The 109,068-nt window shown below is 40.0% G+C and overlaps 7 protein-coding genes and 1 long non-coding RNA gene across 14 annotated transcripts; 2 read left to right on the forward strand and 6 right to left on the reverse strand.

Moving 5' to 3' along the window:
- Nucleotides 1-3,270: 3,270 nt before the first annotated feature.
- samhd1 (SAM domain and HD domain 1) lies at nt 3,271-13,039 on the reverse strand. Its single transcript, XM_077513503.1, has 16 exons — nt 12,405-13,039; nt 12,236-12,302; nt 11,373-11,451; nt 10,581-10,741; nt 9,903-10,018; nt 9,748-9,818; nt 8,811-8,963; nt 8,633-8,733; nt 8,446-8,554; nt 7,009-7,100; nt 6,817-6,932; nt 5,861-6,000; nt 4,539-4,634; nt 4,362-4,466; nt 4,146-4,283; nt 3,271-4,034 (listed from the first exon to the last, which is right to left on the reverse strand). Exons 1-16 carry the CDS (start codon nt 12,583-12,585, stop codon nt 3,903-3,905), a joined length of 1,857 nt encoding a protein of 618 aa, XP_077369629.1. The 5' UTR covers nt 12,586-13,039; the 3' UTR covers nt 3,271-3,902.
- A 2,365-nt stretch (nt 13,040-15,404) lies between these two features.
- On the reverse strand, nt 15,405-18,635 carry cfap20 (cilia and flagella associated protein 20). 3 transcript variants are annotated; one of them, XM_077515300.1, is made up of 6 exons: nt 18,556-18,635; nt 17,940-18,019; nt 17,714-17,825; nt 17,447-17,635; nt 15,689-15,802; nt 15,405-15,561 (listed from the first exon to the last, which is right to left on the reverse strand). In XM_077515300.1, exons 1-6 carry the CDS (start codon nt 18,604-18,606, stop codon nt 15,556-15,558), a joined length of 552 nt encoding a protein of 183 aa, XP_077371426.1. In that variant the 5' UTR covers nt 18,607-18,635; the 3' UTR covers nt 15,405-15,555. The 3 variants fall into 3 exon arrangements, with proteins under 3 accessions (XP_077371426.1, XP_077371425.1, XP_077371424.1); XM_077515299.1 differs by having other exon boundaries at nt 15,405-15,558; nt 18,242-18,586; XM_077515298.1 differs by having other exon boundaries at nt 18,242-18,586.
- A 2,346-nt stretch (nt 18,636-20,981) lies between these two features.
- On the reverse strand, nt 20,982-37,987 carry LOC144014026 (NUAK family SNF1-like kinase 1). Its single transcript, XM_077513512.1, has 7 exons — nt 37,587-37,987; nt 32,572-32,692; nt 32,029-32,180; nt 30,586-30,651; nt 29,173-29,292; nt 28,565-28,697; nt 20,982-24,415 (listed from the first exon to the last, which is right to left on the reverse strand). Exons 1-7 carry the CDS (start codon nt 37,851-37,853, stop codon nt 23,358-23,360), a joined length of 1,917 nt encoding a protein of 638 aa, XP_077369638.1. The 5' UTR covers nt 37,854-37,987; the 3' UTR covers nt 20,982-23,357.
- Nucleotides 37,988-39,043: 1,056 nt separating this feature from the next.
- On the reverse strand, nt 39,044-57,490 carry LOC144014027 (kelch repeat and BTB domain-containing protein 12-like). Its single transcript, XM_077513513.1, has 10 exons — nt 57,197-57,490; nt 50,279-50,509; nt 50,000-50,181; nt 49,785-49,917; nt 42,258-42,491; nt 41,812-42,170; nt 41,468-41,741; nt 40,444-40,591; nt 40,171-40,368; nt 39,044-39,999 (listed from the first exon to the last, which is right to left on the reverse strand). Exons 2-10 carry the CDS (start codon nt 50,477-50,479, stop codon nt 39,851-39,853), a joined length of 1,878 nt encoding a protein of 625 aa, XP_077369639.1. The 5' UTR covers nt 50,480-50,509; nt 57,197-57,490; the 3' UTR covers nt 39,044-39,850.
- On the forward strand, nt 49,619-50,535 carry LOC144014029 (uncharacterized). The gene is made up of 2 exons (XR_013282386.1): nt 49,619-50,135; nt 50,286-50,535. It is a non-coding gene; the product is annotated as an uncharacterized LOC144014029 (long non-coding RNA).
- Nucleotides 57,239-67,467, forward strand: LOC144014023 (solute carrier family 26 member 6-like). The gene is made up of 19 exons (XM_077513504.1): nt 57,239-57,544; nt 59,236-59,375; nt 59,732-59,842; nt 59,927-60,099; nt 60,176-60,340; nt 60,456-60,608; nt 60,744-60,826; nt 61,551-61,698; nt 62,845-62,958; nt 63,053-63,130; nt 63,275-63,370; nt 63,576-63,682; nt 63,762-63,831; nt 64,842-64,934; nt 65,066-65,161; nt 65,232-65,549; nt 65,620-65,674; nt 67,079-67,209; nt 67,292-67,467. Exons 1-19 carry the CDS (start codon nt 57,399-57,401, stop codon nt 67,316-67,318), a joined length of 2,304 nt encoding a protein of 767 aa, XP_077369630.1. The 5' UTR covers nt 57,239-57,398; the 3' UTR covers nt 67,319-67,467.
- A 433-nt stretch (nt 67,468-67,900) lies between these two features.
- LOC144014025 (sodium- and chloride-dependent creatine transporter 1-like) lies at nt 67,901-85,201 on the reverse strand. 4 transcript variants are annotated; one of them, XM_077513510.1, is made up of 14 exons: nt 84,801-85,200; nt 82,746-83,026; nt 81,924-82,055; nt 81,511-81,844; nt 78,686-78,818; nt 76,595-76,729; nt 76,402-76,505; nt 75,210-75,334; nt 75,007-75,119; nt 72,835-72,975; nt 71,365-71,467; nt 70,148-70,242; nt 69,899-70,069; nt 67,901-68,426 (listed from the first exon to the last, which is right to left on the reverse strand). In XM_077513510.1, the coding sequence occupies exons 2-14, from the start codon at nt 83,005-83,007 to the stop codon at nt 68,307-68,309; spliced, it is 1,968 nt and encodes a 655-aa protein (XP_077369636.1). In that variant the 5' UTR covers nt 83,008-83,026; nt 84,801-85,200; the 3' UTR covers nt 67,901-68,306. The 4 variants fall into 4 exon arrangements, with proteins under 4 accessions (XP_077369636.1, XP_077369634.1, XP_077369635.1 ...); XM_077513508.1 differs by having other exon boundaries at nt 70,148-70,248; nt 84,801-85,196; XM_077513509.1 differs by lacking the exon at nt 84,801-85,200 and adding an exon at nt 84,150-84,357 and having other exon boundaries at nt 70,148-70,248.
- Nucleotides 85,202-86,849: 1,648 nt separating this feature from the next.
- On the reverse strand, nt 86,850-108,118 carry LOC144014024 (sodium- and chloride-dependent creatine transporter 1). Of its 2 annotated transcripts, XM_077513506.1 has the most exons (14): nt 107,580-108,118; nt 105,400-105,690; nt 99,991-100,122; nt 99,569-99,896; nt 98,703-98,835; nt 97,170-97,304; nt 96,965-97,068; nt 95,518-95,642; nt 93,976-94,088; nt 91,377-91,517; nt 90,224-90,326; nt 90,051-90,151; nt 89,806-89,976; nt 86,850-87,727 (listed from the first exon to the last, which is right to left on the reverse strand). In XM_077513506.1, the coding sequence occupies exons 1-14, from the start codon at nt 107,608-107,610 to the stop codon at nt 87,599-87,601; spliced, it is 2,037 nt and encodes a 678-aa protein (XP_077369632.1). In that variant the 5' UTR covers nt 107,611-108,118; the 3' UTR covers nt 86,850-87,598. The 2 variants fall into 2 exon arrangements, with proteins under 2 accessions (XP_077369632.1, XP_077369633.1); XM_077513507.1 differs by lacking the exons at nt 105,400-105,690; nt 107,580-108,118 and adding an exon at nt 105,045-105,192.
- Between the last annotated feature and the right edge of the window lie 950 nt (nt 108,119-109,068).

Here is a 109,068-nt window from a genome sequence, read left to right on the forward strand (position 1 = left end):
TGAACAATTAATACCTTTAAAAACGCGTTTTGCCACTTGCTGTCTACTGAAGATGACATCACCTGTGCTGAGGAAGTAGGTAACGACCAATCATGTCTCACCTGTTTTCTGGGTTTGGTCAGCAAACTGAGCCATGATTGGTCGTTACCTACCATACTTGCTCAGCACAGGTGATGTCATTGTCAGTCGACAGCAAGTGGCAAAACGCGTTTTTAAAGGTATTAATTGTATTGCACATGAAAAATAATGAAATTATCAAATTAATTCTGGACAAAATAACTTATTACTGTTGAAAATGGCTGAATGAGTCAAATATCCCTTTAAGGTATATTCTTGACTTATTGAGCCATTTTCGGCAGTAAAAAGTTAATTTGATAACTGAATTATCTTTCATGCACAATTAATACATTTATTTCCACTTGCTGTCAACTGAAGATGACGCCACATGTGCTAAGGAAATATGTAATGACCAATCACGGCTCACCTGTTTTCTGGCCAGTGAACTGCGCCATGATTGGTCGTTACCCGTTTCCTGAGTACATGTGATGTCATCTTCAGTTGACAGCAAGTGTCAAAATGAGTTTTTAAAGCAGGGGTGTCCAAACTTTTTCATTTGAGGGCCAAATACACAAAATCAGAAGGACGCAAGGGACACATAATGTTATGACTCCTAAAAATTGTACAAATAATTTATTTGTGCTTTTGCATATTTAGAAAAATGCTACAGTATATAAACCAATTTATTTGTTATATGGCAGTAGGGTTATTATAGTTTTGGAATTTGTCATTTTAGTTAGTTTTGATTAGTTTTCAGGGTGGTTCTGTTTAAGTTTTTATTAGTATAGTTCTTTAAAAAATGTTTAGTTTTAGTTTAATTTGTTAGTTTCAGTATTAGTTTTTTTTATTTTTTATTTTTTTTATTTTTTAAATGTGTATTACTTGTGCGCAATATCTAAAAAACACCATGGGCGCAACGTCATCTGAAGGTGCTTTCCTATTGGTTGCTGCTAGATGACGTCACTTCTGTGTGACATACTTTTAAACGTCATGATTCCGGTTTATATCAAACTAAATATACTAAAAATCACATTTAAAATCATCCCCAAAGGCTCATGCACTAAATTAATTAAAGACTAAAACGAACGACATGTTTGCTATAATTATAGTTAGTTTTGTAAACTTTAAAATGTACTTTCAGTTAGTTTTCGTTTTTTAAAAAGCATTTTTGTTTTTATTTCATTTCGGTTACAATGTTGTTGTTTTTGTTTTTTTTAAATTTACGTTTTTTTTTGTTTTTTTTTATTAGTTTTAGTTAACTAAAATAACCTTTAATGGCACCTGTTTTTCGATACCCTCCCTTCATACTTTGACCATCTCCAAACATTTTTGTTTTGTTTATTTTATTTGAACTGAGTCAAATGCCATTTTTAGCATACGTCGCGGGCCACTGAAAAATGGATGGCGAGCCACAAATGGCCCCCGGGCTGTAGTTTGGACACCACTGTTTCAACGGTATTAATTGTTCACAAATAATGTTTTCACATTAATTATAGAAAAAATATCTTATTGCTGAAAATGTCTCGATGAGTCAAGTATCCCTTTAAATCCAGGTTAAAAACTACTGTACAGTACTACTGTACAGTTTTTCCACCAATAAGGTTTCAAGCACTCCAACATTCAGCAGCTCTTTACGGACATTGCCATGCAAGTTGAATGCAAAACTTTTAGTATAGACACATACATGCACACTATTAAATCCATGAATTAATTCTCAGATTGGCTAAATATCTGATATCATATTCCCTGACTTAACTTGGTGTAGGAGCAATAAACATGTGCCACTGCTTTGGAGAAGGCCAACAAAAGCACACCCATCAGTCAGTCTGCACAAGTGAAGGGAAGCGGCAAACACAACGAAAGGTGTGGAAAAGGAGCGGAAAGGTTTTTTGTTTTTTTTTGTTTTTTTTGCTGGGCGGGGGGTGTAAGGCAAGTGCAGCAGGGAGGTGGGGAGGACGGTGTGGGTGTGTGGTGCATAGTTGCGGGAAGAGGCACCTTGCAGCAGCTGGTCTCAATTACTCTGAGTGTACAGCACCATGTGTGTTAAGGCATCACAGAGGGAGGGCTGAGACCACTGGCGCCAGGAGGGGAGCAACAGGTCAGAGAGGATGAAGATTATAAAAATACTAGCGGGCTGATGGCCTTGGTCCTGCCTGCGCATGGTGTGTGTGTGTGTGTGTTGGTATCCCTCCACATACCTACCCATAGTGCCACAGGATGAGGAAGCGTGTTTGTATGTGTCTGACCAAAGTGCACAGTGGGGTGTCCCGGCTTACATCCTGATGTAATAATATTGACCGGTGGCTGGAAGTAACACAATACAAGTGCAGTAGATGTATCTACTTATATATAGGCCAATATGCTATACTATTTTTTTTTGTTTTACTTTTGACTTTCAGTCCATGCATTTGAAAACCGATAGTTGTACTTTCTACTCCTTACTTATTAGCTAATGTGGTCATATATTAAAGTAATTGATGTTTATGTTACAGTAGAAATTCATTTTTATCTTTGTATTAAGTTCAAATCAGTGATGGTTTAGTCTGACTTCAGTGAAGCTGACTGACGTGGGTTCAGTTCCCACTCACGTGACGGAGTTGAATGAAAGGATACAAGTTTACGCACATAGCCTGCATTAGAGTATGTACTTTTCCCTCCTTTACCAGAGTACAGGAGTTGAAAACTTTTATACATTTTAGGTGTTATTACTGAATCATTCATTCCACTTTCCTTTTGGTCCAACTGACGTATAAACACAAAGTTTGCCATTTAGTTTTTGGTACGCAGTGGAAAAACGCTGGCTGTGTCTTGGGCCCCCTCTGGTGTTCAATGCTTGTTATTACAAAAACGTCGGTTCGCCAAAGTCGCCACTGGGATGAAAAACGATATCGAGATGTTCATCGCGGGTCAATTCATATTCTTCAAAATCCAGGTTCTTGTTTTACTGTATTGGTGAAAATCAAAAGGAAATAGGCCAATGAAACCAACTGAATTCGAACAGAAATATACAGCCCATCAACCCGTTTTGGTGTTGCTAAATAAATAAATGCCAAGTTTAAAAGAATAGTCAAATTTCCTCCACTCTTTTCAATACTCAAGCTCGATTCTAATCAGGACAGGCCTGATTTAAAACCAGGATCCTTGATTCAAATCAGTTTAGTGTTTACCAAGAGGAGATATGCGCCACAAACAAGTGCAATTACATCCAAGACATGATTGAATGAAAAATGTTTTATTCCCAAACTGTTTTCAGCTGCTACCACTGGTTCACAAACTCTTTGATGGGTCTTTGTTTTTGTTTTATAAATAAGATGTAGTTGAACGTGTTATTGCAAGAGTGGAGGGGGGGGGCATCCCAGATAAAAATAATCACACTCAAACTTTTAAATAAAGAGATGCATGCAAAAAAGAAAAGAAAAGAAAAAAAGCAACTTGAAAACAATGGGAGACGAGGAACAATCATCATCATTTGTAGAGGATGTGCAATGGATGGAAATAATACTTTAATACTTTCTGTATCATTTGTTCACTAAAAAGCACAACCTTCCATCGGGTTATTTAGTGTATGATTGTTTATGTTGCAAACGCATGATCGCGTGAACCTACAACTGATCTTAAAAGAATAAAATCCTGTTTAAAAGGATACAAATAAAAGTAAGCTGTAAGCCGAGGACTTCAATTTGTGTAAAACCCTGAGTATGACAGCATGAATCTACTTTGCAACAAATATTTTTGCTGTGACAACCTGATGATTCTATTTGGACGAGACCTCACCAAAGGGCCTCCCCTGGGGGGGTGTAAACATGTTTTGCTCACAAACAAAAGTACAGTACTAGTCTTAGGCCTTAAAAAGAGAGAACCTTGACTCCTTTTTGCTGCAAATTTCTAGAGCCCACATTTTCATCATCTCTGTCTTCTTTTTTGCCCGACCAGCTTTCCTTCAGCGGAGTCAGCTCGGGTGCAATAACGTCTCCATCCTGTGAGTTTACAGAAAATACGTCATTACTGAAGCTGTGAATTTAAAACGGGGGGAAAAAAAGCAGCACACTAGTTTTCCATTTCTTGACACAGTAACACACAAATGTCACCTGAGGTTTTGTGAAGTTGTTGTTCATGCACCACTGCACAAAGTGCTTTTTGGCTGCCACCAGCCCCTCGTCGTCCATCTTCTTATAGTAAACTCGGATCAGTTGCTCGGCAAAGCGCTCGGGCAGAAGTTTGGACACCTGATAGACAAAAGAGAGTCGAAGGTCTTCTTTACTTGAGCACCTCGAGCAAATTAGAACCTTTGGTAAAGTTCTGACCTGATGCTTGTATATGGGAACGGCTTTGGTGGGGTCAGTCTTGCAATAGAAGCGCATATTGTCAATGGGATTCTCCTGTTTCATCCCGTAGTCCATTTGGATGACCTAAAATGAAAGGTGACGCGAGTCGGCGCTGACAGACAGGAATGAGCACAGGAAACTGAGCGAGAAACTCACGCTGACGACAAAATCTTCAGGCAGCAGCGTGACAGCCAGCGCACCCGTCTGAGGGACGGACTCAGCCAAGTCCGCCTCCCAGGCGTGAAGCGTTTCCTTTGGAAGTAAAGAGACGGAATGCATGATGATGCTGATGATGATGAGTCAAGACAGTAAGATAAAAACAGACGAATCATGAGCAATGCAAAGTTCCCACAACAATAGAAATATGTTTTTTCTTAAAATTTCCAAGAGCTCAACTTAAAATATGTAACAAAAGAAAAAAAAGAAAAATAACATAGGTCGGTCAAACAATCCTAAATATTACACGTGTTCAATGTTATGATGTTAATGGAACGTCTAGCTATAAAACTCCTTAGGCTCGGCTGCCACCTAGAGGTACTTACAGTATTACACATTGAGTAGTATCAAATCTATATCATGTTTATTTTCTATACAAACAAAATTAAAAAGTGTACCAAATTAAAACTAGATTAATATTATTTTTTAATATAGTCTCTCTAACTGACTCAATACCATCTGGCTTTTTCAAACCATTGTGAAATCTGCTCAGATCGATTTACAGCAAATAATTGCTCACTTCAATCAGGTGACCTTCCTAAATCTCTGAAAGTAGCCGCCGTCAAGCCTATTCTAAAAAAGAGAACACTAGATGTCCCTCTGCTAGCAAACTATAGACCAATCGCAAACCTTCCCTTCGTAACCAAAATAGTTGAAAAAGTGTTTTTTTATCAACTCAGCAATTTCTTGAGCTTAAACGGACTTTTGGATAAATTCCAGTCAGGTTTCCGACCTCATCACAGTACAGAAACAGCTACAAGCTGTTCGTGCTACAAGGGGAGGCCATATTGAGCACTTACAACATGTAAAATAAAACTTGACTGTTAGTAGAATATGTTTATTATAAGTGTTATCTTTTTTTGCTATTTTTTCTTCATAGAGTATTTGATTATGAAATAGGGTCATTCTTTTTGAATCACCCTGTATATATCGCATATTTTCTCCTATTGTGGGTAGGTCTGGAATCCCCAGAATTCACTGTCCTGTTTAAAGGTTGCGCTCAAAACTCGACATGAGGATCAGCATCAACAAGAGAGAGAGAGGAACCCCCCCCCCCCCAAAAAAAAGAACGTTTGTTGCGTTTCAGTGATTAATGTTCTTTTTCACTAACATGATGAGAATGAAGCAGTTTGAGATTATTGGTGCGACCTTGAGAAGGAGTCCACAGCTGTGCTGTTGAACTTGCATTTGCACAATATGAGATGAGCCGCATCAATGACAACAATGCTGGGTTTTGTTTGAAGTCTTGTAGTCAAACACACCTGGGTGACCTTCAAGGATTTGTCAGCTTGGGTTTGACCCAAACACTTGTAGAGGCGCCGTCGAAGAATGTTCTGTAGAATCTGCTGTGCCTCAGCCAGCTCCGGGTTTGATGAATTGAGTATTTGTTCAAACACATTATCTGCAAGACAGAGACAGCATTTGAATCCAAGTGAAACTTTTTCCTGAGAAATGACGTACATCGTGGATGTCCAACTGGCACAACTGGTGCGGTCATTAATCAAATATCTTTTGAATCAATTAAATTTGATTCATTTTATTTTATTTTTGCATTAAAGTGTATTACAAAATAGGCTGGGTTCAAAATATCGATATTGTATCGATACGCCTTTTCATACCCCAATATCGATATATAAAACCATGTATCGATATATTGACCCCGCCCACAACACACACACACACGACACATCCAACACACACAAAAATCCCGTCGGGGTGCTTTTTTAAAGCAAAATTTACCACACCAACTGGAGTCACCTCGCTCATTTTGGAACAACAGGCGTAGGAAACGCCGTGCATTGACCTAATCACTGACCTGCGCAGCCATCAATGTAACCATCCGCGGTTACGTTCAAGGCTCAAGTGCGGTCATAAAAAATAGTGCGATTAATATGCGTTTACGCTTGAACTTTGACAGCCCTTGTAGAAACATACTTTTTTTTTTCTAATAAAAGAATGGAATGTGATCTTTCATGCGGTACCTACGTTGTATATGTAGTAAAAGAACACAATATTCTGTGAAAGAGGAGTTAAAATGCTCAAAATTGGCTGGCACTGTGAGTTTTTTTGTTTTTTTTTGATAACGTGTGGCAGTAAAAGACTTAATTTGATAGTTGATTTTTTGTCGATTCATCTGATAGTCAATTTCTTGTCGATTAAACGATTAATTACAACACAACCAACCGTGCACAGACTGGACATTTTGAAGGAGACAAACCTGTCAGCTTGGTGTATGCCTCCATGTCATCTATGGCGGTGGACAGCGTGAACATCTTGCCCCCCGAGCCTCGGACCTGAATGTGCTTATCGGCCTTCAAAAAGGCCTCGGTGATCCTGCATGGGCACAATCCACACGCCTCATTTACCAACACTTTGTGTCAAAACAAAGTAACAAGAATGAAGTACTCACATGGTTTCGATGATGTTGCCCACCCTGTGTTGGTAGGCTCTCTTGTGGAGACAGTTACGCGTGTAGAACATGTCATACAGATTGCCCACTTCCTGTGATGAAAACAAACTTCTCAGTCCAAGGAAAGAAAAGTTCCTCCATCATTCTTTTAAACTGTCTATGTTGCTGTTAAATAAGTATTTTAGGCCAGTTGCACAGTTTTGAACACTAAGCAAAGTGATGCCACATTTTGGAGGTGCTACACATAATTTACTGAGTTATTTCTAATAGAACCACAAACATGTAGCAACTTTCAGGAAGAAGTGGATTAGTGTTGCTACTGCATCAAAAATATAATAAAAAGAGATGAAATGGCCAAGGAAGCGTTGGAAACAATTGACCCATTTATCTACTGCACTCATGCTGCATGTGGCTGTTTTTTTGGTGTAGGCACATATGAAATAAGTATAAATATTCTTGTTTAAAAAAACAAAAAAACACACAAAAAAAACATGCAGCCATGCAAAAAAATGAAGAGATCATCATTTTTTCTTCCATTTCTTCTTCATTTTAGTGTCTTGTGCCAGTAAAAGTGCATCAAGTGACTAACTGACAAAAAAACAAACAAAAAAACATGGAATTCCTAAAAGCCCCATTTTTAGCAGTTCAGTGCCAATGCTATTTATGTAAGAACTGATCAAGTGATTTTGGTCATCATCAAGATGACTTTTGAAAAAATGTTTCAATCAGGTCTTAGATCTATTCTCATGAGTTGTTTTTGCGTTGATTAAAAATATTGGTCCAAACAAATGCAGCTTTAGTTGCACTAAATGAACAGGAAAATGGAAAAAAAAGAAAAGAAAAGGGTGGTCTCTATTTTTTTCCGCATCTGTATTATAATATTTCTTGTATTTACTGTCTTGATGTCATTAATTTATTAAGGACACACTCAAGACCAATCTTTTTAACTTAGCTTTCTATTAACATTTAATTTAGCTTTTAACTAACATTTAAACTGTTATTACTTTGGCGTTTTAATCGTATTTGTCATTCTTTTATGACTATTGATTGTGTTTTTATCTCTATCCTTACAGTTGTTTTTATGGTTTTACTGTAGGTCTGTTATTGGTGTTTTAAATCATTCTCGACTTTATCTCGTATTGCTTCCTAAAGGGGGCGTCTACCCTGGGAGCTGTGTGCTTCGACTGTGGTCCCGCTTCCTGGGGTCCTCAGTGGAATACAGAATGTGGCTCCTCTTAACCTGCTGCACTGGGGGCTCTGTGTCGGTGTCACAAATTAGTATGTGCATGTGTCTGTGTGTAGAAGTAGCGGGTCGGAATTTATTTGCACTTTTAGAGTTGCATTTTACTGAATGAAAAGCGCTTTATATATAACCTTTTGATTTTTTTTTTTTTAAATAAAAAAAGTAAGAAAATCCCATTGCGAGACTGCCGGCACCTTGTCTCGAGTGCAGATGAGCTTCTCCCCATCCACCTCACAAACTCTGGCAAACTTCAAGTAGCGACGATAGTCGGAGTTGTTCTGGATGCCCAGATTGTAACAGTCCCTGATCAAATAATAAAAGGAGAGTTCAACCGAGGTAAATATGACGTAAGTATTTACGGCACAACCACAAAAGTCACACCTGGCAAAGTAGTCCCATTTGTCCATGTCAATACCATTTCTCTTGTTGGCCACAATTTCATAGAGGAAGGACTTGTCCTTCGAACGGCCTACATAGGGCCACTGTGAAAGACAAACAGACGGCATAATAATCACATCAAACTTGAATGTTACACGATGATGTCGGCTGTGCATATTACAGGGAGGGCTGCGTTTGTCTCCAGAGGTCCTGCAATGAGCTCCTTGATGAAGTCCAGGTCTTGGGGCAGGACCAGGCCATGTTGTTTCAACAGTGGCTCCAGCTCATTTTTCTTCACCAGGTAGTCAAGCATGTCAAGCGAGGCTGTCTCGTGCTGGAATTGTATCGTTAAGATAAACAGTACAACCTTACTCATGTGGAAAAATAAATATATTTTTTCCCCCTTTGCTACATTGCATTTATTGCAGTGTTTGTTAGCATATCATTCCCTTGCCCATGACTCGCTATTCATATGGCACAGGAGAAGTGTTGCAAAATTGATGCCTGGCAAGAAAGTATTCTGTCGACTGCAGTTCAGTCCAGTGAAGCCCATAAACATTCCCTGGATTTGCGTGCGTGCCTGCTCTAGGAGTTTGTCTTTTTCATGTGAGGTGGTAGTAGCAGGCCTTCCACTGTGTCGTTTGTCAAGAACAGTTCAGATAGTGTGAAACGTACAACACGTTAAAACTGTGACAGCGATAGCTCCTCAAACTTGCACTGAAATGTAGTCAGGGACAGAAAAACTTTTTGCCAGACGGCAATTTTGCAATGCTGCTCCAATGTCATGTCAATGACGAGGCACGGTCAAGTGATCATGCTGCTATCAAAAGTTGATCATGTCTGTGCGAAAGATACTTGAAAGATAAAAAAAGACCGCATAGTGACTTTTGAAGCATTGTAAGACAAATAGAAAGAGAAAAATCTCCTAAATTGCGACTTGGTCTCACTCCAGTCATCACTTACAAATTAACAGTACATGTTTTGCTATCTGTGAATCACATAACAATCACTATATTTATCTTCGCCTGGATTAATGTGATATTAACAGTATCTGAATACTTGACTGATTAAGATTACGCGTCTGATAACTAATAGGTACAAGACAGAGGACAGGTTACCTTCCAGGAAATATTAGGGCGTGCTCTGGGGATGAATTTGGCATCAAACATGTGCGAAAAAGGCCCATGTCCTGTGTGGCAAAATGGTCATTCATTTGAGCTTTCATTTTCATTTACAGGTAACAGAACGTGTTCACTTGGTGGGTGGAACCTACCTAGATCGTGACAGAGCCCAGCGATCTGCACACAAAGAATGTCTCTCCGAGAAATGAGAAGTTCTGGCTGCCTCTCATTTAGTGCTTTCACGAGTTGTCCCGCCAAGTAACCCACTCTGAAACATTGATAACATCACATGGTGCGTGTCTGTTATCTGGGAGAAGTATACAGCAGGGCTTTGCAAATGATTTTATTCATTCAATTAAGTTTATTGCTCGGTGTGATCCCCGCCCCCGTACATCAAAGCTAGTTCACAAAAGCACAGTCAGTGTTGGCAAGTGTGCAACTTTTGACCCCTCTAGACTATTTTTCAAAACATCTAGGAAATACTTAAAAGTCCTACAAAAAAACAGACAAAATTATAATTCATTATTATTATTATTATTTTTTAGCTTTATCTTATTTCCAAAAAAGTTCAACCACTATACAACTGAGGTTCCAAAGTTCAATAAATCAGACAATGGTGGCACAATACTATTTTAGACTTTTCAGTTTTCAACCAAAAATGCTTTGCGCTGGTTAGGGGGTACTTATCTGAAAAAAACAAAACAATTCACAGCGGTACATCACTGGAAAAAAAAAAAAAAAGGCTGGGAATCACTGGCTAGACCTCGAGTAATTGAATGATACTGTTCCCACTCTCAGTCTCACACGCACACACAGACGTACAGTCATACCCGATGGAGTGCTCAAAACGGTTGTGGGACGCTCCAGGGAAAACAAAGTAGGTCCCTCCCAACTGTTTGATATTTCGAAGTCTCTGGAACTGAGGTGTGTCGATGATTTTGACAAGAAGTGGGTGTAGCTCCACGTGCCCGTGGATGGGATCATTAAACACCTGGCAGAAGGCAGGACAACAAACACACAAGCAGCAAGTTACTCGATAATAACACTTAAATAACGCTAAAATCTGCCCTCTGACAAAAGAAACTTGATGTGTTGGTAAAGACACTTTAATCATGAATCAAGCTTTCTCTTCCTCTGCGATAGCCGAAAAGAATCATTAAATACTTTTATGTCCATTTTATTTGCACTGTCGATTGAACAAATGATGAGCTTTGAGCTTAAACTTTCTTACGCTAATTGTTTTTAAAGTTTGCTGTCTAATGTTTTATTATTGTCAATGTAGGTTCTTTTAGTAAATGTTGTAACCTACTTTTTGTTTTCTTTTCTTTGCTCTGTTTGTTGTTGTTTATAGGTGTTGTCTTTCCTTGTGTAAAGCACAGTGAGTTGCCTTGTGTATGAAATGTGCTATACAAATAAATTTGCCTTGCCTTAAAAGGCAAGGCTTCAGTGAAGGTTTCGATTTTACAGATGCAATTATATGTTCTGCTTTCGAAACGTCAAACTCATTTTTTCCCATTGCTTCTAAACTACTACTCTCACTCGTTGCAGTTTATCCGACAAACCCAATTTGTTTGTATGGTTATCGTATACAAATACTTAAGGGAAGTGAGGATAAGGTAAACCTTATTTGTTTGAGGACCCTCCTCTATGCGCCATAACTTCCCCAGGCTGTGTAGGATCCGCAGCTGGTCACCAAGAGGCCTTGACAAAGAAAAAAGTTGTTACAAATACATAGAAAGAAATGTAGCATCAGGGTTCATTAGGACAGAGCAAAATATTTCAAGCCTTTTTTTTTAGGTTTCACTTTTGATGATTATGTCAGGATCATAAAAAATCTCAACAAATCTCAACATTGTAGGCTCCCTGTGTCCCAATCTTGTCAGCAGCTAGTTAATGCAAAATAATCACAGTTTTTCCTCAGCCTCTAAAATGGTCTCAGTCTGATTTATTTGGCTTCAGAATCTTGGAGACTGCTGACTTGACGGTTGTGCAGAAAACCAAAATTGACAAACCTCCACAAGGAGAAAATGTCTCATAAAGAAATTGCAAAAGAAGCTGAATTCTGGCAGAGCTCTGTATCAAAGTGAAGAGAATTTTAAGAGGAAGCGGAAAACGTGGCCAGAAAAGTTGCACAATTTTCCTCAATATATTTCTAATTTTCTAACCAGCACTATATTCAGTACAACACAGTTGTAAATGCAGTTACAGTGGTGTTTAACTTTTAAATACATTACTGTAGGTCATTATGGGGGTACTTGAGAGTCAAATATTTTTTAGGTGTGCTTGGGGGGGCGACAAGAGCTGTGGAAATACAGACGTGTATTACGATAATATATAATTAGGATTATGTTTCGTCCAGTAACTATCTAATGTTGAGACTGGCGACTGGAAGATACTGAGGACAACACATGACAGGACAAACTGATAAGCACAAAGAACACTTTGCCCATTCAGTTTGAAAAAACAAAATAAGAAAAAGACTTACTTAACGCCCATTTTGTCCAGGTCATCCTTCTTGAGATATCGCAACACGACACCAGTGACATTATGTTCTGACAACAAAAACGTGACATTTTGTTCCATTAGCGGTCGCGTGTTTTGAACATAATCTCATAGCAAATACAAACACGAAATTGAATGACAATGACACTAACCTCTAAAAACTGTTTCCCACACTCCAAGACCTTCATCTCGCAGGTAGTGGCATGTTTCTTCGACCCCCCAACGAGAAAAGTCCGGGTCGGGCGTCCGGTCCACTGACATCTTCTTCCCCGGCGTTTGGAAAACATCTTCGGGGTTAATCGCTGTCGCTATGTCTCGTTTACGGCTCGCCATGTTGATACATGAAGAAGTAAGCGCTACTATCTACGTTTTGTCAAAGCAGAATGGTGCGGCCAATTAAATCAACACGGAGACGGTGATGGTCACGCCGGTCGGCCAAGAATGAAACAGAAGCTTCCAGCGACTTCTCACTTAAAAGAACCGGGCGCCAAAGACAAACACCCCGGTTTCCTTTCCCCTTCTCGAAATGTCAAGTGCGGAGGATTCATAATGTGGTTGTTGTCCGGTTACTTTTTTCAGAATAACACACATCGCTATTTCCCGAACCCGTTTGACGTAAAAACCATGTTGTAAGTTTGCATTCAAACATCTGATTACTTTATTATAATGATAAAAGTGTGTATGCTGAAACTCTACGTTTCACGTGAGATATTATACTTACATCAGTTAAATCAGTTGCACTGGTTTTACTAAGAGTAGATGCTGTTTCCGGTTAATTTCTGTCATACACCTTACATCTTTATCCAGCGCACTTGTCATATGCCAGGGGCGGAGCCAGATATAAAGAGGAGAGACACGTTTAATGAACCTCTTTGGTATTTTTATTTGTATTTTACGTACGATCGACCAGCAATATTTAACTCATTCAGTGCCAGCACAGTAAAAAAGGATCTGCTCGATTATAGGAAAAATAAAAATCATGATTATTTTGGCAAAAGTTGAAATCACGATTATTCAAACCGTTATTTATGTTTTGGCACAAAACAAGAAAATGTTTAAGTGTTTAAAAATATTAGGACCAAATTTTTTTTTAAAAATGGAAACACTATAATTTATAATAATATATATTTATTTATGTTGGCAAAAACGTGAAAGTTTGAGTGCAGCATATGCACTGTGCAGTAGGGCAATATTTTTTTTAGTTTTTTTTTTTTAGTTTTTGGTACAAAACAAGAACATTTTTAAACATAAAAAACAAATAAAAAATATTACGACAAAAAATTATTTGAAAAACTATATTTATGTAAGTTCCTTTTGGATGAAAAAAAATATCAAATTAGTTATTTTAAAATTTAAAAAAGGTGCAATTGTATAAATTTAAACAACACTAATCTTTTTAGTTTATTATTAGGCTGATTTTGTAATTGTGGAGTGTAATAATTGAAATTATAATTGAATTTTTCGATTAATTGCACAGCCCTACTTTGACGTGTATAGCTGTCAATGGCACTGAATGAGTAAAAAAAAAAAAAAACTCAAATATTCTTCCAAAAACGGTGATAAACCTACCCCCTATATACATTATGAAAAATGGGGGTTGCCTAGCTCATCAAATTATCAGCGTCCCCTCGCTACTTCGGGGTTCAGTTATTGCGGATTCACTGTATTGCGTACTGTATTTTCATTTGTGACCAATTAACATGTTACATTAGTAACCCAGTTTCTGGTTAATGTAAGGTGTGATCAAAGAAAAAAAAAACCCACATGACAATATTTGCATTTGGAAGTTATATTGTCAGTAAGTTTACAACAAAAATGTTCATTTTACTGCAAAATGAAAATGATTTTAGAATCTTGCCATTTTTGTTTTCCCCAGAGCTATATAATAATCCCCTGCCAAAACAAAGAATGACAATGTACAAAATAGACATAACGGGTTTGGTGGGTGAATCTAAATACCTGAGGCCAGTGACAGACTGCAGACAGGTGTTCTGTTTTAGGTTCTCAGTTTGTTTCTCTATTTGGCTGAATGTGAGCAGAGCCTCACTATATCTGATAGCAACAACAGCAGAGAGCCTGCCCCATTAAAGCCTTTCATGTCATTGTCACACCATGTTTTTCATTTCAGTAATTTATTTCATTCATTTATAAAATAATAATTTAAAAAATAACATCATTGAATGAAAGGGAGCAGGAAGAAGACAAGTCTTGTATCTGCCTCGTTTCTCCCCAGAATTCATTTACAAGGTAAAGTAACTAAAAAAATAACAACAATAAAATAAACAACAAAATAAATTCGAAAAGGAAAAAATATAAATAAAATTTTGACAGCTAATCTCATAATCACATGTACAATCTGATTTCTGACATTCGTAACGACAAAAATGACAAAGGCATGATGTTCGTGCAATCGTAATCTCGTTCATATTTCTTTAAAAAGATAGTTTTAGTCATTCTTCTGAATGTAATTTTTGAATTGGATTCTTTGATTAAGATTGTTCCTTCCTTTGATTGAAACACAGCCTCCATTGGTCTGGTCCTACATCATGTTTTTTTTTTTTTTTTAAAGATCAGCTTTCCTTTCAACTTGTACTTGCTTTCTCTTTTTTTCAAATCTCTTTTGAATATTCGGCAACGTTTTGTTTTGCGCCTTCAGCATTCATAAAATTTCAACAATTTTAACTGAAGAAATGGTGGATTTGTTGGCTCTCGAAATTAAATTGCTTTCTAATGATTATTCTTATGGCTTTTTTTCTTTTGGATAGAAATATTGACTGAGTACCATATATGTTTTATAGGCATTTCCCCAAACCTCAATACAGTCGGTCAGATATGGAACAACCATGGTGTTTTATAAAATTAACAATGCTTTATTATCCTGAATCCTTTACTTTGTATAGGAGAGCTATTGTTTTGCTATTTTTATGTTGATGTATTGTATACATGTGTGATTTCCAGTTCAAATTTTCATCCGAAATAACACCCCAAAGTTTGGTTTCTCTTACACCTCTTGATTTATTCATTGAAGCATTAGCATGTTAATGTAAACTTCGCATTTACATTAATGAAATCATGTCTCCATTGCAGAAGCATACTCTTAACTCCGTTATTGTTCCAATTTATCGCTGTAAACAAACAGGCTGCGGACAAAATACTTCATTTCTTCTTTATTCACAAATATCAAAAAACACTTGATAAAAATAGCACAAGAAATAATAATCACTGACTACACAGCCACACAATATTATACAGCTCAAACACGCTTCACGTTTGGGGAAAATGGTGCATGTTTGTTTGGGACCTCTACTGCTGCAAGAAAGAAAGGGGGGGGGGGGAAACAACAGGTGTGAGAAGTACATCCAATTAATGCAAATATACATTAAATTATTTACAGTCTCAAAACTGTGGTCACACAGCAGTCAAGTGTGTTTCTTACCTTGGCTTTCTGGCTTTGGACCGGGACGTAGAGTTTAAACTCTGCTGGGAGCTCATCCTCAGAGTAGAGCCTGTCTGAGAAATACACCCTCCTGATACGACAGTTAGCATGAATCTGAAAGACAAATACAGTAGTCACATATTAGCATAGTGCACGTGTGTGTGTGTCAGTGAGAGAGAGCGAGATAGAGACAGACACTCCATTTACATACAGTCACTAATCATTTAAATGCGCAAAAACATAAATATGCTTTTATTTGGGATTTTGAAAATCCGAAAATGCTCTCGCTGGGTTAACCCTTTTCTTACCCAGCTAGTTTGTCATATGGCTCATGGTTTAAATGAAAGAGGCTTGCATTTCACATATTTAAAACGTTTTGGTAATTGGCTTAATACTATGATTAGAAATAAATGAAAACCCATTTTTATAATCATGATTTCAATTGGGCCTGCACCATATACCGTTTGAACATCGCGATTGCGATGTGCGCATGCGCGATAGTCACATCGCGGTACGTGCGATGTTTCTATTTATTTATTTATTTATTTTGAACACGCAAACGTTTGTTTTGCTTCATAAAAGCAGCAAGCTACTCCATGTTCCGCGCATCCTGTCTCGCTCTCCCCCCTCCCTCCTGCTTATCAGTCACCGGCCCCTCCCCCCTCCACTCTCACAGCTGTCTGCTCTGAAAACAATAACAGCCTACAGTGGCGACAAGCAGGAGGAAACGGCGGCAGAAGCGGAAGTGGATTTTTAGTCCTCAAAATAAGGTCAACATCCGAAATATGCAAGTATTTTGGTTATAAAAAAGAAGATACAGAAAAAAAAGAAAAAAAACCCTCTGCCGACAGTGCCTCGCCGTTGTTGCCCCAACACTGTCCAAACAGCGCCGACACATCACAGACTTTTTACCTGGCGAAAAACATGGTGCCATTCATTCAACACCGTAACTAAAACGGGGTTTAAAAAAATTATCCACATGCTCGACAAGCAGGATGAAATGCCATCAGACAGACAATGCTGCAAACATGGTGAGGGCAGCTGCCTTAAAAGTACTTGAACAGGCTGCATCTTGCAGTTGGTAAGTTGTTAATAATGATGATGATAATAATAATAATAATTATAATGTCTCATTTATGGTCCAAACAAATCTCATTACATTTAAGATAAGACTTAGCACCTAAAAAGTAACGTGTTCTTGGACAATTTCAATCTATTATAATACTAATGATGATAATTATTTAATTAGAAATCAGACAAATATTCATGGTAAGATATAGTTTTTGTATTTGAATAAAACATTAAATGAGTAGTTAACCCTCAAAATGACTTTTTTCTATTGATTACTCATGCCATGGAGACTTGAGTACAGTACAGTCATTGTTTTGTATTTGACACATTCCTAACACAAAAATTTGATTGAAAAAAAAAAAAAACCCTCATTCATTACAATGGAGACCAAATGCAATGCACATTTGATATATGAATACAATGGTGTCATGTTGCATTAACCAAATTCTTCGCAAACATAATCTGGTGAAAATTCTTCTGTTTTTAATATCACAATATATATCGCAGACACTAAAAAAATCGCAATCAATCAAAAAGAATCGGAATTATTTATTTTTTTCTATAATCACCCAGCCCTAAATTGTACCACTTCCACGTGTATTCAATTTCTTATTACTTATACAGCAGTCTACTAACTTGCAAACGTCAAACAAATAGCACCAGGTGAGTAAAAAAGTGCAAACTCACCTGCACACGCAAAGTCTCAATATAATTGGTCCCGTAGGCTCTCCTGGTGAAGTCGGACAGATTGAACTGAATCTGGTTCCAGCCATCATCAAGTCTCATTGGCATGGTGCAGATGAACGGCTTCACTCGTGTCGTGCTCTGGTAGTTACTTGCCCGAAACCGCCGTCGAACATTTTTATCATCTAACACCTGAAAGGGGAAATGTACAGAGACAAGCGTCAATTCTAACCGCTCTGTCACCTATACACAAAGTGCTCTTATCTGTACCTGAACTTCGAAGGTGAAATACTTCTTTAGGTTTTTGATGATCATTACAAGAAAAGGCAACTTGATACCCAGCGTCTTCTTTGGGTCAGCTGGGCAGGTTATATAGGTGGTACTGTAGCAAGATCAAGAAAAATTAGTAACAGAGGAATCAATGCCCCAAGTAACTGATACTGTAGGCGCACAGGAGACAGCACTGGTCCGAAAATGATCTTCAGTCGACACACACCTGACGTTTGTGCCTTCGACCTCCAACACCAGTGAATGGATGTCATTATCAGTAATTCGCTTGATGTGACCATTCCTCACCTTGTAAGCAAGGGGAAAACACAGTTATTCAATCATAAAACATATTTATAAGCCCAGCAGCAATGTTAGATAAAAATCTAGGCTACAAAAAAATACAGAAGCGTTATTTTACTCCGTTTGACTATAAACAAACTTCAATCCGTATTTAAACCTCATCCCAGATCTATTAGTATTAGCGAGAATGAACAATGACGCTAACGATTGATTCAAAACCCAATTTACCTTTTTATCCCAAATCTGAAGAGGTTTGCTACCGATACTATATAGAATAGAAAGAAATCCACTTTGGAATGTGTTTTTAAACATGATTTTAGCGTTCTGCACGAGTCTTCTGTCTGTACAGGATTACTGAGCTACAGCAACACGCTCCACTTGGTTGCCTCTCCGTCCCCGCCGCTTCCGTGTCATGCAACCAAAGAGTTCCGTTGTCGAAAAGTAAACGTCTTAACCAAATGTAGATGGAAAAAACATTACAACACCACCAAGCTTCTCTGTATTCTGGAATATGAACGTATTTATGTCCCAAGTTTGCTGACCTGCTGTTTTGGTGTTGCTAGGAACCTTGTATCTATTGTTTTTTTTTTCATTCCGGCTTTTTATTGTTGACGCACATGAGTCTCCTTGGCAACCATTAGGGAAACAAGAGGAGACAAGTAAGCGGCAGATGTGTCCGATTACCTTTCCAGAAACGGATAAAATATTGCAGTTTTGCTGTAAGATCGTGTTGCTTTCATTTTTTTTTTTTTTTTTTTTTTTTTAAAGCCTTTCTTCCTGTGAACACAACACTGTCAAAATCAATTTAGTCGGAATGTGTTGTTTGTACCTACGGGGTGGGGGGCTTTTTTTTTCTTTCAAGAATGGACTTAAGCACCTAAATAATGAGTCCACCGCGTTGTTTAAAGCAATAAAAAAAGAAGAATAAAGTATATACATATATATTTTAAAACAACACAAACAACCACAAGATGACGCTAGAGTCAATTCAAAACCATCCATTGCTTTTCTTAACCGCTGGCTCCTAATTGGGGGGTTACTGTGTTTTCTGATACTGTGTTTACTGTATTTCAAACAAAGTGAATAATCATACTTCTTCATTTCATATATATATTTAGACTATTAGAAAGATCCACATTGAGAAAAATACAGTATGACAGATGTCTGAAGTTCCAGGGCTGGTGTCGCAGAATTTACATTTCAAACCCAAACTACAAATTTTCCTCTACAATGTGTGCCAGATGATCAACCTACACGTCTATGAAGAGACACTATGTGGGTGAGGAAGTGAGCGTTGTGGTAGGACGATGCTATGGGCCTTTGTCACTATCACAACACGCCTTCTCACAAAGCCCTGAGCATCTTACACTTCCCGGCCAAGTAGCACATCACTGTGCCGGAGCAATCTCCTTTTTTCCTCTTTAACAAGCTGGAGGGGGTCTTTAAGTAGACCTGTCATGAAGATGTGAATGATATCAAGATATTCCATTACAACAGAGCTGCGGAGGATAATCTTTCCAGGAGGGTATGAAGCATAGCAGAGTGTTTGACTCCAAGGGGCTTATTTGAATGGAATGACTCAGTTTAGACGTAGTTTGGACTATTTTGTGACGTCAGTCCTTGTACTTTTCTGACACCTCATATTATCAACACAAACAAGATCTTAAGGAGAATGATTTTCTGTGCTACTGCGATAACCCAATCATCATTGTTGTTAGGCCATGAAATAGGAATACTTCATTTTTGCAGTGACTTGAAACACTTGCTTACATTTTACATTTGTCAAACTCCCCGCAAAAACTGTATTTCAAGAAATAGGCTGCCCCGCATGATATTTTTCATGTGTGGTACTAGTATGACATCGTTCTAATTGTGTTTTAGTAATCACGTGTGACTAAAGGAAATGCTTACTTTTGTTCACTCAGTGGTACTTTCTCCTCACGTGCGAGAGAAACAAATCAGAAAAGCCTCTTGGCTGCATTAGCCATGAATTGCTTTCACCCTGGTTTGCACTAGTCATTAGTGCAGATCATTAGAATGTCTTACATATTTAAGGTGCCGTTTAAGGAAAATAGTCACTGGGATTAGGCAACAGGACACACATTATTTCTCAAATACATTGTTTTGACTTCCATAACTCCTTAATGTATGTATGAGTCCATGAGAACTAACGATTGCTCAAAAATCTACATCTTGTCGATAATCAACCCCCAATGAAGCTTGGTATAAAAATATATTTAACTCATTCACTGCCTTTGACAAGTATACTTGTCAATTGTATTTTTTAGAGCGGTGCTAAATGGGGGCGAATCTGATTATGCTCCACTGTAAATATCAAACTTGGAAACGACTTTACTGATGCCCAACTGCCGGTAGATGACATCATTGCCCCATTTTATACAAAATAAACACAGTTTCAGAGTCCATGGCAGAAATGGCTGTATTTTGGCAAACCTACTTTTTTCTACTGTCAATTATAAAAGAACGGGACGGGGCAAAAAGTAGGGAGTCTATTCTGTTATTTGGTAGATTCGGTTTATATATAATTATTGAATGTAATATCACGTGAGTATTGGAAATTAAAAAAATTTCTATAATGACTGGCAGTGAATGAGTTTTTAATGGACTCAGACAGGACACTGTGACCTAGGCCATCAATTCAAATGCTCCCAGTTATGTAACCGGACGGCCTGTGTGTAACAGTTTGGAGATAATGATGTCGTTGCTGTGTAACCAAGCTCACCGAACCAAGTGTCGTAAGTTGTATATGCATGTAAGTATTATTACAGGCAGGTTTACTGGACAGTGACTTAATGCTTGCAAATTTGTGGTACTGTATAATGTATGTATTATGTTTATATCAGCCATACCAGACACAAAGACGCCACTTGGCTCAGTTTCATCTTGTGGTTGTTTACGATTAGGTGTCAAAAAGTTCAGGAATGAAGACACAGTTTTTTGTTGATCACAGTATCAAACATGTTTATTCCATGTGTGAGAATGATGTGAAATATGGTGCCTTGAAAACAAAATCAAGTGCTTCTGATTAAAATATTTGATCCAAAGCCAATTATGGAAAGCTTTTGTTGCCAGAGCTTCACACATTTTACCGATGTAGTCCCCCACAAATAATGAAAATGAATCCAATAAATCTGATTTTAATCTACCAAATTAAAAAGTGTAGCTCCACTTTTTATGTCCTAGTGTGCTGTCTCAAATAGATTCTATTAATTAACCGTAGAGAAATAACAAATGAGCAGAGCAAGGTAAAAATATGGCAAAACAAAACCATTAAAATCATGATTTACAACACAGCGCATTTTGTCTCTTTCTCAAGCTGCTGTCCGCGCCCATAAATACTAACGCTTGTATTGATGCGACAAACATTCAAGTGCAGGAAAATTATATTCATTATGAAACTAATAAAACGAAACGTTTCCACCGGATTGCACAAATCTCCTGCATTGAATCATAATGGTTTATGATGTTTTTGTCCCTATTACACATTGATGCATTTGATATATGCAAAGAAGGCATTCAGCAGCCACAGTGCAAAGCTCATTTGAACGGGAACAAAAACAGCAGTAGTGTAACTGGTCACTGATTCAAATCCTAACTCGACAAATGTACACAGCTCAATCCTCAGGTATCACTTTACAGAAATGTCTCTGCACTCAATCCCTTGCATCCAAAATACAATGGATTGCCAGTGACCCATTTGGCATTCAAGAAAGCCTAATATGTCCAGAAAAAAAAAGTGCTTCACATTAGCAGCGCTCAAGCACAAGTTCTTTAGTCTTCTACAGATTGGAAGTGCTGTTAAAACAGGAAAAATACTGCTCAAAGGTAAAGTGGCTTTGAAGACCCTGAAAAGTGAAAATACATTTCTTTTAAATTTGACGAACCACAGTGAAGATTGTGGTAAACAACCGTGCCAAATTTGAATGATTATGGGAAAATGGATTCTACTTATTGAGCAACTCTGCCTACACATCTCTCTGTGTTTTAACTGCGAAAATATATCCACTTAAGCAGTCAGTGGCTGGAGTATATCTCACCAAAGAGGTGCTAGCCACAGGGCTCGCTCACGAGCTCACAGGCTATCGTTAGTATGGTAGGCGTATGGTGGGGCTCATTTGTGGCAACACCTCTTCATTGGGAATTTGAATAACGACAAACTTCTGTAAATTGTGGCATCCAGGGAAGATGCAGTTTAAAGGTTAAAAATGTTCAATTACAGGGTCTAGGTCTAGCTAGCTACTCATAGCTAACTTCATGCTAATGTAGATACGGGCCAAGTAATCTTAACTAATGTAACTTGCAATTGTGAAGGATTGGATCCAGTATTTACTGTAGTATAATGCCTTTAACGTGCCTAAAAAAAATAAATAAATTAATAATAATAAAAAAAATCAGGAAAACTCAAATGGTGAAAACTACGACGGCGTATTAGGGCCACGTATAAAACATATAAATATATATTTTTTAGAGGACGGGGGCCATATCCAGAGGAAAAAACTCGCAAATCTGCCACTTGTACTACTTGAACATTTACGCCAATACTTTTTCGTCAGGTTTTCAAATAATGAGATAGCAGAGATTAACCTTATGTTGTTAAGCATTCGCTCTTCGAAGCATTGGGTATGACCAGCGACAAACTCTTTGCGAAGGTCCACACCCTCAGGATCAAGCATTTAAGTTAATTTGTTAAAATGTATATTTACTTGTACATTTATGCTTCCAGAATTATTATTTACACATTTATACTTTTTTTTTTTTTTTGCACAAGTATCTAAGTTGATGTGTTGAATCAGCTGCTCTCAGTCGTTCACTTGCATTTACCTAAAGTCATTGCTAGCTTCTGATTGGTTAGGGCTAGTCAGCTGATAGGAGATCAGGAAGTGTTGGTGCTCGAGTCTAGCCTTTAGATGCCATGTATGACGAGTACAATTTAAATTAAGAATTAATCCATCTCCATTCTGCCTTTGCACTAACAGTCCCATTAACCATCACCAAATCCTCAAATGATGAGACTATATATACCCTACGTGTATTTCTTGTAATCCTGCAAATCTGCTAATTTACAAACTAGCAAATTTACAAGTTTTTTTTTCTCTCTGAATATTTCTCCCTACATCCATACACACATATATATATATATATGGCCCTAATATGCCATAGTAAAAAATAGCTACAGTTCCAGAATTCTGACTAAATTGTTCTCAGACTTTGCACATAAATTCAGCATTCATCCTCAAACATATAACGTATTCAGAAACAAATCTATGATTTCACTTTACATGGCCTTTAAATTAGCCACCACCCTGGTGATGTACATCACCACTTAGTCACCCCCTTCACTTTCACCACCTCCACCTCTCAGGTCCTCCACTGAGCTGCACGTGCTGCGTTGCACCCCTCGACGAAAAACCCCGCTGCGCGATTGGGTGCTGAGGTCCAGCAGGTCGAAGGAGTCGCTGGAAAAAAGGCTGTCCTCGCTCACCACGCTAGAGGGGCGGCTGCGGTGGCCGTCGGCGGCCATTTTGGCCCGGAGGAACTGCTGCAGTGTGTCTGGGAACGACGTCTGCTCGAGAGGCGGCGGTGGTGAGCGCTGTTCGTCCGGAAGGTCCAGACTACGTGAGAACTTGCCGTTACGTTTAAGAATACCCTTTCGTCTTCTCACTGCTTCTGTGCGCATGGTTGGACTGTCCTCCGCGGCGGGGACAAATGTGTGCTGTTTTTGTGCGCATGAGTCGTCCGCAACAGTCTCTTGGGTGCCTGGTCTGGACTCTCTTGTTTGTGAGGAGACATAACCTGTCTCCCCTTCGTACAGGTTCTTAAGTATACCCTTTTTGGGCATTTTAGAGGAAGGCTGTCTGAATGTACAAGGAGATGGTAGACTGGTGGGATGAACGGTACCCGGGTGTGGATTTTCTTTGGGAGGGCTGTGCAAAACAGAGTCAAAACTTCTCTGGTGTTTCAGAATACTCTTGGGTTTCTTTCTTTCGGCGGACGAGAGCACAGCGCAGGACGAAACTGCCGCACCACCACACGCTCCTTGCGTCGTCTGAGGAATGGCGTTCTCCTTGCGAGACTTTCTGACGCTGGCCGTTCCTCCTCGCATTCTTCCCCCTCGCTCAGCCCGAAGTGGCAGGCTGAAGTAACGCGGATGAGCGGCGAGGCATCCCGGCTCGGCGGCCAAACCGTTGACAACCCGATTCTGCCAGTCGATGTAACGAGCCAGGAGAGGGGAGGGACAGTCCGGGTGCGCCGATGAAGCGCCGCAGTCACACACGCTCTCCTCGTATCCCCAGTTCACCCACCAGTGGTTGGCCACGTCCTCGATCGTGGCCCTCTCGTCCACACGCACCGTCAACAGCCAGTCGATAAGCGCGCAGGCGTCTGGCGGGAAGAAGAAGTCAAGAGTTATTTGAAAGGCGCCAATAAATAGATAACGCTGTCTGTCTTACATGCTCTCTGGTCATTCAAGCGCTACAATGTCACGTGTGTGGTTTTGTGTGGACAGTGATAATTCCTGATAAGACTTATGTGGACTAGGGGTCAGCAACCTTTATCGTCAAAAGAACCAATTTAAGCCAAATAACAAAAAATCTGTTTGGAGCAGCAAAACATTTGAACATTGTGATGAAGGAAACAGTGTTTTGGTCCAATGAGAGCCCAAGAGCTAACTAGAGCTGCGAGCAGCTATAAAGGGCCCTCGCAGCCCGGGCCACGTTGGGGTCCTTGCACGTTGGGGTACTTGCACGTTGGGGTACTGGCACGTTGGGGTACTGGCATATTGGAAGCAAAATTTCTTTGAAAATGGCATAATAAACGTTTACATGTAGAATATTTTTTTTGCCAGTGTCTGTCAAGCTCAACGGATTTTGGTGATTGTTAAGACCTGCAAAAATCAGCGTCCTTATTTATTTTTAGGCAATGAGTTGCCCTGATTGGTATTTTTTTGTAAAAGTGTATATACACATCATCGCTCGTAGTACTCATTGCACAATGTTTACTTTTATTGTCCAAAGGGGCAATCAAAAATGAATAAAACAAAATGGAAACGTACATACGTTTGGATCGGTGTGAAGCCAGTGAACAATTTGAGTGGTGGAAACTAAAAGAATATTCATAAATGACTTAGTTATCACACTTAGAATGAGTGTACATTTTTTGTACAAAATACCGTATGTGGGGTATTTTTTTATTTTTTTTTATATAAGCCTCAACGGCTAGGTGGCGCTGTATTTATAACTGAATGTTGTCATAGAGATACCTTCAGGCCTTGATTATAAGCATACATGTCAAGTGTGGGATTTTTTTTGGAGCATGTACCGTGGAGTTATTAAGCATATCCTTCATTCACGATATTGCTTTTAATGTCCATAGAGGTTATCAAAAATAAATAAAAAAATATATATGTTTGGATAAGTCTGATGCCAGTGAACATTTTGAGTGGTGGAAACTAAAAGAATATTCATAAATGACTTCGTTATCACACTTAGAATGAGTTTACATTTTTTGTACAAAATACCGTATGTGGGGTATTTTTTTTTCATGCCTCAAGGGCTAGGTGGCGCTGCATATATAACTGAATGTTGTCATAGAGATAACTTCAGGCCTTGACGATAAACATACATGTCAAGTTTGGGATTTTTTGGAGCATGTACCGGGGAGTTATCAAGCATATCCTTTTTCATTGCAAAACACAAATTTTGATGCCCCGCCCTCATCATATAGTATTTCGAAAAGTCAAAATTTTTCCCCCTGTCGTTGGCTCAGGTCTTGACATGGTCCAGGCCAAGTCTTAACTCAGTCGGATGAAACGTGTAGGAGAGGTGGGCAAAAGTCTGCCCCCTGTGAATGTGCAAAAATCGTCAAAAATGGGACATTCAAAAATTCGTAGCTCACTTCCTGTTCATTTTAGCATATGGGTACAAGAGACTTTTTTGTAGGTCTTGGGCTCCCTCATACACCTGAAAATATTCGTCGTTCTTGCTTAAACGTACAACCGGGGCTGCTTCGTTAAAAATTTCGAGGGGGCGCTATTGAGTCATTTTTGTAAAAATAGCACAATCAACAATAAAATATTGCTCATTTTACCAGGCCAGATGTGTGTGCCAAGTTTCAGGAGTTTCTGTGCATGTTTAGACCCTCAAAACTGGCGTTGTTTTCTTGGCGAACAGCGCTTAGCCACGCCCACAGCAATTCGCGAAAACTCACAAACTTCGTGTTGTGACATCATGAAGGCCGAAACCCTCATCTGAGCAAATATGAGGTAGGTCCAGTTAACGTGTTTGGAGAAAAACGTAGAAGAAAATTCGTAAGAAAAAAAATTGCCACTAGGTGGCGCTATCAGTTCGATGAAATGTAAGTTAGTAGATGTCTTTAGAGCTGGACTCTCATCAAGTGTGTGAAATTTTGAGAAGATAGGATCATCTCGGTCAAGTTAATGCAGCTTTTATTTTCACGAAAAATCTTCAGACTTTGCGTCACCGTAGCGGCCACGCCCTTTGGCGAAAAGTTACAATATTCGGTGTGGGGCATCATCAACATCTTAAGGCTTTTCTGACCAATTTTCAACTGGATCCCTTCAACGAGCTCAGCACAGTAGCTAAAAACGTAAAGTATGACATTTATTGTAACCACTAGGTGGCGCTATATGTATAACTGAATTTTATCATATAGATGTTTTCAGGCCGTGACTATTACGTTGCCTGAGAAGTTTGAGATTTTTTGGAGCTTGTACATGGGAGTTATTCAGCATTTGCTCTTTCTGGACAAATGAAATTTTAAAGGCAATATTTGATGCCCCGCCCCCGTCATATAGTATTTCGAAAAGGCAAGACTTTTTGCCCAGCTGTTCTCTTAGGTCTTGAGATGATAAATACCAAGTTTGAAGTCAATGGGATGAAAAATGTTTGCAAAGGGGGAAAAAGCATGACCACAGTGAATGTGCCAAAATAGGCCAAAATTGGACATTAAAAAATTCATAGCTCACTTCCTGTACATTTTAGCTACATGGTCCCAATAGACTTTTTTGTGCGTCTCGGGGTGCTACACGTGCCTGCCAATTTACGTTGCTCTAGCTCAAACGTGCCGGGCTTGGTTTTTATTTTTCTATGCTAGGGGGCGCTATAGAGTCGCGTTGTTATAACGACTTCATAATATCAAATTTTTCGCCGGACCTGAGGAGTGTGCAAAGTTCGGTGAGTTTTCGTGAATATTTAGGTACCCAAAATCGCGATTGTTTGCGGAGAATAAAGAAGAAGAATAATAATAATAATAATAATAATAATAATAATAATAATTTTTACAAAAACAATAGGGACCTCGCAGCGGTCGCTGCTCGGGCCCTAATTAGAGCTGCACCGTAACAGAAAAAAAACATGGCACATGCAATACTTTGAGATTCATTTTCTTCTACTTTTCGTCTTACGTTTTTGGCATTAAAAAAAAAAAAATGCTCATACTGTATTTCATTTTTCATATATATATTAGACTTTTCTGCCTTTCTGTCAAACTTCTGACATTTTTTTGGCAATTTTGTGGACTTTTAATGGTAATTGTTTTTATAAAACAAAGAAAACATTTATAGCTATATTTTGAACGTTTCCTTTCTGCCTTAAAAAAAATAAATCAATTTTCTGACTTTTTTGGCAATTCTAAAGACATTTTATGGTATTTTTTTTGCCTTTGTTTTGTTTTTAGACATATTTTGGTTACTTTTTTTTCTTTCATTTTTTATTCAATTCTGACATCTTTGGCAATTTCATTATGGATATTGTATGTTAACTTTGTGCTTTTCTTCTTTGTTTTGGGCATTTTATAGTCATTTTTTTGGACATTTTTCAGTAATTTGAAAAACCTTTTCATCTACCTTTCATCGGTTTGTCTGACAACTTAAAAATTTGGACTGACATTTTTTTGAATGCTTTATTATTAATTTTTAATGTCTAAATCATTAATTAATTTAAATAATATTTTATTTAAAGAACTATGTAAAAAAAAAAAAAAATCCTACATTTTTTTTCCGGGATCCATACTGAGGCACACAAGGGGCGAAATAGCCACATGTGGCTCCAGAGCCGCAGGTTGCAGACCCCTGATCTAGACCGATCCTTTTTCGAAAGAAAGTGTTTTTGTTTTCATTTTTGCGGTAATGTACCATTTGTTCTTTTCGCAAAGACTGCAAAGCGAGCAGTAAACCAATTTGTTTACCAGAAAGGCAAACATTAGCAGCTGTGAAGAGCTTCAAGTTTGTATTTTCCACCTTCAGTGCTAAAACTGTACAGTTACACACTCAAGTGACCAACTTTAAATAGCTCACGCCACTATTAGAAAATTGTCTTTCATTTATTGTATACATTACAAGTGATATAATGTACAATTATCATCATTTTTGCCCAACCTCTCCTCTCTCCACATGCCCACTTTTTCCATACTTTTACAAGCAAGAATAACGCTGAAAGTCCCTTTTCATTTCCTGTTGGTGTGCAATTGCGCTTGCTCGCATAGCCTATGTAGCGGTCAATGCAAAAGGTGCACCTGATGGGGGGTTGGGTCTTCGATAGCGTCCTTGGCATATCTGCTCTTTGAGGATGGAGTGACTGGCCCCATCAAACGGCATACTGCCGTACACCAGCGCGTACAGAAGCACGCCCAGCGCCCAGCAGTCCACCTGGTACACAAAACGCAGGTAGGAATCATGAAATTTGGCGCATCAAATGTTTACAGATTTTAAAAGCTGAGCATTCAAGGAAAAGTTCTATTGGTCCAACGACTACGGGAAATTAATTTCGAAGCAGATCTTACATATTTCAGACAGGTAACAGAAACAGGTGAATGAAAGATAAGATGAATAGATAGCCATGCTTTTGTGGTTCAATTAAAAAAACAAAACAAAACCACAAAACAGCCTTGTGAAGCTGGAGCCTCAAAACCTGATAAAAGGTCTCAGTTTTTATGTTCCAGTCATTGGTAGATATGTGGTGCTCTATTGGTTGGTGTGCTGATGATGTGAGTCGCCACCTGTAATTTCCACTTCAGTCGCAGTTGGTCGCATCACTCATTTTGCGGCATCTCTAATATTGTGTAATGAATTGAGTTTGGTTTTGCTGGCTTGTGTAATAATACACTATGTTATTCGGACATACTTCTGGTCCCTGGTAGGGCAGCCCAGTCACTATTTCTGGGGCGGCATAGAGTGGACTTCCACAGAAGGTCTGTAGCAGAGTTCCTCTCTGGTATTGATTGGAAAGGCCAAAGTCAGCGAGCTAAAAAGTGAGCAAGAGAGAGGACATACTGTTAAAGGGGAAATCAACCTTAAACATTTCTTGACAATATGTGATATGTGACCTCACTAGTACATGACATTCTGATTAATATTATATTTATGGAATATGAGTTATGCAGCAACATCCAGCCAATTTTATCCATCTTAGGGTGACATCAGATGACATCACAGTTGCTCGGGGCTCAGACACTGACCAATCACAGCTCACCTGTTTTCTGAAGCTGAGCTGTGATTGGTTGTTACCTGAGTAAGTGTGATGCCATTTTCACTCGACTGCAAGTGGCAAAATGGCCGCCTTCTGATATCGATAAAACTGATGGATTTTGCTGCTTAACTCATATTCCACTTGTGCAATATTAACCAGAATACCATATTTAGACTAGTGGGGCTGCATAGTTTATGGGAGAAATTGCCAAGTTAAAAAAAAAATGTGTATGCGTAGTCGCACAATAGCATCACATAATTTACAATTCGAGACAAACAAGATTACCGGTATGTGTGAGACATCTGACTGCACATAGTCAGTCACGTAGTGGAACAATTACGAGGACCATATGCAAACAGACCCGGGCTCCTCTTTATCTGAAGAGATTATTAGCATGCACATACCAACACACTATCAGTGTGTCAGTGAGTAAAAATACTCAACACTACAGCTTCATTTCCACGGAAGAGAGTTGCACATTGGGGGATGACACCTTATTGCTCACATTTGTTTTGGAATAACAACAACCACACGTTGCGGTGTTTACGCAGCATAACATTAACAAAGTCAGCCATGAATGTGGTGCTTCTGCAGTACACTGCTAAAAAACAAATACAAATGAAGGCAAGACGTCATCAGTACAGTCAAACTCGCTACCATTAAGCATCTCCTGTGTACTGCAGAAAAATTATGTCCATGCATTGGCCACTTCTTGCTGTGTGCTGCTGGTAACCGTCAAGTGTGTTGAAGCCAAAGATGGGAAACACACCAAGTCCAGCTGAGCAGTCTCCACATGTGCTCATTTCTATTGGAAGCCTTTGATTGCTGCAATTGCCAGTAGATTCCTGGCATTCCCCACCACTGCCATATATGGAACGAAATAGCCAAATAAGGCAGGGAATAACTTTTTGTGGCCCAGCCACCTGCATGCCCAAATGTACCACGCAATATGTTATAAAGATGACAACTAAAGTCAACACATTCTCATAATTAATGTCTGTTTTTGTGACTTTATCATTCCCAATCAGGATCATTCATATAGTTGTGGCTGCTGCTGCTTTACCATACCTTCACATTTAGATCTTGATCCAAAAGGATGTTCTCCAGCTTAAGGTCTCGATGCACAACACCGTTCTGGAAGAGATCACAAATACGTCACGTGCTGCAAACATCACGTTTTTCTCAACACAGAAACATATGAGTCATGATCTCTGGAGGTTTATTATGTTTGATCCAACATTTTTTTTAAGCCACTAAGATTCTTGTTGTGTTAAACATGGCCAGCGACGATGAAAGACAGATCGAGGGCGGCTAACAAGAGCAGCTAGTAGAAGTTTGCAAGAGCTGCTAACTAGAGCGGCTAGCGAGAGTTAGCTAGAGCTGCTAACAAGAGGGGCTAGCAGGAGTTCGCAAGAGCTTCTAATGAGAGCAGCTAGCGGGAGTTAGCTAGAGCTGCTAACAAGAGCGGCTAGCGAGAGTTAGCCAGAGCCGGAGTCGGCCGGAGTGGCTAAAAAGAGCGGCTAGCGGGGGAAGCTAGTAAAAACTTGCGAGAGCGAAGCAGACTGCGAAAAGTGGCGGGAGCCCGAATCACGGGACTCTACGACGTCTGTTTCTGCTTACAGTCATTGGCTAATGAGCCCATCACATCGTATTACAATTAATTATACCCTCTAAAGACCCCTTTAATGTAAGTAGTAAGATCAATGACCTCATGAATGTTCTGTAAAATGTCTATGACGGTGGCAGATGTAACTAACAACGGCGTCAGCAATGAGAAATACATTATAGTGTTCAATTTTATGAACCACATAAATTCAACTGGAAAATGACTCAAGATACACTGAAACTGTTCTGCTCATCACAACAATCTCTTGCTGTGCCCTTCCTGCATAGAAGAGTGGAACATTCAATAATTCATTCACACCGAAGCACTCAAGTCTATTTTGGGGCAACTTCTTCTGGGCACAAGGCGAAGAAAATCCACCTTCCTGGATGCTCTAAAGCTGTAAAAACAGCAAGATAATCTCTGTGAGGGACTCATGCAGAAATAGACCTGTAAAAGAAAAGGGATAGAATACAGAACTATGACACTCACGTGCCTAACTTCAACAACAATGCACTTTTAGATACTCTAAATCAGATTCACCAATTTTGGCCCTGACTCATTTTCTGACTTGTCTTGTCAGAACAATCCTATGAAGGGCCTATAGCAACATTGAAGTGTACTGTAGAAATAAAGCTGATGAAATAAAACGTGCTTGTTAATTGTGTCAGTATGTGACTGTGCACATACAATCTCTGCCTAATGCGCTCTTAACCCAAAGAGAACTGAAGTCAAGTTTTTTTCTGCAGTATTAGGATTAGGATTTAGCAGATTTAGCGGGACTCTATTTGTTTGCAGAGTTGAATACTTCATCTGCCGCTGTAATTCAACTCGTGCCTAACATATGAAATGACGACGGCGCCAAGTCGCCGTACAATGCGTTCATTGAGCTCATTGTGTGTTTGAACCTTGTGGCAGTAGTGGACAGCCGATGTGATTTGCCTGAAGATGCTTCGGGCTTCCGTTTCCGTAAGTCTCCCCTTGTCCAGGATGTAATCGTACAGCTCTCCTTTGCTGGCGTACTCCATCACAATCACAATCTTATCGCGGCTCTCGAACACTGCGTTGACACACGGGAGACGTTTGGGATAAGTTCCACTTACGAGGAAAGAGAACTGCAAAGGCCATTAAATATTAAGAGGCTGGACGCTTGGAACGGCCAGATCAATATGAACCTCATAAAAGAAACTGTACACTGATGTGATTTGATGCCAGGTTTTATAGTTAAGCTCAATTACAGTATACGTGTACTATTTTTGTTGCATGACTGCTTACTTGTTGACATTTATACACTTGAAAGGTGATCATAGGGGTCAAACAAAAAGCATAGTTGTGCAAATAATTAAGACCCATCGTTAGCAAACAGTAATCATTATTATAACTACTTCTAAAATAAGGATCTTTACAGTTGGATTTGACTTGATTATTGATTATGCTATGATAATCGTTACCCTCGAGGAAGCGTATGATGTGGGAGTGCCGGAGCGATGAAGTAATCTCAATCTCCCTCTGGATGTGAATTTTGTCAAGGTCGTCTGTGATGCGCTCCTTACGGATCGTCTTGATGGCCACCTGAGAAAAGAAAGACATTTGATGTCGTCTACCTTCAAGCCGCCATGACAAACACAAATCAACAATGGCAGTAGCATTTGTGAACTGACAAAGTCATGTCAGTTATGATATTTGAATGTGCTGTAACCTTGAGATACACATGACTCAACTTAAACGTTTTTTGAGATACGAGTTAGGGTTAGTTTGACTTGTTTGACTTGACTGATTATTTAGCTTTGACTCACAAGCAAAAATTTGAGATAAGAACGCTGTACGGTGGCAGTGGATTCAACTCAGCAGCAGTTTGCCTGAGGGACTAAATCTTCAAAAAACGAGCCATCGAGCTGTTTATTGCCACTCCTAGCTGACACTTACTGTCAAACTCAAAACCAACAAAATTACACCTTTCATATTGAAAACAAACACACAACTTTGCCTTAGGAAAGTCAATGTTGACAAATAATTCAAAACACCGTAGTTAGGCTAACGAATAGCAACATCGGTAGCCTAGCGCCAACAGGAAGCTAGCAAATGCCAACAGGAAGTTCGCCGAGACTTAGGGAGTCTTTTTCCTTCAAATAACGAACTTGTGGGAACACATACCGACAGATGGGATAATACTACACTACACAAAGGCACAAATTCTTCCAAATGTGTGAAAAAATTGTTATTTTAATACAATTCAATCACAACTTTCTTCTGTACTCACTTTAAGTGTGTACGCCATTATTTTAGTTTATTCTATTCTTATTTCACTCATTGTCCTTTCAAGTTGCATTATAATATAAAGTTGATATTTCATTCAAGGATTCAAAGACTTTCTTTCTTTTCTCAAAATTCAAGCATGCAAATATGCAAGGATTTTTTTTTTTTGTCTTAACACACATTTCCACATGACATGGCACGAAATTCAATCCCCGAGGTCACAGGTTAGCCCAGTAAGTCCCATGACTTGTGACAATTGCACAAGATAAAATTTACAGGAGTTGTAAACAAGTAAGAATGGTTTTATTATTGACACATAAACCTATAAAATAACCTTGTATACTTCATGATTTTTTTTTATATGGACTTGTCATTCAAAGCAAAGAATCTTAATAGCAAAAGTTTGTGCATAAGTAGCACCAGCAAAAAAAAAAAGGAATTGGGGAAGGAGGTTAATGTTATACTTTGTATATATTTTCAAACAATCGGCAGATTATTCTGTAATCGCTATTTTTTTTCTGCCAATAATTGGTACCGGGATCGGCCTCAAAAAATGTATATTGGTTGGGCCCTAAAAGTCATACTGCATAACCGTTGTGCAACCACACCAAGTGGATTCATCATTTCCACCTTCAGCCTTCCTCATAAATTCACTCAAAAAATAAATAAATGAAGAACAGCTCACCCATTAGCTCAATAGGCAGATGGAAACAAAGACATGAATTGATACGAGTGATATGATGATGCTTACATGGACATAACCACAATCCCCAGCCGGGTATTAGAGGTGATTATGGGCTTTTAAAGCCTGGACGGTGAATGTGAACACGCTCGGGGGCAGAAGGTTGACAGCTGCACTTTACACACTCCTTTCCTTAATCCTGAGCACTTACTGTACCCCGACGTAACCCCCAACTGGGAGGCAGACACATAACATCCGAACAGACCCTCAATATGGGCGCCAGAAACCTCTTTGGACAGCATAACTCACTTAAACAGATATCAGAGCATACTATCTACATTGTATCTTCTTTTTCTTCTTTCGGCTTTTTCCTTCAGTGGTCGCCACAGCGAATAGGTTGCCTTACTTTCCTAAATGATTGCAGTAATTTCACAAAAACAATTCCCTCCGCCTGGGATGAATAAAGTTTTTATCGGAAGTGTGACCACGAGCGAGACCGGATCGACACAAGTCTTTCTCCCCCGGGCAAACGTCCCGCCTCGGCATTCTCAGCTGAAGGAAATCAACATTTATGAGCCATTTTGAGGCACAATTCACACGCTCCATCACCCCTGTCAGTTACGTAACCACACAAACACACTCCAGGGACCGACGTGACCTTCGCAAAACTGGAGCAGAGTTATGATTTTCTTATTCAACTGCTGATAGTAATTGGAAATGCACTGGACTGACGAAGCGTCTCTGTTCATCACAGGAATTTTAGATGGTGGCTGAGTAATGACACGTAATAGGCTGATGGACGCTTACTCGCTCATCTTTTTATGACACAAAACTACCATGTGAGGAAGGCAAATGGATAACGTTAAATAAATACACAAAATGGTGACGCTGGCTCGCAGAACAGGAACATTTCTGGCCATTGTTCAGGCTTGAGGGCATTGACAGCCATTTTGAATGGGGCATGTGTGTCACCATGTGGAAGAAAACCGCTGTAAAAAAAGAGTGTGATTAGATTTATATCCTTAAATCATCAAAGGTTACTCTTTAAGGGTGTTAATCTAATGTAAGCTGGGGCTGACATTCTAAAACTAGGGCGGTGAGAAGTTCAAATATTGGTTATTGGCTTCTTTGACTACCGGTACTAATGATTGATATTGGTGACGACCCTGAAAAAAAAAAATAGAAAGAAAAAATATATCGGTCTTTAAAATGTTTTTCTTATCTTGCACTTGGCAAATACTCCATATATTTAATAATAATAATACAAATAATTAAACTAAAACTAATCAAAACTTAACTAAAATTGAGCATTTAAAAAAGTAACACACTTGCTCTTAAAAACATAATTAAATCTAAATCTAAAATTAAAAAAAAGAAGTATATATATATATATATATATATATATATATATATATATATATATATATATATATATATATATAACAACAACAACAAACAACAAAATCTTACTTGCTACAAGGGCCAGATACAGAAAAATCTAGGGATGCAAGGGCCACTTAAAATGTATTTTTTTTTTTATTATTTTTTAATTCATCGAGCAATTACATATTGTTTATATACTAATAGTGTTTGTTTGTTTGTTTGTTTGTTTTTTACAAACTAAATAGCCTTTTATAAGGCAAATAGTTTAGGATTTAACAAGATTTTGTAGTATTCGGGACCCGGTGATGCACCCGAAAATATTAGCCGCTGCACTGACCAGCAGCCGATTCCCATCTGTACATTCAGAAGCAAAACAGGTGAAATCTGTCAAAAGCTGACCATTTTGAAATCAGTTACTCGGGAATCATGCACATGCATGTACATTATTATGTTAAACTCACCAAGGGGTTATGACGACACGACAAATGCATATCTAGAAATCTCTACAATATTTTAATAAATTTGGCCTCAGGGTCATAGTTTGGACACCAATGCAGTAAGTTGTGCTTCATAGCGCCACACATGAAAATGAGTGCCTCATCATGATAAGGGGCATAGTTCTCTTTGATTTGATAACTTAGTAACGTTTCCATCCCGTAACGACGACGACAGAACACGTCCTCGTTCTCCCCACGGTCATTCTCAAACAACTGCCCCCTCAGTCCCGCTTCCAAAAATAATGTCCGTTTTGTTACAAAGAATCCTTGGTATGTGCACACTGGCGGTGCAAGGAATTCAGCATTGCCCTCCCCAAACCACTCAAATCACACTCACATGCCCACGTCCGCAAAGCTCATTGTTTCGCAGCCTTCCAATAAGTCAGCCTATCCTTCTCACAATCGTGACGTAGACAGGCCGGGAAATTGGGCCAGTTTTACCTCAACTGTCTCTGTATAAAAAAAAAGGGATTATCACAAACACATTGTGTTTGTTTACTACAAAGACCGAAAGGCATTTGGAGCGGATGGAGTTGCTTCCTCTATGCCGGGACCAAAACACAGCAACAGATTTAGGGATGACTAAACGGACAACAATTTCTGTCATTCAATTCTGTGTTGAAGCTAATATTTGAAAAATGTGTGGACAAAGGAACATCATGTGTGTGTGTGTTTGTGTGTGGAGTCATACTCCATTGCGACGGAAAAGTTTATCCCCTTGTTCAAGTGCTGAGTGAGTCAGCCCAAAGGCATCTCAGCCTGCTAGCACAGGAAGCAAGAGCAGCATCCTAAACATCACTTCCCACACACGCATGTGCACGCGCACACGCCATACGTGCAGTATTTTGGGATACAGTTGGAGTACATGGTATTTTTTGTCATTTGCCACAGTGCAAACAAACACAATGCAGCTCAGCTTCTGTCTCGCCATGACATCATTGAAATTGTTTTAAACTCCCGGGTTCTTCAGATGAAACTCAACCATAAGACGTGTTAATATTCATATTTTGATAACATATTAATTTGCAGTTCAGAGGTGTCAAAATGAATTCATTGACAACTAATCTATTATCAAAATAGTCAACAATTGAGCAATCATTAGAGACATTTTTAACTGAAAATTTCCCCAAATTTGTGCAATTTCAGCTTTTGTTTGAAATGCTCTTGACACACAAAACGTTCTTTAGGGATGTCACGATAACGGCAATAACGTGATATTGTGATATTAAAACTGCCACAATATATCGTCGTCGTCATGTCACGATAGTAAAAGCAGCACATCTATTTTAAATTAGTCAGGTTGATTACCATTTGTGCAGTTCAAGCACCCTCTGGTGGTTAGGTTTTTTTTTTTAGTGCAGTTTAATTTTTATAAGGCGTGTTTTGGCGCTTCAGCAAGTGTCTCAATATAAGTCTTATTAGAGATTTTAGGTTGTTTATATGCCTTAACAAAAAGCACAATATTTGTTTTTATTTATTTATTTATTATTATTTTTTTCAACAATATTGTGACTTTTTTTTTTATCGCCAACATCCTCACAATATCGTGATAATTATGGTATCGTGACCAGCATTTCAGTACTGTGTGAGAGGCAATACAGACCGATTTGTGCTTCGGGGAGATTTGACGACATAATCATGCACTGACCGTTTGGAGGCTCGCCCTATCCACCGCTTTCTTCACTTTTCCGTATGTGCCCTTCCCCAGCGTCTCCAGCAGCTCGTAGCGGTGCTTCAAGTTGTGTTTGTGTTGGTGCTTCTTCACCTCCATCGCTGGCGCGCCCGCCGCATCCATCATGTCTGCGTCTGACCCGCACCCGCCAAGCCTCCGAGGAGAGTCCTGCCGCCGGCAGCCGAGTTCCGAGCGGTCGCCCGTGTTCATCGCGCCTGCGCTGTCCCCATCACGTCTGCCCATCGCGCCGGACGACAAACTCCCACCGCACGATGTTGCACATTCAGAAGCCCGGCCGGCAGATGAGATGAGAAGCAGTCGGTGCAGTACAGTGCATCGCTGCTGCTGCTGCTGCACATAACAGACTCCACGCAACAGGCAAGAGTGGGAGAAACCACGTGGTTACGGATGGGCGGAGCCTTGTCATTCCAACAGCCTTCTACCACCAAATTCAATTTTATTTATTTATTTTTTTGTATGGAAAAAGTGGCAAAAGGCTATGCTACTATTATTTTTCTGGAGGGAGGGGGATACAAATTCATAAATTAAAATGAAAAGTAGAAAATTAACAGTTGTGCATAATAGTAATAGTAACAGGGAAAACAATGCATAATAGTTTAATTTGTTAATTTTGTGTTCCTACTGAGAAAAAAAAAAAAAAAGATCACGGCATATTTTGCCGCGAGTCAAATTTGGACAAAATAGGATTCAATTTCAGGAGCTACAAGGTATTACATAAGCCAAACATAACAAAATGCTAAATTAGTTCATGACAATGCAGTGCATTCATTCTTGTAGTTGACAACATAAAAAAAACAAAAAACAAACAAACATTGTAATTAATCGTTGGATGGAAAATAAATCGCTTTTCCAAATATCCAAGATCCCAACAACGGTTTACTTAACCTCCCTATTTTTTATTTTTATTTTTTGCATGTCATCAGATTGAAGGTAACATTTGACAAAGTAAAACAATTAAAGATATCTGTTTTCAAGTGGGGCGGCACAGTGGATAGTGGTTGGCATGTTCGCCTCCCAGTACTGAGGACTCGGGTTTGAGTCCAGGCTCTGGCCTTCCTGGGTGGAGTTTGCATGTTCTCCCCGTGCCTACTTGGGTCTTTTCCGGGTACTCCGGTCTCCTCCCACATTCCAAAGACATGCATGGCAGGTTGATTGGGCTCTCCGAATTGTCCCTCGGTGTGCTTGTGAGCGTGGATGGTTGTTCGTCTCTGTGTGCCCTGCGATTGGCTGACAACCAGTCCAGGGTGTCCCCCGCCTACTGCCCGAAGCCAGCTGAGATAGGCGCCAGCACCCCCGCGACCCTTGTAAGAAATAAGCGGTAAAGAAAATGGATGGATGGATGTTTTCAAGTGTGGGAGTAAGAGTAAAAAGTCGTCGGGGGGAAAAATACGTGTTGAAAAATGTGCTGTTACTAAGTTCCCACCACTGTTTATATAGTTAGTCGAACGTTATCTTAAGGCAAGACAACTATTTGTATAGCGCATATAAAGCGAAACCTCGTGCTTAACAAAGAAAACAAGATTCAATGCAAACATGAAAATATAATCCAACTATAACAACAGGATGAATACAAAGATGAAAAACAAAACTGTAAAATGACACGTGGATTTTCAATCTAAAATAAAATGTGATGTGATCCTGTTTCCTACCTGTAAGAATGTGAGCAACAGCATTCTGGACCAGATGCAACTGTCCCATTGATTATATTTTTTATTTTGTTACAATAGTCCAGTCTTCTACAAATTAATGTGAATATGAATTTAAGAAAGAAGTAAATAAATGTCACCAAACCATTTCCTTTCCATTTAAAGGCACTGTCTGCCAGTTTCACTCTGGAAAAGGCACTTTTTAAATACAGGATTTAAACAATCAAACTACTTCTCAATTTACAGATCAGGGCTTGTCTTCATTTCTGTTGGTGAGTTTGTCCTGAGTTTGTAATATTTTTGGAGGGTCACACTTAATGCATTTTTAAAATTCAATTCATTTTAAACTTCACAACTATCCATTTCCTATCCTTACTTCCCTCATTTGTAGAAAATAACCAACCTCGGCTGGTTTGCTCAACAAGACCGTTCCAGATTTCTCACACCACAGTCAGTTTGTCATTCCCAGGGGGGGGCGACTCAGGCCGTAAATTTTCTTGCAAGTTCGGAAGTTCACCTCCCTCGGCTCCTCGATTCAAACAGCGACGTCGCTCCGAGCCATAAAGGGATGTCTCATTGTGTGAGGAGGTCACGAGGATTGAGGTCAGCCACCACACAGACATCATAGCTGTCGTGCATTGCTGCATGTCTTTCGACCACTGCCCACACGTTCTTGGCAGGGTCCAATTCCAAAACCTCCTTGGTGATGATTTCATGACGGCCTGCGACCAACACAAACAATATATGAAGAACAAGAATATATGAATCAAGACTGTTAGCTATAGTACTAAATTGCTTCTTCCTTGACTGGTCCTCTATCTTTTAATGCTGTAATAAAAGTTCTTGATGGCATTGCGCAATGTGCAGCAGGCTGAAGACAACTTTAAACCTACTTGCTCCTTTGTAGTATCCACAGAGATACAATTTGCCCTGTACGACTCCTGCATTAGTGGTGTTGTTTCGGAGGGACAGTAAGGACGTGGGCAGAGTCGGGCCTGGCCTCCATGTGTCCATTTCCGGGTTGTAAATCTCAACAGAGCTCAGTGAACGACGCGACTGGCCGCAGTCCTCCCCATCACACCCTATACCACCTGAAAAACACAAAAGAATCACCTTTTCCCCTGTTCTTGCCCATCACACACACATTGATTGTCATGAGTTCAGACCTAAAATGTAGATTTCTCCATTGAGAACGGCCGAGCCAAAGCGATACCTCGAGTACTTCATCCTGGCGCACTCTTTCCATCTGTCTTTACCGGGATCAAACTGAAACACTCGGTTATTCAGCTTGTCTGGTTCTTCATCTGGATGGTTCTGACGGAGAAAAAGGGTTTGAGTGCATAAGGGAAGTATGCCTTGGAGCAAAAAATATGATGGTTCATCAAAGTTTTTTTGTTAGCATGTGCGTGTGAAGAAACACAGCTATTAGGGTTAATGTGCCGAATCCACCTCATGAATACAAAATACTGAAAACAAGGTAGCTGAAAACTCAAACCAATAACATTCAGTGTTGCAGTAAACTACCAGTAAGATTTTCATGTGAGCGCCTGTTATCCTAAGTTAATAAAATGGCTTGTGCTAGCATTACTAAGCTAGCATTTGCGCTGTAAACAAGCCAATGTTAGCTATGGCTGCTAAGTTGGGAGCATATTTATTCATATGAAGTGTTACTACAACACTATATGTTATTGATTCGAGGTTTTCAGTTACCTTGTTTGCAATATTTTATTTTCCTCAGGTGGATATTCTATGAAATATTTCATAAGCTGCTACCAGTCAATAAAATACCCTGTGTGAGCAACACTATGCTAGCATTTGCGCTGTAAACAAGCCAATGTTAGCTATGGCTGCTAAGTTGGTAGCATATTTATTTATAATGAAGTGTTACTACAACACTAAATGTTATTGCTTTGAGTTTTTCAGTTACCTTGTTTGCAATATTTCATTTTCTTCAGATAATAGTCCATGAGATATTAATATGAACGCCTGTTACCACTAGTCAACAAAATACCCTGTGCGAGCAACACTAAGCTAGCATTTGCGCTGCAAACAAACCAGTGTTAGCTATGGCTGCTCATTTGGTAGCATGACTTATTCATTATGAAGTGTTAACACTACAAACTTCCCATTTAGTCACATTTTGGGCTTTTACTTATCTTACGTAGGAAAACAATATTATCATGTTTGCACCTGGGGCGACCATCCTCCCAGCACATAAAGACGCTCCTGGAGGCTAACAGTGCTGTGGCAAGCTAAAGGAAGAGGCAATGGGGCAAAAGAGATCCAGCTGCCTCCTCTCCTCAGCGACCACCTGATCACACTGTCGGTGATGACGTAATGGTGGTGCGTTTTCATCTGACCACCAATCATGTAGAGCGCGTCGCCCAGCAGCCCCAAAGCATACATGTCTCTGTGTCCTGCTGAGCAAAGTCGGACCCAGATGGACTCCTCGGCAGGATTGTACCTGGAACAGGAACAAATCGAGCAGGTCAGGTGGTGAATTTAAAATCGCGATGTTTGCTTCTCGCGTACACCTGTAGATATCCACTCTCCTCATCCTGTGCTCGTCCTCTGCCTCTACAGCGACCACTATGTTGTTGTCATGAGTCACAGCCCCCCCTGAGATCTGATTAAAGCCCCCTGTGCCCTTCAGAGGAGAGGAGATGTAGTAAGTCTTTCTGTTTTGGGGAGCAAAGCAAAAACTGAGATCGGCGTCGCCCCCACGACGAGAAGGAATCCCGTCGTTGTTGATGCCTCCCAAGCAGATCAGGAAGTTGGTGGTCTCCATCCCATAACGAAGGGTGGGTCGAGGCGGGGCTAATGCCTCGCACAGACCCGAGGTCTGGAGGGCAGCGTCGAACATTCTAAAGCACTCAAAGTCTCGCAGCAAAACCTAGGTGCGCAACATACATAATAATCAGTATTGTTCTTATCACATAATAAACATAAATGCATGTCAGTCCTTCTCTTCAATTCCTACCGGGTTTCTTCTTCTAGCTTTTTGGAGGAAAATGGGATCCACAAGCTCCAGCCGGACACGCCTGAGCAACTCCACAGCCTGAGCTTCACTCTGCGAGTCGCCTCGCCGCTTCGCCACCCAACGCAAGACCAGTTCAAGTACCACCTCCTCCTGAGAAATGTTGAGGTCGTCTGAAGCCAGCAGATCTGCAAGACTTTGAGCATCCAAATCCAGGACTTCTTCTTCCTCACAAACCTTGGCACAAAAGCAGAATCAATTAAAGCCACAAGCAAGCCATGATAAGGCAATCGTACACACTTTTTTTCTTTGCGAATCCTAGAAATGTTCAGTCTTGGATGCCTTGCTCTTGTAGCTTCTGGGTCAAGCGATGATAGTGTAAGGGTGACCAGATTTTCAACAATAAAAAATCAGGACACTACAATTTAGCTGAAAATCAAATATAGAATAAAGCACCAGGAACTCCTAATAACAAATGCAATCGCTAGTCAATCTGGTGAGTGTTGGTTGTGTTATTGCTTTAGCTAATGCTAAATGCTATCTTGGTTGAACAGCACTGAACAAGTCAATGCACTCAACATTATCCAACCTTTTTTGCTCAGTCCTGGTTAGGTATTGGCTGGTCCCGCATTGTAACACTGAAAATATGACGCAAGAAAAGCTCAGCTTGCGTTGGGTCTGACTGGCAAACCGCAGCATTGGGCTACTAGAACTTCATTTCCCATAATTCTTCGACACAGTAGCAGGAAGTAGTTCTTGTTTACTGGTACAGTATGATGAAAACATGCTTGCTCGTGGTGAGATGTAGATGAGAATGAGAAAGCAAAGGAAAAATAGTAAGAAATGTAACAGTTAAATTTGCCAAACACATAGCCAAAACAATTGCATTGCTGATTGGGGGGGGTTGCTAGGATGGGACCTACGTAAAAGTCGTACAAAACAATGAGGCTGGCGAAACCCACCGGGACTCGGGACACATAAGGCTCAAACTGAGACTGTCTTGGTTAAACCGAGTCTTTTGTTCACCCAATAGTGAAAACAGATGCAACTAAGAGTGGCCATGGACAATGTCATAAATGTTGATACCGAAAAGCTACAAGTAATAAACAAAAAGAGGTGGACACAGTACAACTACCACTACCAAACAAAATAAAAAAAAACAACACATGGCAGAAAACAAGAAACTGAAAATTAGAGTACTACTTACAAAGGCTGAAAGTAAAGTACTGGTGACACAAGTCAAACAAGAATCATAAGAGTAACACAATGTTGGGGTCGTTTCGCTTGTGTGCAAATGCCATGCTAATGCTAACCGCTAACAGGTGCGACACAGGAGATTCTGCCCATTGTCAGAATGAAGACTGCAAACAGACAGAAAAACCAGAGTAGGGTACCAACAAAAACAGAAACTTGAAGCTGTCCATATTAGATGGCAAATGTTGGCTTTTGGGGCGGATTTCCCATAACTTCTGATTCATATCAAAATGGCCGACTTGTCGTTCCTTTTCGGGCATGGGTACTAAGGTACTTGACACATTTTTTGTAACGACTCGATTGAGTCGATAAAGAATAGATCCCAAAACTGCAGGCTCAGAGGAGGAAAACAATCTCGATTTATTCCTTCTGAAAAACCGATTGCACAAAGCTTGCGCGCAGGCAAGACAACGAAATTTACAACGGTGCCACTGCACACAGGCGAGGGACACGGAAGTAACAAAAGGCACTTGCAAAAGGCAAGGAGGAATTGGGAAACACAAAACTCCCGCAAAAGGCAGGGAACACGAATGTAACAAAAAGCGCTTGCAACTGCAAGGAAAACTAACATAACCAAAATCGCTTGCAAACGGCAAGGAGAACTAACGTAACAAAAAACACTTGCTAACAGCAAGGACAAGAAAAACATAACTCACTTGCAACCGGCAAGGACGACACGAAATGTACACGGAATCAATCAACACGAGTATATCAAACAAAAGGCGACGCGGAAACACACACGTGAATACAAGTAAACTAAGGACGACGGTAGATTCAAAAACTTTTACCAACAGGGAAACGCGGAGAACACTTGGACACGGAGGTGAGCAAATAATAATCCGACGGCTTGCTGTGCCGCTCGGAGTCCTTTTAAAGTCCTGATTGTCAATGCGATGCAGGTGCGTGGCTGGGGAACGCCCCCCTCGTTGGTAGCACTGGAACACACACACAAAAGCACAACAGGCTGAGAACCGAACCATGACAGTACCCCCCCCTTAACGGACGCCCCTTGGCGGACCACCTGGCTTATCAGGATGAGCAGCGTAGAACGTGTCGAGCAGAGACGGGTCAAGGATCCAGGAGCGGGGGATCCACTGGCGCTCTTCAGGTCCATAGCCCTCCCAGTCGACCAGATACTGGAAGCCCCGGCCCCTGGGCCTCGAGTCCAAGATTTCTTTGACCGTGTATACAGGATCTCCATCGACCAACCGGGGAGGAGGCGGAGCTGGTTCAGGAGGATGCAGAGGGCTGGGGGTCTCTGGCTTGAGGAGGGAGACGTGGAACACCGGATGCACCTTGAGTGAGGGCGGTAGTCTGAGCTTCACTGTAACAGGATTAATGATTGAGAGAATCTCGAAAGGTCCAATGTAACGCGGACCCAACTTCTTGGAGCACCCAGCAAGGTGCATGTCCCGGGAAGAGAGCCAGACCTTGTCTCCTGGCTGGTAGGAGGGTTCCGGACGCCGCCGGCGATCCGCGATCTCTTTGTTGCGGGCCGCCGTGCGGGACAACGCCGCTCGGGTTTCCCGCCACACCTTGTGGGCCCGCCGAAGATGATGCTGAACCGTGGGTAGTTCAATGGAACCTTCCTGTGACGGGAACAGGGGTGGCTGATAGCCATAAGCCGCCATAAAAGGTGAGCGTCCCGTCGCTGATGACGGCAGGGTGTTGGTGGCGTACTCGATCCAAGAGAGGTGAGAAGACCAGGATTCAGGATTGTGTAGACAAACACATCGGAGGGCTGCTTCGAGGTCCTGGTTGGCCCTCTCTGTTTGGCCGTTTGTTTGGGGGTGATACCCAGAAGACAAGCTGGCGGTGGCCCCCAGTAGCTTGCAAAACTTTCCCCAGACCTGGGAGATGAATTGCGGCCCACGGTCTGATACCAAGTCCATCGGAATGCCGTGGAGCCGAAACACGTGACGGATGAGGAGCTGTGCTGTCTCCCAGGATGACGGTAGCTTGGCGAGGGCGACAAAGTGAGACAGCTTTGAGAACCGGTCTACCACGGTCATAATCACTGTGTTTCCTCTCGACCTAGGGAGGCCTGTGATGAAGTCCAGGGAGATGTGGGACCATGGCCGCGACGGGATGGGTAGCGGCCGTAGTAGACCCACCGGAGGCTGGTGGGAGGATTTGCCGCATGTACAAGCGGTGCAGGCCTTGACGAATTCGATAATGTCTTTCTTCATTTCTGGCCACCAGAATCGCTGGCTGACGAGGGCAAGAGTCCTGTTAATTCCCGGATGACATGCCACTCGTGAGCTGTGACCCCACTGCAGGACCTCCGCCCGCAACGGGACAGGAACAAATAGTCTCTCGGCCGGGCATTCCCCAGGAATAGTGATTCCCTCCAGAGCATCCAGGACCCTCTTTTCGACCTCCCAACGCAGCGCGCCCACAAAGCAATGTTCTGGCAGGACCGGTTCTGTCCCGGCCTCGGGAGTAGCAGCATCATGCATTCGGGACAGAGCGTCGGACTTCTGGTTCCGGGAACCCGGGCGATAGTTCACGACAAAGTTGAATCGTGTAAACAGCAAGGCCCAGCGTGCCTGCCGTGAGTTGAGTCTCTTGGCGGCCCGGAGGTACGCCAGGTTTTTGTGATCCGTCAGAACCTCAAAGGGCTCCTTGGCGCCCTCCAGCCAGTGTCGCCATTCCTGTAGCGCCAGGACAATTGCCAACAGCTCCCGATTCCCCACGTCGTAGTTGCTTTCCGCCGGACTCAGTCGCCTGGAGAAGAAGGCGCAGGGGTGGAGCTTCCCGTCCTCTGGCGACCGCTGGGACAGGACCGCCCCCACTCCTGAATCCGACGCGTCAACCTCGACCACAAAAGGGACATCGGTGTTAGGGCGGATCAATACTGGTGGATTAATAAACAACTGCTTAAGTTCAGTGAAGGCCTCTTCGGCGCTAGGTGTCCACCGAAACGGAACTTTACTTGACGTTAATTTGGTAAGTGGGGCTGCCCGTAAACTATAGTTTCTAATGAATCGACGATAAAAATTAGCGAAGCCCAGAAACCTTTGCAACTGTTTCCTCGTCTTGGGACTCGGCCACTCGACCACGGCCTGTGTCTTAATTGGATCTGCTCGCAATTGCCCCCCCTCAATAATAAAGCCCAGAAACTGAACGGATTTGGAATGAAATTCGCATTTCTCTGCCTTGACGTATAGTCGGTTCTCCAAAAGGCGCTGGAGAACCAGGCGAACATGTTGTCGGTGCTCATGCTCGTCGCGCGAGAAGATCAGGATGTCGTCTAAATAGACGAAACAAAACACATTCAACATGTCCCGGAGGACATCGTTAATCAGGCATTGGAACACCGCCGGAGCATTCGTTAACCCGAAAGGCATGACGCAATATTCAAAATGTCCGAGGGGTGTCTTGAACGCCGTCTTCCATTCATCTCCCTCTCGTATACGAACCAAATGGTACGCACTTCGCAAATCTAACTTTGAAAATATTCTGGCGGATTGTAACGGGGCGAAGGCAGAGTCCAACAGCGGAAGCGGGTACTTATTCTTGACGGTAATTTCATTCAATCCCCGATAATCAACACAGGGACGAAGGGACTTATCTTTCTTCTCAATAAAGAAGAACCCCGCCCCCACGGGTGATTTAGACGGACGGATCTGACCGTTAGCCAGTGAACTCGAGATATAGTCCCGGAGGGCTTCTTGTTCAGGCTGGGATACTTGATACAGACGTGAACTCGGTAGTGGCGCATTGGGAATCAGTTCAATCGCACAATCGTATGGTCTATGGGGCGGCAACGCCTGGGCACGGTCCTTACTAAACACCTTCCCCAAATCATGATACTCCTCCGGGACCTGATCGAGGCAAATCGCTTCGGGAGCAGGAGTTACGGGAACGGTGGGAGTCCCTTCTGCCGACCTCAAGCAGTGGGCGTGGCAGAAGGGACTCCAGTTTTCCAACGCGGGCTTATCCCAATCGATATCGGGATTATGAGTCTTTAGCCACGGGAGCCCCAACACTAGGGGAGCAGCACGGGATGGCATAACGAAAAAGCTCCTCCTCTCCACATGATTCCCCGACAGCCTCAAAGAAAGTGGACCGGTAACATGTCGGACCTGTGCTAATAACCGCCCATCGAGGTCGAAAACCTCCTTAACCTTCTCTAACGGTTCCACCGGGCTCCCCAACGCCTCCACCACACACGGGTCGACGAAGCAATCGTCGGCCCCCGAATCTATGAGTGCCCTAATCTTAAGATTCATACCGCCGTCGGACAACTCCCCTGCCAATTCCAACCGTCGAATATCACAGCTAGCCCTATTCGAAGAGCTTGGTTCGGTTCCCCCCGGTCGGTGCTTACCCTGATTTGAGTCCATTCCGGACTCCTGGGCCTCATTGGCACGTCCTCCTAGCCGGTATGGCGGTCGCGTCCGGCGGGATGGCTTCGCCGGACATGAAGCCACCCGATGCCCTGGTTGACCGCAGTAGAGGCAGGCTCCAGTGAGCCATCGGCGGCGGCGCTCCTCAGGATGCAGGCGTCCCCCTCCGACCTGCATGGGCTCCCCTGTGTCCACTGGGGCGCCCGGAAGAGAACGTGCTTCCCCGTCGTCGATGCGGGTGAGTCCCGTCATGCGGTGGTCGGTGGATGGCCCATGCCGCTCACAGGCACGCTCCCGGTGCCGTTCACGTAAGCGGTTGTCCAGCCGGATAGTGAGCTCAATCAGTCCTTCGAGAGAGTTCGAATCGTCACGGACCGCCAGTTCATCCTTCAGTACAGTATTTAATCCACGACGAAAGATACTTCGCAAAGCACAGTCATCAAAGCCGCTTTCCGCGGCCAGAATACGAAACGCGATCGAGTAGTCCGCGACCGATCTTTCCCCTTGCACTAAATCTAACAACCGACCTCCGGCCTCCTTCCCCTTGACTGGATGGTCGAACACACGTTGAAATTCAGAAACAAAAATCGGGAAGGAGGACCGGAGGTCTGGTCGTGAGTTGCTCACCACCATCGCCCAGGTAGCGGCTTGACCAGACAGGAGGCTCATAATGAACGCAATCTTAGACTGATCACGAGCGTATGTATACGGTTGCTGGTCGAAGATAAGCGAACATTGATGCAAGAACTGACCGCACCCACCCGGCTGTCCGTCATAGCGCGACGGGTGGGGCAAAACGGGCTCCCTTGGAGCTGCTGGAGGAGCCAACGTGGCAGAGTCCGTTCGCGGAAGTTCCGGGTTTAGCACTCCACGGGAACCGAGCTGCTCGAACCTCGCGAACATTTCCTCGCACCGGTGAGCAAGCCTGCCTACCACCTCTTGGAGTTCCACCAAGGTGGTCTCAGTTTGCACCACCCGTTGCCCCTGACTGGCCAATGCCCGTCTCACCTTCTCCGAGTCTGCGGGATCCATGGGGGTCGGATTATTCTGTAACGACTCGATTGAGTCGATAAAGAATAGATCCCAAAACTGCAGGCTCAGAGGAGGAAAACAATCTCGATTTATTCCTTCTGAAAAACCGATTGCACAAAGCTTGCGCGCAGGCAAGACAACGAAATTTACAACGGTGCCACTGCACACAGGCGAGGGACACGGAAGTAACAAAAGGCACTTGCAAAAGGCAAGGAGGAATTGGGAAACACAAAACTCCCGCAAAAGGCAGGGAACACGAATGTAACAAAAAGCGCTTGCAACTGCAAGGAAAACTAACATAACCAAAATCGCTTGCAAACGGCAAGGAGAACTAACGTAACAAAAAACACTTGCTAACAGCAAGGACAAGAAAAACATAACTCACTTGCAACCGGCAAGGACGACACGAAATGTACACGGAATCAATCAACACGAGTATATCAAACAAAAGGCGACGCGGAAACACACACGTGAATACAAGTAAACTAAGGACGACGGTAGATTCAAAAACTTTTACCAACAGGGAAACGCGGAGAACACTTGGACACGGAGGTGAGCAAATAATAATCCGACGGCTTGCTGTGCCGCTCGGAGTCCTTTTAAAGTCCTGATTGTCAATGCGATGCAGGTGCGTGGCTGGGGAACGCCCCCCTCGTTGGTAGCACTGGAACACACACACAAAAGCACAACAGGCTGAGAACCGAACCATGACATTTTTGCGAATCTTGCTATGACAGACATCCAATTTTGACTTGATTTGTATAACCAATGACAAAGACTATTTTTCCAACTTTCAAGGGGGCAAAACTGAAATGACCTCGGAAGAATAACACCGATTCCGAGATACTCGATCCTACATATCACAGAACACACACTGAAGTGAAATTAGCACCTGTGTGAAGTGTTGGCACAGGTATCGGAAAGCACAGTCAGCTAAACTAGTGGCCCCCAGGTCTCTGGCCCAGTGGTACAGACCAACACAGTTGGAAGCGTCCATACTGGCCTCCATGTGCCTTTGACACAACCTAAAAGCAGTAAAAACAAAGGATGTGTAAACTTTTCACTTTCTCCCACAGATTCATTGAGAAAACCGGTTGTTGTTCCCACCGGAAGGCGCCATCGACATGGAGCAGAAAGGCGGCTGCGGACACTGCCTGGATGTTGTCGTTGGACAGGTGGAGTTCAGCGCGGTACATGTAATCCAGGAGAAGCTCCAGACTGTGAGCAGGAGTGTCTCTCAGGGGTACTTCGCCTCCTCTTGTTTCTTTCAGACCACATGTAAACATGGCCTAGATAGACATAAACAGAAACGTATTGTGTAGTTGTTCCTCAGGAACAGTCTCAATCACACTCACAAGCATTTTATTTTTTATTTTTTGTACTGACCTGGAAGTACGGGCTGAAGGCAGAGAGCACCACCTTGTGGCAAGCAAAGGAAATGCCACCAGCAACCAGAACGACATCAGTGAGCTCCTGCGCAGTTCTCATCTTCTCCAGTTGCCTAAGAAGATGTGCTCCATGCTCTGCCTGAGCGGTGTCCACCAGCAGGGTGTCCATTCGACTGATGCCTGCACACTTTGTCAGCATACGGAGTTTTCTTTGTAGAGACTTCAGAGACTAAACAATAAATATACAAACATGAAGCGTTGTTCTCTATGTTGTGTATGCAGAAAAATAGAGTTGTGTGAATGTCTTTTGTACCATCCGTTTTCTATACCACTTATCCTCATCAGGCAGGGTACACATTTAGCCAGCCAATCACAGGCGCTCATACAGTAAATATAAAAAGTACACACTCCTATTCAAACGCCAGGTTTTTGTGTGTGTGTGTGTGTGTGTGTGGGGGGGGGGGGGGGGGGGGGGTCAAAATAAATAATTTCAAGCCCTTTCCAACCATTATTAACTTATTTGATTTACTGGGCATTAAATACTGTACACAATGCGAATAATATATGACAGAAGAAAACTGGTAAAGGAGTTGCTAAGAACAACAAAAGAGCGAAAGAACAATCTCCCATTTTCTTCAGATTTCGGAGAAATAGGGCAAGAGTGGCAAGACAGTAAGCATTATCTTGCAAAGAAAAACATTCAAGCTGTGTTCCCAAAACACTTGAAATCTCCCAGACACGCGATTGAAAACTGCTCACGGTCCGATTAAACCAAGGTTGAACTTTTTGGCCCAAAATTCCAAGTGATATGCTTGACACAAGCAACACTGTTCACTTCCAAAATAACAGTCGTGACATCTGGTAGTGGCAGCAACATGAACGGTCTGCTGCTCTTTAGCTAAAAATGGTCACTTAGTCAAAATGAGGGAATTATGAAGAGTTCAGTCAGTGTCAGTGTTAGCACAAAAACGTCAGGTTTCTTCTAGAAATTTTTTTTTAGCACAACTGAATTTTATTGGATGTTAATCACAAGCACTTATGGCAGCTTGTGCTGACTCCCATGTAACATGAGTTGGAATATGAATATGATGGATCCCCCCTTCCCCATCCAAAAAAAAAAAAAAAAGTAATTTGTCAAAGTTATGTATGACATTAATGGTGTAAAAAGTTTTGAAATGAATTATTTTTGGTCTCATTATTTTACATCACAAAAGCATTTGGCTAGGGGTGTGTAGACTTCCACTGTATAGACAAACATCATTCACATCCCCACTTGTGGTCAATTAAAAAGGCTTCAATGAACCTAACATGCACGTTATCTTTATTTATTTATTTTTGATACAGGTAAAAGCTGGAAAATGTGGAGAACATGCAAACTCCCCACAGGAAGGTCGATGCCTGGATTGAATCCCCAAACTCAGAACTTTAAGGCTATAAGCACTCATGCACTTTTAAACCTCCCACCAAAATCACACTCGCAGAAAGGACAACAACACATTTGAGTGCGAACATGCAGGCCACTTCTCTCAGGGCAATTTTGCAATGTCAGCAGTCACATGCATGCATGACGTTTCAAAAAAGCATGCAGTTGGTGGCTATCCCCATACCAGTAGCGCCTCCTCAGATCATTCAGGCGTCTTTGGGCTAAGATGAGCTTTTTCTTTTCTTTTCTTTTCTTTTCTTTTTCTTCTTCTTCTTTTTTTTTTTTTTTAACTCTGTTGAAGTTGTGATAGCTGCTAGGTGTCTTGTGTTCTCAAGGGAGGGCAGTGGGCAAATGTTCACTGGCGGAGAGGTTTAAAATAGCACAGCAAGACTACTTTGCTTTCTTCAGATTTCCATAAGTGGCTGCCAACATGGCAATATACAATCAGATAAATTCCAGATTCTTGAACACCTCAGCAAAAATGGAATCCTCAATATAGAAATATCCCATACACATGAAAACTAAAATGTATATGATGACAGACAAAGAGCAATTGATAACACTAAAATATTGTAGTTTACCATATCTCTTTAGAGTAATCAAACCCCGTTTTAACCAAACGAACAAATGTATCTTCTCAGAATATTCATCAGTAATCATGCCCAAAGATGTACGGTACATTTTAAAATGAACTTATATAGCCGTTGCTTTCTGCAGTTAGCGGAGTCCAAATGATTTGTCGCCATCTGGTGGCCGACAATGGGATTAGGCCCAAAATAAAAGCTAGTGGGACCTGGAAGCCAGAATCCACGATAGAGGGCTGATTACTGTGTAAGCCCACATTATAAATGAATAATTTTAGCAAGCTCTAGAAATGCAAACACAATTATTCGCAAAATATTCAGAATTCATCTGTTGCTTCACTGTGAGTAATCCTACTTACAAATTCGTGAAACGTACGTACAAGACTAGAGAACATTTACACTTTTACTTTGTCAGACTATTTTTTTTTTTTTTTTTTTTTTTTAGATTATTTCTATATTATAAGTTTAAGTTGGGATTTAAAAAAAAAAAAGTCACAACTACTTCCGGTAAGCAGATGACATCATGATGGGATGTTTCAGCTGTCTTTTGTTATCCCAGTGGTGGACAAAATGTCCTGGGAACATTACCCCAAATCAAGTTGTCATTATCTGGCAACACTGACGATTGTCTGTACCAAATGTTTCCAAATAGTTTGTAACGTACGTCACGAAACTCGAGATAACTTTCGACATTAATTCATGTGACATAAAGAATTATTATGAAGTGACTTTAATGTGTCTGTTTTTTTATTTATAAAGCAAAAATGCAACATTTTAAATTTCAAATAGCAGCCCATTTCTTAAACCAAATTCAAGTCCCCATGTCTAACTGCGACCACCTTAAAGTACCCGCAAAGTGTGACCATACACACACGCACACGCACCCTCACACGCACATACACACGTACGCAAACAGCTCCTGATTAGGTGTCACTGATTAAACTGACCTACTGACAAACGGTTGGTTTGTTTTGTCACACCGTGTGCTCCTCCACTGTGTGTGGAAAAAGTTGGACAGCAGCCGCAGTTAACCCAAATTACGCTGCGCTGACATCAACTAACATAACATTTTGTTGTACCGTCACAGCCGCATGCATGCAATGTGGATTAACCACCAGGTTTTAGTTTGCAGTCATATGCATGGTGGTTGTTCTACGTTGTAAATTGTCACGAAAGGTTGAAAATTGACAAGGTACAAGCATGCGACACCTATAGACAATTTAGAGTCTTCAATAAAACGGGCAATCATGTAACAAAAGTTCATACAGCCGAGATTTTAAACCTGATATACAGATGAGATGGTGACACAGATGTGCTAACCACTATAATTATACTAGAGACTGGTGAATACTGATGTTACATGTCGGTAATAGGGAAAAAGAAAAATGATTATTGACACTGATATTCATCATTTTGACACATATCGGTATGGCCCCTTTTGAAAAATCTGAAAAAATGAATGCCGCTAGTAGATCATTTTCAAACTGTGTCAACTTGAGGGAACTACATTTAAAATTTTCAATTATTTATAAGCGATGCTGGGAACCCTGAGAACACTCTGCCCTTTCTGTTTGTGTTTTACATTTTACATCTTTTGAAATATTGTAAAAATTTATTTTTTTTGCTATATTTACTAATTGAATATTGGCTCCAAATATCTATTATTGGCCTTTTTAACTCCTAATAATCGGTATCTGCCCTGAAAAATTTCCTAACAGTCTATCCCTAATCAGTATCAGACCGATACCCTGGCTTATTTCGAGGTATCGGTGGTACCATGATGCCGTGACGTCCAATATCGTTTTATGATCAGTCACAAGAAAAGAAACTTGCTATTAATTTCATACAATTTTAAGGAAAATGCTATAATGGGATGTAAAGGTGTTTCTTTAAAATGATTTGTCATTTTATATTGTTTATTTTATGTGTATAAAGTACACATGGTATCTGTGTCTACTCAAGAGTTGAGTACTTATGCTGCTTATCAATCAGGACAAAACGTGGTATTGAGCATCCCTAAATTACACAGATCGGATAAAAAATAATAATAATTCTATCTTATCTTTTTGTTTTTGTCTGATACCAGGCTGTCCTAGCATTTCAATGGCCTCCGAATTATGTTGCTTGTTGAAAAACTAGGTCTGGAAAAGTACCCGAATTTGCCTTTCTGTCCATAGGGTGCTCCACAACAGCAAATAAGTTACCAAACACATCTAATAAGTAAGTAATGCATTAAGTGTCACATCATGTAAATCAATACATGTCTTTGCTAACGCTGGTTATTTATTGTAGTCCCCACCCCCCCACTCCCATTTAAACATTAAAAGTCTTCATCAGTTGTTTAATCTTAATGGTGTCTGGACAACGTGTGATGTTTGTGTTTCTCCCCACCTCTCTAGTTATCGTTTCATCTTCGCTTGATCATCAAAATGTTCTTAACATGTGTGTGACAACAACAACAAGCCAAGTTTAATATGTGCAGGAACGCTTCCTCTTTTCCCCCCCCACATTGTTAGGCATTTGACTCAGAAAAGTAACTCCCCTCCTATGAGTCAGTCGCTCTTGTACGCAAAAACGCATCACAGACACTCCTTTCCCAGGGCGGGAGGGGGAATCATATCTTAGCACAAGTTCAAAATAACAACACATTATGTAAGAAAGATATTGTTATAGAATGAGACGATTAAATTAAAGAATGAAGAAAAAAAAAGTGTTTTTTTTCTGACAAGTTTAAATTGGCCACAATTTAGGGTTGTAATGTAATAACAGAAATGCTCAAAACGTAAATTAAAAAAAAGGTTATAGTTGCTCTTAAGACAACCAACTCACACCTAACTCTGGAATATTGGTCTATTTATGTGGACTATTTATATGCAGCCGTAACAGTAAATGAATTGCTAGTAGAAGAGCAATAAGTCTTTTTGGCGTCTTAGTGCGGCTCTAAATTGTGCAACAAAATAATATCTTGTCTGAAGCACTTATCGCCTCCCCTCACATTGTGCAAGATAAACCCTAATCAATAATGATGGCATTTGTCATTTTAACAAGTACCTACCTAAACATTAACCTGCTCAAAATCAACATCAAACACAACGGAAGGAAATGGAACGCAGCAGTGAGGCAAGCATGCAAATTACCTTAAGTCTTAAGTCACCACACTTTTAATAATGTCAAAAGTTAACCAAATGAGATGTTACAGGTCGTAAGAAATATATATATATATATATATATATATATATATATATATATATATATATATATATATATATATATATATATATATAAGTCTATTTGTACTATATAGCAAAGTTTCATCATTATTCACAAATCTGTTCAGAACAGTGCAAAAAAGAGCTTTTTGCAACATGGCCCAGGTTGATCTCTTATACTCTGCTGCCACCTGCTAGCCATTTGTGTAATAACTACCATTGCTTGAAGCATTGTCTTCAGCCCAGAGGCTTCATCAAAGCCTTCTATATGCTCTAGCATTAAAAAAACAAATCAAAACAAAAAATCATAAAAACGTATAAATACGTCTTTGGGAGCATGGTAATATTTAAAATAGAAGGTATTTATACGTTTTTGGTAGCAAATGAGTTAAAAAACAACAACAACAACAACAACAACCCAAAACAAAACAAAAAAAACTACATAGCCTCTGCCAGCTTAATGCTAACATAAACTGCCTTTCCACCAACAAGCCCAGGAACTTTGAGTTCTTGGTTGTAAAAGTTCAGCAGGAAATTTATAATTGTGTTTCCACAGGGTCTTAGAGTTCTCGGTAATTAATTCAAGTTAGTTTGATGACGTATGAGTTTGATGAGCCCAGCCAACACAAAAAGAACACCCCCTGAATTTGACCAACCAATCAGCCGTGGTCATTGCAGCCCGCTCCCTCAAAGTTCCAGCCTGGCTCAGTAAGACCCAGCTGCTGAGAAAGTACTTGGATGCTCCCAGGGGAATATAATTACCAGGAAATTGTTGTTGGTGGAAAAAAACGCGCAAACTGAATTTTACCAAGGTAAACTGAAAAGTTCTCCAAAAGTTCCGGAGGTGGAAAAGCCCCTATTGTGTACAATGGGAGCAACTGATAATGCTAACATTTAGTACTTATGTGGAGGCATTTGTTGCCCTTTAAGCAAAAGATATCCCAACACAAACGAAACAGCAACAGAGAAGTAATAATTAGGCATTTATTCTTTATCCTCTGAAGAAAAACTGATATCACTGCCATACTGAGAAGAACAAGATCACTCTATACTACACACGCCAGAATGAGCAGTACACTACTGACCAAAAATTTGTCAATTCTATTTAACTCTTTGACCGCCACAGATGTTCAACAATTAGTAAAATCATGATGGATGCCGCCATAAATGTTAAATGACGTCATTTTTTTTTTTTTATCAATGAGTTTTGCAATGTCGAAGTGCAGCGTTGCCTGGTCAACAGGTTGTGGAATCAAAAACATTCACTAACTATGGCCAGCAGATGGCAGCATTGTATCTCTTTTCAATTATTTATTATTATTATTATTATTATTATTATTATTATTATTATTATTATTATATTTATTATTATTATTTATTATTTTCAGGTATATGAAATTACAAGGGAACATGACGGAATCTGATGAAATAGAACATTTTTTTTTGATAACGTGTAGCAGTAAAAGAGTTAATTATGTGTACAGTTTTGTAACCTGGAATACAACCTGACACGTGCTTCCTTGAAAAGTGAAAACAAACATCTTCAGTTATCAAAACCAAAAGTGGAACCGTTCAGAATTCAACTTTCCATAAAGCTAAGCCATCATATTGTAACATTAACAAAAAAAAAAAGCACATTCACATAACCTCAGGTATGTTTTGTGTGTGTGTGCGTGTGTGTGTGCAGAAAGCAAACTTACGGGGCGGTAGATGTCATATAAGGGCAGGGAAGGAACTGTCACTCCCACAGTCCAATAGCCGCTTAATCAGTAGAGCACATAAAGGCGGCCTCACTCACTTCTCAGCAATTGATGCGCAACTGTGTGAGTTTTATTTTTTTCGAGGATCCTCAGGCACAAGGCAGGAACCAGTTCCCCATCTGAGAAAGAAAAACATACAGACATGGAAGAGAGGTCCGCTAACTCTTCTTTTGGGGAGTATTGTGTGCAGCGGCAGGTTTTGGATGAGGTACGTCTTGATGAGGTGGCACAAAAAGGGACGTGGTCCGCAAAGCCGACCTTCAGGGAACGTCTGAAAGACACCGTGAGGTAAACAACAACAATAAACTCAATTATGCAATGACCGGCAGGTAAATGCAGGGGGGATGTGGGTTCTTTCTTATTTGGAAGTGAGATTTGATTTTCATGGTTGTAAAAATGCCACCAGACAAATTGGTGGTGATTGATTAAGGCCATTAATGATAATAGGTAGTCAAAGTTTACAGTCGTGCTTTGTTGTAAAGATTTCCAAATAACCTATGACATGCCATAAATTATTTCATTTGGATGCTTTAATTTCAGACGATGTATCAAAACTGCGTTCACAAAGATACCATATTAAATTGAGACTGAGAGGTATTCATTCAACAAAAGTTTTATAACTGTGGTTGTAGTTTGCAGTGACGTAGAACCGCACTGAACCTTACTGAGAATGAGTTCTAGTATTTTGCACCTCTCATGTAACTAAATAACCGAGTTAACACAAATGCAAACCACAATAATAAACACCTGTCAGTGTTACACAAAACAAATTTTAACACTAATTTTTGCAAATGTTTCAAACAGTCGTTGTATTAGATGTAGTTCGATTGTATTTCTATTGCATCCCGTTGAAGTCAAATAAGAGTTTGTGCAGCAAATCCAACAAGTGGCTTTATCACTTTCCTGCATTTTATCATTCAGTTGGAAAACACCTTGTTTGTATTAGCTGCCAGTGAGCCACTTTTTCAAGGCCATTTGAGAAACTTTATAGCATGTGTTTCAACTCTCATGATCTTCTATTGTTACATTTTGGTGGACCGATGACTCAGTTACTCTGGCATTCAGGCAATATCCATTCATTTTCTGTGCCGCTTGGGTAACCGGTGAGGTGGAAGCTATTCTGGGTGACTTTGGGCGAGAGGCGGAGTACACCCTTTACTGGTCGCTGGCCAATCACAGGGCACTTGTGGACAAACATGCAGCCAACCATTCACACCTATGAACAATTTATAGAGTGTTCAATGGACATACCATGCATGTTTTTAGAATGTGGAAGGAACCAGGACGACATTTTATTGTAGTTTTTACAATTACTATATTTAGTTTTGCTTTTATTAGGTTACGTTTTTAACCCTATATGAGAGAAATGTCAGAATCTTCATAAATAGAGTATTTATTGGTCCTTGTGAGCAAACATATTTTTTGAAAATCAATTTCCACATATGACTTTTGATTTATGTCATTTCATATTTGATACATCCGGTCACAACACTGTCAATTCGTACATTTATAACTCAAAAATATGACAATAAACAGACATATGAAACATAGTATTTCCAACAATCAGCTTGCAAGGTCGCTGAAAAAGCCACCAGCTGGGTGATACTACCCTCTAATGGATGATCCGCGCAATGCATGTGTCAGATCATATACGTCAGGGTTTTAATGGGGAAAAAAATGTTATACTCATGAAATAGAGAGCTCAAAATGTCTTGTATTTAATACATTTGCCGTTATATGAAATGTTTGTTGAGTGAAAGATGCCAAAGCCCAGATTTGAGCGCAAATCCTCTGAACTGTGAGGTGGATATGCTAACCACTCGCTCACCGTTCTACCCAATTCAGGAAATAATTTCAACAAATGATTAAAGCATGTCTTAACAAAAATACACTGTATATACTTCGGTCTACAAGTTTGTGATTTGTGTTCTTGCAACACTGTTAATGGACATTGTGTCGTTCTGGACTGACTCTCCCAGGTGTTCAGTGCCTCGTGCCAAGGAAGTATTATTGAGATGGGTGCCTGTTCTCGGCTGGCTGCCTAAATACTCCATCAGAGAGAACGCAATCGGGGACGTGATCTCTGGCTGCAGTGTGGGCATCATGCATCTCCCACAGGGTATGTAAGGGATTCTTATAAGGATCAATATAAACAAGGATGTTAAGATAGCATCATAGTCAAGCCCATTTCAAGTCAGTTGACAACCAAATTTACCTCGAGTGTGGTTCTTGAGCCAGCCAAGAACCACACTCCTCACACATTAAGAAAACTAAAGAGAAACCTCAAACAACATTAAAACTCTGCAGGATGACCATCTGTCTCAGGTGGCTGGTTTCCAATTTGAGATGGAGCGAAAGAGTAGAATGACAGAAAAGTAGATGGAAAAGAAAACAGGATAAGAGGTGCTGAGCAGTCACGGGAGGGATGAGGGAGCAACGGGCACAACAGCAGCCAAATATTTGTTTTTGTACCAGGCATGGCGTATGCTCTTCTGGCTTCTCTGCGCCCCGTGTTCGGCCTGTACACCTCACTCTACCCGGTACTGGTCTACTTCATCTTTGGCACTTCCCGACATATCTCCATTGGTGAGTCGAAAGATGATCATGTTATCACGGACACAGACATCCTTGCTTGAGTCTTCATGAATACGTTGGCGTTTGTATTGTCAGGTACTTTTGCAGTGATCAGCATCATGATCGGGAGTGTGACAGAGCGGCTGGCTCCAGACAGTAACTTCCTTGTTAATGCTACGAATGGGACAGGAAGTGTAAACATCAACGAACGGGATGCTTACAGAGTGCAGATCGCCTGTTCACTCACAGTGCTGGCAGGATTGTTTCAGGTGTGTTTCCAATTTTTTCCAACACGTTCTACCATGGTAAGGTTTCTAACCAGTGCGCTCTATCGCTCACCTCAAGATCCTGTTGGGTGTGGTGAGGTTTGGGTTCGTCGTCACTTACTTGTCTGAGCCACTGGTCCGAGGATACACCACAGGATCGGCGTGCCATGTGTTGTGCTCCCAGCTCAAATATTTGTTCGGGGTAACGCCAGCTCGCTTCTCCGGTCCGCTCTCACTCATTTATGTAAGTATGTCGCGTTAAGAGCATTCGTTTGAAGCAATCTTTCTGGATGTGCTCCTCGCCAACGTTCAAAAGACATCTCCTCCTATATTTTAGTCACCACTGTTTTTCCTTCTAGACGCTGGTGGAAATATGCCGCCTGCTACCTCAGACAGTGGTACCAGAGCTAGTTGTGAGTCTGGTGTCGCTCGCTGTTCTCATTGTGGTGAAAGAGCTCAATCAATGCTACAGGCAGAAGCTGCCCTTGCCTATTCCCATAGAACTCATTGTGGTAAGTCCTTCCTGTGCCAGTACTTTTGATAGTGATCCTTATCAGAACAATTAGCCAGACTTCACATTTTCCCTCAAGACCGAGGGGATATTTGACCACCTCTTTAACTCACCCGTGCGCTCATTTTCTTTGCAGATCATCGCAGCAACAATCATCACTCATTTTTGTGGCCTTTCTGCAAAATACAACATTGATGTTGTTGGCGAGATCCCCAGTGGGTGAGTAAATCTTTGTTATTTTAAACAAGACAATGACACCAATGCCTGGATCGATGAAATTATCTTACTGCTAAGAATATACACCAACAATTATAAATCTTTCTTAAAGTGTCTTAAGCGTTAAAAGTACTTCAAATATATACTACTAAGTAGGTCATAAGAGTAGCAGTCTTGATAATAACTAGAGCTACACGCAGCTAGAAAGGGCCCTGGCCACGTCGGGGCACTTTGCAGATGGCATCCTGCATCATCATCTTTGTTAACAATTGCTTACTGGTTAGTGTAACACAAATTTTCACTTAACATAATCAAAAAACATTTGTGGGGAAATACAACACAAAGATTGTTATGTTCAAAGATCTTATTACAGCTATTTTTTGTGTCAGTTTTCATTTTCACCCTTCTATCTAAAATAGTAGAAGTAGATAAACTGTTACAGATAGTGATGGGATTATTAAAATATGTGCGGTCAAAAGAACATCTGCAGAATGTGTGCGACAAATATTTACAACAGCTGAAGTCAGCTCAGAACTGCACGTGCGTGGGTAAAGAAGAAACAATCGACCATCATATCAGTTAAGCTTTCTCCTTGTCAAGTCAACTGAAATGGTCAAATATGGATTTAATCAGTTTCGCTTATCTTCCGATACCTACAAAACTTAACAAGTAAACATTGTGCTCCACTTAATCCTCACTTATCTCGAGTGTTTTCCTTCCATTCCAGGCTTCAGGCCCCCCAGGCGCCAGACGTGACTCTGTTTTCCGCAGTGATCGGTGACGCTTTTGCTGTGGCTATCGTGGGCTATGCCATCAATATTTCTCTTGGCAAAACATTTGCTCTCAAGCATGGCTACAAGGTGGATAACAACCAGGTGAGGCGTACACTTGGAAAAACATGGTGATAGCGACGTTGATATGCTCATCACTGTTATTAAAATGTATAGAACAATAAAATTTAGTCTATTAAGTCTCGTTTGATACTTTTTTCATTAGGTGCATGTGAGTTTAGCATGTCCCACACACTGCTTTGAGAACTACTGTCAGAGTGATGAGTGGTTTTAATTAAATGATACTAAATCGAATTTTTTTTTCTACATGGATTTTATCTTTATTCATTGGAGGCTGAATCAGTGGCTAGTTACATAGTAAATATTTACACTTTCATCATACTTTGCCTAGTTCAGTGCTTCTTAATTATTTTTCCTTACGCCCAGTGTATAAAATTCGGGAGCTTGCTTAACCAGTTTGCATTTCCAACAGTAGCCTATAACTTTATTTGATTAATCTGACGTTCAAGTGAAAAAATCACAAATTTCTGGTGTACGGAAATGGAATTCCCCAAGGTCACTTGATAGCGATTTTGATTCAGCGTTACAGTAAATGTACTTCCTGTTTCCATTTGACAAACTCTTGATAGTTGGAATTTGTTCAAATAGCTGCTCTTTTCCACAAGTCCATTGACATTTTGTTGATTGAACTGTTAACTAACACATATCTAGCAAGGGTTAAAGGTATTATTAGTCTCAATAATTATTACAATGTTGCATAATAGATACGTCCTGTTGGTTATCACTGTAAGATCACTGTTGCATTACTCTATGTTCCCTTGTACAACTAGTGTTACTTCCAAATCGTTTACGTTCCTCTAAAAAGTTAACCTGAGGCAAACCACAACATTTTCACCTCAAGATAGAAGCAGATTTTGCGTAATTTTTGACAGTAATACGTGAAGGCATGTGAAGCGCAGCGATGGGAGTGGGAGCACTTCGGCTCATAAGAGCCAATCTGATTAATCATTAATGCTGAACAAGCTCTATGCACACTTGTGCTGCTTAAATATGCTTGCTAATGCTTTGACTGTGGCAACGATGTGTTGACCTGACTATAAAGTTAACGAACAGTACACTAATGTTATTGAACTGGAGCGTACACACTCCTCACATGGCATAGATTAATGTAACTGTCTAAAATGTAAGTGTTAAGTATTGCTTGTTTTGTTTTGTTTTTTGTTCTTCCAGGAGCTGGTCGCTCTCGGACTTAGCAACAGTATCGGCGGCTGTTTTCAGTGTTATTCCGTGACTTCTTCACTGTCACGAAGCCTTGTTCAGGAGAGCACCGGGGGAAAGACACAAGTAAATCAACGTGATGTTATAAAAAAAAAAAAAGCTCTTATTGGTTGTTTTGTTTTATATTGGGGGGGAAAAAAATTATTGTGTGTTTCATTAGGTTGCAGGACTGATTTCTTCCATCATCGTTCTGATTACCGTCTTGAAAATAGGAGCTCTTTTTGAAGCTCTGCCAAAGGTATTGGTTTCTCTGCTGACATTTTACATTTCAAAGAAGGTCAAATGCATTCTTGGAGATTTTCTGGAATGCTTCTCTCTTCTTTGAAAGGTCAAAACAATTACTGTTGTCATGATGTTGTGACTATTTGTGCATGTTCTGCAGGCGGTCTTATCCACTATAGTGTTTGTGAACTTAAAAGGAATGTTTAAGCAGTTCACTGATGTGCCTATGCTGTGGAAGACCAACAAGGTTGATTTGGTATGACTCAATATTAATTGTATTTACTTGTATACTTTCTATTTATATTTATTTTATTTAGTTGTTTTGTTTCATTTGTCTTTACTGCATGACTAATTTCTATTCCATGTGCAACACTCTTTATAAATAAAGTTGAGTTGAATACCCCCAAAATACAACTTTGCTATTGAGTCCTTTGATGGGATTGCCTTTTACTGCCCTCTAGCTCGTGTGGCTGGTAACGTTCACATCCACTATTCTACTAAACTTGGACCTGGGTTTGGCTGTCTCCATTGGCTTTTCTATGCTGACGGTTATCTTCAGAACCCAAATGTACGTGCACGTCATTATTTACACATAAGTGTGACTTGCACGTGAGGTGTTTTCACTGTTTGTGTCATGTTTCTTTCAGGCCACATTATTCAATCTTGGGCCAAGTGCCAGCCACCAACTTATATCTGGATGTAGACACATACAAAGAGGTAATAATAATAATGTCGATGCAGTATGTCAGATTATAGTTACTGATACTGACTGAAGTATGAGGGGATATTAGGGCTACATAGGCTATATATATTTTTTCGGGGGTGGGGAAGCTAAAATTTGTGAGAAAAAAAAAAACAACTCACTAATTTGCGACTTTATGAAGTGGCAAATTTGTGACAGTGACATATTTGCCACTTTATAAAGTGGTATATTTACGTCAAATACACGTAGCGTAGCTAATGTTTAACACGAGGATTCGATGGCGGTTAATGGAACACTTTATAAAATGAAAAGGCAGGATGGAGACGGATTTATTCTTAATTTAAAATTTACTCGTCATCCATGGGAGCTTGAGCAACACTTCCTGATCCCCAATCAGCTGACTAACACGAACCAATCAGAAGCTAGCATACTTTAGGTAAATGCAAGTGAATGACGGAGAGCAGCAGATTCGACACATCAATTTAGCTACTTGTACAAAAAAAATATGTATGAATGTGTAAATAATAATTCTGGAAACACAAATGTACAAGTAAATATACATTTTAACAAATTAAATTGTTCCTCAGGCTGTGGACCTTCGCAAAGCGACTAGCGTAGCGAGGCATCTTCGTTGCTGTTAGTACCCAACGCTTCAAAGTGTGAATGCTTAACATTATATGTTTAATCTCTACTAATGCAATTAATTACTATTTCCTTGTCTAAAAAAAAAAAAAACAGACCGAAAAGTATTGGTACAAACATCCCAACACACTACGTTTAGTTCTCGTAAGTTTCGGAGTTGTATTTTTTTTTTTCACTAGCAAATCTGCCACTTTATAAAGTGGCACACTTGTGAGTTCTTTTCTCTGAATATTACCCCCCAATTTAATTAATTAATTAATACAAATATACGTGGCCCTACTACGCCGCTGTACTGAATGAATTCACTGACCTGATATAAGAAAAAATTCTAAATGAACGAGACCAATTTGAGAGTCAAGATTTTTTTTGTCTGTGCCTGCAGGCTAAAGAGATTCCAGGAATCAAAATCTTCCGTTCTTCCGCAACAATTTACTACACTAACGCTGAGATGTACTTGGAGGCCCTGCAAGAGAAGGTTTGCGTTTGCCCTTGCATGCTTGTTAGGCTCGCATTTGATGATTCGCTTCTATCCCCATCTGATTTCTACATCACTCTATAAGCTTTCATCGTCTCGCTCCTCCTTTATGTGATTATCTGTTTTGGTAGAGTGGCATTCAAATTGGAAAGCTGCTGGCAGCAAAGAAAAAACAAGAAGCAACACTGAAGCAGCAGGAGAAAAAGACAATTGAAGCAAAGCAACCAGTAGGTACATTTAATTTGTAAATACTACCTCCAATTAAATGACTTAAATGTATTTTTTTTTTCCCAACAGGTCAGTAATGGCACATTCTCTTTGGAAGAGAAAAAAATCTCAGCAGCAGAATTGGAAGGACAGAATTTTAAGCATGTACCCTTGAAACCGACTCAATCTCCAGCTAATGGCTTTAATAAAGGCCAAATCAACTGGGCCTACCAATCCGACACAATGCCTGACCCAATTTCCGACAAGGGATGCCAGTATTACGACAGTCTAACGCAGGCTTCAAATGACAAGAAAGGACCCAACAACGCGCCTGGTCCTCACAGTATCATCTTGGATGTCTCAACAACAAGCTTTGTGGACACTGTCGCTGTCAAGACTTTGAAAAATGTATTCAAGTGCTATGGTGACCAACTTTTATTTTGATCTGTGTTTATTAATGTTTGTCTTTTTCTTCCAGATTTTCAGGGACCTCGGAGATGTTGGTGTGGGAGTCTATCTTGCTGGCTGCCAAGGTCAGTCAGTGGACCTCCAAACAAAATAAAAGAAACTTTTTCACCAATACACGTTACTCACAAAACGTTAGAGATACTTAACTTGCGGGTGGAATATCAGGACAAACCTAAACTGCACGCTCAACTTGTTCCAACAAGGAGATAAAAGACTAAATTCACAACGGATGTTTGATTCGTATTAGAACTGCTACAGTATTTAAACAGTCTTGCCTTTCAGCTCCTTCTTTAGAGACCACCACCTGTAAAGGTTATATGAAGTGCATTTTTATGGAGTTAAATATGGTGCAAAAGTAACTCGTAAAAAAATTTGCACCTGTAGAAAAAAAGTATAAATTTGTATCTGTAAAAGGCATGATTTTTACATGAAAAAAATTGTACCTGTAAAATAAAAAAAAATTGTATGTAAAAAAAAAATGTACATAAATAAAATTTGTACCCGTAAAATAGAAAATGTGTACTAAAAAAATGTGCGTAAAAAAAAACATTTGTACGTAAAAAAAAAAAATTGTACGTAAAAAAAAAATTACGTATAAAAAAAAAATACTTGCAGAAAGAAGTGTAAATTTGTATCTGTAAAAATCATGATTTGTACCTGTAGGAATGACAACTTGTAGTCTAAGATGTCGCCACTAGGAGTCACAAGTGTTTATTCTGCTGCTGTCCAGTCATGTGACTTTTGCTACAAATTTTGCGCTGCAGATGTAGCAGAATGATTCGTACTCGTACAGTTCCGTGATTTGTATGTCTTTGGAAGGGACTCTGGAGGATTTGGGAGTGGGCTGAAGCTGAACCTCATTGGTTCAGCGAACGACAGTGGGTTGATCGCAAAAGAGGTCACGTCATTCTCGTTAGTATGCACGAGGTCCGGAATCCCAAACAAACAGAGTAGCTACACCAGCATATGGTCATTTTGGAAGAAAACGACGTCGCAGGCGTGAAAATTTCAACATGCTTCAATATACCAACACAGTGTGGAACAGCTTAAACGTTGGTTGACATACAGAGACCTCAAAGTGGGCAAAAATAAATTTACACTTCTTTCTACAGGTACACATTTTTTTTTAATACATTTTTTTCATTATATACTTGTAATTTTTTTATACACATTTTTTTTACGTACAAGTTTTGTTTTTTTTTAGTACATATTTTCTGTTTTATGGGTACAATTTTTTTTTTTTTTTTTTACAGGTACAAATCATGCCTTTTACAGATACAAATGTATACTTTTTTTCTACAGGTTAATTTTTTATTTTTTTTTTACGAGTTACTTTTGCACCATATTTAACTTCATACATTTTAGTTTCATCCTGAAATGTCAATGAAAGCCAAATAGTAACGTTTAAGCATGAATCATTAGTTTACTGCATCTATTTGATGTGCTTCTATATTCTGGTCAAATATTAGCCTGTGTGGTGGAGCAGCTGGAAAGAGCGGGCTTCTTCTCAGAGTCCATCCCAAAGAGCCGGCTGTTTGTCACCATTCACGATGCAGTGCTCCACATCCTCGGCAAAATGGGACAGACTGACGTCATCCTTGTGAGTTCATCACCATATTTTTATTTATTCCATGTCAAGTTTCCATTCTCTCAACTCATAAATTGATTCTTTGGGTTTTTAGGATGTTTCCTACACCACCAAAATGTGACCAGCAGGGGGCAGAGCCTGCTACAACTCGCCATCCTCCTCTCCCCTTTTGCTCTCGAACTGATGGCGTGCCATTGCTCACTATTGGTCCGCATTGTCTCCTCCCCTTATATCGGACGAAAGTCCACCACTTTAACATGGCGGCGCAAATGCCGTGGATATGTGGGGAGCCGTTGCTATGACAACAAGCGCTTTGTTATATTGTCTTCTAATGAGAGAAGGCAGCATCCGTCACTGAAGCTCTCACGGTCTGTGGCTGGAGGCAGAAAGGGGTTCGAGTGGGTGAATTTCACACTGGAGTAAATAGCTGCGTGTATTTATAGCCCGCGTGAATGGCTAAGTGTGGGTACGTGTATATTTGTTATGAACATTAAAGTTTGCACCAAGATTGAATTTAACAGCAAGTGTGTGACAGTTCAGGGACTGTATTTATGGTCGGCATTCACGTTTTTGATTCTGCTGGCATCTTTTCAAGCACTCAGCGTATGTTGGCATTGTCACTTTCACATAATGTTTTAAGTTACTATGTAAAGATACTGTATGGCACCTTAGGGAAATAGTTAAACAAACCAAATACTGTAAGTGAATCTTTTCTTGGTGCTCTTTATTCAACTACAGTAATGATGAATTAAACATGCCTTTATAAATTGACTGTGACATTCATTCACCGCTGTCCTCCATTTCTTTAGCTTCATTATCAAAACCGATTCATATGATTATCGGGTCAATAGGTTAAAAGAACAGCATGTTAGGAATATTCATGTAGCCATCCATTTTTCAAACTGCATATCCATACATATCCACAAATGCACACACAACTCATTTTTAATCTTGGTTAAAATTCAAGATAAAATATTTGTGAATACTGTACATACAGTACTGCAGATTACTTCGTTGGCCTTTCCTGCAAAGTGCACCCATTTTTATCAGATCGTTTATTGAGCTTTTTCTTTAGAACGTTGCTACTTCATGTATACTTGTACATCACACTACACTTGGGAGCGATGAAGATTCTTGGAATTGGTCCGCAGCAGCATGCCTTCATTCTCCGGGATAAGATACTCCAGGTGATGTCTGCCCCATCGTGGGGTTATGAGGCGTTTCCACCGCTGTAAACCCAAAAAGGATAGTGAGCGCCCCATTATACGGCTCTCACAAATACCGCATATGCAAAATGATGCACACACTGTAAAAAAAACAAGCAAAAAAAAAAAACCTAATATAACAATTTAACTTTTATTTTAGTTTTTTCATTTGTTTTAAAAATATCATTTCATTTACAAAAATTGAACTCTGATTTTACATGTCAAATAACATGAAATCACTGTAACTGTAAAAACAATATTTCTGTTCTTTTACATTAAAAAAAAAATAGAATTACATTTATTGAAAGTTAAAATATGTTCACAAATGTATTGTAATTTCACGAATATTTGTTCTTTAATGGAAAACGTAAAATTCAACTTTAAAACCCTAAAAAAAAAAAATAAATAAACATTTAAATTTACTGAGAAATTACAGTAAAAATTCGTAATTTTACCATAATTTCATGGAGAATTGACAATTTTTTAAAAGTGAAAATAACGACAATGACTGTAATGTCCTATAGATGGTAGCATTTACTGTATTAACATTTATTTTGAAGGGACCGCTGTAAAAAAAAAAATAAAAAAAAAATCAAAGATTGTAATAAAAAGGGAAATTTTCTATCGCCACTGGGTCGCCAGAAAAATACTGTGAAATAACAGAAAATTACTTTCTCGTAAAAAAAAACAAAACAAAAACAAAAAAAAACACGGTAATTTTCCAGCAACTGGCACGCCAGAAAAATACTGAAATAACTAGTGCTGTCAATCGATTAAAATTTTTAATCTGACTAATCACACTTTTTAATTTGGATTAATCACGATTAATCAGCTAAATTACTTGCGTATTTGCGTAATATAAAATAAATACAAAATACTGAAATATTTTGACAATAACGCATTTTATTATCTGAATGTCATTTGCAAACATTGATTGAATGCATGTACGCAATTGCATGCATGCGTGTATTGCTCAAAACGCAACAGCGTCATATCAATTGGGTGCAATTCAGCAATTATTAATTCAACGCAAATTACTTTTGTTTTATCTAAAGTCCCGTTGGGGTGTTTTTTAAAGCGAAATTTACCGCCGAGCACACCAACTGGAGTCACCCCGCTCATTTTGGAACAACAGGCGTCGGAAATGCCGTGCATTGACCTCATCACTGACCTGTGCAGCCTTCAATGTAACCATCCACAGTTACGTTCAAGACTCAAGCGCGGTGAAAAAAAATGTCAAAAAGTGCGATTAATATGCGTTAAAACTTGATTAAAGCGACATCTTTCTGTGATTAATAAATCTATTAACGCTTTAACTTTGACAGCCCTAGAAATAACAGAAAATTACTTTCTTGTTAAAAAACAAACAAAACAAAAAAACGAATTTTCCGGCAGCTATAGGAAAGAAGGGAAATATCCAAGGAGACACATTCCTACAAATTTTACGTATGTGTACTGAAAAGCAGAGCCAAGAAAACTTGACGCAGCCAACCGACCTCCTGAAGTGATCCGGTAGAGCGCAGCAGCTTGTACACAACAGTGAGCGGGATACACAGCATGGAGGAAAGGGCCAATATCCAGCCACAAAGTTCACCCCACCATGGGTATGTGTAGACGTTGTTGTAGGTTAGAGGCTTGTAGTTCACCACATGGAATAGAAACACTCCCTAGAAGCAGACTTAAATGTCACAATTGTGCTGTCAGCGGACATACCAAATGGGAAAAGGTAGAAAAATGGCACTTACCATGCAGACAATGGGCGTGATGTAGGACCAGCACCACTTCATGTAGGGAAGGGGATGATAGCCGATCATACGGGCCACGTCGTCCATGAAACGGTCTGCACCTGACGAGAATTCACAAGATCAGGTCATGCCATGTTTACTCATTAAATTGCATATTACACATTTTAATATTTTGGGGCTAGAAGAGATGACAGTGGTCCCTCACTATGTCGCGGTTCACTTATTGCAGATTCACCCTATCGCAGATCTGTTTTTTTTTTTTTTCCTATCGCAGATTCTTATGCCCGCATTTTCAAGTGAGTACCCCATAATATTATTTATTTATGCTGCTATTTTTGTCCAGCTCTTTCTTTCATTCAACACAATCTATTTATAGTTTTAATAAAAATATAAAACATTTGGTAAATTAAGAATTTTTTATCAGGAATTTTATTAAATTAAAAAACAATAATAATTTTATAACATTTTATCACAAATCTTAGGAGGTCAGTGTCCCATCAGTGTTTTTTATTTTTATTTTTAGAACAGGTGTACACAATGCGTCTGTCTCATTTATTTGCACACGTGGACTTTCAGGAAAAGTTATCGATCCATCCATTTTCTAAACCGCGTATTCCTCACAAGGGTCGCGGGTGGTGCTGGAGCCTATCTCAGCTGGCTTTGGACAGTAGGCGGGGTACACCCTCAACCGGTTGCCAGCCAATTGCAGGGCACACAGAGACGAACAACCATTCACACTCACAAGCACACCTAGGGACAATTCGGAGCGCCCAATTAACCTGCCATGCATGTCTTTGGAATGTGGGAGGAGTACCCGGAGAAGACCCACGCAGGCATGAGGAGAGCATGCAAACTCCACCCAGGAAGGCCGGAGCCTGGACTCGAACCCGAGTCCTCAGCACTGGGAGGCGCCCAGGAGAAGTTAATTGAAAGCAATTCATTTCAAAGAGGCTGCGGTTTACAAATCTATGCAAGAGGAGCGCTAACTTTTTTTTTTTTTTTTTAATTAACAACCAATACTTCACGTAAATTCACCTATCATGGGTGGTTTTAATATGGCAAGATGATATGGCATGCATTCATGCAAGTGTTTTGAGTTCTGAACTCGGTCACTGAACAAATCAAACTGCTACCACTGTACGTACTATTAAAGTATGTAGTATGAGAGGAAACTCCCGTTTAGTGTAGGCAAGATGCCGTGAATGCTTGTATCTTACCGTAGACCCACGCAATCACCACGCACTCCCAGAACGCCTGCCACAGCAGAGTGATGCCACTGGCAGAGTAGTAGTCAAACAACTGGAAGACGTACATCCCTCCCTGGCAGAAACAGAGGTAAGTCAACACGGAGAATTTCAAGTAGGGATAGACCGATTATCGGCAATGATATTCAGCATTTTGACAAATCGGCATCGGCCATTTTGAAGAATTATACGGCCGATAATAGATTTATTCAGATTATTTAAATTTTGACAAAAAATTTTTTTCTAATTATTTAAATTTTGAAGATGCTTCTGACCCTGGGAACTCTCTGCACCTTCTGTCTTTGTTTGAAATTAAAACTAAGATAAGTAAAATGTTAATACTTCAGATATTTTGAAATTTTAAAAAACTTAATTTACTGTAGTAAACAATAACGAGCTATTAGCTATTATTATAAGTTTTTATTTAACTTTTGAAGACATGCTACTGCCCCTGGAAGATCCCTGAAATTTTTGTTAGATTTTTTAAAACAAAGATGTTAACTCATTTGCTCCCAAAAACGTATTAATACTTTTTTTTTTTTAAATGTTCTAAATGTCCCAAAGACGTATTTACACATTTTTTCCGTTTTTTTTTTTTAATGGTAGAGCATACAGAAGGCTTTGATGCAGCCTCTCAACTACAAAGAATGGTTGAAGAAATGGTGGTTATTACACAAAAGACCAGTAGGTGGCAGCAGAGTATAAGAGATCACCCAGGGCCATGTTGGGAAAAAAAAGCTCAATTACTCAGAATTTTAAATAGATTTGTGAATAATGATGAAACCTAGCTATATTATAAGGCTAATTGGTGCATAACAGAAACCGATAGAAATATACTTTTTTTTCCTGATGAAAGAAGAGACTTTAATCTTTCTTTTGATAAGTTCCATGTAGCAATAGAACATAATATTCTGACAATATTTTCCATCTTAGTGAAAATGAATATCTGCTCCAAATATCGATTAGCAGCGCCCTTGACTACTAATAATCAATATCGGCCATGGAAAAAAACAACAACATATTGGTCAATCTGTAATTACTAGCCTGGTAAGCCACACCCACTTTCTTGAAAGAAACACAGTAGGTCTTGACTCGGTTTAAAATGAACCGTGAAATCAAATTTGTTTACTTGCTGTGATGAATTCTTAACAAGCAACGTCACGCATCATAACATTCAAAATGGCGCACGGGAGAGATGATTTCCTTCAGTATTAAACTCAGCTGTCAATAGGGAGAAATACAGCAGCTGGCAGCACTAACAATACCGCTTACTTGCCACCATCGGCCATCTTAGGGCCGCCTAACTTAAACATTCATTTTTCTGCCACATTTTGACATTATTTTCTGTCTCTACAGTGAAAATGCCACCGATAAGACCGGGGAGAAGCGCTACATGCACATTTCATCTGTTGGAATGCGATTGCACGATCTTGGAAATTGTACCTCGGTGATCATGGAGATGTCAATGAGGACGCAGATGACACAGCAGACGGCTGCGACCACCTCTCGTCGCAAGCAGCCCTGGGCGGACTTGGGAGGAAGCATGTCCATGAGTCCAGTTATGAAACCTTCTACCCCAACAAACTGAAATTAAAAAACAGTATTGTGGGGGAGGAGTAGGTGAAATGCGAAATGACAAAATTGAAATTTCATTTCCAATACATTTCAGTAAGATGGCTGTACACAGCCATAAGTTACTAGTTGGTTGCAAGAGAAGAAAAATGGCAGTCCAGTTACGTTGCCAAGTTACTGATGGAGAAACTGTGGTGGCAAATTTTTCCTCTTGATAAATTTGTGTTATAGCGTTGTTGGAATTCATACATTTACCATGACTGCAGAAGAATTGCGCTAAATTCCTTTAAGGAAAACATGCGAAGAATTCCTGATTCCAATAGAACCAGACTTTGATAGCCCCATTTTATTTCTTTCAGAATTATTTCTTAACTTAGCACGGCGTCAATAAAACCACCCAAGATCGAAACAGAAGGCATGATTGAGTGATGTGTCAATATAACCGCTAGGGCTGCTTAAAATAAATACAAATAAAATTAAATAAATCAAATAATCAATATGGAATTGGTTTTCCTTTTTGAGCCTGTTATTTGTTCATAAATTGATTACTTTAACATCTCTTCTCCCATAAATTTATAAGAAAATAAAATTTTAAAGAATGAGTTTCTTTTTTTGTTTTTTGTTTGTATTTTGCTGCTTTCTTGACATTTACTGTTCACATGCATTTAAAAGTATTTTCTTACATTCACGAAAGACCTGACTTACAGCACTGTCTCAGAAAATTAGAATATTGTGATAGTCCATTATTTTCTGTAATGCAACTAAATAAGCAAAAATGCCATACTTTCTGGATTCATTACAAATCAACTGAAATATTGCAAGCCTTTTGTTGTTTTAATATTGCTGTTTATGTTTTTTTTTTTTTTTTTTTTTTTTTTTTTTTTTACTTAGTGTGAAATATTCTAATATTTTGAGATAGGATATTTGAGTTTTCTTAGGCTGTCAGCCATAATCAGCACTATTAAAATAATAAAAGGCTTGCAATATTTCAGCTGATTTGCAATGAATCCAGAATGTATGATTTTTTTTCTTATTTAATTGCATTACAGAAAATAATGGACTATCACAATATTCTAATTTTCTCAGACAGTCCTGTATTGTACTCTAAGATCATTCAGAATCTTATTAACTCATTCACTCCCAACCATTTTCACTTAAGTGTTTTCCTGGCTTTTGACTAATTTTTCAAGGCCCGCGAAATATCATGTTCTATTGCTATAAAAATATGGAACATACCAAAAGAGAGATTAGAGTCTCTTCTTTTATCAGGGAAAAAAGTACATTCCTATCTGTTTCCGCTGTGCAGCAATTAGCAATAGAACATAGCTAAGTTTCATCGTTTTTCACAATTCTGCTTAAAACTGTGGGAGTTTTAATATGGCCTGGTTGATCTCTTATACTCTGCTGCCACTCAACCATTTTCTGCAGTAGAGAGACTGCATCAAAGCCTTCTCTTTGCTCTGGCATAAAAAAATAAAATAAATAAACGTATAAATACGTCTTTGGGGCACTTAAAACATTTAAAATATGACGTATTTATACGTTTTTGGGAGCTAATGAGTTAATGTATATTTACAATTATGAAATTATAATTATGAAAATGTTTTCATCTCATCCTTGCTGATGCCAATGTTTGTGTAACACTTAAGTGATTGTAACACTAAATCATTTAACCAGCTACTTCCTCCGCTAAATTTCATTTGGAATGGAACATTTGTGGAGTTTTTATCACGTCTTTGATATTTAAGAAGACTTGATGTTCCATAATTAATATCGGACTGTTTGTTTGGGCAGAGATGTGGGGGGGAGAGAGTGAAGATACATTTAAATCTTCCTCGCAGCTTCAAGATCACAAACTATACCTTTAAGATGTTTTCATATTTAAAATGAATCAAAAAGTGTTATGATGTGACATGATGTCCTGTAAGATTGGTTCATTTCCAATAAACTCAAATGTACTTCTTTGTGTAATTTAACACTCATTTTCCCACAATGTCCCCGATTGACCAAGAAGCATCCAAACTGAATTCTTTTATGTCTTACCTGACTGTCCAGACCAAGTACAAGTAACATAAAGAAGAAGAGTGCTGCCCAGACTGGTGCTAGAGGCATCAAAGTCACAGCCTTAGGGTAGGCTATAAATGCCAGGCCAGGTCCTACACATCAACAAAACACTTCCATGTGAACAACACTGAAAAAAAATATCATCCTGGACATTCAACTAGTGCATACTGTGCATAACTTACCACTCTCAGCTACCTTACTGATGTGCACGCCTTGCTCTGCAGCCATGAAGCCCAACACAGAGAAGACGACAAAGCCTGCAAAGAAGCTGGTTCCGCTGTTAATGACTGCCAGCACAAACGCATCCCTACAAATTGAGAAATGATGGATTCTTATAAAAAGTGCATGTTTGTTGAGCCATAAATTCATTTGCTCCCCAAAACATATAAATACGTTCTATTTTAAATATTATGCTCCCAAAGACGTATTTATAGTTTTTTTTTTCTTCAATGCTAGAGCATACAGAATGTTTTGATGCAGCCTCTGAACTGAAGAGCCTGAAGCAATGTAGTTATTACAAACACGGCAAGCAGGTGGCAGCAGAGTATAAGAGATCAACCAGGGTCATGTTGCAACATGTTTTAAACACATTTGTGAATAATGATGAAACTTAGCTATATTCTAATTAGTGTTGTTCCGATACTGTTTTTTGGCCCCCGATACCGATTCCGATACCCAGCTTTGCAGTATTGGCCAATACCGATACCATACCGATACCTAAGGTTGTTTTTTTTCCTCAACATGAAAAAGCTGTCCTGCCATTGGTTCCGAGCATTCAAGGGCCAATAGGATAGCTTGCATGCAGTAAACATGTCACACACCAGTGAATGTCGTGCACCAGCAAGACAAAAGATGCTGCATCCAAAAACCTATATTAGCTTTGGAATTAATGTTATCGGCATGTTACTTTGAGTAGTCACCGATATCGATACCACTGTTTTAATGCAGTATCGGCGCCTCTGCCGATACCTGTATCGGTATCGGAACAACACTAATTCTAATGCTAATTGCGCTAATTGCTGAAATATACTTTTTTTCCGGATGAAAGAAGAGACAATAATCTGTGGGCCTTGCAAAATCAGTCTAAATCCAGTAAAACAGCCGTGAGCGAAGGGGTGGCTTCAGGGAAATTGGCTGCTGGGAGTGAATGAGCTAACATGGCATCGCCCAAGAGAACAAGCCATATTCAACACTTGAGTCAATAATTTTGAAAAAGTAACAACACTCTGACCGATAGAATATGTGTGTGCAAATGGTTTCCACCTGACAGTGATGAAATGTAACATATTGTATGCTTATATTCCAAAAGTGAAAATGAGAAGTGCAATGTGAAGTGGAATACAAAGTAGCAGCGAGTCTCCCATTTAAACTTACTGGTAAGAGTTGTAATAAAAGCGGTTATAGCTGCCAAGCGCAGTCAGGGCACCCAGCCCGATAGCATATGAGAAGAAAATCTGTGTTCCAGCATCAATCCACACCTACCACAAAAGAGTAACAATCTTTTAAATTGCACAGTTGGGTGTCAAATTCAGCCACTTGCTCATTAACCGTAGCACCCTCAGTCTACCTGCGCTTCTCCTAGTTTGGACCAATCTGGTTTCAGGTAGTACACAATCCCATCGACTGCTCCAGGTAGGGTGGCACCATGCACCAATAGAATAATCAGAACCACATACGGGAACACAGCCGTGAAGTATACAACCTACAGGAAGAAGGGAAATACCGTAGATGAATGAAGAGTAGTGTTCATTTTATCCCCCATTTTTAAATTTAGTCTCAGTTTTAGTCCAGTTAGTCAACCTCATCCCGTTTTTATTTAGTCCATTTTTAGTCGACTATAAATCTAGCATTTTAGTATTTATTTTATTCCAAGAAAACAATTTTATTCGTCTAGTTTTGGTTAGTGTTGTTCCGATACCATTTTTTGGCTCCCGATACCGATACCGATACCCAGCTTTGCAGTATCGGCCGATACCGATACCATACCGATACTTAAGTTTTTTTTTTCCTCAACATGAAAAAGCTGTCCTGCCATTGGTTCAGAGCATTCAAGGGCCAATAGGATATCTTAGATCGGCATGCAGTGAGCATGTCACATACCAGTGAATGTCGTGCACCAGCAAAACACAAGATGCTGCATCCAAAATACTATATTAGCATTGGAATTAATGGTATCGGCATGTTACTTGTGAGTAGTCACCGATACCGATGCCACTGTTTTAATGCAGTATCGGCACCTCTGCCGATACCAGTATCGGTATCGGAACAACACTAGTTTTGGTCAACAAAAACTGTCAACATTTTAGTCTGGTTTTAGTCAGGACAATTATTGTACCCTGTATATATTTTTTGTGAAAAGAATATGTTGAACATTTCGGATCTAAAACTATTTCACATAAAATTTTCTCATCTTTTTGATGAAAAACAATTTGACACACAATTACAGTATATCAACAAGTGGCTACTACGGCTCCATGCTACGAGCTAGTAAGTTAGCCAGCATTAGTTAGCAGTCGGATTAACATTATTGTTGGAACATTATAGCCGTTGGGTTAATGTTACATTATAACCAGAATTTATTATTATATATTTTAACCTTTCACCATGAATCCACCTCCTTCTGGCTGTTCCATGTGTTTGTGCGTTTTGCACTGTTAGCTGCAGATTTGAAAGGGGGTGGGGGGGGGGGGGGGTGTCACCATGCGTCACATGACAGTGTCACAGTGACAGATTAGGAGAGATGAGATTTTACAAAATCATTTAATTATCATCTCGTTTTTGTTCATGAGCTAAAATATCCACAAATTTTAGTCCAGTTTTTATTAAGTACATTTTCATTTCGTCTTCATTAGTTGACGAAAAGGCATACTGATTTAGTCACACTTATTGTTATTAATGAGGGTTTCAGTCTAGTCTAGCGGTGAAAAACTTGTGTTGACGAAATTATCTTTGTTTAGTTTTTGTTGCTCCGCCTCCCAGTACTGAGGACACCGGTTCGAGTCCAGGCTCCGGCCTTCCTGGGTGTAGTTTGCATGTTCTCCCTGTGCCCGCGTGGGTCTTCTCCGGGTACTCCGGTCTCCTCCCACATTCCAAAGACATGCATGGCAGGTTAATTGGGCGCTCCCAATTGTCCCTGGGTGTGCTTGTGAGTGTGGATGGTTGTTTGTCTCTGTGTGCCCTGCGATTGGCTGGCAACCTGTTGAGAGTGTACCCTGCCTACTGCCTATAGCCAGCTCGGATAGGCTCCAGCACCCCCCGCGACCCTGGTGAAGAGCAAGCGTTTCAGGAAATGGATGGATGGATAGTTTCGTTAACAAAATTAACACTACTGAACAGTAAAAGTCAGTGAAAGATATCAGTCAACAAAACTTATTATTATGATATTTTTTTTGGGGGGGGGTTGATGCGCTATTGGGTGTGTCATGTTAAGTAGCATGTAAATAAACACTATTCATTTTTTTTTTTTAATTAAACCCGAAAAATTATTCAAAAAAAAAAAATGCTCATCTTTTCAATGTGTTTTCCACAAAAAGCATGAGGTCAATGGTAAATAAGAAAAACATCTCCTGGTATATATAGATTTTTTGCAGTACCATTCCACCAAGTCAACACAAGGCTACATTTGTACTCGACCTATGCATCAAAACTACCTTCCTACCTTGCCGGTGCTTTTAACTCCTTTCCATATGCAGAAGTAAACAAGGACCCAAGTGGCAAGGAGGCACAGCACCACCTCGTAGTTGATGGTACCCGGCTCATGAAGCCCACTCGACAGATGGAGAACTTTATGTCTGTGAGCAAGAACGCAAGACAGTGAGGGATACATCAAAGAAAACTATTTCTAAAGGATAATATGTGCAAGTGGAATCCCATTATTTAGATTTGAGATGATAGAATGCCATTTTCGGAGCCCAAGATAACGGGCCCTATATTCGTTACATTTTCCTTCTTTTGGTATATTTCTAGACTAGCGCAGATAGAAGAGTGCATTTGCACCGTTGTGGGAGGGAATGCAGCTGACTCCGGGCAAATCGAAGCGGCTCTGCTCATCCCATTTAAATTCAGGTGCGTGGTCTATATAGCGGAAGGACACGGAGTAAGTTTATAGTAAAAAGGACTGCAAGGCCTTCACTCGTGGATGTTGAAGATGGCTGCTTTGAATAGACATTTGGATCTTGAAACTGAAATGAAACTTGAATCACTTGAATCCATGTGAACTCACCCAATAGTTGCACTGCACAGCCAGGTTGGTGTGAGTAAAATATTTTTAAGATAATGATAATTTGTTCATTGAATTAATTTTCTATAATGGGGTATATGCCACGGAAGAGGCGGGACGTGATTTTGCACATCAGTTTGTTTCCGGTCCGGGTTGCGAACGCGCAACCGAGGGCCACAAAGTCGGAAGCACAAGTATTTTTGACGCAGCCCACACGTCGCAAACCGAACCGGAAACAAACTGATGTGCAAAAAACAGTACCGCCTCTTCCGTGGCATATACGGCATTATTCAGAGGGATTTTCCCAATCTGTTTTCGTATTCATGAATGAAAATAATGTCACTGACCACCAAAGGTCAATGAATTCTGAGTGTCATTCAGCAATCGTCACCAGCCTTCCGTCATCGTCAATCTGTAAATATTTCAACGTCAATTGTAAATATTTCAAGCTGAACCGCATTGTAATCATCAATCCGTTATTCCTCATTGCTCAGCAAAATCAGTGTCCGCCAATGTTTCTGTCATTCAAAGTGGGCATCGGTCAATCCGTCAACATGATGACACATCTGTTATTGATGGATTGATGATTATATAGACGGATGAAAACCCCCTCCTGGGATTGCTTAGTTTGTCATTTTTTTTCTAAGTTTCCTGTCAATCATCAACAAAATGGGCGACCGTCACTAACGGATTGACGGTGTCAGTAGCAGATGTGATCGGGCTGCCAGATTGTATTGGGGTCGCTAATGAGCACGCCATGCTACAGGATTGGCTAGAAATTATCCAGTTGACGTCACACACTGGAAAGAAAATATTAAAGATGTCATTTAAATAACAAAATGTCTGGACTGAAATTGTAAAAATGTAAATAAACCTAATATAACAGCAAATATATTGAATAAATAAAATTGATTGAATAAATGATAAACAGACAAATTGTCAAAGATGTGACAAATATTGCCAGTTTAGATTGTTAGTGTTCCTGTCATTAAGACGGTTTTTGTGGTGTAATTTGTAAAGTTAAAAAATTAAACCAAACTTAAAGGAACACATCTGAATCGTACAGCGCCCCTAAGGTGACGTGGTAAAAAAAATAAAATAAAATAAAAAAAACAACTTTGCATTTCCTCGCAAAAAACGTTGTGTTCTCTCGCTAAAATTGCGTTCCCACACAAAAATGTTTGAGTTCCCGCGAGAGAACGCAATCTTTGCGAGGGAACGCAAAGTTGCTCCGTAAAGACTTACGGGTCTTACATGTGACCAAAAGCGACAAGGATGGAGTATGTAAACAAAGCAGTGGGAAAACAGGGGAAGGCTTTCCCACTGCTTTGTTTCATGTTTACACGTTCCATCCTTGTCGCTTTTGGTCACACGGAAGATGACCCGGAAGTATATTAACTCGTTAAAAAAAAGGCGTTCTCTGCAAACTTTGCGTTATCTCACAATCTTTGCGAGGGGACGCAAACGTTTTTTGCGAGGGAAGGCAATCTTTGCGACAGAACGCAAAGTGTTTTATGAGGGAAGACATTTTTTTTTTTTTTTTTTTTTTTACCATGTCACCTTAGGGGCTCCGTAGATTTGCGCATTTCGTTAGCGCTGTTGTACTGACATTGCACAGGCCGAAGGCACTTCAATCTATTTTATTATTTCTTCAATCTTAAAATATCCTTTTATATTCTTAGGTTTATTTATGTTTTACAATTTTTAGTCCATACATTTTGTTACTTAAATGACATATTTAATATTTTCTTTCCAATGTTTTGACGTCAACCGTCAATTTTTTCCCCCATATAACTTTTTTGAATAATTGTAAACGGACAATTATCAGCCAATCCTGTAGCATGACGCCATGTGTGACGCGATGCCCACCTCTGGTGACCACACATCCTTGCAGTTCAGAATCTGTTGCCTCGATCAAATGGTAACGCCACCTGCGCCGTAAGTTAGACCTGCTTTAAGCTTGTCTAGAATTGATTCTACTTTGTGTGACATGCACTAGGACATAAAACAGAACTCGCCGGAAAGCCGACTGAAGCGCAACTACCAAATTCACAAACACACTAGACTAGACTGACCCCGGCACAGAAAAGATGTGCCCGTTTCTTATTCAGAGCATCATCTATTCCTGTTACCAAATTGTCAACTGATTTACCAAGCTGCAACACGGTCTGCCAAACTCCCAAACACGGTAAACTTGACTAGAGCGCATTTCTGAAATGACGGCCCAATGAATCAGAACAATTTGAAGAGAAGCCAAAACATACTCCCAGAACTCGATGACTGGTGAGCGCATGCCTTCCGTCAACATGCAGCTGTTGCTAAGGAGTGACTGGTTTGAGGGCGAGCTTTGGACAGCAGGTGAGTCAATACTGGTGACAAGCGGTTGGGATGATGGTTGGACGGGTGAGTCGACACTGTCGTTGTGGCAGGTGCGGCGGAAGTCCTCGGTACAGTTGGGCGTGTTCCAAGCGTGGCCACAGGTGGCCCACGGGAGCGGATTGGTGAAAGAGTGGAAGAGAAAATACAGACCCCACACCAGAATCATGATGTAGTAGGTGTTGCAGAAGAACACAATCACCATTGAGGCCAAGCCCAAACCTGGTCGGGAGAGGAGATGAATGACATCATCAATCATCGTCCGGCGCGTACAACTTCCTGTCTGACACTGAGCGGCAACCTTTGAAAAGGGGTGCGATGTTCCAGGCAGAAACCCCTCCCTGCTTCATGAACTGCCCCAACGCGATTTCCAGGAAGAAGACGGGGATGCCCCCGATGAACACCATCAGCAAGTAAGGGATGAGGAACACACCTGCAATAGAAAACAGATCCGCTTGTCATATCCATATGTTGTATGGTGGCTAGAAAAGGTCTACACACCCCTGTTCAAACGGCAGGTTTTTGTGACGAGACTGAGATCAATCGTGACAAATCTTTTCCACCATTTTTTCGAGAGGGCAATTAGAAACAACTGAAATGAAGTGGTTGCACAATTGCGCACACCCACTTATAAAAGCGACGTGGCAGTCACATTCAACTCATATAAAATATACCAGCCACTATTTAATGTGATTTAAATTTAGTAGGCTTTTTCTGACAAGTTTTTTTTTTTTTTTAGTAAGTATGTATAAATAAAAATAAAAAGTCTTAGTTTGCTGACCAAACCCAGAAAACAGGTGAGAAATAATTGGTCATTACCTAGTTCCTCAGCACAGGTGATGACATCATCAGCCGAGAGCAAGTAGAAAAATTACATTTTAAAGGTATTAATTGTACATGAAAAATAATGATGTTACCACATTAATTAGAGACAAAATATTAACTTTTCACTGCTGAAAATTGTTCAATGAGTCAAGTATCCCTTTCAACGTCAACAAGAATTCAGTGTTTCATTATATAATAGCGGCACAAAGGAAGGTTTACCAGCGCACAGATAAGGTTTCAGTTAATCATAGTTTTGCACATGTTGTCTTTTTTTTTTAAAGTTTGCAGTGAAGCTCACCTCCTCCATTCTTGTAGCAAAGGTAAGGAAAGCGCCACACATTGCCCAAGCCGACAGCAAAACCAACGCAGGACATGATGAAGTCCATCTGCCTGGTCCAGGTTTCTCTCTCGATCTCCTGCGGTAGTGAGGAAGCGCTGTCCTTGCTCAGGGGGGTACCGGCACTTCCGTCCTCGCCGCATTCCGCGCTCATTCCAGAGACAGCCACAAGGGAATGAATCGAACCCCCAGCCTCTCCTTCAGACAGGTCTCCCGCTTCCATCCACACAGGCAGCTCTCACCTGCGTGGCAAAAAGATGGCACGAGGACATCGTTAAACTCCTAATTCTATAATTTGAATGGTCCATAAATCTGTCAATCAAAGTCAATCAGGATTTGAGAGATTATTACATCACCGAGTCTGTCCTGGGTGGAATCTTGCTTGCATATAATGCAATGTCTATAATGTGCTTTTATTGAAATAAAGTGCCACACTGCTACCAGTAAAGATAACAAACACATTTATCTGTGCATTCCCTATTTTTATAAACAAAAATTTTTATTCACAAAACCATTGTAACTAATAATGACGTCTGCGTCCTATTTAACCAATTAAACGGCGCCAGGCAGTCACATGACCAGTCTCTCCAGCCCAGTCTCTCCAGATTTTATGAAAGTGACAGATGTGCGACACTTGAGATTTTGGTATCGCTCAATACCAAGTAAATACTGGTGCCATATCACCGATACTGATACCAAGTACTTTTAGGTTCATAAAAAAACACTGTATTTTAAATCATTTGTCCTATTAAAATTGTTCAATAAAAAATCAAATCAAATCAAATAAAAATAAAAATAAAAAACCTTTTTTTATTTTTTTAGCAAATTAGACTTTCTTGTCCGGTTCTTAAAACATGCCTTTTTTTTTTTTAAACTGTGTTTAATTAATTTTTTTTTACATTGTACAGTGTCCTTGAGTGTCTAAAGGCATCTATAAATATAATGCATTATTATTATTAGGGGTGGGAACCTCTGGGTACCTCACGATAGGATACGATATGTGATACAAGGCTCACGATAACGATTATCTCACGATATGACGATACCGCAATTATCGATATATTGGTCAGGTATATAATAATAAAAATTATATATATATATATAAAGAAATATAGAAATATAGAAATATAGAAATGTTAACGCCAGTGCCGCCCACCGCTGTGATTGGCAGGCCGGCAAATGCGCGTGTGCCACAAAGGGATAGCGCAAGGCACCCATGATAAACCAAAATAAATAAATACATGTAAAATATCGATACTAGCGCTTTGGTATCGAGCCGATACGAGACTCAAGTTAGTATCGATTCTATCGATACTTGGATCGATCTGCACAGCCGTATGACACATGGCAGTAATCAAGATTTACCTTAAACTCCAGCTCAGACATGACTACAGAGAGGATATGTTGTAAAATGGTTGAAAGGACTACGAACAAACACAGCTGTCATCTGTCTGCCAAAAATGTCGCCATTTCAGCCTACAAGAACTCTACTCAGAACTTGAGAAAAATACAAGAAGCTTGTCGCTGTTTGTAAAGCTCAGTGGAATTAAACTAGCAGGTCTAACACAGCACATGAATGCAAACTTCATCCGACCAAATCAGACCCATTTGAGCTCTCTGTGGCTTGCTGTGAAAAGGGTTGCACAGCTGTGCGCATTCAATTGGAGTGGGAAGAAAAGACATACATCAAGGATGCCAAATATAAGCCAATTATATTTCATTATATAGTTAATTATCACTGCCTGGTGAGCCTATTATGCTGTTTCACATGTGTAAACAATATTGTAAGACCATCTGGCTATGTTCTTTTATGGAAATAAATTGTTATGAAGCAATATTGTTATACAATTTGTACATTTATGAACTCTTAATAAGTTACTATTTGAGCTGTTTTTTCCCCATTGAACATTTATTTCTACTCAGGATGACTAGTTTTTAATTTTGCTTGAGTTATATTCTTTAAGAGTACAGTACTTGTTTTTGTCTGTACCAATTTATTACAAATGCCATATTTACCTTTGATTCTCTCAAATCTTCTTTCCTGACTGCTGTCACTATGTTTTACACTTCAGATGAAAGTCACGCAGTTTTCTGATGTTGATATGATTATGTGGCACTCGAGCTAAGCCAATAGCTGTGAAAAAGAGCCAGCCAGTGTTCGGGCCAGGTGGGCTTGTGTCCGCGGGCTGGAGGAGACTCAGAAGCCGTCGACGAAGCACTTGAAGGTAAGCCTGAAGAATCTCATTGATGGCCCCGAACTACAGCAGATCCACAGCGAGGGGGAGGGTACTTTTTGCTTACAGAAGTGTCGGCGGGGTTCGGACGGAGCAAGTGTTAGGCGCTCCACATACAGAATCTCTCACTCGCGAGACGCTTCGGACGTTTCTGCTTGTGTCGCCACTACGATGGCATTGTCATGAAGAGCTTGTCAAAGAACAGAGAGGCACGTCATCGGCAAGTATTTATATTCGTCATCATCACGTTTTGTAAAGTAAATCTATAAGTGAGTATACTATAACGCTTCTTTGTAAGAACTTGTTCTAGCGAACATTATGTAAACAGACGCCAGGCTACTTCCGGGTAGCAGAAAAGTGATTGGCCTAATGGCTGCTCATGCTAATTTGTTCGGGGTTGCATATGAGTAAGGTTGGATATAAAATAACTGAGAAAATAATTAGCGGAGAAAATAATTTATTTTCTTGACCAGTTATTTTATCAAGCCGCACCAGACAACGCTATTACAGCTGCCTGCCTAGTCACAAGTCAAAATGGCGACCAATTCGGTGAAAGGAAGCTCTCCGCTCATTGAAAAGCATTGGACTTTGGGTCGTTGTGATTTGATTTGTGAGGATTATTTTGGATTTCCAAATGATGATTGATGATCATGATCAGATGTCGTTTGACTACTATAATAATCTGTGTGGTTTCTATGATAGTAACGGGCAAAAGCAATACAATCAACCGTTTTCACCGCATAAAGGAAGCATTTGCATCGCGTTGCATTGGTAAAGTATCAGAAATGCCAGAATGTTTGGAACTGTCAATTGACAACTAATTCCTAACATCCAATGCGAATGACTTTGGCCCTATATCAAAAGCCAACAGTCTCAAACTTGGGTTTTAAATTGGACAGTGACTTGGTGCTGATCAAATCCTCTCTTAGGCAGCTGGCTAAGGTTATGTTGTAAGCGTAAATAAATAAATAAATAAAATAACTGCAACACCAAAATGTTACCACCAGGGGCCAGCCTGTTCCAACTTGCCATGATCTGCTCTTGTGCTGATGGCGTTCCATCGTTCGCCATTGGTCCGCATGGTCTCCTCCCCCTTTACAGGCAGAGTCCGCCACTCTGACATGGTTGCCACGGAAACGCGGGGAGCTGTTGCTCTGACAACAGGCTTTTTATGATGTTGTCTAATGAAATAAGTCACCTGAGCGTCACTGAGGTGCTTACACTTCTTGACTCTCAGAAGAGGTTTTGAGTAGAAGAATGTAATGCAGGACTAATAACTAAGAGTGTGTATTTATAGACTGTAGGAGAGGCGGAAGGGAAAAGTAAAATGTCAGTGGCACCATCGACAACGTTGACATGTGTGAGTGTTTTGTGCCACAACTAATCAATTGATGCAGACATTTGTTAATCATAAAGTTCCGAGAATGAAATCTGGGGTGGTCCTACAAGCTTGAAGAACGAATTTGTGACGGCAAAGGTTGAACAAAAGGCTAGAATTGCATTCATAGTTACGCTTGAAGACAGCAGGAACTACTGAACTCGGCGTGGGTGTATATTTATAGTCAATATTCACGTATCTGATTCTGCTGACTTCTTGAGCTCCATTCTATTTCAAGGACCCAGTGTCATGGTGGCATTTTATTTCATGGCCTTTCTATTTTTGTGAGTGAAGCACTTATTGATTTCAACAAATGTAAAGCGAACACACTTGTCACTCAATAAACACACAGCCTCTGTGTCATGGCCGGATATCTCACTGCCGTGTTAGGTGACCTTAAAAAGGTTCTGTGCCTTTCTGTATAAATGCATACAAATAAAACAGACAACTGTGTTCATTTTGGGGCCTTTTATTGAGTCTCTCATAGCCGTTCAAACTGCCACCATTCTTGTGATTTTTCTTATCCTATAGTCTAACTTTCTTGAGGGGAAAATACTGATAATGCCGCAGTCCTATTGATAACATTGAATCACAGACCATACACAAACACTGAATACATACAGTAGGCTCATAGCACATTTGGATCTGGACATGGATTGTCTTCATTTCTTATTTTTGTACAATTCATGAGCGAATACAGCTGGTGGAAAGCAACGTGGCGACAGCTGCCAAACTCTGATGCGCATACTCACACACGCGCATCGCCAACCATTTTAGCAGCAGACGTGAGGATTCACTAATAATTTCATTTAATATTCACATAGTGATTTGAGTGTATCGACGTGGATAGAGCTGCTGCACCTTGACAGAAAGCGCTTAAGTGCAAGCACAAAGGACACGACACGCGCCAGACAGGACAGCACAAGAAGCAGAAAAAGGGTCAGTTGGAGGAGAGTAGAAAAGCCGACAGCAAGTTGTCAACAGAGGTTGTGTGCGTCTCACTTATTTTCCAATTAATATTTGGTCCATCTGTGTTGGGCTGGTTGAACCAGCGTTCTAACATTTGCTCTCACCACTCCAATGTGACGTGTTAGTTTTATTTGTAACAGGTGGACTAGTTAAAAGAAGCAGCTGACGTACAAAGGGCGATCTTGGTTTTGGGAATCTCGTTTTTTTTTTTTTTTTTTCCTTTTTTGTGACGATCAGACGGCACTTTCGAAGAGATGGTCGTTCTTCGATCCTGCAGGGGGCAGCAGTTTGGCCTCGCTCTCTGGGGCAAGGTACTCCAGGTGATGTCTGCCCCAAATCGGGGTGGTCAGATGCTGCCAGCGCTGCATGTGGAAAGATAAAAGCACGTTTATGTCTGCGAGGGCTCTCCTGGTGATTGTATCGGCACCAAGACTCGAATCAAGCTACGGCACAGATGTTTTAGTGCACCCCAAACAATGATGTCATTGGGTTTGCTATTTTCCAATCAATACTGATGACATTTGTCAAAGGGAAGTCAATCCCAAAATGTTCTTTATAATATGTTGTAGTCTAAATATGGCATTCTGATGAATATTGCGTTTGTGGAATATAGCAGCAAAACACATCCGTTTTTATCCATTTCATGGGCGGCCATTTTGCCACTTGCTGTTGACTGTTTTATATTATCTGTGACTTTCCTTTTAGTGTGCTAGGTTTAGCTTTCAATTAGGTCACTGACCTCTTTCAAGATGTTAAAAAGCAAATTTGGTTTGTGGATTCTTTAAAATATTTCATGAAGTCAATAATTTGGCTTTGTAGCACTCCTACACTAAGATGAGAAGTGATCTCTCCTATACAACATTTCTATCACAAAAATTTCATGGATTTCAAAACTAGGTTCAAGGTTTGATACTGGAAAAAATTAGTGTCCTATGGCATAACATCATGATGCTGAACATTAAGAAAAGGAAAGAGTCAATAAACCTCTTCAGTCTGGATAAGATTATGGTTAGCCTATATTTATTTGCCAAACAGTTGACTTTTCGGTACAGAAATGAAAGGCAGGATTTATTGTTGTCTATTTTATTCTACTGTTTCTATACAATTGCATTGATCAAGTGAAAAAGCAAGCTCGTGTGCATTTTTAGAGTATGATTGTTGAGATTTTTTTTTAACAACTCTAAGAGGAGGAGAAGATGTCACGGACACCTGCTGACTTATTTCTGATTCCAGTACATATTGATGTTTGTTCTCAACACCATCAAATGTATAGCACCATGAAAACCCAATGACGTCCTGACCTGACTACAAGCTTCAGACACTGTAGTCAAAGTAGCCTCTTGGACCAAAGGTGAAGCATCAAGTATGGTTGCAAATTCAACAACAATGATGTGGAGGACTATTTGGCAGATCTTATAGTGGCAGATCTAATAGTGGTGCAACGGCTCACAAAAGTCATAGTTCTGATTGGATCACGGATTTCAGCCACGGATCGGATCGTTTTCGGATCAGAAAAAAGAAGAGAAATAGTACTTTGTCTTCATTTATTTTGAAAAAAATGTTTTCCCATGAAATTAAATATTAAAAAAAAAATCAATTCAAAATGTCTAGCCATTTAGGAACACAACTTGAAGTGCAATATGATTATGAGGCAGATTTATATATGGTCCCTGTGTAAAATAACAAGGTAATAATTAAGGGCTTAAACTTGTGTTCCTACAATCAAAAATGGCTACGATTGACATTTTGAGTTGAATGTTTTTCTTTTTTAATGGGCAAAAGTATTTTTGTTAATAAAATAAATGAAGACAAAGTTCTATTTATTTATTTATTTATTTTTTTAATGAATGAAAAGACCTCAAAATGTAATTTAAGGCACATTCCCTTCTTTTAAACATGGTGATTGAATTAAAAAGTAAGCCAGTTACCAGCTCTCAAACTCATTTATAGCTTACCAAGTGAGCCAAGCACCCGTAGCTAATGCTAACAGCTAGCTGCATGCTAGCCAATAGCCACTTACGTGATGTCGGAGACTTCTGCTGTATCATAATGATGGCGTAATTAATTAGCGATTGAATATGAGTTTGGGATTGCTTTATGTTGATGTTGGTCGCAACTTTAATGTCAAAAACTACGAATGTCTAAAAAGGAAGTCAAGCTAGCCACCATGCCGTGACGTGGGCCACTTTCAAAGTAAATGTCTACTAAGGCTATTTGCATTGCCATTAATGTAAACAAACTTTATTTTTAAGTTAGCCTGAGAGTAAGCGGTGTGTTACGTTGAGTTATGTTTCACCACTATAATGAATAATCCAAATGACATATAGCAAACAGCAGTAACTATGGTCACACACACATTCTTTCTAATTTTTGACAATGACGGAGAAAAACAACAACAAAAAAAACTTGTCTGGACATGCAGTCAGACTGACATACTGACCTCCCGCAGTGATCCTTTGCAGCGCAGCAGCTTGTAGACAACAGTGAGTGGAATACAAAGCATGGAGGAAAGGGCCAAAGCCCAGCCAAGCATTTCGCCCCACCACGGGTATGTGTACACAGTGTTGTAGGTTAGGGGCTTGTAGTTGACCGCATGGAACAAGAACACTCCCTAGAAGCACACGTCAATGTCATTTGCCCCCAACGGGCATACCAAAATACGACCACAATACCAAATACACTCACCACACAGACAAGGGGCGTGATGTAGGACCAGCACCACTTCATGTACGGAAGGGGCTGATAGCCGATCATACGGGCCACGTCGTCCATGAACCGGTCGGCGCCTGACGAGAGGTTCCAAAAACGTGAATGTCTGCTGGCGTTTATTGTTCAACAAGACACGGCTCGTGTCTTACCGTAGACCCACGCAATCACCACACACTCCCAGAAAGCCTGCCACAGCAGAGTGATGCCGCTGGCAGAGTAGTAGTCAAATAGCTGAAAGACGTACATCCCTCCCTGGCAGGAAGAAAGGACGTGAGCGTAGTTAATGTGAAAAATTTGCAGTACATTTTTTATACGTGACCTATTTGGAGCTTTCCAACTGCTTAGTCATGCCACAAATGGTTTTGTGTGCCTGTTGAGATGTGTCAACATCCTCAAAGCACCTTCGAGGACAAATCATCTCATATTTCTAGATAAAAATTACCTTTATCAATGTTTTTATATGACACCTACCCGTACTTTGGTGGCGAGGTATAAATGAATACGGTAATCTTGCCAGCAGGAACCATACTGGACTTTGATAGCAATAAGCGGCTTTTGTCCAATTTCTCAACGGTTAATATGATAATGATAATGATAACAATACTGCCAACTTTAAAATGGCTCTCAATAGACCAATGTTTTGTTTTGTTTTTCTTTTTTTAGGGCAGATACCGATTTGGATAATTAGTAGCCAAAGAGGCCAATAACCGTTATTTTTCAGTTTATTTAAAAAAAAAAAAAAAAAAAAAGGGGGGGGGGGGTTAATTTATTGCCATCAAAAAAAATTGAAATACTAATGCCAATATTGACTTGACTCTGTTGTAATGTCTTCAAACATGTTTATTGAACAATTTTTCAGACTTCAAAATGTAGAAGGATTTGTTTAGTTTTATCTTAGACATCCTTTTAAATTTATAACAAAACGTTCAGGGAGCTCCCAAGGTTATTAGTACGTCTTAAAAGGTTAATTGGAAACTTAAGCAAGTAAATACCATAGCTCTGTATAGTTTTCTACAGTAAATATTTTTTTTTTCCAGAATTTAAAATACTTGAACCTGAAATCTCTCACAAAAACAAATGTTTCAGAAGATTCCCAGGGTCAGTAGCATCTCTTATTAAGTTAACCGGAAATTTAAATCAATAGCTCCCTGAGATTAAAATTGTTTTATATTTACCTTATATCGGCCGTCAGATTTAAAAAGAAGACCAATACTGATATTTGTCAAAATGCCCAATATCGGCGTTAGCTCTCAATGCTGATGACAACTGGGCAACGGTGAAGTGATGAACGGGAGTTTGTACCTCTGTGACCATGGACATGTCAATGAAGAAGCAGATGACGCAGCAAATGGCTGCCACCACTTCTCGCCGCAAGGAGGCCAGTGCGGACTTGGGAGGAAGCATGTCCATGACGCCGGTTATCAGACCCTCTACTCCGACAAACTTGAAATAAAACGGCAAATGAGAGCAGGATAGTAGATACGAGTCATATTGAAGCAAAAGTCAGAGTGAACTTATGACCGGAACTCGCAAGAGAGTGCTACAAAACTGTAAAGCTATCATGTAAATTAAAATGTTGTCAATCTAACATTTACCTATTTTTTTTCCTTTTACTTGAAGAGCATTTCAATTCAATGTTAGTTAAGCATTCACATACAATAATCCATGTAGCAGGAGTCACCAACGGGTGCGGCTGGGCACCAGGTTGCCCCCAAGGGTCACATGGGTAGCCCGTGGGCTTGTTCTAAAAATAGCTCACCAGTCATGGGACAATTGTGGTTTCCCATGAATGTTGGAGTGGTGATGATTTGAAAATGTAAACACTAGCAGGTATTTATGGAAATATAATGTTGCGTATTTGTCTGTTTCATAATAATCATGTGAAATCATGAACATGATCAGTGTCTTCACATAAATGAATACCATTAATTACTAGGGATGTAACGATAAGCGCAATATCGTGATATCGTGATATTAAAACTGCCACAATATCGTTGTCGTCATGTTCACAATATTTAAATGCAACACATCTGTTAAAAAAGTCAGGTTGATTTGCATTTGTGCAGTTCTAGAACCCTCTGGCTCTTTTAGTGGAATTTAATTAATTCATTTGGGATGTTTTGGCCATTCTATGTTTAAAATCTACACTAATTGTCAGATGAAGGGGAACATAATATGCCTGTGAAGCAAGTCACTATGTGGAGGAAATCAATGTGTGGGAGCATTAACAACATAACAATAATAATAATAATAATAATAATAATAATTTTTTGTTATTGTGCTTTTTTTATTATGAGCTTTTTTTTTTTTTTACAATATTGTGACCTTTTTTAAATATTACCAACATCCCCACTATATTGTGATAATTATCATATTTCAGATCGTGCTAATATCGTATTGTGACATTTGGATATCGTTACATCCCTATTAATTACTAATGATAGATTGTTATTGTGATGTTATTACATAAAGTAATAACTAGGGCTGGGTGTCGAATTTCCTCAATCAATTCGATTTCGATTCACAAGAGTTCAGTTCGATTTAATTTTTTTTCCCCGACTGATTCCATTCACTTCAATTCCATTGGATATTGATTAATTGTGGAACATCAATTATTAAATATCAAGGATGTGACCAAAATCTTCACAAACAAATTCCAAATTAAATTTTACGGATGCAGTAACTTGTTAAATGGTTTATTTGGAAAATAACACCTTATAATTAAGCGTTACACAAACATTGACATCAGCAAGAATGAGATGAAAATATTTACATAATTCTAATTTAATAATTCTGAGTATAAATAAAAAAAGATTCTGAATTGTCTGAAAATGAAAGTGTAAGTGTTTCAAAGGGAAATTGATTCATTATCGATTATTTGATATATATATATATATATATATATATATATATATATATATATTATTATTATTATTATTATTATTATTTTTTATTTATTTTTTTAACTCAGCCGTAGTAATAATGACTGATACGGATTCCGTTATTTGGCAGAATAAAATTCAGATAACCAATTAAACAACAACAAAGATATGACGTACAGGCCAAACATTTGACTGTTTTACAATACTTTGCTCTTTGGTATTTCTTTAACTGTACAACTGTGAGGAAAATTGGCAAAACTGCTGTGGCAACGTTATTATTTTGGTCTTATATTTTAGTGTGTTCATGTCACATCATGTGCACAAAAATAAAAAAATAAAAATAATTGCCTTTTTTTTTTGGTGCTGATTTTTGACTGTTTCAAAAGAGCTAATATCAGTTGATTAAATATGTCAGGCCTTAATAATGCCATTATTAAAGGTAATTTGAACACAATTCTAATTACTGAAGTGTGTGTCAAACTCGTAACCCTTTGCATTAATCAGTTCCCAAGAAGTATCAGTTAAAAAAGGTTAGTGACCTTCGAGTTATACAGTAGATATGCCACAATTTAGTCAATTGTCCTGTTAGATCTGATGCAACCCAACTGCAATTCAAAACTCATTTGGATGGGACTGCCGCTATAAGTGACACATTTGAACACTGACTACAATTCTCCAGGTATCATCTTTGGAACGTTATAGCATATCATGAGGGTCAACCTCCAAAATAACCTGAAAGGGTTGACAGCTGTAGTAGTTACTGACACATGATCCATTCCGCCCAGACAAGAAACCATGCAGGCAAAGAATAGCCAGTGAGAGAGCATGAATGGACAGTAGAATGACTGTGTGAATGAGAAAGAATCTCACAGACAAATGACAATAGATGTAGGCACAAACTAACACGCTGCACAGAAATGCAACACAAAAAAATGGACAAGTGGAGTATATACTGTAACAATGCGAAAGAAAATAAGAACGAAAGGAAGAGGTGTTATTTACGACGCAGACTACCTTACCTGACTGTCCAGGCCAAGTACGAGTAACATAAAGAAGAAGAGTGCTGCCCACAGTGGTGCTAGAGGCATCAAAGTCACAGCCTTAGGGTAGGCTATAAACGCCAGGCCGGGTCCTACATGTAAACATACAAACTCAGTGTAAACGGCATTTAGGAAATACTGTACCTTCCATTTCCCTGTACAGGGAGTTCTCGAGCTATGTTGGAGTTCCTACTAGTGTTAATTTAAAAACTAAACAAAAATAATTTCGTCAACACACATTTTTCACCGGACTAAAACTAGACCAGACTAGGTTAAAACCCTCATTAATAAACAATAACTGGGACTAAATCAGTATATGCATTTTCGTCGACTAATGAAGACGAGACTGAAATGTCCTTCACTTCATAAAAACTGGACCAAAATCTAAGGACATTTTAGTTCATGAACAAAAACGAGATGAAAATTATATGATTTTGCAAAATCTTGTCTACGCTAAACTGTCGCATCTCTGTGACACTGACATGTGACACACAGCATAAACACATGGGACAGACAGGAGGTGGATTCACGGTGAAAGGCTAAAAAAAAATGTACATTATAGTTATAACTTAACATTAATCCAATTCAGCTATCACATTTCAACTAGAATGTTAATGTGAATGCTAACTTACTAGCATAGCATGGAGCCATAGTAGCCACTGTAATTGTGTGTTAAGTTGTTTTTCATCAAAAAATGAAAAATTTTTCTGGGAAATATTTTTAGATCCGAAAAGGTTCAATACATTTGCTCACAAAAAAATATATACGGGGTAAAATGGTTGTCCTGACTAAAACATTTGAGTTTTAGTTGACTAAAACTAGATGAATAAAATGAAAATAAAAGAAAGATTAAAATGCTAGATTTATAGCCAACTAGAAATTGACTAAATACAAATGGGATGAGGTTGACTAACTGTGATAAAAACTAACAAGCGTGACTGTAATTGGACTAAAACTGAGACAAAATTTAAAAATGGCAGACAAAATTAACACTAGTTCCTACACTAGAGATGTAACCTGAATTTTGACTTAGGCCTAAGTCGAATTTCCTCAATAAAGTCAATATTTACATCAAAATAATTTGCATAAAAAAAATCTAAAATACATTCAAATAAAAAATTTAAAATAAATAAGATGCTGTCTGACTGAAGCCCAAGTCTTTGCCGATGTTCGTCGGTGTCTCTCCTTTCTGCAATCTTTTTATGATGTTTAGCTTCGTTTCCATGGTAATTGCTTTTCTTTTGACTGAACCAAAATTGATAGAAGACGTAGCTTTCTTTTTCTCTGGGGCCATGATGTGGAAAAAAAAAAAAAGAGGGCAAAAAACCCCAAAGATACTCCCACAAGTGCACAAGCGCTAGCACTAGCTAAGGGCTATATGGCGGACGAAGAGCCAAAATGGTGGACGGGGCCAAAATGGCAGACCGGGAGTAACCATTGTGAACACGAAATGCCTTAGGCCGAGTGCGCCTTAACTCTAGGACTCCCTGTAGTGTTTTTCAACATATTCACTGTACTTACCACTCTCAGCTACCTTACTGATGTCCACACCTTGCTCCGCAGCCATGAAACCCAACACAGAGAACACAACAAATCCGGCAAAGAAACTGGTTCCGCTGTTAATGAGTGCCAGCACAAACGCATCCCTGGAGAAAAGGTAAGAAAACAAGACAAACACAAATAGGATTACACGTGAGGAAAAGTACGCTTCCTAATATGTTGAAACATGACAGGCGGGACACAAGAAATATTAGCGAGAGAAAGGCTGGGCTAGGATGATAAATGTGGGGATAAAGAGTAGATAAATATATCTCGACAAGCTGCTGTTGTCCTTGTGGTGATGCACTGCAAATATGGCAACAGCGAGTTTGGCTCAAGGTCTGAGGGGAGACGGGGTGAAAGACCTAATGGCTACTTGCTGGATCTAAACATATCCCATCGCAGGATGAAACACACATGCTTGTATAAATATGGAAACTGTGAGCTCAGATTCTCTCTCCCGTTTTCGCTTTGTTTGTTTTTTACACCGCTATTACAATGGAGTGAATTTGATGTGCTGGCAACGAATCAATACATCATCTGACAGAGCAAAAGAATATGGTATTAATTGATGATGGTCATTAATAAATTGCTACAGCTGCGAGCCTCACGCATCCAAGCAGAAGCATGTCCGGTCATGTCTGAGAGCACTCGGGGGAATCCTAATGCACGTGCGTGATCAAAACAATTGCGCAGTGGAGGTTGGGGGTTAACACAGCAGCGCAAATCTAGGCCGCCAATTAAATGTCTTCTCTAGCCACACTTAGCGTTGAATAAACAATTCATACAGCACTTAACACTACACTATGCTAGATATTGGCAGGATATGTTCACACAGCAGTGTGAGCACAGCTGTTTAACTACCGTAAACTGCAGCGCCCGTCTACTGCAGGGGTGTCAAACTCATATTAGCACAAGGCCCACATGGAGGGAAATATATTACCCAGCGGGCCGGATCGTTAAAATAATTAACCTGGCAATAGCCTCTCCACAGTAATTTCGTCGAGAAAAGGCGGGACATTCTGTACAATAATGCTAACCAGACGTGCTAACCAGTCAGTCACCGTGTCGCCCGAGGCTTAAGTAACATTACAAAAAATGATTTTTGTTTTGCTTGTTTTATAGTTCAGATCGTATTAATTTCTTAACAGTAGCATTTTGTCAAACTTGTTGACCAAAACTAGAATAAATCCTTTTTGAGCTTTTGTTGACTAAAACTGGGTTAAAACTACCATATTGGCAATGACTAAAATTTTAACCTAAAAGACTAAAATGAAGACTGAAACAATCATGGATGCAAAAAACAGCGCTTGTGTTCCACATTTCAAATTCATATTTATAGTAATCAGGTCAAAGGTCACAGAAAGCTTGAGTTATGTCAAGTTATTTCCAGAATCGGGGTCTGCTTTCACACAGTGTTTCAACTTACTGGTAACAGTTGTTGTGGAAGCGGTTGTAGCTGCCCAGCGCTGTCAGGGCACCCAGTCCGATGGCATAAGAGAAGAAAATCTGGGTGCCAGCATCAATCCACACCTACCACAAAGGCAAAAGAAGATTTTGAATCGCAGGGTTGGATGCAAAATTTAAGAAGCCAAATAGAATTAAACAAGAGTTAGTACAAAACATGAGTCTACCTGCGCTTCTCCTAGTTTGGACCAATCTGGTTTCAGGTAGTATATAATCCCATCTAATGCGCCAGGCAGGGTGACACCGTGGGCCAAAAGAACAACCAGAATCACGTACGGGAACAGAGCTGTGAAGTACACTATCTACAGGAAGAGGGAAAATACATACGATGAATAGGAGATACGGGAGAAATGTGTTGGATTTTGATGGGTAGGTGAAGTTGAACATAAGTAGTATGTGTCAGAACTCACATAAGTGAACATTAACAGTAAACTGTTGACATTCAAACTTGCCACATTAAATGAAATGCATTTGTATTGACTAGAAACAGGCTATGTGGTCTATTTGTTATGGTCAAATGTAACTGCACCAAAGTATGTTTTTAGCACTTTGATTAAGCAATTACCTGCTTTGTAAATACTCAAGTCTTAAGCCCATTAGGTCCTCGGTGAAGATGTGTAATGGGCCCTGTCAAGTTACTTTGAAGAAAAGGTAGCCTGTAAAATGGAAAGCCAGACAATTTGTAAACCTCCTGCAATAGCAGGGGTTTTTGGCAGACCTTTTCAAACGTCCAAAACCGCTGCCCCTATTACCCACTAACAGTCAGTATAAAAAGTCAACTCCTGAGAAAGCACATATTTGCCTTGATCTTGGCCTGAGTATGGCCTCTTTCCAAATCGCAAATATCTACATGGTGGAACGTTGCTAATCGGCTTACAAGCAGGTTAGCTGATTCTCATTCTTTTTTTTTTTCCCTTGCCTTTTCAGATGTGGATACTGGAGACGCAAACTAGACTTTCTATATATTGCAGGCTAGTAAGAATGACAATGTATTGAGCAGCTACAACAATACAACATCCTGAAAATTGTTCATTGGAGCGCATCATAAGCGCATCAGTGCATTTTTATACAGTAACCCCCCGCTATATCGTGGGTTACGCTTCGAGGGCCCACTATAACATGGATTTTTCTTCCTTTTTTTTTTTTTTTTTTTTTACTTTTTTTTTACTATTGCTTTCTGTCAATATATTGTTTAAAGGTTTGTATTGTTTTAAAAGTGTGCTTAAATAAATACATAAAAATATATACATTTCAAAGTGCTGTAAATTATATAAAAATATGCCTCAGGCGTATTTAAATAGTGTATTTCTAAATCATGGATTTCAATTATTAAAAGAGTGGTCTGGAACATAAGTCCCATGATGGAGGGGGGAATTACTGTATAATTATTATCTGACAAAAATAGTTGAAGTGCACATTTCCATGATTAAAAAACAACCACACAATAAGCAGAAGAATGTGAGCTGTTACGGGTTCCATTCTAGACACTGATCCTCTCACTACACCAAAGCTGATTGGGGGTCAAAGGGCAAAATGCCACAATTATTTCAACTTTCAGGTAACGACAGAAATACAGCCTATAACTTTGGTAGCTGAAAGAGACTGGATATAAATACATGATAATTGATCTATGCTCCGTAAACCCAAAATGTTGCACCCATAATTATGATTAGTGATTTGTAAATCTAGATGAAACCTACCTTGCCCGTAGATTTGACCCCCTTCCACATGCAGAAGTAAACAATGACCCAGGTGGCGAGGAGACACAGCACCATTTCATAGCTGATGTCTCCGGGTTCATTAATGCCGCCGGACAGGCGGAGAACTTTGCGTCTGGGGACAAGAAAACAAACTTCAGCAATTGCAATTCTAGATTGAAATCGCCGTCATTAAGGGTCAATATCACGCTGAAACATTTTTGGTTGTCTCATCAGAATCACACAACCATCATGATGTAGCAGAATAATTCAACTATGACATCTATTATTACCTCATTTGCTACCAAAAATGTATAAACACGTTCTATATTAAATATTGCCATGGTCCCAAAAACGTATTTATACATTTTTATGTTTTTTATGCTAATGCATACAGAAGGCTTTGATGTAGCTTCTGACCTGAAGAGGTCGCTTAAAGCAATTGTAGTTATTACAAAAAACGTCCAGCAGGTGACAGCAGAGTATACGAGATCAAACAGGGCCATTTTGCAACAAGCTCTTTTCCCCAGTGTTTTCAACAGTCTTGTGAATAATGATTTAGCTATATTGTAGTGCTAATTACTGTAAACGGAAACCGATACAAATATATATTTTTTTCCTGATGAAAGAAGAGACACTAATCTTTCTTTTGGAAGGTTCCATGTTTTTATAGCAATAGAACACACTATTTTGTGGGCCTTGCAAAATCAGTCAAAATCCAGGAAAACAGCCGGGAGCGAAGTTATTTTGGGGGTGAAAATGGCTGGGAGTGAATGAGTTAATAGCCAACATTTGCACACATGGCAGTAAAATAAGTTTTTCAATCAACCCTAGCTAGCTGATAAAATGAGTGGAGAAGAGATACATACTCCCAGAACTCGATGACTGGTGAGCGCATGCCTTCCGTCTCTATGCAACTGTTGTTAAGGAGTGAAAGGGTCGCGGATACGTCCAGCGGAAGCACAGGGGCGAGTGGCTTGGTGGTTTGCGCAGCAGATGATAGCTGTGCACCACTGTGGTTGTGGCAAGTGCGGCGGAAGTCCTCGGTACAGTTGGGAGTGTTCCAAGTATGGCCGCAGGTGGCCCATGGGAGCGGATTGGTGAAAGAGTGGAAGAGAAAGTAGAGACCCCACACCAGAATCATGATGTAGTAGGTGTTGCAGAAGAACACAATCACCATTGAGGCCAAGCCCAAACCTGGTCGGGAGAGGAGGAAGATCGGGACATGAATGAATGACATCGTCAATCATCGTCCAGTGCGTACACTTCCTGTCTGACACTGAGCGGCAACCTTTGAAAAGGGGTGCGATGTTCCAGGCGGAAACCCCTCCCTGCTTCATGAACTGCCCCAAAGAGATTTCCAGGAAGAAGACAGGGATGCCCCCGATGAACACAATCAGCAAGTAAGGGATGAGGAACACACCTGCAACAGGAAACAACAACAGCTCATCACATTGAAAGGATATAGGGCCCGAGCAATATGTTGTTGATTTTTTTTTTTTGGAGAACGGTGCCAATTCTGATATTTGGCAGAAAATATTCCAATAAACAATTAATTGGCTGATAGACTTTAAAAAAAATCATCTATCTATCTATCCATCCATCCATCCATCCAATTAATGAATAAAATATGAATAAAATAACTTATTTTTGGTCTCTTAAAGCTTACAACAACAAAGATATGAGTGACATTTTGACATATTTTTACAATACTTTCTCCTTTAGTATTTAACTTTACAACAGAAAACATATCTTTCACAGAATTGCATTTACATATGGTTCAATTGAAATGGGAAATTTTAACCCTACTAATATACACTAGACATGAATCCTACTACAACTACTACTACTACTACTAAAAATAACCTAAAGTTAGTTTTTGTACATTACACATTTAGACTGCCCCTGGCAGAAAGAATCACAGTATGGCATGTGAGGAGGGACATATTACATTTGGGTCGGCAACAAAAGAACCATTTGAACCAGTTTCATAAAAGAACCCCAATTTTGTGTTCCTTTTATTCCTTTTTATTTCTGTTGCAGATACCCGTTGTACCGGGTGGCCAGTTGGAAACGATGGTCAGCACATATTGGATGTGGCTGTCGTATTAGCCATTAAAATATTTTGTAAAACAGAGTTAGAATGATAAAATACAATTAATAGTAATTGTTCTGTATTAGTCCAATGAGATTTGGCTGGAATAAATGAACGGGGCATCTTCACTTTGCCACATCCAATATTGTTGCAGTATCGTATGACGTATTCAAGATGGCATCTAAATGTACTGTACTATATATGTTGCCAATGGTTGTTGCAAAGGGTTCCCATTACTTGTCAGTGCTGGGCAAATAGTGTATGGTAGCATCAAATATATGGAGAAAAGTAAGTACTGTGTGTAGAGTATTACTAATAATTCATGCTGATTTCTAGGATTGAGAAGGATGCAATTCACACAGAATAATATTCTGCCAGCCATGCATGTCCAACACTTCCTGCCCAAACCGACTGAACAGCGTTTACTGTTTCATGAGAATTTTTTTTAATTGGGAAAAACTCCTGCTGAATATTATTATTTTTGAAAAGTCCTAATATCAGCTGATGTATTTGGCTGGATGATTTATTGGTGTATTGAGACATTATACCCCATGTGTATTGAAAAGCAGTGAATTACGTTACAAACGGACAATCTCCTTGTTGTAAATATTATTTACTAGTTGATCTTACTTATCTTACGTTCCTATTAATGTAATTCCATACCCGTATGATAGACATATAAATGCCAAGTATGTATACTTAACAAATTGGTTAATTGTTAAGTCAATCAACATTTCTCCTCTCTGTTTGAATGAGACCAAACAATTGTACTTGCTAGTCAAAAAAATAGCCAATAATAATCAAATATCCACTTTGATTAAGAATGCAATGTGGACAAGGAAAAACAAATCTAGATGAACACATGTCGTGACATAAAACAAATGCTATCTAACTGTTATGGAGTGTAATATGGTGTTACATAACACAGCAAAACTTCAAGTTGGGGAATGTTAAAATGCAAATGTAAGTTCTCATTTGGTCCTGAAATGCATAAAGAGGCAAGCGAGTAGAGACAGCAAAAGGGATGATGGGAGTTGTTCATGAGTAATTAGTCGTGATAGAGACTTGTTTAGTTTTGATTGGCGGGATTTGGCCCGGAGCTAGCATCTATAGAAAGCATCCTGTGAATAAGAACCCCACGACCGAGCATAAACGTAGGACGTGAGGCCATGCAAATCCAAAATGTCGTTTGAACAGAATTGCAATGAGGCGGTCGGTCATGTGACGCAGCGCACAGGCTGGCTAAGAGCAAAAGGAGGGAAAGATGGATGGATCACACAGGAGGGAGGCTGAAAATAAAAGTGGGACGAAGCTGGGAGGGAGGTGGGGGGTGGGGTACTGGCAAAAGCCGGAAAAATAAATAAATACATAAACGACAGGGCGATCTACATTAGTCTGGCACCGGAGCCGAGTTATTGATTGACAATTTGTGCCTCATTCACATGTCGTTCTCCGGGAGTCGAGGGCTGTATAGCCTTATAAGGCAACATTGGCGAGCGTGACTCAAACAGAAAGAGACAGGGGCGGGAGAGCGAGAGACAAGAGACGAGAGCACCAGATGAGATGGGAGGCGTGAATGGAATGAGTGGAGAGAAAAGGGGCTTTCGGTAGAGACACCCCAAGCCCAAGTTATGGCCAACTGCGTCCTTAATAGGCTTAAGTAAATCCTCTCGGACCACAAAGAAATAAATATGGACATTTGTACATGGGGCGATCGAATGGGGAGTTTGACTCAGTGCTTATCTGAAACTGTTGTCATTTTTGGAAGGTCGACTCTAGGCTGGCCAAGGACACGCAGTGAAATGATTTAGCGGATGCGCGAAGGGCGAGAAAGAGGACAGGTTCTTGTTATTGTGTATCCCAATGCCATCTTATCAGGCACAGAGAGAGCACATACAAAAAGCAGCAAGAGTGCAAGGGGGGGGGGGGGGGGGGGGGGACTGGACTCTGTGAAGCAGGCCATTGTTATTCGATACCAGAAGGTGGGTATCAGAGCTGTGGGTCACGAGACAAACACACAAGCCAGAGGGAGGGCTGGACGAAGATACGCGCACACACACACAAGCACTCATTGGCCTTAATTTCAGCACAGCACATCGTAAAAAATATGGAAAAGAGGGTGGGGCTAGGATAAGAGAAGGGCAAAGGCAATAATCTGCGCAGGTTACCATTGGACACGTTGGCGTGAATGAAAATGGAAAGGACACAGGGGAGAGGTGACGTGTACATCTGTTAAGCGGCTACAATAAAGCTACGTGCTCACAGCCAGGCAACAATATGTCGTCCGTCGGTCTACTTTACTGTCACATGACAAAACCTTACATAGCCGAACCTTCTTTATCTCATCAGATCGTAAAAGTGCTCATTAATAGCACCTGACAATGTCCACACCGGAGGCATGACCTTGTCCCGTCTGCGGGATATGGGCGCTTTCTGCCAACTGCAGAATATCAATGCATCAAATGACCCAACTGTTGTTCATGTTTAAATTTACAGCAGGTAGTACATGACTTGTCAAATATTAATTGATTTGCATTATATTATAGCGTGTCATAAGATCACAACAATCGTGAGCTCTAGTTCCATGGCTATCGGCTAAACAACTATAATGCATGCATTATATCGAAAAGGAAGTCAAGTCAACCCAAACAATTTCCATACAATAAAAAAACATGACATTCTCATTTACATTGCGTTGGTGGAATATATAAATACAGCAACAAGATCCACCTGTTTTTATCCATCTCGGGACGGCCATTTTGCCACTTGCTGTCCACTGAAAATGACATCACCGTTGTTCAGAGTTCAAGTAACGACCAATTACGTCTCACCTATTTTCTGAAGCTGAACTTTGATTGGTTGTTACATGAGCCAAGCAACTGTGATGTCATTTTCAGACAGTAAGTGGCAAAATGGCCACCACCACAGATAGATCAAAAACGGGTGGATTTTGCATCTTTATTCATATTTCACAAATATTTTGTTTAGACTAGTGGGGCTGCATCGAACATATTATTGTAAAGAACATTTTTGGGAAAAATACTAATACAGGTAATTCAAATCATCATCCTTATTATTGTAATAATTCTATTCTACAACCTCGTATGGTCAATTCACAATCACAATCTATTCTATTCTATTCTATTCTATTCTATGTTCTCTCCTTCTTTGCCTGGGTTTTCTTCACCCAAAAATATTCACATTCCAAAAACAAGCATGATAAATAGAAGACTACATATTCCATAGGTGTGAGTATGAATAATTTTCTCTACAGCAGATATAAAAAGTCTACACACTGTTCGAATGCCAGGTTTTTGTGACCTTTTCTGCTATTAATGTGGTGGACTGTATATCCTGGAAAACTCTACTGGAAAATAAAAATGAACAAATATTTTCTAGAGTGTAAGCAAATAAGTCTTCCTCTTAGCACTGATGTGGCTATATTCAGAATTAACCAATCACATTTTAACTTATTTTAAATAGGAGTTAACACACAACTGCCAGTATTTAAGATGCTTCTGATTCACCAAATAAGGTTCAGTTGTTCCTGCAGGCTTTTGTTGATATTTTGTTGATTTCTGGCAGAGGTCTGATGATTTTGTGCTAACGCTGATTGCTATTTTGAACACCACAGTCCACCTTGTCTAAACGCTCCCAATTCCATCTGAAGAAAAACAGCCCCAAAGCATGACGAGGCCACCACCAAACTTTTAAGTATTAAGTATGCTGTTCTGTTTGTGATGAGCCATCTGCAGTTGTGGAAATCCAGCTCAGCCTCGATAACAATGTGGGCCAATTTTCTAAAAGAATTGATGGATCAACTTCTTCATAGACTAGTCAAGCAGGGCCGCTCCATTTCAAACACACGCTTCTGTTAAACTTTGATTCCTCGCTTGATACTGTCAATGATTAATGACAAAACAAAACTTTGCCCCAGTTGGTCAATGCAACCATGTCATGTATGTGGTTTTACTCGGGGTGGGAATCTTTGACTGTCTCACGATTCGATTCGATTCCGACTTTTGGGTCTGCGATTCGATTCAGAATCCATTTTTGATTCAAAATGATTTGACTGACAATGATTTTTGCTTCATTTTATAAATGAGGAAATAATTGTCATGATCTACTCCAGTCTAACTCGATAATGCTAATTAGCGCGCTACTCGCGGCACTTTTGTCTCTCAAAGGAACGGCTACTCATACAAAACGCTTCAGGAATGTATACAGAGAAGCATCTTAACATTACTCACCGGCATATGCTCTTCCTATGTTGCAAAAAAATAAAATAAAATAAAAAATCAACTTTTCTTGGGATAACTTGATCGTGACGTTTTCCTTCTACTCTCCAATGCGGCCACAACTAAACTGTGCATCAGAACGCACGGAACCACACTGCCCCCAAGTGGCCAAATCGGGTACTACATGAACAGCGTTCCCAGTACACAAAAAAGGGCAAGACAATAATTTAAATAAAATCAATTTTAGGACATTTAAAATCGATTCTGAATCGTACTAAATGAGAATCGCATTTCTTATGAGAATCGATTTTTTTTTTTTTTTTTTTTTTTTTGGGCACACCCCTAGTTTTTACACATCAAAGCTTACCTCCTCCATTCTTGTAGCAAAGGTAAGGGAAGCGCCACACGTTGCCCAAGCCGACAGCAAAACCCACACAGGACATGATGAAGTCCATCTGTCTGGTCCAGGTTTCTCTCTCCACAGCAGGCACGGCGTCAGGCCCGGCAACGGTTCCGTCCTGGATCTGTGGCGGGCCGGCTCCGCCGCCCTCGCCGCAGCCCGGGCCCGCCCCTGGCACCGACACCAGGGGGTGAGCTGATCCCCCACCCTCACCTTCGGATATCTCCCCAGCCTCCAACTGAGGGAGGCTGATTTCACCTGGAGGGGAAAGACAGGAAGATCAATTATTTTTTGTTACAACCCCCCACCAAAAGGAGGAAGAAAACATCTTTCTCTCTTCACCGTGACAATATACCGTAGTATCAATTGTCTATAAAATTGTATGTACGCCTCAGTGCAAGGAGGATTTAGCTCCTTTGCAATCTCAGACAATGAGAGCACCACTGCCACCTACTGTAGTGGATGTGCAATTACACTTCATTCTAGAATGGCCAAAAAAAAAAGAAGAAAGATCCCTGAGGCCATATTGGCATCGTACAACAAGCCCCCTGCCTCACCCTTTGAGAAGGACTGTATTAACCATAGGTATATAAAGTCTCCACACCCTGGTTCAAAAATCATGTTTTTGTGATGGAAAAAAACTACACCACACGAAATGTTTCTCAATTTTTTTCAACATGAGTGTGACCTATAGTACAATAATATTAATGTTTTGTTTTTGTTTTTTTTTACATTTCAACAAGTAAAAATAAAAATTAATGTGGTTGCACAAGTGTGCACACCCTCTTTAAACTAGTGATGTGGCTGTGTTCAGAATTAACCAATCACATTCGGGCTCATCACAGGGAGTCAGCACCATTTAAAGTGCCTCCAACTACATTTCAGCTGTTTCAGTAGGCTGTTCCTGTCACTTTTTTCCATAGAAGAAGCTTGGAGGTTTTGGAACAGTTCAGAATTTTCTCCATCTTGTTGCTCAAGTTCCAGTTAATAACGCTTCACTGTAGGTAATTTGGTCTTTTGTTCAGGAGCAGTGTTGCATTGGCACTAAACATTTTGGAAGTGAACCTGAATTATGAGCAGTTCCAAATATTTGTCAGTGATAGGAAAAGCCTTCGAGAGCATCTGATATTTAATGCATTATCCCTGGATATTATTAAAGGATATTTATCATTTGAACACTTGGCATTTGAACAGGGGTGTGCATACTTTTTATAACCACTGCTTATGGACGGAAAGAAAGAAGGTCTGCGCTTACATAAATCATCTCTTCGGGCCTCAAGAAATACTCAGCATCCTCTCTTGATCGTGCTCGCCTGATAAATTATGTTTATACTCATGTTGCAGTTGTGTTGTCATCACTGAGTCAACCCTCCCCCGACATTCATTGTGCCTGTCTGCGTCTCAGTCAGGATGATTGGTGTGCTGCAGCAGCAGCAGCACAGCGTAGTAGACTGACCACACTTTATCTGCACCCTCGGGCTTCTCTGCTGCTCGTAACCAGATCGTTTATTATTATTATTATTATTATTATTTTTTTTTCTTAATATTTTGGATGCACAGCAGTAGAGTGTTTTGGCAATGTCATCCCGGGCGTAACTGCATCATTATTAGAGCGGTCGACTCTCGTGGATGCAAAGTGAAGCAGCTCAATCCAGATCAGAGCAGTTTGGGGTGTGTGTGATCAGAAGAGCAATAAAGTGGCGCAAGGTTGAGGAATGGCTGTGGCTACATCCTGGGTGCAAATATGCCTTGTGAGGGGGAAAAAATAGATAAGGAAATCGATGAGCATGATCAATAATGCTGAATGGAAATTCATTCATTTTCAATCACGTGTGAGCTGGAGCCCATTTGAGCTGACCAGTCAATCAGAGCACAACCATTCACACCTATGGACAAATCAGTCTTGTTTTGGAATGTGGAAAAAAAAAAGGCAGAATGTGGTCACAACCCATTCAAACGTCACGTGTGCAAACTATAGAGACTTTGCTTGCGCCCAAATTCAAACTCAGAACCCCTGACTACGCTATTTAAGATTTTCTTGATATGAGATTTTGGGTTATAGTGACAAATGTTGAGTACCGAAATGCTGCTGCTGCTGCACTTTGCACAAGATGTGACTCAATCTATTAATGTCAAATAATACTCACCTCGACTACTTTCTCCCATCTCAGCTGACATTTTGTTGAACTGTGCCAGAAAAAAAAAAAAAAAAAAAAAAAAAGGAGTATGAAATTTAAATTGGGGGGAAAGCAAGCTTACTGTTGGTTTTTAGACGAGGGAGGGTAAATGTGCAGGCAGATATGTTTAGCACCCTCTTTTCTGATTTTCTCAGTTTATTTCGCCTCTTTGAAATATCAAAAATACAATTAAGAATGTTAAGAAATCGTTTTTTTTTTCAATCACACGTTGGAACGCCTCAGAGCAGCCGAGAGATGATTTTAAAAAAAAATGTCAGCAGGCGCCGGGGGACGCAGGAGACTCAGAAGCAGTCGACGAAGCACTTGAAGGTAAGCCTGAAGAATCTCATGGAGGACCGTTAGACGAAAAAGAGCTGGTGCCTTAGGGTGAACGGGTGCGTTTCAAAAGCTTCTTTCTCCAACGAGTTGTCCCAAAAAAAAAGCCGATTCAGGAGTCCGTGGTGGACCTTCTGGTGATGCCGCGGTGCAGACTGAGAGAACAAGTGACGTCCCAGACATTGTCGTCACCCCTCCACCCCTCCTCCTCCCCCGCTGCTGCTTCGTGATTGGCTGATGGGAGCGCGCACGTACACACCACCACCATCATCATCATCATCACCACCACCACCATCATCATCATCATCATCATCATCAGAACCCGCGACGGTACAATGACAGAGTCCCGTGGCTTGATTGCAGCGCCAACGTCACTGCAAGAGTCAAGCGAATTAATGAGGCTTTCAAAATGCACCTTCGTTGGCGGCTGCCATTTTGCGCCACATCAACCTGCAGGTGTAAACTGCAAACCCCTCCACTCCACACCACTCCACATCCAGTCATCCTGATGTGGATTATTACTTTCACCACACGACATTCCATAGGGGACTCATTACAGATATACGTGCATAAATCCGAGATTGATGGGCTGCTGTTTTGATTCACTGTCTTAACTGCGGATTTAATAATGTGTGCTAACGTCCTGCTGACCAGCAGCCATCCATTATTACAGCAGCGTTAATGGCCTTTCTCACGTAACGCCTGCCAACAAGGCTCGACGTGTGCTACAGCTGACACCTGGTGGACAATATTAGTACAGTAGAAAATGGTCAAAGTGATGATGATGGAATTGAATAAACCGACATAACTGATACTTACTGAGGAGCCCCCCCCCCCCTGGAATTGTCAGGATAAGGATGACAATGGAAAACTAAGAGCTGAGCTTTTACCTCATCAATATTGTACATTGTACAACAAACCAGCCTATGTAATACCAAAGTAGCCTATGTAATTCACATATCTGGCTAATTATTTGATATCCAAATTTAATGGTACTAGCTGATTTGTTCTTTCTGTGGAAATAACACAGGCCGTTAATTTACAATTTAGGTCAGTATAGTGGTTAAACACCCAATAGGCTATACTTTTAATCTGAATGATGTTGTTTGTTAATAATGTATAA

Source organism: Festucalex cinctus, chromosome 2 (genome assembly GCF_051991245.1).
Source record: "Festucalex cinctus isolate MCC-2025b chromosome 2, RoL_Fcin_1.0, whole genome shotgun sequence".
NCBI lineage: Eukaryota > Metazoa > Chordata > Actinopteri > Syngnathiformes > Syngnathidae > Festucalex > Festucalex cinctus.

Excerpts from the sequence above, each read along its gene's own strand:
- samhd1 (XM_077513503.1), bottom strand. The coding sequence starts at position 12,585 with ATGGCGAGCCGTAAACGAGACATAGCGACAGCGATTAACCCCGAAGAT. Across the intron at positions 8,555-8,632 it reads AAATGGGACTACTTTGCCAG|GGACTGTTACAATCTGGGCA; the intron begins GTGTGACTTTTG and ends TTATTTGATCAG. Across the intron at positions 4,467-4,538 it reads CTGAAGATTTTGTCGTCAGC|GTCATCCAAATGGACTACGG; the intron begins GTGAGTTTCTCG and ends CTTTCATTTTAG.
- cfap20 (XM_077515298.1), bottom strand. The coding sequence starts at position 18,325 with ATGTTTAAAAACACATTCCAAAGTGGATTTCTTTCTATTCTATATAGT. Across the intron at positions 17,826-17,939 it reads GTCGAAGGCACAAACGTCAG|TACCACCTATATAACCTGCC; the intron begins GTGTGTGTCGAC and ends ATCTTGCTACAG. Across the intron at positions 17,636-17,713 it reads ATTTCACCTTCGAAGTTCAG|GTGTTAGATGATAAAAATGT; the intron begins GTACAGATAAGA and ends TTCCCCTTTCAG.
- LOC144014026 (XM_077513512.1), bottom strand. The coding sequence starts at position 37,853 with ATGGGCAGACGTGATGGGGACAGCGCAGGCGCGATGAACACGGGCGAC. Across the intron at positions 29,293-30,585 it reads ATCAAGATCTAAATGTGAAG|CTCGCTGACTTTGGCCTTTC; the intron begins GTATGGTAAAGC and ends CTCACTTTTTAG. Across the intron at positions 28,698-29,172 it reads TGCCCTACCAGGGACCAGAA|GTGGACTGCTGGGCGCTGGG; the intron begins GTATGTCCGAAT and ends TTTGTGTACCAG.
- LOC144014027 (XM_077513513.1), bottom strand. The coding sequence starts at position 50,479 with ATGCTGACAAAGTGTGCAGGCATCAGTCGAATGGACACCCTGCTGGTG. Across the intron at positions 49,918-49,999 it reads CATGTCGATGGCGCCTTCCG|GTTGTGTCAAAGGCACATGG; the intron begins GTGGGAACAACA and ends TACTGCTTTTAG. Across the intron at positions 40,592-41,467 it reads TGGGAGGATGGTCGCCCCAG|AACCATCCAGATGAAGAACC; the intron begins GTGCAAACATGA and ends TTTCTCCGTCAG.
- LOC144014023 (XM_077513504.1), top strand. The coding sequence starts at position 57,399 with ATGGAAGAGAGGTCCGCTAACTCTTCTTTTGGGGAGTATTGTGTGCAG. Across the intron at positions 63,131-63,274 it reads TTTTTGAAGCTCTGCCAAAG|GCGGTCTTATCCACTATAGT; the intron begins GTATTGGTTTCT and ends CATGTTCTGCAG. Across the intron at positions 63,832-64,841 it reads ATGTAGACACATACAAAGAG|GCTAAAGAGATTCCAGGAAT; the intron begins GTAATAATAATA and ends CTGTGCCTGCAG.
- LOC144014025 (XM_077513508.1), bottom strand. The coding sequence starts at position 83,007 with ATGGAAGCGGGAGACCTGTCTGAAGGAGAGGCTGGGGGTTCGATTCAT. Across the intron at positions 75,335-76,401 it reads TTTTATTACAACTCTTACCA|GGATGCGTTTGTGCTGGCAG; the intron begins GTAAGTTTAAAT and ends CTCAATTTGTAG. Across the intron at positions 72,976-75,006 it reads TACTTGGTCTGGACAGTCAG|TTTGTTGGGGTAGAAGGTTT; the intron begins GTAAGACATAAA and ends TTTTAATTTCAG.
- LOC144014024 (XM_077513506.1), bottom strand. The coding sequence starts at position 107,610 with ATGTCAGCTGAGATGGGAGAAAGTAGTCGAG. Across the intron at positions 100,123-105,399 it reads TTGCTACAAGAATGGAGGAG|GTGTGTTCCTCATCCCTTAC; the intron begins GTAAGCTTTGAT and ends TTCCTGTTGCAG. Across the intron at positions 95,643-96,964 it reads TTCCACAACAACTGTTACCA|GGATGCGTTTGTGCTGGCAC; the intron begins GTAAGTTGAAAC and ends CCTTTTCTCCAG.